At 29.4% G+C, this 121,896-nt stretch overlaps 2 protein-coding genes and 1 long non-coding RNA gene across 4 annotated transcripts; all 3 read left to right on the top strand.

Annotated features, from left to right (window-relative positions):
• Positions 1–1,730: 1,730 nt before the first annotated feature.
• LOC107442620 (uncharacterized) lies at positions 1,731–16,813 on the top strand. Of its 2 annotated transcripts, none has more exons than XM_087163462.1 (2): positions 1,731–1,868; positions 14,734–16,813. In XM_087163462.1, the coding sequence occupies exon 2, from the start codon at positions 14,792–14,794 to the stop codon at positions 15,386–15,388; it is 597 nt and encodes a 198-aa protein (XP_087019588.1). In that variant the 5' UTR covers positions 1,731–1,868; positions 14,734–14,791; the 3' UTR covers positions 15,389–16,813. The 2 variants fall into 2 exon arrangements, with proteins under 2 accessions (XP_087019588.1, XP_015911717.1); XM_016056231.5 differs by lacking the exon at positions 1,731–1,868 and adding an exon at positions 9,617–9,752.
• Positions 16,814–41,847: 25,034 nt separating this feature from the next.
• Positions 41,848–74,232, top strand: FIG4 (polyphosphoinositide phosphatase FIG4). The gene is made up of 21 exons (XM_016062955.5): positions 41,848–42,043; positions 43,531–43,629; positions 43,716–43,839; positions 44,939–45,095; positions 45,173–45,223; positions 46,352–46,532; positions 47,909–48,047; positions 48,208–48,336; positions 49,291–49,391; positions 50,409–50,571; positions 51,485–51,716; positions 53,895–54,153; positions 55,324–55,382; positions 56,936–57,102; positions 58,753–58,894; positions 61,968–62,026; positions 65,192–65,339; positions 66,687–66,939; positions 68,046–68,125; positions 71,563–71,646; positions 72,873–74,232. Exons 1-21 carry the CDS (start codon positions 41,972–41,974, stop codon positions 73,048–73,050), a joined length of 2,877 nt encoding a protein of 958 aa, XP_015918441.3. The 5' UTR covers positions 41,848–41,971; the 3' UTR covers positions 73,051–74,232.
• Positions 74,233–94,658: 20,426 nt separating this feature from the next.
• Positions 94,659–96,252, top strand: LOC147808608 (uncharacterized). The gene is made up of 2 exons (XR_015434344.1): positions 94,659–94,763; positions 95,723–96,252. It is a non-coding gene; the product is annotated as an uncharacterized LOC147808608 (long non-coding RNA).
• Positions 96,253–121,896: the final 25,644 nt, after the last annotated feature.

The following is a 121,896-nucleotide window of genomic DNA, read 5'->3' as shown; positions in this document are numbered from 1 at the left end:
AGCGCAAATTGAGTGTAACAAGAGGGTTTTAAAGTATCGTTCTTACTGCACTGCTGAATGGATTTGCACTCCATGTGCAAATCCATTTCGGGCAAATCCGTGGTTAATATTATCTGCTAAAATTTTTTTGTTAATTTTTCCATGTGCAAATCCATTTTGGGTAAATCCGTGTTAAAATTATCTATTAAAGAATTTTCTTTAATAATTTAAATAATTTTTCTATGTGCTAATCCATATCGTGCAAATCCGCGGCTAAAATTATTTGCAAAGCAGGCAATTTATGTTTCTCTTTTCTATTTTATATTTTTTCTTAAATAAACATCTATCTTCTAAAACTATTTATGATCAATTTTTAAAATTATCCTGTATAATATTACCTTGCGCACATCCATTTCGGGCCCATCCTTCGTAACTAACAAATCAAAACTCATAATAACAAATCACTTCAGCAGTGCAGTAGGAACGACACTTTAAAACCCTCTTGTTACACTCAATTTGCGCTTTTGTTTTCATATTTTGTAATCTGGCAATTTTTCTGCGAAAACATTTTTAAATCATTCTTAAAAAATATCCGTCCATGTAAGTTGTTATGATTTTGCTACTCGCTTTATAGTCCCCCTTTTTAATGTTTTTTCTTTTTCTTTTATTTTATTATCTGTTTTTACATGTTATTTTTACTTTTTATGATCTATTTTATTTGTAGTTATTTTATAAAAATTTTTTTTGAGTGCTCCTCACACTATTGTATTAATATATTTTGCTTTGGCTTTATTGATACAATATCAGAAAGCACTCTGATTTGCGGATATAATCGTGTGGGCTGAAGAAAAGATTATATCTTTTTTTTTCCGGTTTTTTAATTAACATTTAAATTTTTTTTTTAAATGAAATGTTGTTTGTTATTTTTTTACTTATTATTTCCCACCCCCTTTTTTTCATATGTCTATTATTTTTCTTTGTTTTATTCTTCATTTTGAACTTATCTAATGAGTGCTGTTTACTTGCAGCTTAAGCGCAATAAATGAAACTTATTGTTTTTCTTAACTTTCTTAGTGTTTTCTTGTATTTATTTATATTTATATATATATATATATATATATATATATATATATATATATATATATATATATATATATATATATATATATATATATATATATATATATATATATATATAATTACTCTAGGTGATGGGCCAGTATGACGATGTCGAATACTAACTGCCAATGGGCGTTCTTCACGATGTCGCCAAACGCGGATGCGGCCATCCAAATGCTGTAGACAGAACCTGAATTCGTCTGAAAAGACGACGTCATGCCATTCCTGCGTCCAGGTGCCAATGACCCCATTTGTTGACTTAGGGTTCGTGACGTAGCAGTACGATCCCTTAAGGCCATGTGGATAACATGTCTGTCTTCTCTGCTGTTATTGGTGGGGGGCATCTCAGATCCTGCACGGCGTTCCATATGCCCGTCATGAACCCATCGATTCCATATTCTGCTGACAGTCATGGGATCTCGACCAACGTGAGTAGTAATATTTCGGTATGATAAACCTCAATCCTGGTAGGCCACAATTCGATCTCGATCTAACTCAAATACGTGCTGGTAAGCATTTCTTCTCCTTACACGAGGGCATAGCAAAAACTTTTTTTACCCAAGAACAATGCTCAAATTTAATTTCTGAATGAGAAACTTACAGTCAAATCTCCTCTTTTATACACATTGTAGGTGTCGCTACCGCCGTCTGCTTTGCATGAATGTGCTGATTGGCTAATCATTTGCATACCACAAAATACTTTATCCGTCCTGCAAATTTCACGAGCGTGGTGCGTCGCATTCCTGGTGTAGCAACTTCAATAATAGCCAGTAAAGTATATATATTATTTCATATATATTTTTTGCTTAATGTGTTCTATTTTCGTTTCAATTTTTTCGTTACTTCTCACACAATTGAATTGATATATTTTGCTTTGGGTATATTGATACAATATGAGAAAGTACTCCTCTAATAATATTTCATTTTAATAATTTTTTTCTTTAATTTTTATTATTTTCCATGTTTTCTCTCCTCTCGCTCTCTCTTTATACACACACACACATATATACTTATATATATATATATATATATATATATATATATATATATATATATATATATATATATATATATATATATATATATATATATATATATATATATATATATATATATATATATATATATATATATATATATATATATATATAAGTTCAAAATGAAGAATAAAACAAAGAAAAATAATAGACATATGAAAAAAAGGGGGTGGGAAATAATAAGTAAAAAAATAACAAACATTTTATATAAATAAAAAAAAAATGAATTGTTAATAAAAAAACCGGAAAAAAGCCGGAAAAAAAAAGAAAAAAAGATATAATCTTTTCTTCAGCCCACACGATTATATCCGCAAAACAGAGTGCTTTCTGATATTGTATCAATAAAGCCAAAGCAAAATTTATTAATACAATAGTGTGAGGAGCACTCAAAAAATTTTTTATAAAATAACTACATAAAAATAGATCAAAAAGTAAAAATAACATGTAAAAACAGATCATAAAATAAAATAAAAAACATTAAAAAGGGGGGACTATAAAGCGAGTAGCAAAATCATAACAACTTACATGGACGGATATTTTTCAAGAATGATTTAAAAATGTTTTCGCAGAGAGATTGCCAGATTACAAAATATGAAAACAAAAGATGAAAACAAAAGCGCAAATTGAGTGTAACAAGAGGGTTTTAAAGTGTCGTTCTTACTGCACTGCTGAAGTGATTTGTTATTCTGAGTTTTGATTTGTTAGTTACCAAGGATGTGCCCGAAATGGATGTGCGCAAGGTAATATTATACTGGATAATTTTAAAAATTGATCATAAATAGTTTTAGAAGATAGATGTTTATTTAAGAAAAATATAAAATAGAAAAGAGAAACATAAATTGCCTGCTTTGCAAATAATTTTAGCCGCGGATTTGCACGATATGGATTAGCACATAGAAAAATTATTTAAATTATCAAAGAAAAAATTTTAATAGATAATTATAACACGGATTTGCCCGAAATGGATTTGCACATGGAAAAATTAACAAAGAAAAAATTTTAGCAGATAATTTTAACCACGGATTTGCCCGAAATGGATTTGCACATGGAAAATTATATAAATTAATAAAGAAATTTTTAGCAAACAATTTTATCCACGGATTTGCCCGAAATGGATTTGCACATGGAAAAACTGTATAGATTTACAAGGGAAATTATTTAGCAAAGGAATTTTTAGTAAATAATTCTAACCACGGATTTGCCCGAAATGGATTTGCACATGGAAAGATTAACAAAGAAAAAATTTTAGTACATAATTTTATCCACGGATTTGCCCGAAATGGATTTGCTCATGGAAAATTGTATAAATTAATAAAGAAATTTATAGCAAACAATTTTATCCACGGATTTGCCCGAAATGGATTTGCACACGGAAAAACTGTATAGATTAACAAAGGAAATTATTTAGTAAAGGAATTTTTAGTAAATAATTCTAACCACGGATTTGCCCGAAATGGATTTGCACATGGAAAGATTAACAAAGAAAAAATTTTAGTACATAATTTTATCCACGGATTTGCCCGAAATGGATTTGCTCATGGAAAATTGTATAAATTAATAAAGAAATTTATAGCAAACAATTTTATCCACGGATTTGCCCGAAATGGATTTGCACACGGAAAAACTGTATAGATTTACAAGGGAAATTATTTAGCAAAGGAATTTTTAGTAAATAATTCTAACCACGGATTTGCCCGAAATGGATTTGCACATGGAAAGATTAACAAAGAAAAAATTTTAGTACATAATTTTATCCACGGATTTGCCCGAAATGGATTTGCTCATGGAAAATTGTATAAATTAATAAAGAAATTTATAGCAAACAATTTTATCCACGGATTTGCCCGAAATGGATTTGCACACGGAAAAACTGTATAGATTTACAAGGGAAATTATTTAGCAAAGGAATTTTTAGTAAATAATTCTAACCACGGATTTGCCCGAAATGGATTTGCACATGGAAAGATTAACAAAGAAAAAATTTTAGTACATAATTTTATCCACGGATTTGCCCGAAATGGATTTGCTCATGGAAAATTGTATAAATTAATAAAGAAATTTATAGCAAACAATTTTATCCACGGATTTGCCCGAAATGGATTTGCACACGGAAAAACTGTATAGATTAACAAAGGAAATTATTTAGTAAATAATTTTGGCAATGAATTTTGGCCTGAAATGGATTTGCACATGGGAAAATTATATAAATTAACAAGGAAATTATTTAGTAAATAATTTTGGCAATGAATTTTGGCCTGAAATGGATTTGCACATGGGAAAAATCATAAAAATTAACAAAAAAAAAATGTTTAGAAAGTATATCCACCAAAATATACGATTAATTCAATGATTTTATATAAAATTTTATTACATTAGTTGGGTATCCATTGTTTTTTATCAGATTTTGAAAGAGTTTATCGATTTGTTTTTTGGATAAATAAATATTACTACATATTCTTTTAATTCTGTTCATTTCATTAAAAGTGGTATTTAAATAGATACTCCTAGAAACATTAGAATTCCAAGTAACTAGTTTATTAATATTAAAATTAAAATCATTTCTTTTATCGTATAAATCAACAAAGCAGATATTTTCAACTTTCATAATACCCAAATCCAAAAAATTGAAATTAATATTATCATCATGATTACGAAGTAAGATTAATTCCTCAGGGTATATATCACTCAATAAAACAGTAAAATCTTGGAAATTAAAGATAATTAAGTCATCAATATATCTAAAAACAAATTTAATACTCAGCGTATAATTTTTTTCATAATAATGCAAAAATAAGTTAGCTAAGAGAGATGAATAATTAGATCCCTGTGGTATTCCATTAATTTGAAGAAAGATATCCCTTCCATTGCAAAGATAATTACTAAAAAGACAAAAATTAATCAGAATTTCCCAATAATCAAAATCGCAACAAAGGATATTTTTAAAATTATGGTAATAATTCAAAAGGACATCTTTTAGTTTAGAAAGGGGAATGCTATTGAAAAGATCCTGGAAATCAAAAGTAGCAATAGAATTAATTTTATTATGTTTAATGAAATCTAAAATCGGTTGATTATTAGTGATTATCCAAGAGAAACCTTCTTTAGTAATATAGTTAATAATCTTATTTAAGTAGTTAGAGAAAATGGTGCCAGGTTTAGTTAAATAAGTATTAGACCCACATGTGATAGTTCTAAATTTTACTGGAATTTTATGAAATTTAGAACTGATAATTAAGTAAGGAAATTGTATATTGCTAATTTTAATTTTTAATCTCTTGTAAAAAGCTAAAATTTTTTTAATGGCAATATTATTATTGAAATTACTAAGTTCAAAATTTTTACTATTTTTTAATTCCGTATTTAAAAGTTCAGCATAGAATTTTTTACAGAATATAGCATAATTATTGTTAGCTTTGTCTATGGGAGTAATTACAAAATTTTTTTGAAGTTGCTTAATTGATTGAACAATATTAGAAAAATTTGTTGAATTGTTATTCTTATTTAAATTATCCTTATTATTGAAAATAAAGTTTTTAAAGTAATAATAAACTCCCCATTTCCATTCTGTTAGCATACCTAAAGGTAAAGAGAATCTATTTGATATCTTTAAACAAAAACTATTGAGATCATTAAGAAAGTATTTTAGAATCCTATTGATTGATATATGGTAAATGGGTCTAAATTTTGTGCCTTTTATCATTAAATTCCTAAGTTCCAAGTTTTCTATAATATTTAAATTACCAGTGATAATATGTTTATGATGTTTATCAACAAAATCAAAATATTTATCCTCCTCACAGTGACATTCATAATCGGATATATTAACACTCCCTAAATTTTTGCTTATATCATTATAGTTAAAAATGGTTCTACCAAGAGATTTAATATATATAAAACTTTTAATTATGTTAAAATCTTTTAATGGAAATAAAGCTTTAAAATTTTCAAAAATGTTGTGAAATTTGATCTTATCGAAAATAGGATTTTGAAAGTTAATAACGAAATATAAATTATCTAAACTTTTCTTATTATTAGGCAAAATTTTGCTCATTTTGGCTTTTATAAGATCGAAACAAAGAATTTTGAAATGTAAATTAATGAAAGAAAAGTTAATAATAAGATCGTAGAACTTATATGTTTCATAATTCTTAAGGGAGAAGACAAAATCTTTAATTGGTTTAATGCTATATTGTTTATTAAAGTCTTTTTCCATATTAGAGAGAAATTTTATATTTAATTTGTCACTATTAAGAGAGTTTCTATTACTTCTTGAACCCCGTTTACCTCGATTTGTACGCTTATCTTTAATATGAAAAAGGGAATAAGTTGATGAGTTATTGTGAGTTGATACTTATTGGTTTTCTTAACTTTCTTAGTGTTTTCATGTATTTATTTATTTATTATATATATATATATATATATATATATATATATATATATATATATATATATATATATATATATATATATATATATATATAAGTTCAAAATGAAGAATAAAACAAAGAAAAATTATAGACATATGAAAAAAAGGGGGTGGGAAATAAAAAGTAAAAAAAAAAAAAAAAAAAACAACAAACAATATTTTATTAAAAAAAAAAAAAAAAAAAAAAAAAGTGAAATGTTAATTAAAAAACCGGAAAAAAAGCCGGAAAAAAAAAATATATAATCTTTTCTTCAGCCCACACGATTATATCCGCAAAACAGAGTGCTTTCTGATATTGTATCAATAAAGCCAAAGCAAAATATATTAATACAATAGTGTGAGGAGCACTCAAAAAAATTTTTATTAAATAACTACGTAAAAATAGATCATAAAAAGTAAATATAACATGTAAAAACAGATAATAAAATAAAATAAAAAGAAAAAATAAAATAAAAATAAAAAACATTAAAAAGGGGGGACTATAAAGCGAGTAGCAAAATCATAACAACTTACTTGGACAGTTATTTTTCAAGAATGATTTAAAAATGTTTTCGCAGAAAGATTGCCAGATTACAAAATATGAAAACAAAAGATGAAAACAAAAGCGCAAATTGAGTGTAACAAAAGGGTTCTAAAGTGTCGTTCTTACTGCACTGCTGAAGTGATTTGTTATTCTGAGTTTTGATTTGTTAGTTACCAAGGATGGGCCCGAAATGGATGTGCACAAGGTAATATTATACTGGATAATTTTAAAAATTGATCATAAATAGTTTTAGAAGATAGATGTTTATTTAAGAAAAAATATAAAATAGAAAAGAGAAACATAAATTGCCTGCTTTGTAAATAATTTTAGCCGCGGATTTGCACGATATGGATTAGTACATAGAAAAATTATTTAAATTATCAAAGAAAAAATTTTAATAGATAATTTTTAACACGGATTTGCCCGAAATGGATTTGCACATGGAAAAATTAACAAAGAAAAAATTTTAGCAGATAATTTTAACCACGGATTTGCCCGAAATGGATTTGCACATGGAATTGTATAAATTAATAAAGAAATATTTAGCAAACAATTTATCCACGGATTTGCCCGAAATGGATTTGCACATGGAAAAACTGTATAGATTAACAAGGGAAATTATTTAGCAAAGGAATTTTTAGTAAATAATTCTAACCACGGATTTGCCCGAAATGGATTTGCACATGGAAAGATTAACAAAGAAAAAATTTTAGTACATAATTATAGCCACGGATTTGCCCGAAATGGATTTGCACATGGAAAAATTACATAAATTAACAAAGAAATTATTTAGTAAATAATTTTGGCAATGAATTTTGGCCTGAAATGGATTTGCACATGGGAAAATCATAAAAATTAACAAAAAAATGTTTAGAAAATATATCCACCAAAATATACGATTAATTCAATGATTTTATATAAAATTTTATTACATTAGTTGGGTATCCATTGTTTTTTATCAGATTTTGAAAGAGTTTATCGATTTGTATTTTGGATAAATAAATATTACTACATATTCTTTTAATTCTGTTCATTTCATTAAAAGTGGTATTTAAATAGATGCTCCTAGAAACATTAGAATTCCAAGTAACTAGTTTATTAATATTAAAATTAAAATCATTTCTTTTATCGTATAAATCAACAAAGCAGATATTTTCAACTTTCATAATACCCAAATCCAAATTTTTTTTTTTTTTTTTTTTTTTAATAAAATATTGTTTGTTTTTTTTTTTTTTTTTTTTTTTTACTTTTTATTTCCCACCCCCTTTTTTTCATATGTCTATAATTTTTCTTTGTTTTATTCTTCATTTTGAACTTATCTAATGAGTGCTGTTTACTTGCAGCTTAAGCGCAATAAATGTTACTTATTGTTTTTCTTAATTTTCTTAGTGTTTTCTTGTATTTTTTTATTTATTATATATATATATATATATATATATATATATATATATATATATATATATATATATATATATATATATATATATACAAGGTCCGGCTATTAATTTCCAGGACTGACGTAACTGTAGGAGAAAGAAAAGCCGGAAGATGGCGATAATGATTGCATATTGAAGAGTGTTTTCTTGCGCATGTGCAGTGCAATCGGCGCCATTCTAAAGTGAGTGGTTCTCGTGGAAAGGAGCATTAAAACGGAGCTCTTAAATTCCTGTTGTCGAAGTGAAATGGAGCAAAGAATTAACATTAAATTTTGCTTCAAATTGGGTAATACAGCTGCAGAAACCTACAAATTGTTAAAACAAGTTTGCGGCAAGGAAGTATTATCTCGCTCAAGAACTTTTGAATGGTTTAAACGCTTTCGTACGCGAAAGCGTGGAAGATGATCCGCACACAGTTCGGCCGCAGTTCGTACGCAAGCCGGAAAACAATTGAAAAAGTTCGCGTCCACACATTGCGTTTGCCTGTGAGGCGATTCTTAGCTCAGCATGGTGTCGTTGAGTCGCAGCATCCACCATACTCGCCAGACCTAGCACACACTTTTTCCTGTTTCTTAAGCAGAAAAATTCACTGAAGGGAACAAGATTTCAGGATGTCGAAGCCTTCACGAAAACTGTAACGTCGCTATTAAAGAGCATTCCAAAAGAGGACTTTAAAACTTCTTTTCGAAATTTGTACAGCCGAGCACAGACGTGCATTACGGCTGATGGGGATTACTTCAAATAATATTAAATGGCTATGTGTTTAACTTTTTTTTCTTCTGAGTTATTCCATAAGTCCTGGAAATTAATAGCCAGACCTTGTATATATATATGCATGTGTGTGTGTATAGGAAGATTTAAAAGAATTTCTTAAAGCGTTTCAGATGTCAAAAGTTCTGGCCAGAGAGGGAAAATATAAAAGATTCTTAAAGAATCAATATTTCAATTTACTCAAAACTTTATAAAATGTATCACAATATAAATTTTAAACAAAAGTTGATCCTAAAATTAGATACGAGTGTAAGTCAAACGATTGAAAGAAAAAATAAGATAAAGGATTAATAAAGAAAGAAAAAAAGAAGCCTTATCAGTATTAGAAAAAGGGGAAAAAACCGAATAGGCGAACCTAATAAATCAAAGATCAAACACAGTTTTCTTCATATTTTATAAGTGTTTATTCAAATGTTCCATTTTAATCATACTTTTAGAATGCACGACTCAAACACAAGCTGGTAAGTATTTTTTTTTTTTTTTTGAATTTCAATACATAACTTAAAATAATATGGAAACGTTTAAGTGATAACAGCTTTGGCATAATTTTCTTCTATTGCTGCAGTTTTGAAAATTTAATTTTTAAATCCTAGTTCTTTTGCAGTGCGAAGAAAATGTAATGCGCGTTCAATATTTATTTTTTGTACTTATACTTATTGTACTTATTGTTGTTTACATTTTTATTTTTTTATTGTTGTATACTTTGTTAATATTTATTGTTGTATATCTTTACCCAAAAGCTGCGGAAGTTTTCAAATTTAAAAAATGATCTGAGCTTTTAAGCAAAAATAAATACAATGTATGCTGAGTATTAATGTTTTGAATTTTGAGAACTTAAATCCATTAGCTGCCGAAGTTTTCACTTTAAAAACATGATCACGCTATTGAACGAAAAAAAAATACAATATGTACTGAATATTAATGTTTTGATTTTTGAGTACTTTTATCCATTACCTGCCGAAGTTTTCACTTTAAAAAACAGGATCTGTGTTTTTCTAAAGCGAAACAAAATACCATGCATGTTCAATATTGACGCTTTGAATTTAAAGTATTTTGATCCATTAGTTGTCAAATTTGCTCCTTTAAAAACATGATGCGTGTTTTTATTTAGCGAAGCAAAATACAATGCGTGCTCAGTATTAATGTTTTGTATTTCGAGTACTTTAGCCCATTAGCTGTAAAAAAATTTCCTTCAAAAACATGATTTGTGTTTTTATTGCGTGAAACAAAATATATTGCGAACTCAATGTTTTGTACTCCGAGTACTTTAACCCATTAGTTGTCGAAGTTTTCCGTTTAAAAACATGATCTGTGTTTTATTGAACGTAACAAAATATAATGCGCGCTCAATATTAATGTTTTGTACTTCGAGTACTTTAACCCATTAGTTTTCCGTTAAAAAACATGATCTGTGTTTTATTGAACGTAACAAAATACAATGCATGCTTAATATAAGTGTTTTGTACTTCGAGTATTTTAACCCATTAGCTACCGAGGTTTCACTTTAAAAACGAGATCTGTGTTTTTATTAAGCGAAACAAAATACAATGCTTGCTCAATATAACTGTTTTGCACTGCGAGTACTTTTCCCATTACCTACCGACGTTTTCACTTGAAAAACATGATCTATGTTTTTATTAAGCGAAACAAAATACAATGCTTGCTCAATATAAGTGTTTGGCACTGCGAGTACTTTTCCCATTACCTACCGACGTTTTCACTTGAAAAACATGATCTGTATTTTTATTAAGCAGAACAAAATACAATGCTTGCTCAATATAAGTGTTTTGCACTCCGAGTACTTTACCCATTACCTAAAGAAGTTTTCACTTGAAAAACATGATCTGTGTTTTTATTAAGCGAAACAAAATACAATGTTTGATTAAAATAAGTGTTTTGCACTCCGAGTACTTTACCCATTACCTACCGAAGTCTTGACTTTAAAAGCATGATTTTTATTGGAGCGACAAAATGCAATACGAGTTCAATAAAAATCCTTTACATTCTGAATCCTTTAAATTATTAGTTGCAGAATTTCATAATTTGGAACATGCACTAGTGCTTTAACAGAGCAATAAAAAAAAGAAATTCAATAACGTGTTTATTATTAACCTATTGTACTTTGAGTAATTTAACTCATTAAGTTTCTGAATTTTCCAATATTAAATACTAAATGTTGTAGTTATTCATAAGATATATATTTATATACATATATTTTTCCCTTATATGATCACATCTTGCTCTTTGATCAATTATTATAGGGTAGTATCATTTGTTTTCAAATTTTGCATTATAATAGAAAATGAAATTTCATGGAAATCCTATATTAAACAAAGCTTTCTTTAAGCAATAAAAACTTACATTTCTAGAAATCTGATAACCTGATTCAAATCGGTCTTACTTCATAAGTTACCAAAGGCGTTTCACAGCGAAATTATGGAGAATTTTTTTTTTTTTTTAATGTTTTTCACTCATGTATCAAAGGACTATTTTAAATAATATCTTGCTCAATTTTTAAGGAATTTCTTTGAAATTTTTTTATTAGTCAAAAATATCTCCAAACATTCTGATTAATTTTATTGAATATTTTTAAAGTTATACTTAGAAAACGTAAGTAAAATAAAATAATTTTTTTATAAAAAAAAAATCTATACCTCCGGGAATATTTTAGTTGAGTTTACGAAATATAATGACTTTATTGCATCGAATAACCAAAGCGATCGATGTACTTTCAAGCTTATTGCTGCATGTTCTGGTTTACGGTGTTAGTAAATACTATTCTTCGTTCGTAATTTATTGCCGGTTTCTCAAACACCTGAAGCTTTAAAGAAATCGCATGAAGAAATCGCATGACCCAAACACCTCTAAAGTTACAAAATAATAGTGCAGGATACAAATGTGTAATACACAAACTAGGGAGTGCTGGGCGCTGGATGCTCTGCATGTAGTGAAGAGAATGGAGGAAATTTTGCGGTGTCAACGCTAGAACTCGAACTCTAGTTCTGTCGGTCATGAGATTGACAGATTAGCCCTGTCGGCTAATCTGTCAATCTTACACACAGAGTTAAGGAACTAAGTGCCGACCAGTCTGTGTAGGGGGCAGGGAACTGTCCTTTGCATCAGAAAGGTTCTGGGTTCGAATCCCGGGCAACGCATGGGTGTCTCTTTCTCTCTGTGTGTGTTCTATGTCCTTTCTCCTTTGTGTGTGAATGTGACCCGCCCTATAAACGGGTTGTGGTTGTGTGAATGGCGTGGCAGAAGTCGAATTCCTTTCCATAGATGGCTCCACTGAAAAACAGGAACAACCGTACCACCACTGGTTGGTACGGCTTAGTTGGTGCGATAAAATTCTGATTGCTTAACCGTATTAGGTAAAAACAGTTAGTAAACGGTTTTTCTCACAGTTAACAGATTGAAAACCATCTTATTTACGGTAATTTGACTATTTTGTTTGAATATGGTAAAATAACAATTAAACGAATTGTCATTTAACCATTTTTCCTAGAAATTTCTAACAGTGTAACGAGTTATTTTTCTATCTTTGTTTTGGTAGAGACATGGAATGATGAAGAACATGTAAACTCTAGAAGAGTGGTTATCAACTCGCAGCCCCCGGGCCGCATTCGCTCAGCGAAGCCTCTTTTTGTGGCCCACGAACTAAAATATATTTGTTGTAATTTTTTGAGGACCATTTTCGTAAAAAAATCTCTCTCTCTCTCTCTCTCTCTCTCTCTCTCTCTCTATATATATATATATATATATATATATATATATATATATATATATATATATATATATATATATATATATACAGCGTTCCCGCGGTGCTTGAAAAACTTTTTAGTGGGGGTTACATATAAATTAAATGATCGACATTTGATTAATTTTTGTTACCGCTTTTTAAAATTTCCAAGGTTCGCGGGAACCCTGTATATATATATATATATATATATATATATATATATATATATATATATATATATATATATATATATAGCACAAAAAAACAAAACCGAACTAAAAACGGAAACAAAAAGAAAACGGAAGTAAGGTAATAGTAGATAATATCAAGCGCTAAAGCTGCTTTAAATATGATCACTATAACATAGCACAATAAAAACAAAGAGAAAAACGAAAATAATTAATAAGTTTTATTAACTGCGCATAAGCTGCAAGTATATAGAACTCATAAAATAAGCTGAAAAATTGTGAAAATATGGAAAAAAATAAAAAATAATGACAAGAGAAGAAAATTATTTACAATAATTTTTTAAAAGTATTTAAAAAACATAATTTTTAATACCTCAAAAAGAAAAAAAAAAATTAAAATTTGGAAAACAAAACTAAGAAAAGATATAATCTCTTCATCAGCTCACACGATAATATCCGCAAAAGGAGTGCTTTCTAACATTGTATTAATATAGCCAAAGCAAAATATATCAATACAACAGTGTGAGGAGCACTCAAAAAAATTTTAACGAAATTGGAACACATTAAGTAAAAAATATGTACGGAAAAGCAAACAAATATATCAAGCAAAAAACTGAAAATAAAATTTAAAGAGATTAGAGAACAGTACACGAAAGGAAATCTACATAGTGAGGAGCGAATTAAATGAACTTACGCGTACCGGAATCTTTCAAGAATGATTTATAATATTTTCGTAATAAGATTGCCAGATTACAATATATGAAAACAGAAGCATAAATAAAGTGATATCTTATGGCACGTTCTAACTGCAAAACTGAAGCGCATCTAATTTGTTAGTTACCTTGGGTGGGCCCGAAAATGGATGCGCGCAAGGTAATAATATAATACAGGATAATTTAAAGTTTGTAATTAAAACAATTATTTAAAAAAAAAAAAAAAAAAAAAACAGGATTTACTCGTTTTGAATTGATTTTTAGCAGGAGCCTAATTATTATTGCTGCTGAAATCCAAATATTAGGCTCAAAGAGCAATGCCCTAAACACAAAAAAATTAGAAGACGAACTGAAAACGGAAACAAAAAGAGAACGAAAGTAAGCTAATAGTAGATAATATTAAGCGCTAAAGCTGCTTTAAATATGATCACTATAACATAGCACAATCATTATTGTGCTCTTGTCATTATTTTTTATTTTTTTTCCATATTTTCACAATTTTTCAGCTTATATATATATATATATATATATATATATATATATATATATATATATATATATATATATATATATATATATATATATATATATATATATATATATATATATATATATATATATATAAATACCTTGAAAATTGTGTGTTTTAATGAGAAGTATGGTATTTATTTTAACTAAATATTCTTCATCAAATAATAATGTTAATTAGTGTAACAATCAATTGAAAATAATTCAAATAATTCAGCTTGTTTTATAGGTTCATAATTAAAAACTGAATTCTTTCTGTTCTTTTGTTTAGCTGCAAGCTTCGACAACGATGATCATTATAATACTGGAAGAAAACTTATGAAAAAAAGATGAATAGTCCAGAGTTTATAATTTACATGATGGTAGTAGCCATATTCTCCATGATGTGGGTATGCTGCCGTCTTTATTGTCGACACGCCTGCAAAGATGAACGTGAGGGTTCAAACGACGATAACATTGACTGTGAGGGATGTTGCTGTTACGATGATCACTCTCTGGAAAATCCTAGTCATGCAAGAGCCCCAGCAACTACCACTTGGCAACCACCAGTTCAACAGCAACCTCGACAGTTAACCGATTTTGGAACTCTTTCAACGGAACCAAACACGCTTTCGTTTTACAACAGAGCCAATTTTGAGGAAACGCTGGCCACTGCAACCATATTTGCCCAAGGCAGTTCTAATTTTCAAGCACCTCTTGAAATCGCTAATGCTCCTCCGCGGTATGACTTTATGAATGCTCCTAGTGTCCCACATCCATACAACGCACCCAGTGAATCTCATATATATAATATACCAAGTATTCCAGCTGCAGTCCATTCAGTGAATGCTGACGATCCACCACCTGATTATGCAAGTGTAGTTCTCGGAGATTTGCTTCAAGGAAATGAACACACACAATTTCCGAGGGTCACGCAAGACAAATAACATGTATAGCATAAAAAATAAAGATTGTACTAATTTATGAAAATATATTATCTATCAACTGTCAGTTTTAACGCTTTTTGGGGAAGATGTTTTCCAAGGTTGGCAGAATTCCATAGCTTCTATAAGTCTCGTGTTCTTTATAAACTAGAGCGAGGGAATAATATTTTCTCTTGATTCTGATCTTAACAAATTGACCTATGGTATTTAGATATATTTAAATCACTAAAAAAAAATTGAGGACCAATGTTATTTCTACAACTGTTATAATTTTTGCCATCTGATGTTTTCGATTAAAAACTGTCTTTGAAATCAACATATTGGAAATGTTTATTGAGCAGAGGTAGATAAAGCAAAAATATACTGGAAAATAGCTGAAAAATAATTTAATATTATTTATTATCTTTATAAATGATATCTGTACTAGACACTCATTAAATTGTTATAGATTCGTTATAAACATCTAGTAGATAATTATTGGGGAAAGTGAGTAGAAAAAGAGAGTTTATATGTTACTGTGAATGACCGAAATTGGTGGTTGTTGACTTCCACCTGTGAATATTGACAATCACACAGTTGCTTTGGTAAATGCCGTTTGGAATATAACCTCGGTCAGAGAAATGTTAGATTTTCGAAAAAGTGAAGAACTTTTCTTTGTTTTGTTTTCTCAAATAGAAAACAATGTTTCAAATTTTTGACAGGCAATGCTTTAAAAAAAATCTTAAGACATTTTGTTACCAGAAGGTCTCTTGCTTCCTTTCCTTTTTATTATTCTTAACTCGATGGAAATGAAAAAAAAATCAATGAGTTGAAGTCATGAAAGGTTTCAGTGATGATCATGTCATATGTAGAAAGATCAGCAACTTCCAGTTTGTATCGCATACTTGTTTCGACATTCTGTGACAGTTAGTGAGAAATAGGCAAAGTATCCTCAATTTTCCTAAGAAAATTTTCTAACATTGCCCAACTAAAACATTATATGAAAATTCAGGTATAAAAATTCCACAATTATTTGGTTCCAGTAGTTGTGACTTATGAGATAAAGCTCTCATCTCCCAAAGAGGTGACCTATGGTTCGAGTCCCTGCTGTGGCTTATCGATACGAATTCAGCTCAAGATTACGCTAATCACAGTGTTAATGTAGAATATTCTCAATGGATAAATCATGTCTTAGAATCCCCTTTGCTGTCAGACTAAGCGTGCTAGGTTTCAAGTTGTCCTCCCTATGTGACGCAGATGTGGAGATCAAACGAAGAAAGAAACTGACCATATTGTAGGACTAATCGCGAAGGACGAGCTATCGTTTTCTAGGCAACTAGACGGCATGGTGCTGGTTGGTTTCCTTTAAAAATCCACGATGGCTATTTACTTATATTGCATGAACTAGATACAGTTTTTTGCCACCCAAACAGTTTTTTTTTTCAGAAATGGACAAATTCATGCCCGTTCGTCAAATTAACTTCAGTTGACTGTAATACAAATAATGAATAATATACCCATGTATTAAATTGTGACTGGCGCACTTTAAATATGTCGGGGTCACAAAGTCCTCTAAGTTCCCATTAAAAAATCGATATATTTGGAAATACTAAAGTGGAGATTCGTCGATAGTCGTTGCAGCTGCACTCGAGCAAGATTGAAGTCTGGTTATCTATATATGTTTAAATTGCTATTAACTCCAAATTGTACTTTATGCAATAGTATCTGTGAAGAATATTGTACGAGTACACATCTTGGAGCATGCCGGTCTCTGGTACCCTTTTTGAGTGAAATTTGAAGGGCTAGAGAAAAATTACAAACCTTGCATTCATTGACTTTTGTTAAATTTATATTTGTTTAATTATAGTTAAATAGTGAATTCTATTGTTATTTGTTTTTCCGCATGTTCTGGTGGGTAATTTTTCACTCCAGCAAATGATGTTCATCAAGTGCTACTGGCAGAAATAAAATAAAAAGTAAAAAAAAATAAAAAACTAATCGTCAAAGCTCGTAATTTCACGTATAATACAGAATGCCCATTATACTTACGTACTTTAAAGTTTCATATAGGTATAAAGTATCACATATATTAACGTACTCGTATTATCACAGATAATACAGAACGTACAATCACTTACATTAAAGTAAAATTTCTTTTTGGAACGATTGCAATTTATGTATTTCTTTAAAAAAAGAAACTAATAAAAGCATTTTCAAGATTATATTTTTGAAATGGAGTAAGCAGAAAGGAGTTTTACGTCAGGCAGAAAACGTATTATAAACAAAGGTTGGCTTTTTGTATTGCGTGATTTGCCCCAATTGATTGCATCGCAAGAATCAATTTTTGCATTGTTGTATTAAACCAAATTCTATGAATTTAGGTATTTTATATTTTATTTATTTTAATTAATGAAATGGTAGTTATATCTCCAAAAAATTCATTACCCATTGGCAAAATGGGTCTTGTTTTGGGTTTGATGCCGTGCGCATCTTATTTGGACGTCATGACACTTTTCAACTATGTTCAAGAGAAATAGTAAACAGTGTGCATGTATCGTCATGGTATGCGTTGATAAGGCGACAGCTACTGCTTGATAATTTATTTTTTATATTAATTGTATTTATTGGTTTATATTGTTGATTGCTTAATAAGACTACGGAAAACTTCCTTCGGCTTAAAATATTTTGAATTTTAGGCTAAATTTTAATGTCAGATTTCTTTTTGAGTGTAAGTACCAATCATTTAGTCAAAGAATGCTCATCGGTATCCAAATTTGGAATAAAACTTACCAAAAATTTATTATATATTTGGATTTTAAGAATTAATATATATTTTGGATTTTAACCTAAAATGTGTATATTTTTTTAAATGTGAGTACCTGCCAATCATTTAGTAACAGGGTGTTAACCCTTTTGAAGGCCGTGGTAAGTATACTTACCACCACGCTTTACCGGTAGCGTAATTTGGTATAAAGCTTACGAAACTTTTCGTTAGCATTTAATATTAAATGAAAATATAGTTAAATGTTAATGAAAATAATTAATATAATAAAAATAATTAAATATTAAAGCACTAATTTATTTTCATCAAATAGAGCTATAAGCTAGGTAATATCTCTCACGTTATCTTTATACTTGAAAAATCGAATGGTCCAAGCTAATTTTAAAGCCCCGGCTGGTGCTTTATCAATCAGAAAATTTCATTTCGTTTTCCTCTCATCCCACTCAAACGGATCGTCATAGAATATTCTAATATCGGCAGTGACTTTCCTCGTGTTTCGAACTATCTGTATGCCAAATTTCATTGCTGTTGAGCTGACGGTTTAGGAATCTGTATAGGACACACAGACAGACAAACATTCATTTATATATATACATGAATATATTTATATTTGGATCTTGAGTCATTGCACAGTGCATTTTAAAGCTGAAGCAATAGATAACGCCAGGAAATTTTAACTGAACGTATAGGTTTATATACATACTTAAACACTGGTCTATTTCTTTGAATATGTCACTCAAGACTGAAAAATACATTACTTTAAAGTATCACAAAATTAACTGAAATGTATTATTGCCTTCTTCCTACCACTCCGTACGTAGCAGAGGAGTGGGCACACTGAGTAATAGCCTGAGTGAAATAAAAAAAAATCTGGTTGGAATGTATTATTAAATTGCATGAAAACTGCAGCGTGTAGAGAGAAGCCGATCGCAGATCTGAAATCAGCAATGTGAAAGTAACTAAAATCTGTTTTAAAAGAAATCTTATACAACAAAAAGAAAAGTTACCCAGTAACAGTCGATTAGTTATGCTATTTTGAGATTGATTTATGTACTCAAATATCAAAGAAAGACTCCATTATCGTAAATTGAACTTGATTAAAATCAATGCATTCATTATTATCCATTGAACAAATCAAATTGATTGATAAAGGTGAAAGAAAATTTCTTTTATTTTCATTTTCATTTTTGCAATGAGTTGTAGTAGGAAAATAATTAAAGCTGTTGTTTTATTGGATTTATTATACAACTTCAAATACCGATATGGAGAAGATATTTGGAAGTAAGTGTACAATTTTAATATTAGTATTATATTTATTATGTTTGAAATCAATAGATTATATTAGCTGTAGTCCCTTAAAATTACCATACCTTGTTTTATATCTCCATTTAGAATTTATGGTAGCTAAAGCGAATGAAATGATTAATTTTCCGAGTTATAAAAAGAATTTGTTTCTTTGATTTTTGCAGGCAAAAGCGAAAACGCTTAAACAAACTTCAAACAATGCAAATTGAAGCAGGGCGTTTTCCTTTGCTCATTAAAAATCAGATAAAACAAATCCCATCAGCAATATATACTAAGCCCGGGTTTCTTATGCTTAATTAGTTACAATATACAGTAGAGTCCCGATTATTTGATCCGAGATTATCCGAGTGTCCGCTTTAACCGAGCTATCAAATATTTCAAGGATTTCTTTTTTTTTGTTCCAGTTTATTTTCTATTTTTAAAACTACCGCAAAAAAAATCTTTATTTTATATTCCAAAAACTCAGTAAAACGAAATCCAACAACTTGATCCGATGAAATGATAGTCGTGATCCACATCCGATTTAGTCGTAGTCTACACTAACTCGAATAATCGAGAAATAATCTAGTGCATATGAACTCGAGATAACTCAGAACATTTAGGTCAAAAGTTTAGGAAGAATAAAGATAATGTTAAAAATTATAGTGATATCATACTTAATAAGGAATATTATCTATAGGTAACATCTAATATATATATACCATAGTTCCCAAATTTTGGCTGTATTTCTTTTCCGTCGGTGGCAACGTTTACTTTGTTTTGTTTACGTTACTATTTCTCTTATACGGTGAATCGACCAATGAATGTCGCTAAAAATGTCACATGCCAAATCTAGCTGAGGTGGCTCAATATATAGCGCTTTTAAGAACGGAAAGTGAAATAACCAGAGAGCATCAGCTGCGGCAATCTCATACTATTAAGCTAGGCAGAAGTGAGTAGTCTTTGTCGATAGATCTCTATTTTAGTATTTTGTCGAAAGCGCTTTTTTCACGAATTTATTGACGTTTTTTGATTTATATCATCAATTATACTATAGCACATTTCTAATAGGTTTACCGAATTACATGTCACTTATTTGAATTCAAATTTATTTTAATGACTTAGTATTTACTAAAAAGATGTAAAATAAAAAGATGTAAAGTATTTACTAAAAATGATTTTAAAAAAAAAGTTTTTATATGGATTTGAATGAATGTTTTGAATTCCTAGAATTTTGTGCATTTGCAATGTACCTAAGTTAGAAGCGAGCGAAGCGATCTTGGTTTGCGAAGCAAACCATATAAGATTGCGTAGCAATTTTCGGGAGTTGGCGAGCGTTAGCGAGCAGGTGGGGGGCAGCCCACTAGTCATATTTAATTCAATTAGAAAAAGGGTGACAGTTTGTGTTATGTAGGTAAAAGAAAAAACACCGCGAATGAAGCATGAATGAAACTACATAAATAGGCATAATATAGTTTTAGTTTTATAAACAAGGTTAAGAGCCGTGGTGGCTCAGAGGATAGAGCGTTCGCCGTCCAATGAGGTGATCTGGGTTCAAATCCCGGAGATGTCTGGTTGATACGAGTCCGCATCCGGCTTGCACCAGCTACAGTGCTGACTTGAAGTATCCTCAGTGGTTGACGGATCAATGGTTAGAAAGTCTCTTTGCAGTCAGGCTAACCGTTTGAGGTTCTCGTACATTTCATCTCCATGCAAAGCAAATGCTGGTTAGTTCCATCAAAAAGACCTCCACGAAGGCAAATTTCTCCCAATATTTGATCCAGGAGTTCCCTTGTCTTCTGGATTGGGTTTAAAGTTACAAGGCTTCGGAGTTCAACATTAGTAGTCGTATACCCAAAAATCGGGTCAGCTGTTCAACGACGTTTTTAAAATGAAAAAAAAAATTGCTGGATGAGAAGTAAAGAGACTAACACTTGTAAATTGGTTTAATCAAAGGTTCTTGCAAGAGGAAGGTAAGGTTCTTGTTTATAGATCTGAAACTATAGTATGTCACTTTATGTACTTTCATTTGTGCATTATTCACGTTGTTTTTTGTTTTAATCATAGTAATATTTATTTATCTGTGATATTTCCTGGGGAATATCGATGAAAAAATTGAAGTATTTTGATTTATTATCAAGATTCTTTTACTGCAGGCGCAATTTTTTCTTCATAGAATGCAGTCAATTTCTTATTTTTTAACATTTGAAAGTGAGCAGTGATCTCTGCTAATTCTTATCTCTTATTAACCTTAAAACGGTCTTTAGTAGAAATTTATGACAGAATTCTTAAACAATATTTTATATATTTTTTATATCTTAAATGTCCAGCACAAGTGGAATCAACATAGATAATTTGTTGCGGCAACGTCACCAAAATAGTATTTTGAAAGCTGTATGAAATCGTGCGTTTATCTTGTTTAAAGTTACGTATCTGAAACAAGTTTCTATAAATCTAGATATTATAAAGTAAACAGCAATTAAAGGCCTCCTTGGCCGAATTTTTCGTCATTACTAAAATAATAAAAACTGAAAGGTGGATTTAACGTCTTCGCATGCCTCCGTAACTCTGAATGTAACATTTTGAAGTTCTTTTCTAACTTAAGCAACCTGTTTTTCAACTTGACAATGGCCTATAAATCGCAGTTTGTATTAAGCCTACATATGTATGTGGAACAATAAATAAATAAACGGTAATTGCAATCTAAAAAGATTAAATTTTTGCCAATATATTGGTTAACACTGTCTGATTGGGTAAACCTTGATAAAGATTAGTCGGCCACGAACAGTTTAACTTTCGAATTAATATTAAGTCATTTTAAACTTTTTTTTTGATGAGTAAAACTTTTAAAAACGAAATTTTCTTATTGTGATCGAATTACACCAAAAAAGGTAGTCAATTGAATTCATTAAAAAGAGTAATAAATTACTATATTAGAAAAGTGTAATTACGTATTTAATTTGCTAGTACATGCCTTTCAATTTTGTCCACAATTGCACAGAGTTCATTAAAACCGATTCATTGAATTTAAAAAAAAAAAATTCATTCCCACAAGAACTGGTTTTCAGATAGTTATAAAACAATTTAAACAAAAAAAAATTAACCGAATTTTAAACAATACTATAGAAAGCACAAGGAGAAAATAATAACTGATATTACAGGACGTAGAAAAACGTTAACTTATTAATCATTATCTATCATTCAAAAATTTTGTGCGAAATTTGATATTATCTAATGTTAATTTTAACTTGAGAAACTACATTTATTCATTTTAGCACCAGGAATTCAATAAAACGTAATCTATAAAAAAGAAAATGGAATCTGATCTTACACTCAAATTTTTTAGCTACGAGTCCACTAAAATACATTCGGGAAAAAAAATGTAATCCGATCTTGTTCCTAAACTTTGCGATTGAGAACCCACTAAATCACAAGCAGAAAAAAAGCTATCTTCTCTTACTCACAGTTTTCAGTACTGAGAATCCACTAAGACTCATTCGGAAAAAAATGCAAACTGATCTCACACGCAACTTTTAAAATGGACAGTTAAATTCCGGCACCAACCTAGAATGGCCTGATTTAACACGCTATCCTAAAAATTTACTGAAAAAACTCGCCAATTTTATTTTTTTCTCTTCACAAATCACTGTAAGGTTTCACCCTAAAATTATTTTCATCATAGAATAATTTAAACAAAATTGTTTACTCTTAATTTAAACAACTACAAAGGAAAAATTTGAAAGATAAAACTTCACATGAGTCATTTTCTATTAGAAACCCTATGAAGGTATTTAGTCTGGTATGAAATAATTTTTAATTTCGTTTTTGATACATAGGTTAAGTCGTGAACAGACACCACTTTCCTGTTTGCAATTTAAAGACCCGCAATGTATTTACAACGGGTTCTTGACCATATTAAAACTCTCCAACAACCTTTCAACGTTTTGAAATCTAGGAGAATTCCATAAAATTATCTAGAGGTAAACTTGCAATGGACTTTCTCGTGGACAGTGCCCTCCTGGTATATTTATAGGATTCACATAGGATTCGCATATTTATAGGATTCGCATAGATTTTAGTACTTAATTGGAGGTTAATCCTTAATCTTTTGCTTACGGCTACTACGACAACTGGACCATAATGACAGATTTATCGTCGTAAGCAAAGGTTTAATGTGATCTATTCCGTGTGGCAAATGTGATCTCAAAACGACGAACTTGAAAGAGGCATGCCTGTTGGCTGCTTTAGTTTTTCCTTAACACGCTTCAAGAACTAAACATCTTTTTTCTCATTTAGGTACACAAAAGGATGGTGACCACTTTTATGCAGGAAGAAATCTCCTGAGCGATGATTTTGAAAACCACAAATGGACAGTGATCATCTTCTTTTCCGTTTTCCTTTTTTGCATATTGTGCGTCGCTCTCTGCTTCTGCAGAAAGAAATGCAAATGTTGCAACTTCTACCAAACGGATGATGACGAACAACATGCTATTCTACATCCTCCTCCGAGGCAGTATGAGCAACCTAGCCAAGATTTCTCCTTCCACACTAATGGCTCCGTTTCAACTCAACTTCATCACGTAACAGAACTTCCTTCATCAGTTAGAGCTAATATGACAACAAACAAACTAGCTCCTCAATGGAATAGTCTAAGGGTGCCCCCCATCGGAGGTGTTAGCACTGATGACAACAATCCACCTGATTACAATTCTGTTCTACGAAGTGATTTGCTTGGTGGTTATCAAACTCCATATCCGAGAGTCTACGATGCAGAAGATCCTCCGTCATATAAACCATACTTTGAGTAAGATATCGTAGAAAAATACCCATAAAAGAGCTTTTACGAAAAAATTTGCCAACTGATTCAAAAATAGTCATAATGAACGATTTGAACGACTAAAATGAAGGTTAGCTTCTTCACCTTGTGATTGACTTGGCTATAGTCTGGCAATTCCAAGATGAATTCTCAGTACGATCTTATTTCGTAATCACCAGACTGTGTAAATTTCAGCATTAATGTTAAAGGAAATAAGCATTAATATCTAAGGAATGTGACTGCATTCTTAAAAAGTCATTTTGAAATCAGAAAATCGTTGTAATATCTTTGGGCCAAAATGAAACTGGTTCCTAGATGAAAGTACGCAATCCTGTGCTTAACATGAATAGCAGATTGTGAAATAAACCGATTGGCTCTTGTTACAGAAATATGGAAATTTTTTTATGTTAAAAAAGGGTACATAAAAAATAAACCTATACTAGTTATAAATTGTAAAAATAACTCACAAACGGCCAAAAATCGTACCCAGAAGTATTTTAGTAAGAGGTTAGAAAGTTGGGAGATCACTCACAAAATGGGTTTCAACAGGGGAAGAAGAAACTCCAGTGAAGGTTAGAAACAAAAATATTGGCTTCTAAATAAATGAGGCATTTCATTTGTGCGAAATTTTCACAATAATTTGAAAGAAACGAACATTAAGAAGACTGAACATTGCTGTATGCCAAGAAAGTCTGAAATTGCCAGTGTGACTCTTCCTGAAATGATTGAATGTAGATCAATTCGATCTAAAATTTTAAAATATAATCATAATTAATTTAATAAAAAATATATTATAGATTCCATCATCAAAATTCGATGGTATTTTATTTGATTCGGTTGACGAAAATATTTGATTAAACGGAACATACGCGAGACACAATCCCGCTTATGTTTTAACACTCAATCAAATGAGGCTAAATTCGAGACAATACTACAAATAGTTTAGAAGTTACATTAAAATAAAATGTTTTACCAGTATAAACTCTCCTTTTGCTCCAAGTCTCTTATGGTGAGGCTTTTAAAATGCTACTGACAAAAATTTTAAAAGTTTAAGTTTTTAACTGTTTTCCATTCGATAAATTATTTTGGAAAAAGATCAGTAGTTGGCAGAAGTGTTTATACATAAATAGGACTGTTATTGATAGGTACTTATTTTTATTTAACTTTTAAACTACCAAATAAATAAATTAAATATTAGATAATATAAAATATTTAATAACCCCACTTGGGATAGATAATCAGCGGAGAGTAAGATCAAAAGTGTAAATAAGTACAAGTAAAAAATCCTTCCAACTTCTGAACTAAAGATACGAGCCAAAATAATGTGAAAATTTCTGTGCTAAATCTATGTGAACAATCTTTCTTTTAACAGCCGACCAACGTTTGTAGGAGTCAGGGAACTGGTCTTGCAACAGAAAGGTTCTCAGTTCGAATCCCGGGCAACGCATGGATGTTCTTTCATTCTCTGTACTATCTGTTCTTACGGTGGGAGCAACGTTGGCTCACTTAATATGGCGCCCCTGGAAAAGTGGCCAACAAATCTGCCCTTCAGATGCCTGAATGATGTAGGTCCTCCCTGGATGGCATTGGGGGAAAAAATCTTTCTTTTAACAACCTACATTGTTTTTTAACAACCTACTACTGTCTTTTAATAATCAACAATGTTTACATTGTTTGGAAAGATTTCATATGACAAAACTGCTAACACAATTTGAAAGATCATGTAAGAAATTTTTAGAAAAGTTGTCACTTTTATCTAAGCAAATATTGGATGGACCAAAATAAACGCAGGAAGTTTAAAGTATCCCCCCCCCCACCCAATAACACTATTACTCTAAAAGCATCGCAACGCTATGGAATAATTTCAAAATTGTTGGTATTAAAACTTTAATATTAGGTATTTTTCGAGGTTAACTTTCTCTGCTCAAGGTTAACTTTCTCTTGAACTTTCTCTTAATTTAGAATTATAGTGATAATAAAAATGGAAAAAGACTTTTAAATTCTTACGTTCATTTTGGTAGGTGCAAATTTCGCATTTTTAAAAAGGACATAGTTTCTACAAGTCAGTCTTACGATTTGTGAAAACAGTTTTACCATTTAAAATCTTCATAAATGTTTACTGTGGAAACAAATATTGTTTACAATTCTAATTGTTAAATGATTTCAATTCAAGTGAAAGATAATAGCATCAAGTATTTATAACTTATTTAAAACAAAATAGGTCCCACTTTTTAAATTGTTCAAGCACAGTACGATCAATGCTCTTCTGCTTGTCTGATCCAAACAATTTATCGTCACTGATTCTCGGGCTATATATATATATATATATATATATATATATATATATATATAGTATATTTATACAGACCTGAGTCATAACTCGGCCTAAATGTACACACACCTTCCTTCTTAAAAGAATAAACCCCGTAACTATAGTCATTCACTTGTATTGATCCATGTACTCTAGACAACTAGCGAGAGGAGTTCTCAATTTAAGTAGGTATTATGCTACTTTTTCATTTCTACCCCAATTCTCTACCATCATGGGTTTCAGGCTAGATAGTAGATACATAATAATGCATAATACATAATAATGATACATAATAATGAGTCACATTATAATGCATATTAACCCCTTGACATATCATTTCTTGATATAGAAATGATCTTTGATAGCACTGTAAACAACAACTCGCAACGGAATGTTGACAAAGATGCCAACTGCTCTGGACACGCCAAAATAATTTTAAAAAAAAAACGGTAAACAGCTACAAACTAAATTTTGCAAATATTTGACTATTCTTGCTTGCTTTTTAAAAGGTATAGCATAACATAACAAATTTAAAATGGCCTACGAATCATTTAGAAATAGTAGTGGATTATAATCTACTAAATTGAATTTATTAAATCAAGAATCACAATTGATAAACTACCACTTTAAAATATTTATTTGCTGTCCGGAACAAGTTGGCATCTCTGTGTTGAAGACGTCCGAGTCAAGTCAATTATTGTTTTGACACAAGAAACAAATGACGTCTCCCAGACATCTTCGTATATCAAGGGGTAAATATTAACTTTGTTTCCATGCTTCTTTTAAATCAAAGTACTTCAGTAAGGAGCTCTTAAATTTTCTTTTTATCTTTTCGTATAATTGTTTACTTGCATTCAAGTAAAAGATAAAAAAAATAAAAGACTTTTGCTCTAATATTCGTATTTTTACGAGCTAAGTGTCAGTTTTAATGGTTCCTAGGGGTGACCTCAAATATGCTAATTAATTAGAGTTAGCTGTTAATTAAGTTACGAAATCAAACATAAAAACGCACTTTCTCTGATTATTTTTGACACATTTGGAATACTGACCCTTGAAATAGGGGGGGGGGATTAGACAAAATTTTGAAAAATTGGGTTGAAAGAAAGGTTTATATATTTGGCGATAGTCCAGAAAACAGCCAAGAAAAGTCGCCGCCGCAAATGAATATTTTAAGATAACCCATAGACTAATTCAAAATAGGAATACTTAATTTTACTAGGTTGCTAAGTAACCAAGCTCTAACTGTAAAAAAAATTGAAATAATGTTCTCTGATTGCTCGGAGAGGTTTAATTAATAGTTAATAGAAAATATCCCGAAGTTTCTGGGCAATAGACAAATTTTAACAATATTCTGTCCAAAAGCAATTTTTTTTTTATTTAAATCTCCTTCGAAAAGAAAATTTGAATCGATTTATAAATTATTTATGATTTTCTAACTTATTAGAATTTAAATGCATGAACTTTTTATCTGACATTATTTAGATTATGTTGTTTTTGCTGTATTTATTCGAGGATTTCATACTAAAATCAAATTATACATAACTTATTATAGCTATATACAAAATTTTAGGGATAATCATTTTTACAGCTTTAATTGAGTCTTCTAGGCAAGAAAGTTTGAAGGAAAAAAAAGTTCCTGAAAAATAAATTGTAGATTGTATAGCAATTCTAATGCACATTCACAAGGTTTTCTATAATTTACGATATTTCTTTTTCTATAACTCAAGGAATTGCTGAATATTTAGTAGAATTTTTGAAACATTGAAATATGTTATGTTTAAGAATAAGGTATTGAAATAATATTGCATGTTGTATGATTCATTGTTTAAAAAAATCACGGTTTTCTTTGGATAAAGATGATTTGCAAATAGCATCCTCATGTTTCGATACATTCTGAAACTTACGTTCGCAAATTCACCATAAAATGTCGCACAGCATATTCTGCAATTACGATAAGCTACATTTACCACCAAATACTGCTACTATGATCATTTTTGTTTTCTTATATATATCTGATACGATACTCTCTTTTTAAAGAGAGCTCGTAAGGTCCTTAAGATATTGAAATGGAAGCACAAAAACTTAAAAGATAGAACATTTAATTTCATTAACTCAAAATATCTGGTCTCAAAATTTTAATTTTTAAGTTAAATATAACTTTTGCAATATTGATGCTCTTACGTTTATAAAGACCACATGAATCCTGTTAAAATATTAAAATGCATATGTTTACTTTATCGAGTGTAAAATCCTTATCAAAATAATGATCAAGATCCAAATGTAAAACAGTATAATTGATGATAAGAACTCAACTGTCTTCAAAAAATATGAAGAGGTAAGTAAAAGTCAACATGTTTCGAGAGTTTAAATATAATCGCTCATTCTCAAGACTTGTCAGGCTTGAATAACATGTGACTTGAATTATTGAACTCTCAAAACATGTCTATTTAATTGTCATTTATTATTTTTTAAATCAAGTTTCGATATTTTCGATTCAGTTTCTTGGGTTTATCCATTTAGTAACACAACATATTAAATTATTTCACTCGATATTAAAATAAGTTTTACATAAGTTATAGGCACAGGTTCTTAGATAGAAAAAAATAATTATTCACTACTTTGTAAAAAATCAATGCAGTACAATTTTTTTTCTCTGCAAACCTTAACATTTTTAAGGACATAAAAAAATTCTGCTTACAATTGAAATTTCACAAGTTTAATGTGAAAATGGAATGTCCCCTAGCACCAGGAATCGAAATTAAATAGTTACAATGACAGCTATTTCAAACAAGTTAGCGTTTCCGTTCTATCCAAAGTTGTTTGAAAAGGTATTTTTTATATATCGATTCCAAAGTTTATTCTTCATTTATTTTAGGCTATACTTTCGAAGTATTTCGATCGAGTTTATTTTTACACCCTTATTTACTTAAAATTATTAAATAATTTGTTTAAACTAAATTATTCAAGCTACTTGATTTAATGCATTTATAGTATAATAGTAAACGGGGCTTCCATCGCATATCCATAACCTTGATACCGTTATCATTAAATAAATGGAATAAACTTAGATAAATAATAAAAGTTAATTTTTTCTTTCGTTTTAATTTTCAAGGAATAATATGTTACGATTAAACAGATTTCATTCTGGAAATAGCGAAATTACGCTCCTTGGCGCAATATCATTCTTATCCTCTTTTGACGAAATATAGGAAAAATTGGTTTTCACAGTTTCTGTAAAAAGTATGTTAGCCCTCTTACCACGTTTTTTTTTTCTTCTTTCCTTTGTCAAAATAAGTTCGAAAATTGAGTATTTTTTATTTCATTTTTTTAAAAATCAGATGATTCTAAAATTGGCATGGCTTCGGAATCTTCTTACAAATTTCAATATTTAGTATTTCCTGCTTAACAAAATAAGGAATTTTCCTGATATCAAATTATACTACAATAGTATCTTGGAAATCATGCTACAGTTAAAAATTAAACAAACTTAATTACTATATAATCCGGAAAAAATCTACATGGTATCATAAAGAAAGAGTAAAAGGTATAAATAAATAATTAGTTGGATAGTTCTGTGAATGACACGTTGTCAGATCATTAAAAATTTACTTTCACAACTAAGATGTTAGGACGACATTTAAGATACTGAGATATTTTAAGACGCATTAAAATTATTCGACAGCTTTCTATGTTTGGTATCTTTACACTCTTTGTAGTGATTTATAAAACATCAATGCTATTTTAGGTATTCTATGCTAAAGTCACAAGAAACAAAAAAAACAAAAAAAAACGAAAAAGACAATAATTTTTTTTTTTCGAAAAAAATAGTATGCTTAGTAAATAATCAGCTATTTTGCATCAAATAATTTTAAACAGCGGAATGTTTTCAATTTCTTAACAAGGTTTTAACCATAGCTAAAAGATAATAATTTTCTTAAAAAAACTTGACAATAATTTAAAAGGGAACTTTACTTTATAAAAAATCTAAATTAACTAAAAAATTAAATAAATCTTAAAAATTAAGATATTCACAAGAGACGTACCTTGACATAACCTTAAATCCGTCGCATTGTCCGTGGGATTGTTTTCACTCATTTTCTACAATTGTTATCCACTAAATTTGAAAGTAAAAAATACTACCCTATTAAATTATATGTGTATCAAAACAAACTAAAAAAATATTTATAGAAAAACAATACTTTTATTACTTTTATGCTAGTGAGAACCAAAACAATATGGAATTGAATGAGGGAAAACTGGATCCTACCACGTGATTTCCCGGCCAATAAAAATTTAGCGTTAAACGTTTAACGCAATTTTACGCTGCGCGAAATCAAGTTTCTCGTAAGTTTAGCACATTTTAATATTAATCACCCCATTTAATTATTTCTTCATTGCCGTCAAATTTTTTTTTTAAAAAATAATTCATTTTCATTTTTCTTGCACTTTTCAAATCTTATACTTTCGTAATTTTTTTTCTTAATTCATACTTTTGACTACATCGGCATTTAGTGTTGCAGTCTCAACTTGTGTTAAATATGTTAAATAAAATTCCACTGCGCAAAGCCAAGCTCCAAAGAGGGATGATTTGTATTTTCCTACATAGAAAAACAGAGCTCATCTGGGTAGAGCTCATCTCCAATATCAAGAAAGCAAATGAAGATGCTTGAAGTTTGGATAGAAGATACATAGACGATACAGATTTTACTAAATATTAATATCTATAATATAGGGGAGAGTCGGGTAGCCCCGCCCAGCAGGTACACCCGCCCACTGTCAATTTCATATGTATAGAATATTTTTTCAAGTCAATGGGCCATAGGACATTAATTGTTATATTAAAAAAAAGATTATTTTCAAAGTTTCAAGTATTTATGCAGCTGTTAACATGGTAAAAAATAGTTTTGAAAATATGTTGAATACAGTAGTCATGAAATTAAGAAGAATTGGTTGAATGTTTCGATTAAACTTCATTTTAATACTAAAAAATAATTTTTTCTATACATGCAGCATTAAAGTATGTAGTCTTAAGTTTAATTTGCACAAAGAAAGAAGTCTATATGTGAAAAATTGTTCGAGTAATTACAAATTTACAAAAAAATTGGATTTTGGGTAGCCCCGCTCACATGAATGTCGGGTATCAACGACCAACTTTATTTCGTCGATAAATGTACGGTTACAAAGATAATTATTTTATTGCTTCAAATTTGAATGTTGTATGCATTTTTAACAGCAAATATTGTTGTTATTAAATGATTGTTATTAAATGATAGAATTCACTAAAAGTATACAAATATGTAATAAATAAAGTAATTTTGAGATAAAAATGATAAACGAGGTTTACCTATTGTCAATACATTGGTCACTTTCATTTACACCTGAAAAAACAGTCAAAAAACATAATTTTTGTAACTGGGCGGGGCTACCCGACACATTTTGAAAAGAGCTGAAAAACATGTTTTTTTTTAAATTTCTATTTTTTTAAGTTAAACTATTCTTTTTTTGGTTTATTCTTTTTGCATTATTTAATTAGATGATAAAACAATAGAAACATACAAAAATGTTGATTATTACTCAGTATTATACAGAAATATAAGCAATACTCCTTAAGTGAGCGGGGCTACCCGACTCTCCCCTATATATATTTTATTTTATTCAAAATTTTATATAAAGTGTCATAGTTTCCTTTTCGTGTTTTCTATCTTTTTTATAACAGTACCTATATTCCACGACCAGTGGCGTAGCGAGCTTAACTCGCGCCCGGGGCACAATACCCTTTTAGCGCCCCCCCCCATTCGAAAACCATACAATATAATATGTAAAATATACTCGCAAATAAATAAATAAATAAAGTCATAGGCTCAATCTAGGCTTTAAATTTGAGGGGGAAAATGTAGTTGAGAAAACAAGACTAGATTTTGAAATGTATATATGGTCATCTAGAATTAGTTCAAAAGATACCTATTATTTATTTCTCATATTTATAAAGAAATATTTTAAAAACACGCAGTTTTAAAACAATAAAAAAGTAAATATTTATTATCTACATATATTTAAAAGATTATAATACATTAATAAAACTAATTACTATGCATAAATTTTCCTTGCTTTTGATGAAGCAAATTTATCAATAATATCATCAAAGCTGATCATTTCAAATTTTTCTCTTTCCACACATAAAAATGCTAGGTCACTTAGGTGATCTTGTCCCATCGTTGATCGTAGATATGTCAAAATTAATTTTAATTTGCTGAACGGACGTTCGCAGCTAGCAATTGATACTGAGATAGTCAGGAGTATTTGAAATGCCACTCTCTGGTTTGGAAAATCATCTTCTCCATACGAGATCATAAAAGTAAGAAATTCTAATGGAGTTTTAGGTTCGATTTTTTTTCTACTGCGGAATAACATTTTGCAGTCACATATTTTGATAACGAGTTCTATTCCATGGAAATCTGTATCATAAAATTCACCCAAATTTAAATTTTTTTTTTTCAAGGTCGTTATCAACATTATCCTTGTTTAATAAATTTTCAACGTCTAGTAGAAATGCAAATTTGAAATTAAGGTCACTTAATCGTGTACATATTTCTTGTTGGAGACGATCAAGAACGCTTTCCATAACACGAGAAATTTCACTTTCTGCGGAAATACCAACATCTCAATTGTCCGGGCATTTTGCGGCGTTTTCTTACACGTGTTGTCTTAAGTTCACTGTATAAACTGAATGCTCATAAATAAATGTGAACAACTTATATAAATTAACAGTATTAAATTTGTAAATCAAAAATTAAATTTTAATTTAGAAGCAAATTTATAAATTGTATAGATAAATACAAAAATTAAAATTAAGGAAATGTATCTGGGTCGAGAAAGGAAAGGAAACAAATATACTCATTTCTTTTTTTTTTTTTTAATCATGAAATTACTTCCCTCTCTGATAGACACCCTTATTCTTTCCTTCCTAAATTGATGAAACGTTCAAGGATGGAAGGAGGAAAATAACCATTTCGAGGATTTAAATGTTGTTCGCCAAACAATGAACTGAAAAGCCAAATAAAGTAAACCTGAACGAAGATTAAACGATAACGATATAAATGATAATCGAACAAGCCAGTCAGATAGGTGTATCGATTTTAAAAGTCCGTCAGTCAAGCAACAACACGTATTTTAGCCAAAGAGGTTACAAGTGTAATTTTAATTCTATTTCTTCATTGAAAAAAAGAAAATAATAATAATGTTTTTTAAAATTGCTAAAATTATTGTTCTATGTTCTTAAGATCTTGCTTTAAACTCAGTACTAATAATTAAAGTTCCTCATTCATTCTTTATTCTTTCTATATTATGTCTTTATTAACTTTTTAATATTCCTTTCGAAATAAAATTACTAGGCAAATTTTTGCAAAATGAGTGATGAGGAAGTTTTTGATGATCCTCTACCCATAAAAAAAGATCCGTTTTTATGTTACGTATGCCAGTTAGAATTTGATGATAAATTTAGTCTTCAAAATCATTTAACAACTCATGTAATTGAGAACTCAATATGTCAAAAACAATCGGAGAATTCTCCCAAAACTGATGCTCATAATTGTGAAATGTGTAATGAATCATTTTCTGATAAAAACGAACTCTCTGAGCATGTGTCAATGCATATGAGACCGTATAAGTGTGAATCCTGCCCAAAAGCATATAAAACCAAACGTGACCTTAGAAAACACGCAATAATTCATATCCGTCCTCATGTGTGTTTAGTTTGTTTTAAAACGTTCTCTTCAAAACGATACTTGCATATTCATTCAATGACTCATACAACAGATAGGCCATTTTCGTGTGATTTGTGCAAAAAGACATTTAAATGCACAATCGATCTTAGGAAGCATGCAAGTACTCATACAAACCGAGGAACCCACGTTTGTGACATCTGTGGTAAAGCATACGCTTCAAAAAGAAATTTGAAAATACATTACATTGATCATACGCAAGAGATGCCATTTCAATGTGAAAAATGTAAGAAGAAATTTAAAAGAAAAGATGACCTTAAAAAGCACAGTGCAAGTCACGAAGATGTAAAGCCTTTTGTTTGTAATATTTGCAATAAGGGATTTCATGTCAAAGACTATCTTAATCGCCATCACCTGACCCATACAAGCGAAAAGCGTTTTGTGTGTGAAATGTGTAACGAAGGGTTTACCAAACTTAGATATCTTAAAAATCATTACACAACTCACATTATTGAAAAACATTTTGTGTGTGAAATTTGCAAAAGAGGATTTGCCACTGAGAAATATCTTCAGAATCATAGGCTTATTCATACGAATGAGAGGCTTCATATATGTGAAATTTGCAATCAAGGATTTACGCTGCGAAAGTATCTTAGGAATCATTATCTGACTCACAGGGATGGTAATACACAGACTTGTGAGGAATGTAATAAAACTTTTCGCGATGTGTACTCTCTAAAAATGCATTACAATACTCATACAAATGAAAAGCCTTTTGACTGTAATGTATGTAATAAAAAATTTAAAATGAAGAAAACTCTAAACAAGCATATGCAAGTTTTTCATGCTGAAGAAGTAGAAAAAGAAAAGTTACTTCAAATTATCCCTGCTGTGATCTAAAATTTAAGAAATACATAGTTATATTTAATATAATTGTACTGATTTATTTATTATTTAAATATTTTTTAAGTTTTACTTTATTGAATCTGGTTTTGTCAGTTCGTTAAAGCCAGAAAAGTCATTTTTGAGTAATGATCGCAAAAATAACAATTTGCAATAGTCGGTGAAATTGAAGTGATAACAAATTTGCTTCATATTCTTTGTATTTTTAGTGAGATAACTTGCATGGAAACTAACATAGTAAATATATATATTTTTATACTATGCACTTCAATATAATTTTGCTTTTTATTAGAATTGCATATGTTTTAAAAAAATGTAAAATGCATTTTCAAATATATCAGTATTTGTTTAAAATTTTTATCTCATAATAATTTGTACATCATAATTGCATTATGATTTATTATATCCTACTGTATTTTTATTGACATATCTATGATTTCTTAAGCTACATATCTTAAAAAAATAAAATAAATAATCGCATCACATGAATTTGTAAAGCTTAATAATATATAAATATAAAGCAATTTCAATTCTTTCAGAAGTTATCTGTCTTTCTGAAAACTGTGTATCATCTATTAAGTATTTAAACTGAAACTCCTTAAATTTCTGAAGTTAAAGTTAGTTTAAAAAATGAATATATACTAAATAAAACTTATAATCTTATGATATGCTTGTTAATTTTACTTGTTTTGTAACCTTGTGTTTATTATTTTATTAGAAAACCTATTGCAGTTCTTTTTTTCATAACTTAACTAAATTATCTTTTAAATAACTAAAATTAATTAATTATCACAATGTACTCATTAAAACTTCATTTATATAATATGGCTAATACATATAAACAGGAATTATTACAGATGTCAAAAGATTCAATTCTGCTGCCTCAATTTATTAATCCTAACTTCTGTGCTATTGAGACAACAGAAGATATTAAATTACAATTTAAAAAAAAAAAAATTACGCTTACATTATTGTCTAGAAATAACTGTAAAGCATTTATTTCAAGTTGATCTACAAGATCTATGATTTATTTTTAATTTTAAGCATTTTTAGTCATATTTTCGCTAATATTACAAGGTGACAGACAATATCAATTCAGAGTTATAAGGTTATTCATAATTCTTGTTGTATCAAATGACATTTAGACAAGTTTAGCTCACCAGCTTTTGGCTTTTTGCAAGTTAAGTCAAGGTCAAAAGCAAGGGTGAAACTGCGTCTTAACTTAGAATCCCTTGGATAAATGGCAGAAAGTTTTTGATAGTAAAAGAGGAATAAGTGTAAAAAAATTAGCTACACTTCGCAATTATGGTAAAACATAAATGATTGATATTTAAAAATAAAATAATTATTGGATCAATATTTTAGTGGATGAAATCTACTATTTAAGGTTTTATTATTTTTTTGAACTATCGGTTCTAAAAAATAGCTACTTCTAACACTGATCACATAGGTATTGTCCCGTTACTGACTGTTGTTCAGACTTTATGCTGTACTAATATTGATAAGATTTTTAGCATTCCTAATAAATGATATTCATAATTTTTATAAAAATTTATTGCAACTTAAATTTCCCAGTGATATTTTCATTTTATACCAACAATCTTATAGAATGGAATGGACTTCAAAAATCTGTTCTGTTTATGAAATTAAATAAGTTGTCTATTTTTTACTATTGGTGTAAAATTAGCTAGTTTTTGATTGTGGTTATTTGTGCAAAAGTGCTGAAATTAATATATACAAACAAGAAAAAATTTGTATATCTTATCACTTTAAAAATGTTTTATTGGTTGAAAAGCTGCTATTTTAAGATGTACTTGCATGGGTAGATTCCGTGACGAGGTCTAAGGAAAAGGTCTTGTCAGACAAGTCTGTTTAGCAATATTTGATAATAATCAGATATTTTTAGGAGAAATAAAAAGACATTTTTCAAATTATTTTCATTTGCTTAGCAAAGGACAGGAATCGGAATTTCTTTTGAATGATGGATTATAAAGACAAAATTTTTACCAAACTCTTCAAAGTATTCCATTATTAGGTTATGTGTTTGTGCATTGATTTATTTTTTAATTAATGTATTTTTTTTGTGGTAGATCTAAAGAGATATTGAAAGCTTATAAAATTATGCTAGCAAAAACTAACAGCAAGAAAAGCTATGTGTGGAGAGGGTATCTAATATTATTTTAAAATTAAATTTTATTTTAACTGTGCATTTCTTTATTTTTTAAAACAGATATTTACGTATTATAAATTATACATAGGCATATGATTATAAGTTTCTTTGTCCTCTTAAATTTCTTTTTTTAAATGATAATTAAAAGAAAAACAATTTTTTTTTATTATCTTTAATTTCTATTTTTCTCCATTTTTTTGCTAGTCATTTTTTTTCCCCATTTAGTGTTTTGTTTTTTAAAAAAAGGAGGAAAGTGATATGCAGTTTCACACTGGAGGATTTCTGCTTATGATGGACATATGTTGAATGACTCGGTTCATTGATTAACTCAAATTTTTAAATAAAAAAAATTTAAAACTGTTGTCTCCTCATACAGCAAAATTTATAATTATATTATGTAATATGGTGTGTATTTTTTGTACTTTATATTAAAATGTGACAGTTGAATACTGTTATGATTGAACTTGAATTACGGGGCAATTCAAAATTAAGACTGAAAGCAGTTTCAGGAGTTAGCAATCAAAATTCACAATTATAAATTACAGCTGATTGATTAAAGCTTGACAAAACATGATTAAGAGAAGACTAAGAAGGTATGATTTATTTTAGTTCTTAGTTGAAAATTTTGTGTTGAAATAAATTCAATCTTCAGAACAAATATTAATACATTTTATTGCTTTTCTTACTAAAATCAATGGTAAAATGTTTCATGTATTCTTCATTTAACCCTCATACGGTAAAGTTAACAGGTTTGGCTAAGTGGGGTCTGTAATTGTTCCCACTTGTTTACCACTGAATGATCTAAAGTAATTCATTTCAGACATAATTTTTTATTTAAAGTGAATGAGCATTTACATTATCAGCATCATGTCCAAATATACAAAATAATCCTTCACATAGCCAAATGGAGACCATTATGGCCCATTTCAATTTAAATCTCCTCAAAAATATTTTTGAGAATTGTTTTTCCTAGCATAGTAGCCATATTTTGCATTATTTATGGAAATGTTACTAATGTAGATTAGATAATGATATATATATGCAAGGAATTGGCATTTTGCACATAGCAAAGTAAGTTCCATTGTGGAGCCCTCATAAAAATAAAGCACTAAATTTTAAAACTTTTTTTTTGGAAGGGAGGGGGGGGGGTATACATATTTACATATATTAGAAAAGACAATTATGGATAAAAAATTGGAAGTATAGGCATAATAGATCTCATGTCATGGAAATGTCTAACTAATAAGGAATCACCTTGTGATGTCGGTGTTTTTTTTCAAAGAAAAGTTTGTAATTTTCTGTAGTGCTAGGAGGCAGGAGTTAAAAACAAATTTTTATTGTAAAAAAAATAATTAACAGTTCAGTACATTGACCTAATTCTTATCATAAAAATGGGACTAAGTTACTTGTAAAAGATTTCTATGTATAGCTATTTCACTATCTCAGTAAACAGATTTCTATGTATAGCTATTTCACTATCATTGTAAGGCAGTTTCTGGTTTGTTTTACTTTACAGTATCTAAAGATAGTGTTGGTCTGTTGCTGTTCCTGCTTAAACCAGCTTATTTATTTTTATTATACAAAGTTTGCCAACAAATGATGCAGCTAACAGAAAAACTTAAAAAAAAAAAAAAAAAAGGCTGCATTTTAAATTATTACCACTGAAATAATTGTGACACAGTTAAGTAAACAATGGTTATTCTGAAAATATTTTCAATAGCTTTTCTCAGTAAACAGAGCCACGTTTTGGCATATTTTGAAATAAAATTTCAAAATTTGCCAGAAATCAAATTTTTACGCAGAACTATATGTTTCTATCTATCATCTTCTGCTTGTTTTCAATTTTTTAAATTTCTTCATCATTTTTAGGACACCTGTTGGAAAGAGAATATTCAAAGAATTTCCACAAAATGTTTCAAACAGGCTTCCAGAAAGCCTTTCAAAATTTTCTTTTCTTTTAAATAAAATTATATTTACCAAATCAGTAGAATTATTTTTCTGTGAGACATTAAAATTGTTGTGATATTTTAGTTTTAATAACAATACATAGTATGTTAAAGCAATTACATCTAAATGAGTTGCACATCATAAAAAAATCATCCAAATAACTAAGTTGATTTCTGGAGATTTCATATGCATAAGATATGATCTTTCCTTAACTAATAATCAGAAAAAACAAAAGAGATAATAGAGGACAAATATTTCATTTCTTTACATTTTGTTTAATAGTGCTAATCTTTTTCAAACAGACAATTTCGTTTCAACAAACAATACATAACTTATAATAAGTGCTGTGTTATAATACAACAGTAGGTATGATATTCAAGTCAATAATTTTAGACTTCATTAGTCATACATATATAACAAGCATTTAAAAATATACATCAAGATAAGGCCATCCACTAATGATGTTAGGCTTGGAGAGTGTTTGTGACAGGGCCTGATTAAGAAGGGTGGCAGTTCAGGGTAAAGCACTGATTCGGGATATCTCAAATTTTCAATGACTTCTAATTCTTTTTTAAAGGAAAAAATACTGATTGTATGACAGTTCAATGAATAATAAAGTATTAATTATAATTCAACTAGTAACATTTGTACTGTTTCTACTTTGATAAAAGCTCTAAGTCTATTTGTATTAAATAAATAAAAAATGTTTTAAAAGAAAACATTACAAGTCAATTTATTTTAATAAACTAAGATTGATAAATTTGAATAAACCAGTAAGATACAAATTTCTATAAAAGAACCACTAATAAATTAACAACTTAAAAAAAAAAAAAATCTTAAAATTCAAGACTATGAAGGGCTCTGGGCAAAAGCCCTTACTGCCAATGAGGCCATCAGGCCCTGGTGATATTGTGACAAGGAGGAGAGATTAGGTAGCAATTGTTATAGTACGTTATTAGTTATAATGACAAAAATGATTTATAATACAGTAAGGAACCGATTATCCGGAACGATCGGGACCATCGCTATTCCGGATAACTGATTTTTCTGGTTTTCTGAATTGCTACAAATAGCCGTTTTTTTTATTGTTAAACCCAACTGAAAAAAAAAAATTTGGAAATAAATTTAAAAAGAAGAAAAAACGATGAAGTAATACACTAAATATTATTTCCAAAATGATGGTATGGTAAACATCTTTAAAAAAAGAACGAAAAATCCTAAAATCTTATGAGGAAAAAATTTTTTTTTTTAAGAATGGCGGGAAAATTTACCGAATTCTGTTCCGGTTTTCTGGTTTCCGGATAACGGGTTCTGTACTGTACTGTGTTTTATTTCTGATTTACTAGTACATGTTTATTGTAATCTTGCATGACATGTGACAAAGTAGTAGGAGTTATAGAAAAGTGTGACAAAGAAGAAAAAAAGATAAATAGAGAGCCCATATCATTTAAATCTGTTTTGCCAATAATATAACCATATCTCCGGAGTATACCATATTTGGCTTTTAAGTGCACTTTTTCGCATTTTGTATCATATATTGCATTCTGTTACAAACAGTTTGCATCAGTGTGAGTTTTAAAGTGCAGAAGGAGTTTACTTCTGGTGCAAAATCCCTGATTGCACACTTGACAAACATGAGGTTTTGCATTTAAATGTGTGAGAACATGTTTCCTAAAAATGCCTTTACATTGAAATGTTTTGCTGCACAATGAGCATTTATAAGGTCTCACATCTTTATGAGAACGCATGTGTTCGTTGAGAAAACGCTTAAGGCAAAAGGTCTGATCGCAAGCTACACAAGCATACTTTTTTATTTTTCTTTCCTGCCTCTTATGAGTTTTAAAATGGTTCCTTAGGTTTATTTCTCCAGAAAAACTTTTATAGCAAAATCCACAGACAAAAGGTTTAAGCTTTGTATGCGTTACAGAATGGTTTCGAAGATAAGCTTTTCGAGAGAACGCTTTGTGACATACTTCACATTTATGTCTCCTTTCCAAAGTATGGGTAATTAAATGTCGTTGAAGGTCGAATTTTGTAAAATATATTAGACTACAAACTTTGCAAATATGTTTCTCATGGTTGGATGGCAGTACAGTACCAATGGTTGCATGCGAATTTATCCCAGCGGTATTTTGATTCATCACAAAATGAAAACAATTTCCTTTATCGAACTCACATTAATTTTTTGAAATGCACATGAAAATAATTATTTTTTATAAAGTAGATACCATTTTAATAATCCAAAAACTAATTGAAAAGTTAAACGCATAATCCGAAAATTATTTGTTTGAAAACGAAAACTGAAAAGAAAACCTTTCTTTTCGAAAAAAGAAGTTTTGTTGGTTTTTAAGCTGTTTGCTTATGCTAGCTTTATATATCTGATATATAAAAATTAAGCAATTGTTGTATGAATTTTTCACACTTTTTTAATTTTGTTTGAAGTTAAAACGAGTATATTTTCTTTTTCACATGCAACTAACATTTAATTCTATATTTTTTTTAAAAAATAGTTTCATTACTAAGCTTAAAGCAAATGTCGTGCTTTCACTTAATATGCTCTCTTTAATACCAGAGTCACGCAAAAATGTAAACAAAGAATTCGTTCAGAAAAGACTTTTAATATTGCCGATAGATTGATTATAAAAACGAAAAAAAAAATCAATTAAAAGGAAAATGTCTAAAGAAAGCGTTGCATATCCAATTGTCAGCTTAGTGCAAAAAATTATTTTATACAAAACGAAGGCTGTAAGTTTGTTTTCATGACATTTCAGATTTTTAAGTTTGATTAATACTTCTTGTATCATTTTCAAATTTATAAACAATTTTTAAATTAAAAATGGTTTTTAAATATCTTTCCATTTACTTAAAAATTGGATGTGGGAAATATACTTTAGTTATTTCAATGTTTATATAGGGGTCTTTTATTGCAAACAAGTTGCCTCTGCTTTAAACTTGTTATTTTGTGTAAAAAGTTATAGTGGGAAACTCAGACAACTTCATTCATCCAAACTATCAAGTTAAAAAAATAAATAAATAAATAAAATGAAAAATGACTGTTACTAAAAACTGCAAATGAAAAAAAAATTATACAGCATAACTTTTGAGTTTGTAATATTATATAATTTTATATCATAATACATTTGCTGATATCTTCACATATTGCTCTTTAGTTTTCATAGCATGTTTATTATTCTTATGTTTATTATTCTAACAGTTTATTAAAGTTTGATATAATTCCTTAAACTAATAACTACAATTGAAGACCAAGGGGAAGAACTGTCTGTTTCCATTTTCCTCAAAATATTTTATTGGATCGCCAGTTATTGCTTTTTGAGGATTACTAAGTTTTGACAAATCAACCTGAAAATCCATGCACAAAGATGGACCTTACTGTGAAAAACCTTACCTTTCCACATGCTAAATTGTTTTCTCCAAATCTGCTTTTATGGACACAAATTGTTCTTTTCTCGTCGTTTTCAATTGTTTTGCTATGCAAAAAAACTGGTTACTGAAAAGTAGGACCAACAAATATAGTCTCTATTAAGTTATATAAAAAATTGATTTAAATAAAAGAAATTTGATGTTTTTCTTTAATTTCCTGGTCAATAGCAATTCTATTATGTACACACATGCAAAAAAATGATGACAATTTCAATTAAAGTGTAGTGTAGCAACAGTAAATTTCATAATTTTTTCTATTTGTGATCTGAAATGTTTTTGTTATCCTGATTAAAAGTTTTTTTTATCTCGCTTTAGATTTGCTATTCCTGATTTTGTGTGTGTTCAGAGCATCTCTTTTTTTTTAAAAAAAAAAAAAAAAACACACACACACAAATGCAGATTTTTAATATAATTGAATTAAAAATTCAAGGGATATAGATTTTTGGTCCCACAATTTTTTTTATTTTTTTAAAAAATTAAAAGAGCTGATAACATCCTAAAATTTTATAGTTCTAACCTAGAGACTGTCCAAAATTATAAATATTGTTCAGCCATATAGCTTTATCTGCAACATCTATTGTTTGAAGTTTTTTGAGAATTCACTGAGGTGTAGGGGAGAGGGGCAGTATTAATTATTGATTGTCAATAATTAAAATGAGCAATTTCAAATTTACGCTTTATTCTCATTCAGTTAATGAAATTCAAACTGCCCTGATTAATTTTATTTAGTTTTTAAAATTTTCTTTGCAATGTATGGGAGCATTACTATAATGATCATTTTTATTTCACAGAGATATTATCTGGTCGGATGTAATAACACAGAAAGTAAGTTTCGAGTGTTAAAAATTGATCGTACAGAGTCCAAAGAGCTGAATGTTGTCGATGATAAGGTATAAAAAGTCTTCGCTTTATATCTTATAGCAAAAAGATTCTTTTAATGGTACTTAACAATTATCAATAATAAATATTTTTGTAGGTTGAATACAGCAAGAGAGAAATTAGAGATCTTCTAAATATGATAAAATGTGGAAACAGATCTAAACAAGGTCAGAAATTTGTATCTGATTTGAAGGGGACTATATCATCTTTTGGAATTGTTGGTAATTAATTTATAAATTTGTATTATAATCATTAAAATAAAAGTTAAAATATATCATTCATTTTATTTCATTTATTTATGTTTTATTTAAAGCTGCGTAAAAGAGAAAAAATAATTCAAAAGAAAATCTAATCTGAAAAGAATTCTAAAATAAAATCTAAAATCATGCTATGGAGAAAGGTTTAATCGTAGAAAGCTAACCACAAGCTATCAGTTAAAATTTGTAGTAAGAATTCTGTATTACTCCTTCTAATTTGTTTTTATATCTAAACTTCAGAAACTTGATGTCATCCATGGTTATAATATTTGTACTTTTTAAAATAGAGACTTTATTTACCATTGGATTTATAAATAAGTTTACGAGTTGTTTGAAAACATAAAAATTGTGACTGAAAACAGTAAAATAATAACTCTTAAAATGTGCCCTTTTGCTATATTTATGTCCTGATATTAATTACCATTCATCCATTTGTGGCTGACATCATCTTAGAATTTATTTTTTAAAAAAAAGAGAAATCTTATGAGTTTTAAAATTAAGAGTTAATTTAAATATAACCTCAATAAGAAATTTTCCTGGGCTATCCTAGGCTTTTCCGAATGTTCAGGTTTTAAACTTAACATAAGCAAAGCAATTTATCAAAAAAATTTAAGATTAACTTACAGTTTTTAAATCTTGTTATTGTTTTTACTCAGTTGACCATCAGTGCTCATAAAAGACTAATGTAACTCATAAATAAATAAAGTGCTGAGTTTGTTTCTTTATTGTGATAACAACAATGCCCCATCTGTATTAAAAAATTCAGAGTTCAAGGATCAGGTAAAAAGGTCATAGCACAATCCAGATTTAGTTGCTTTTCTTCAAACCTAAATGTATGTAGAATGATTTTCCTTTTCATTCTTTCAAACGACTAATGGGATACAGAGGTTAAAGTTTGTCATGAGGTAGATTTTTTTCCACCACTTCTAATAAAAAATTACATTTCTTGTTTTTTCTTTACTATATTCTCCAAAAATTACACTTTTTTGCATAGAAATAGGAAAAAGTTTTTGTTGTTCTGTGATTTTATTTTGACCTTAGCATTTTTTTGGTTATGTTTTAGGTTTTATTAGATTTTTAGAAGGATATTATTTAATACTGATTACAAAGCGAAAAAGAGTGGCTTACATAGGACACCATACAATTTATAAAATTCAAGCCACGTGCATGGTATACATACCAAATGATGGAGAGAAAAATATGCATCCTCATGAAGCAAAGTAATGAATTATTTTTTAAATTTCTCATTTTAAACTGTGAAGTTGGATGAGTTATATTTATATGCTTTAATTTATAGGTACGTTAAATTATTTCAAAGTATGGATTTGTCCAGTGACTTTTATTTCAGGTAATCTTCATTTTTTATTTTTAACTTTCATGTGTTAAAATGAATTGTTTGTTCTGAAATATTAAAAAGTTTTGATATTTTTAAAAATAAAGGGAAATCTTCAGATAGTCTTTGTTTGAATAAATAGTTTTAAGAAAGACGCCAGGTGACTGGGTAGTAGTACTTAGGGCTATGTGCCACTGGCCTTTGCTTAAAAATAATTTTTGAAAGAATTTAGATAAATAGTCTATCACTGTTTACAGTTTACTTATTGCTGAATCACTGTAACAGGGTTTGACTGTATAATAATTGGAAGCTCACTTAAGGTTATTGTATTAATGACCATTTTCCTATAAATGAACTTGTTTGCTATGCAGGAAAAAATATTGATAAAAATATGATGTTCTGCATTTCACTAAAAAAAAAAGAAAAATTCAAGAAGATTTGTGAATATGTTGTCATAACTTATGAAGAATTTTAATTCAATGACAAAATTTTTGTAATAAATGATTCATTACTTATATTCTATTGCATAATTTGGAGTCATAAAATATTTCTTAGCTACAAGTGATCGAAAAAACTTTAAAAGAATCATTATGTTTAGTTATTTTATTTCATTTTAATGTATATAAGATTTTTTTCTCTTGTAAGTACGCTTGTGTGTGCGTTTTTTACAATAGAAAAAATTTGTATTTTTTTTAAAAAAGTGTTATTTTAAATTTTTTGAACTTAATTTTAAACATGAATGCATTGCTTGATTATGATTTGATTAAAAAAAGAGCTTTAGTTAATGGGTTTTAAATTTAACTCCTAATCATAATTATTTTTAGTCTTATTTTTATTGGACTAACTACTAATAAGTCCATAAGAATTTATGCCTTGCTTATCCCCTATGTGACCTAAAGAAGTCGCTTACGGTCTCTCCCTCTTTCAACAGTTGCTCCCACAGAGGCACCAATACAATGAATAATAGAGACTAGTGCTCATAAGATGTAATAATTGAAGATAGTATCTTCAAGTAACATTTAATAAATGTTCATTTATGTTATTTGGCTTTAAAAATATAAATTTAAAAATACAAATTTCAAATACGTAAACTTTCCAGTTTTTATTTATTTTTTTTTAAAAAGAGAAAAAAAACTTTTCCAGCTATAGCTATGATTTAACACACACTCTTCAGTACAACATGGCCGTCTACAGAGAGCTTTCCAGTTTTAACTTATCTCAGGATGTTGACCAATCTAAGAGTGTTCCTTTCTGGGATCCCCAATTGAAAACCATTGAAGGAGCCTCTGATGAAATTGCTGATAACTTTCTAGAGAGTTTGAGAGTGAGTTAAATGATTATTTATTTATTTATTATCGTTAAATGCAGGATTGATCTTTTGTTTATGTGAATATCTCTTCAAAGGCTGCATGATACAATCTTTTTTAAATTCATTAAAAAAATTTTTTTAATATTTTTATACAAGGAGTTTTAAAAGTACAGAGACTGTCAAATAGTTTTGGCAATTATTTATTCGTCAGATAAAAAATACAGGAATGTTATATTTTTTTTTAAAAAAAAGCATTCAATGATACCAGACTTGACTAATCAACCTCAACCTTTTAAGGAATTGGAGCTTGTTCCATCATATTATAATTATGGCATCATTCTACAAAAAATATTGAAAAACTTTGGTAAATTAAGGGTATACTTTTTGGGTAGAATTCCAAATATACAATAAAAAAAGGTTTCTATTAAAGATTTTGGTGTTTTCCCTTGCTTTACTCCCAAGAGATGAGGTTGGGAGATCAAGTTTGGTGTCATTGATTGGATATGTTGAAAATATTTTCAAGTATATACTTAGATTTTTAATCTGATGCATGTTTTTCAAGACATTTTAATGTTTCCAGGCTTTTTGGACATCCTGTATATTATTCTTTTGTGTTAAACACAGATTAGGCCACATTTTATATTTTCCATTATCAACATTACCAATATCATCTAGTTTGTTTTTTAAATAAGTTTAGGTTATTGATGCTATTTTTAAAAGAAATGTCTATCATTAAAATTAAAACAAGTTTATGGCTTTATATTTCTTTTCTTATTTACCATCATGTTTTAAACTTTTTTTTTAATTGAGCAAAATTTCTATTTTGAATTCTATTTAAGTAAATCAAATCTCTAACAAAATTATAGATTATACAATCAGTTACAATTAATATCATGCTAAGATTGTTATTAAATTTTTTAGTTTGTTCTGCTCTTGTTGAAGTTAGAGAGCTGTAAAAATTAGGACCTATTTTTTCAATGCAAAATTTTATAATTTTTCTTACTTCGAAGAGCTGTTATGTTTATGATGATAAATTTATGAAATTAAAATAATAGATTGTCATAATAGACATGAATATTTCTAGCATTTTTTCTAAAAGTTTTGTACAATTTCATTTTATTTTTTTATTTTTTGTTAATCACCATTTTTGAAAAGTTGAGAGTTGAGGTATAATAATTTAAATATTTTCTCTAATGTAATACTTATTGTAATATTGTATAAAAATATTATAAGTATTGCATTAGAAATATATGAAAACTATTAAGAATTATTCCTTTAGAATAAAATTGTTTATCTTTGTATTGATTCTCATTCATCTTTAGAATATCTTTAAATACACCAAAAAAATAAAAATAAAATGTGGAAGTAAGACATGTTAAACTTTTCGACAGGACACTGTTGAAAATGATTCTTCTCTAAAATCGACAATTAGTTCTGACTTTCAATATGAAAATTCTTCTGAAAGTGAGAATGTTGTTTGGTCTGAATTGAGATCAAATGAAGATCTTTCAAACATCCCTAAAGAGTCTGGTATGTAATTTCTAAATTATTGCTTTTTTTCAATTAAATCATTATTTTACAAAATTTATTATGATTTGTATGTTTTAAATTTAAATATTTAAGTTTTTTTTTGTAACCCAATGCATATGTACTTAGTTATTTACTTAATAAAGGCTTACTCAACTTTTAGGCCAGGTGACCTATGGTGTAAAAGTAAAGCCTCACTGGAGATTTGTATGGAATTCTCACTTGTTAGAATTAGTAGACCTCCACCCTGATTGGTTGCTTTATATTACTCATGGTTTTGTTGGTCAGTCTAGTATCCTTTTATTGCTTATTCCCTTTTCTTTGTTGAAAATGTGATTATTAGTATTTGTCAATCAAAATATTCTATAGGTAGCAGAAATTATTTGATGTTAGTTACAAAACTTAGTTTTTTTAAAATAAAAGAAGTATTTTTAAAAATTAAAGTTATTGCATTTTTTTAAAGATGACTAATTATGGATGAAAGATTAATTCTACACAGAGCTATTGATGTGTTATCTATTGACATGTTTTGATTATTGCTAATTAAAGTTGGAAACATCATAATAATCTTGTTTGATGTCAAATTTAACTTTTAAAAGGAAAAAAGGTTGTTGAAAAACTGATTAGGGAAAAAGTGGTTATAGAAATTTTTAGTGCTTATTACCTGTAGTAGTTAAAGTAATGCTTCAAATTCGTTTTGAAATTTAGGGGTAATCTCTGGATTTGTGTGATATATATGATTAAAACAACACAATACATTGATTTTTAAAATAATTTTACAGGGATTGTGACGTTTTACGTTGCTTTGTGAAACAAAGTGTATTTAATAAAATCTTTTGTGTTAATTTAAAATTTCAAAGTATATTAAAATAAGTTTAATTCAAAAATATTTGTATAACATTAACAAAATAACTGTTTTTGAAACTGGTAGTTACTTCGATAAAAAGTTGTTAATTAGTATTCTAATAAATAAATGAAGGGAATATTTAAATTTGAAAGAACCTTTAGGAAGTTGTAAGGTTCTTAGCTCTGTCCTATCTTGTCATAAAAATCTGAGTTTCTTACAGCTTACTGAAAAAGTTTCGAAGTTAAATATCAGATCATATAAAAATATTTTAGCTTATTTTTATAACTTTTTTTTATGAAACTTGATGTATTTTTAAAGGGGTTACCTTTAGTAATGGATATTGAAAAATTTTTTTTTTTCAAATTTTATTTCTGATAATAGATTCTTAATTGTCAATAGATTTAAGCATATTTGGACGATCAATATATTTAACATTAATTGCCCGGCGGTCTCAAAAATTTGCAGGCACAAGGTTTCTGAAAAGAGGTACAAATGATAAAGTAAGTATCTTTTCCATTATCACTAATTGTTTTAATAATCTTTCAATAAAATTTTTGGTGCATTTTGAATGTTATCTTTGACAAAATTTTTAAGTTTCAATACTTTAAAATTATTTTTAACTAGATGTATTGTTGGATATTTTGATAGTTCTAGTGTATTTACTCATTTCCTTTTATGTAGTAGCTTTTAACCTTTTTTATTTAATAATGTATATTAAAATCTACCATTTTCTACATTATAAGGTCATTTTATATAATGACTCCACCTTTAAATTGGAAAACATGGTAAATCAAGGATAGGAATTAAAAAATATATATAGGAAATTGAAGTGTTATTTAATAATCTGAAAGGCAGAACTATAGGTCTGGAAAACCTGATTATTTTTCAGTTCAGATTATTTAAAAAATAAATGGAAAAAAATTGTTTAGACTCCTTTTTTAAACATCTTTGAATTTGTTTCCAATCAAAATTATAAATTTTGGTTGAGAGAATACAACATAAGGGAAAGAAAACTTTTTTTTCTGTTACTTGATTACATGCTTATGCTGCATAAGGATTTATTCAGCTTTTTTTAGTGTCAGCTCATTCAAATTAAGTTAGAGTGACATAAAGTTTTTATGTATAATTTTTAAACACCTTTTCAAATTTCTCTCTAAATTCTGCTTTTGGGCCAAAACAAGTAGTCAGTAATGTCCAAGTAAATAATTCTAACGTTTGTTAAAATTATTTCTCCAAAAAATTTAACTGAAAAACTATTTTATGCAGAAGCAAATCCAGATGTAAGTTTGTACAAAAAATTTTAAACAAGCTTTTGCTGTGCGTTCTATTGTATATTTATATATTGAATAAAGCATAATGTTTTCTGAGGACAACCTTTTCTTTTTTTCATAATTATTATGCAGAATTTTGTAGAAATTTTCTTGATGAACCTGAAAAACTGGAGTTTATTTCCTCTTAAAATTATTGAGATTTCTAAACTAAATTGTTCTTTTGAAAAAGTGGTTTGACTTTTCCAGGGAGATGTAGCAAATGAAGTTGAAACAGAACAAATTGTGTTTGATTCCTCATCTTCATCATTTACTCTTGGCCATTTCACATCTTTTGTGCAAATGCGAGGCTCCATTCCATCTCAGTGGTCCCAAGATATCTCTAAAATGGTGCCGAAACCACCAATCACATGTAAGTTTCTAATTAATTTTTACCTAATTTTGAATCAAACTATTCTATTTGGATAAAGTTAAAAAAAAGAAATAGTTGTTCAAATTTACATTTCCACAGAGTTAGAAACTATAGTAAGAATTGTTTAAATTCGTTATACCTACTAACTATAAGACTGCAGGTGAAAATTGAAGCAAAATATTTTTTATTTAATTCTGTTGAAACTTTTACAATTCTCTGATGAATTTGTTATGAATTTTGCATGGATTTTATAATTTTAATCTATAATCATACAGATTTAAATTCTTCCTTTTCAATGTTTTTTCACATATTGCGCAGTGGGATGGGATAAAATACATCATTTTAGCAATATATTCGTTACTGATTTGCCTCTAATCACGACAAATAATCATTTTTCAAATGTTGTCTGTTGTTTTAATATGATTGCAATCCTATAACTACATAATAAGAAAAATATTATGGCCTTAACAAGCAAAAGTAAAAATCCAATTTTGCTACCATAATTTTGATGCTAAATCACAAAAAAAAGATATATAAGTAACTAAATAATAATAATAATAAATGAAAAATAATTGAATAAAAAAATACAGCAATAAATGATAATTTTAATTATGAATTTATCCGAAAATATTTAAGCGTACAATGTATTTGGTGAGATAAAATGTTTGTTACTTATTTATTATTAATTTCTTAAATTAAATTTTTTACTTTGTTTTTAAAATATTACATTCAGTTTTGTTAGGAATAGATTGTATATCTTATATCAAGTACCCATTGTGAAATATGAATAGAACCCTATTTCATTGAATGTCATAAGTGTGTATGAACACTTTTGAGGGCCTCTATATATTATCTTGTTTCAAATCTGGCATTTATGTTAAAATTTAATTGAACGTATATTTCTTATTTCTAGTGGATATTGCTGATCCCTTTTGCTTTGTTGCTGGCCAACATTTTAACAGTCTTTTGCAGCGATATGGATCACCAACTGTTGTTTTAAATTTAGTTAAAAAACGAGAACAGAAGAAACACGAAAGTATCTTAAGTGAAGAATTCAGTGGTGCAATCAATTACCTTAATCAATTCTTACCAACTCAGCATCAAATCATGTACATTGGATTTGATATGGCCCATATAAACAAATTGTAAGCTTTGTTTTATTATAGAAATAATTATTTTTATTCACTTGAAAATTAATGCATGTTAGAAGGAGATTGCATAAACAAAAAATTGTGGCTTTGGAAATTTGTGAATAGGAAAAAAAAAGATTGTGACTGATTAAGCTTCACATTAACATAACAACCAACATTTTAGTTTTGTGTGAAGTATTTTTTTCATGTGGTAGTGAACTAAATTAAGTTTTTTTAAAATTTTTTAAATGGTATTTTTAAAAACCTATCATTATTGCAGAACATGACTATTTGTTTATCTGTTATTTTATATAAATGTTTAGATTATTTGTAGGTTTTGATGGGTAAAATTCTTTCTATGCTAATTCATTTATGTCTGTATGCATTGCCTCTTGAACCACTATAAAAAACATTTTCTAAAACTATGTAAATTCCATAGTAGTTGGAGCTGTATAAATGTACTAAAAGCTATTATTTTTTGTTATAAATTGATATAAAATTATTAGGTATAAACCAGATTAAATAGGAAATTTTATATTTAAAACAGCTAGAGATTAATCCTATTTGATGCCCGTATAAAAATTTATAAAACGAAGTTGTAGCAGTGCTCTTTAGTTAACTTTTTTTTAGTTATAGTGAATTCTGCTGTGAAATTGTAAAAACAACTAACTTTAACTTTTATCAGTTTACTGGTAAACCAATCGGTATGAAATCATTTAATTAGAACTAAATGTTGTAGATCAAAATTTCAAATGAAATAGCTAAGTTTGTTTAAATATCTGATCAATGTCATCAATTTTGATCAATGTCTTTGCTGTTCATTTTTACACATTAGAATCACATAAAATAGCGCTTTATAGTATACATCAAAATCTTATAATAGCGACAGTTCATAATACCAGATGAAATTGCTGTAATAGCAAGCTTTACTTTAAAGCAAATACACATATTCATTATTAAAATGATAATAAAAATTCTATGAAAATGAAAAAAGAAATATTTATATCTTTTTCATTTATTGTAAACAAATATCTTGTCTTAAAATGTATATCTAAAATAAACTGTTTATGATTACAGATTGTAGATTGAAATATGACTTTATGAAGGGTAAAAATTTCTAAAACAGGAATGTTTGAGCAGCAGGTTCTTAAATCCTAATAAGTTCTTGCGAAAAAGAAATGAAATGCTATACCTGTTGACATTATTGATAACAGTAAATAATTGTGGATTATACATTACTTTATAAAAATAAGGTGTTGAAATTTTAGTAAGAAAACACTGTTCCTTTTTAATTTATCTGTATTGATACCGGAAATAAAAACAAATTGTTTCCCTTTTAATCTTTTTCAAGTAAAATGTATTTCCCTAAATTTTTTTTGTCATAATAGTGAAAGGGTGGTAGTTTTTAATTTGTTATAAATATATGATTTTTTAAAGTATAATATTACTTTTTTAATGGTAACTTAGAAATGTGTCGCAAAAGCTGACTTTTCAGAATATGCTGTATTCCTTATTACAATCTTTTATTGTTGTATTTAAAAGTTTTTTTCATTGATATTTCTCCTCAATGTATTACTAACTTTCTCATTGTTTGACGAGAGGGGAAACTAGTCTTTATTTTCCTGAGTTGAATCAATTTATTATTGACTTACATAACATTATATTAATAATATAGTTCCTTGCTACTTTAAAGTAACTGTTTTACAAGATAGCCATAGAGTATGGAAATCTTTGAGAAAAAGAAAAAATCAGGTTATTCAATTCAAATTTTCTTAAAATCGGTGAAATTAATTAATTTGGCTTTGAGGTATCTATAATACCAAACATTTACCTGCAAATATTGGGTTTGTAATAAAAAAATTGAGTATTTTCAACTTTATAATAACAAGTATTAGTGCTTTGTTGCATATTTTCTGCATAATAATAATGTATAACTGAAAATAATTTTATAATAGAATTCATGTTACTGGTTATAAGAATCAGTGAAATTCCAAAAATTATTCGATAAAAATCAGGGTAGATTAATTTCTTTTGAGTGTTTGTGGCCAGCTTGAGTTTATTTATTTGTATGATACTTTAAGTGAGATAATAATTTTGTTGAGGTTTTCTTTAGGAAATCAAAATTGTTTTTCAAATGAGCTGATCGGAAAATTAACTTAATTTGCTAATATGAATTGCAAATATTTTTAATAGGAAAGAAGCTAGTGTCATGCCAAGACTAGCCCAAATAGCTTATCAAGTTTTAGGCAAGATTGGTATATTTCACAACAGACCCGAATTTTACTGTCAGTCTATTCATCATCACAGCTGCAAGGGATGCAGCCTGGGAGGTTTCAAAAGAGAAGATAACTCCAGGCTGCAAACCGGTGTTGTCCGAGTCAACTGTGTCGACTGTCTCGATCGCACAAACACAGCACAATTTGCATTTGGGAAGGCTGCACTAGCATTTCAGGTGCCTATAATTTTGTTTACCTAAATTTTTTTGTCTTATTAAAAGTGTTGGCTTCAGTACGTTTTATCAGACTTTTTTCTTTTTGCGAGAAAATATAACATAATGCACAAATAAAGAACCATTTGCATTTTAGAATACTGCACTAGCATTTTAAGTGCCTATAAAATTGCTTACCTAATTTTTTTTGTCTTACTAAAAGTTCAATATTGTTGGTTTCAGTAAATTTTATCAGACTGTTTTTTCTTTTTATGAGAAACTGTAACATAATGCATAAACGCAGCACAATTTGCATCTGGGAAGGCTGCACTAGCATTTCTGGTTCCTATAAAATTACTTACATAATTTTTTTGTCTTTTTTCTTCTTTTTATAAGAAAATTTGCATTTGAGTAATGGTTATGTGACTTTGAGTATTAATCTAAACTTTAGGAAATTGTATTCTTGCTTTTCAATAGGTAATATTGTAATCCTTTATTGTCAATGATTTACCGATCTTTATTCTTGCTGTTTTCTGAGTTTTTATAGTTTCTTGTTTTCTTACTGTCAATGAATCTAATGTTACCTCTTTTTCATTTACTTCTTCCATTTTTTTGTAGACATGATTTATTTTTTTAAATGTATGTATTAAAGTGTAATTTCATAATTTGATTTAAAAATATTTATGTTTGATGCTGTATTGACTCAAATATATATATCATTATACTTTGATCTGTATGTTCCGTGCTTTATCACTCTTTATTTGCTTTGTTTTTAAACTTCTCACTTTTCTCACTTTTGTATTTTTTCAAATTCAAGTTTTATTTTCATTAATACTGTTCTTTTATTTATTTATTTTTATTTTGTACACAATAGAGGTATTAAATTTGTGACTAAATTCAAGAGCAAGTTGTATCAAAGCATTTGGGACTATATTTTCAAAATATAGTTCCAAAAGTTGAGGGGAGAAATATTGCAATAAACACTTAATTATTACATTGTATTGGTTTTAGAAAGTTAAATGGTTTCCAATTTATTTTTTAAAAATAGTTATGTACTGAAACAGGTGCTATCCAAATAGAGAGATTAATAAAATAAAGTTTGTGCTTTTTCAAATAATTACAAGTAATTTAATGTAATTATTCTTTTGAAATGGCTTATTCCTAATTCATGGTTTATATTTTCTTTATTTTTAGTTGTATGTTCTAGGAGTTGTCGAAAATCCAAAATTGGAGTTTGATACTGACAGTATACGGTAAACTATTTATTGAAAGTTTATGTGAGTTTAATGCTTGTGTGATATTTGATGTAACGGAGTGGTGAATGATTGATTTAGGTGAAAAAAAGTTTTATTTGATTTGTGGTAATTTTAAAAAGGATGCTATACCACTGGAAAAATATTTTATTGAAAATTTTGTTTCACCTCCATTAATATTATGTGTTATATGGGTCAGAGTGTATGGCAGTAAAAGATGTTAAAAGTGCAGTGACAAACAACAAACCTAAAATTCATTTATTATGTTAACTGACTTAATAGAATATGACATAAAATAATATGACAGCACAGAACAAACCGTTAACAACATTACATGTTGTAAATTCAAAATCCATAATAAAGGTGACGCCACAATCAGTGTAGATGTATGTATTTTGGATTATGCCCGTAAAATGGTGGTCTGAGTGTGTCTAATGTGAGCATTGATTTTTTATATTTTCCAACATTTTAAAATTTAAGGGTTAAAGAAAAGTAAGTTTAGGAAATCTTAGATTAAATGGAGTTTCAAATATTCAGTGTAATTCTAAGTATTCCTGCATTTTGTTATTTGAAATTTTTTTCTGCGTTTGAAACTCTGGGTTTATATTCTGTTTACTTTTATAATTATTTTTATGAATAAAATTTATAACTCTGGGTTTACCTGAATTCATTTATTTCAAATTTAAATTTGCTTATGTAAGTGAAAAGAGAATTTGCCAAGCAGGGTTCCTTCCATTGTATAGCCTCCTCTTAACAAGACATTGTAATATTCTCTAATTTCAGTGCTTAATTTAAGTTAAAGTTATAGAAGTTGTGAAATCTTGAATTCTGCTGTAGAGAATGTTAGAAAGTGACGAAAAAAATGTTTAAATTTTAATAATTTAGTAAAGAGTCGTCAAATTGCGATGCTTATTATGTTCCATTGGGCTTTTTCTTTAAGCAAAAATAACTTCTTAAACAAAAGTTACGGTAACTTCTTACCAAAAGCACAGACTAAGTTCTAAATTATTGTCCGTTTTATCTGTTAGTGAGAACAGAGAAAACCTGGAATTACCAAGGAATTTTGTTTTGACTCTAAAAAGCAGGGAATAGTCAGGGAAAGTTGCATTTTTTTAAACAAAAATGTGGAAAGTTTTCATACATCATACGTGAAAAATAACATGTGTCAGAATTGTCAGTAACAGTAATCAGTAATTGAGATTTAATTTTAATAATTCTAAGATTAGATTAGATTATGTAAGCATCTATTACAATTATTTATTGTGAAAATTCTACATTTTACTGTAACTTTTCCATGTTTTCATCCTCCTTTGATGATATTTTTTTGCTTACATAATCTAATATTTGACATAATAAAAAAAAAATCAAAGTTTTTTGATAAAAAAAAATTGCATGGTGTTAGATAAAATATGGCCAGGATTTACATTAAAATTCTATTGAAATACCTTGAAAAGTCAGGGAATTTTCTTTCTTTCTGAGATTAAGTGGGAACTTTTGATCCAGAGGAAGGTTTTCTTCAACTAAGAAATTCTTTTTGTGTGTGTCATTTTTAGTATGCTGGAGGAACTGTATGAAGATCATGGAGATACACTGGCTTTGCAATATGGTGGATCTCAGTTAGTACACAGAGTGAAAACTTACAGAAAAATAGCTCCTCTCTCTTCTCATTCTCGCGACATTCTACAAACTTTGTCAAGATATTACAGCAATACGTTTTCAGGTATTCATATCCTGTTCTCTTACTACTATAGCTTTAAATTATCTTCTAGTTGATTTTAGTAATTTTCAATTCATTTTCTATGAAAAGTATGATTCAAATAACAGTGTTATACCTAAGCGCTTTTTTAAAGGCAGTCGGCTTGCTTTATAATCCGAATAAATGCACCCTCTTTGCCCTTTTTGTAAAAGTTAGCTGCTATCCCTTAAAAACACTGCCTTTTTATTCAGATTCCATTTTGAAAATAATAATTACACACTGGTGAAACTGTCTGTGTCTATAGGTTTAATTCTGATTACTGTTCCAAATATGTACATTGTTAGGATTATTTTCAACTAGTTAAATTTTTATAAAAACTTTTTTTTTTGGAGAGGGATATTAATCATTTTTTGAAGTGATTTTAAATTTAAAAACAATTTTTTTAATAAATACCCTTTTTTTTAAAAAAAAATGTGTCTTGAAATGTTTAAAAATATAAATAATTTTCAGTTTTAAGATATAGAAAAAAGCTTTCAAGTTGTTTATAAATTAATAATTTTTTGCTAGTATATTTTTTAAAAATAAAATAAGCACAGAGATTGCCTTTTAGCATGCCTTTAATTATTTTTGCAAACAACAAATTTTTCTCACATTTTGATAATGAAAAAATTTGAAATATACTCATAAAATAGTATGAGAGGATAATTTAAAAATTCTGGAGCATAAAACTCGGTTATTTCATAATATTTTGCATTCTCATACATATTTACGTTAAGTGAGTGCCCCTTTTGGGGAGGAAGCACCCTATCCTTTTTTTATTTCTAGGGAGAACTCTGCAATTATTTAAAAATTTTAATGTTTGATGTAATAACTGATTCTATCTCTGAATTCATTGATGTGTTATGTAAACACTTTTAAGCGAGTTTTTGCAGTTTTAATTTAAGGTCTGGCTACTAATTATTCACTGGCCTAACTTGTGTCATTAAACTCTAATTATACTACTAATTACTGATTGACCTCTCTAGTGCAATTAAACTCAAATTGCATTACTAATTTGACCAATCTCTCTTGTGTCATTAAATTGTAGTTGCGCTATTAATTATTGACTGGCCTTTTTTGTGCCCTTTAATTGAAAAAAATTAAAAAAAAATTTATTATGATTTCTTCTCTTATTAAAATTTTAAATGAACCATTAACCGCTTGCGCAGCTAAACCGAAATTGCTGTGATTTTTTTTTGTTTATTGTTTCTTTTTATGCTGATAGTTTTTATAAAATGTAACCATGCATATTTGCACTGATTTCTTTTATATTTTAGCATAGTCGGGTATAGCCTGGGTGGTAGGGCCCATGTCCAAGAATCGGTTGGTTCTATCCCAGACGGGCCAAAGACTCCCCGTGTAGTTAAAGGTGACTGATGCACGCTAAATCTGACGAGTCCCAAAATCCTCCATCTTCCCATAACAAATCAATAACTCTGGGGGTACTGATCCAGGAGTTTCCTTGTCTTCTGGATTGGTTCAAAATTACAAGAATACGGAGTTGAACATTAGTAGTAGTAAACCCAAAATTGGGTCAGCTGTTCAACCACGGATATAAAATAAAATATATTTTAGCATAAAAATCCTTGATGTTTAACAAGTTTAAAATATGAATTATTTTTTTTACTGTTTCAGATGCTGATAAACAAAATGCCATAAACTTATTTCTGGGTGTTTATAAGCCAAGTAGAGCAATGACTCCCATTTGGGAATTAATGACTGACTTCTACCTGCACAATTCATTAGCAGCTGGAGAAAGAATTTGTCACAGAAATTTGTAAGCAATTTAGATCTTAACTAGTTAGAGAATGTAATATTTAATTATTTATTCAAGATAACGAAAGGACAAAAAATTAAAAAAAAAAATTGTCCTTTTTTTCTGGTTTTTATTATTATTATTATTTTCCTTCCCCCCCTTTTTTTCATTGCTCTGTAATTTTTCCCTTGTTTTCTCTACATTTTGAACTTACATACAGTAGAGCGCCAATTATCCAAACTGCTCGGGACCGAACGTTGTTCGGATAATGAAAAGTTCGGATAGTTGGAAAGTTGTTTAAAATCTAATTTAAATGATTATTATTTATGCACTAACTTCCCTTCACACTTTTTCCAGGTTCGGGACTGGCAGTATTTTCTAAAATTGCTCTGTTTAAAAGTTTTTTTTTTCAATTTTTAAATATTTTTTCCTTTTTTTCTTCTTTACTTTTCTTTATTTTGAATTTCTTTTATCATATTTCAACATTTTATAATTTCTTTTGTAAATTACTGATTTTACCACATTTTTCTTTATTTTCTAAGGCAAAAGAAATCCAACAAAGACTTTTGTTTCAAAGAAGATGCTCTTTTTTCAGCAACCATATCCCTTATTCTTTTTAAATAAATCAGCTGAACTGGATCAACATCATTTAGACGTTCTAGCAATATCTAATGGATTGCATTTTTCTATATGAGAATTTTCTATATGAGAAGGTTCATTATCTTGAACTTGATCACCTACTTCTTCCTCTTCATCCATGGAGTTCTGATTTTCATTCAAAATTTCAGCAACAATTTCATCATCATTTAAAATTTGATATCCTGGGATGTTTTCAGTGTCTCGACGCCAGTCTTCTATTTTTTCTGCTGCATAACCTGTCATCTTTTCAGCCGGTAGATCTACTGGTTCAGAAATTTAAAAAAATTGTTGATAAGTTGAAAAGTATTCTAAACTTTAAAAAAAAAGCGAATTCAGACATAGTTCGGATAATTAGACGTTCGGATAATAAGGGTTCGGATAATCGGCGCTCTACTGTATGTATAAAGTAAAACTTTTCTGCAACAATATTTTAGGAACCAAAGAAATGTAGTGTTGTAGAGGAATATATTATTATATCGAGGGTCTACATACTTTGGGGAAGCAATAAGATTTTTTTTAAATTTTAATATTATATATGTATTAACTATAAATATATGTATATATTATATAAAAAAATGTAATTTGCAGAATGTTAATTATGGTTAAATATGAAATCAGTGACTTCTTAAGAGATAAGGGAGGCAATTCTAAGAATGGAAGGTCTTGAAGTGGTCTATGTGCCTCAAGGATTTGGTATTGAAATCTGAATATGAGAGCCCCTCACTGCGGTGAAAAGAAATAAGATAAGTACATAATCAGCGGTGAGTTTTCTCTTGTCAGAAGAGACCGAAAAAAAGCAAAATATGATAAAATGAGCTTTTTTACATTATTTGAAAACTAATATTAAATTGTGAAAATAAAGTTGAAATTTGAAAAAGAAATCATTTTACAAGAGTTTATTGCTTCAGGGAATATCGCAATATGGTGAGAAGGATGACATTGATTCATGTGCAAACTCGTCGGGACCAGGAGGCATTATTTTAATAGAGGGAGCTATTGTTGTATCGGATATCGTAGTAGCTAGAGTTCACTGTATATATATACTGAAATATTGAGAAAATAATAAATAAAAAAATAATGATGAGAGCAGAAAATAATGAAAGATATTTTTCAAAAGTATTTAAAAATATATATATTTATATAAGCTAAAATATTGAGAAAATATGGAAAATAATAAAATATAATGACGAGAAGAAAATTATTAAAAATAATTTTTCAAAAGTATTTAAAAAAATATAATTTTCGATATCTAAAAAAAAAGAAGAAAGAAATTAAATATCCGGAAAACAAAACAAAGAAAAGATTCTCTTCATCAGCCCACACGATTATATCCGCAAAAGGAGTGCTTTCTAATATTGTATTAATATAGTCAAAGCAAAATATATCAATACAATAGTGTGAGGAGTATGTGGAGTAAGTGAAAAATATATAGGAAAAAACAAACAAATATATCAAGCAAAAACCAGAAAATAAAATTCAAAGAGATTAGAGAACGGTACTCGAAAGGAAATCTACATAGTGAGGAGCGAATAATTATATATATATATATACAATATACATATATATACAAAAAAATTATTAAAAATACGGAAAACAAAATAAAGAAAAGATATCTCTTCATCAGCTCATACAATTATATCTGCTAAAAGGAGTGCTTTCTAATATTGTATCAATATAGTCAAAGCGAAATATGTCAATACAATAGTGTGAGGAGTCTTCATCATTGTTATCTATTTTTTAAATTGACAATTGGATTATAGTTTAATTTGTATCACCAATGGTGAATAGTTTTGTGTTGAGTTATGCTGTGGAATCGTGAAAATATGATGAGTTTTCTATTAAAATTATTTTCTTTGATGGTTGTTATAGGCTTTTCAGGAGGAAAAAAGTTTTGATTAGCAAAGATATTGTACATTGCGGGCTTAGTTGCAACTTTGAATTTTATTTCTAAAATATAAAAATGTATGCATCACTTTTCCTGCAATTATTTAAAATAATGCAAAAACTAAAATAGATAAAAACTAAATAAAGTCAATAATCAGCAAAACTGCCATTTGATTCTGTTTCCCTAGCTGTTAGAGATAATTTTTCTCAAATCACAACTGAAGTAGATATTTATGGTATTTATATAGATAATATATATGTCTGGTTGAAGTTCATATATATTAATATGTCTGTTTGTTGAAGTTCTGAAATCATTTAAATGTCAGTTGTTTATTTCTTTAAAAAAAGTGTTTAGTCCATTTCAAGCTTTCTAGTTAAACCTGGGGACTTGTTAAATAAGTCCTTATAATAAATTAGTTCTTTTACATTTTTGTTTTGTTTTGTTTGTACACTGTAAATTTCTTGTTGTATGCTACTTTTTTAAAATTTGATATTTTTAATATTTGTAAATGAAAATTCACATTGTATGTTACGTATGTTTGGAAAGATTTTGAATTTTAAAATTTTGCAGGTATACATGTTGGTGGGATGAAAAAGTTATGGATGTTCTTCCTTTTCCTATTATTGAAGGTATTTGAATTAGATTAGAACTTTTAAGTTTTATTATGATAGAAATTGAGTTATGTAATTTTCAAAAGACCTAAAAAAGTTAGCTTACTCTATTCATAGTTTTAAGGTTTTTATTAAAACTATACAAGGTTTTCAATGGATCAGGGAAACCTGGAATTGTCAGGGAGTTTGATTTGCAGATAAAAAATTAGGGAATAATACAATTTCAGGCAAAACCCAGAAATATCTCTCGCTGCAAATCTAGAAAATAATCAATTTCTAAATTGACGGTAACAATAAATAGCGCCAATGATGTTCAAAATGACTAAGTATAACATCTATTTTATTATTTTTTGTAAAACTTCTTCTGCAGCATGGATAAATTTTTTTTAGAATTATTAAAGTTGAATAATATGTTAAAAAGAAATTTAGCATTACTTAAAATTTTCTTGTTCCAATTTTTTTTTTCTCTATATAACCATATTTGCTATTTAATAATACTAAGTTTTTAAAAGTTAAGTTTTCTGTATAAATTAATTTTGGTTTTTAATCATAAGTAATATATAAGATGGTTGACTATATGAATCATGTGACTCTTAATAAATTGTTTCATTGAAATTTTAACTGTTCTCTATTGTTGTGCAAAATATTGCTTTTATCTGTAATTTATATACTTAAGTATTTTAAATAATACATGTTAAACCTTTGCCTAGTAATATATTTTTTTTTTTACAAAATGTAATGTTTGGCATATTTTCTATTGAAATGTAAATTTTATTGCTTATTGAATAAAAGAAAATTATATTTCTGATGAAATATTGGAATATATAAAAAATGTATTCAAATATTGTTGAAATTTTACTGAAAAAATCAAGGAATTTTATTTCTATTATTATTAAATATAACTGGTAAACCAGCTGTCTGCAGCAAACACTGTAACTTAGTCAATCAATGAAAAGCTCATAGAAAATTACATTAGGCAAGTTTAACTGTGCATTCACTTAACTTTTATAATTATTGTTATGAAAGATGTATATTATACTTATATTTAAATAAAAACAATCTAAAAACAGATTAAACATTAAACAACTATAGACCAAAATCGAAATTTGAAATTCAGATGGAGTGTAAGTGACATTTTTATTCCTCAAATAATTTTGTGTGACTTTGTTTCATACTGTTAGGTATATTAATCGAATTTAATTTTATATTCATGTTTCTTTTGATGTTAAATTAAACAAAATGAGTTCTTTTTTACTTTTATACATTGCATCAAAATAAACATCAGTAAAATTTAAAAAACTATCAATAAAATGTACGTTTAAATAAGTGTTCTAGAATTATTAAATTTCAATCTCTGAAAGAGGAATAGAATATATCGAGAGCCCAGCAAAGTTCTGACTAGTTTCAAAATTAAAAATCTCAGAAACTAAGTTTCATAGAGGATTTTATTTTACAACCGTCATTGAAGAGCCGACCCAATTTTCCGGTTTACAACTACTAATGTTCAACTCCGAAGCCTTGTAATTTTGAACCCAATCCAGAAGACAAGGGAACTCCTGGATCAAGCAGTGGGAGAAATTTTGCTTTCGTGAAGTACTTTTTGATGAAACTTACCCGCATTTGCATTACTTTGAGAGTAACCTCCCATGGCTAGCCTGATGGCAAGGGGACTCTAACCCATGATTCGTCTACCACTGAAGATCTTTCAAATCAGCACTCTGGTTGGTGCAAGCCAAATGGTGAATTCGTAACGACCAGCCATCGCTGGGATTCGTACCCAGTTCACTTTATAAGAAGGCAAACGCTCTATCCCCTGAGCCATCCCGACTTTTGATAGAGGATTGTAACAAACAGTTTGTTTAGTGTGAACATTATAGAATTTTTATTCTGGAATTTGAGAATTTACTTACAGAAATTGCTAATAGATGGCCATTGGTGGTCAGTTCAATTTGTTCTAGCATTAAAACATGAAAGGACATTCTTGTGCCAAGGTAAGAGGTTTAAACAGGGCTCGAAAAAACTCAGAAATTTTACCCGTCCCCGAGGACGGCTTGTCCAACAATGTACCCGTCCTCCTTTGAAACTAACCCTTAAAACTTCTAAATAAATAAAAATATTATTTTCTCTTATTTATTACAAACATTTATATAAATTGCACAATGAATTAGTAGTTACTAGGATTACAAATGCTAAGATTACATTATACAGTAATAAAAGAAATACTAGGTTACCAATAGTAACCTAGTATTTCTTTTATGAAATAATTGATTTCTTTTATGAAATAATTTAAATGACAAAGGTCAAGTTATCTGGAATGTCAATTTATCCGAGGGTACTGAGTTTTTTAAATGAATCAAATATGACGTTTGTCAGTTCCACAATCAAGCCAATGATTTACAGAGGTTTCTGCACAGAAATCTGAAAGGGGTTTTCCATTTAAGTAGATGTTCTTAATTGCGTTTAACGCTTCTTGTTTAAGACCAGTACGTAATGTGTTTTTTTTGTAAGTTCATCGCTGAAAAACCCCTTTTCAACCGCTGCAGTCCTCACAGACGGAGAAAACATCAATTCCACCATGCGCAGTATGTTGCTGTATTGTGGGACATTTTGCTACATTTGGTCTGACGAAGGAATAACAGGATTTCTAGATTAGAGGGTCATTTTAGAAGTGAGGCGCTACGCTAGACTCTTGTAAGATAGCAAAAATTTAGAATGTATCACAAACATTAACGAGAAAATGGCCGTCCGCACGGACGTCAGATTCGAGGAATTCATTGTCCGCGGGGAATTTTTGACCGCCGAGGACTGGAGGACGGGCGGTTTTTCTTTATATTCTTTTCAAGAACTCTGCGCAGAGCACACGACCATATTTTGGTAAATTTTGTGACTTATTTTAAATATTGACTGCACAACACTTTTAAAGCTTTTAGAATAGACATAGCGTTTTTTTTTCATTCCTAATGAGCCTTTCTTTATTTCTCAGAGTTTTAATTTTGAAATCAGTCAGCAATTTGCTGGACAGTAATTTTAATTAATGAATGTTTACTCTTTTATTTATGTATTAGAAAATTCATAATTTCAGAGCATGTCATTAGGAAGTTTGAGAAAATAAATGTAATTTGAAATTACTGTTTTGATCAATAAAGTTGCATTTTGAAATTAATTCTGATTGATGATTTGTAGACAAGAAAGAGTTAGAAAATTCCTTGGCTGAAATAATCAAAACATATCCTGCTGATCCAAGGACAGATGGTTTTTTCGATCATTATCGACCTTTTGAGATGACATCCATCACAGATTTGCTTGCCTACACCATGAATCATTCAATGAGGTATTCAAACACAATAAAGTATTTTATAAATTAATAAATCTCTTTATTTTAACACCATTCTCAGCTGAGTTTGAAATTGCTGTACTCTATTATTATTTTTTTTTAGTCAAATTGATTGATTGAATGAGGTTTATTACATCAATGAGCTCATGCTTTAATTGCTTTGAACAGCAACTTTTTTGATTTCTAAGTCCCAAACTTAAATTTCTTTTAGCAAGTATAGCATATGATCAGCATCTTTTCACTTTTAGTGTAAAATCCATATTGTACAGTATAACAAAACTAAGCCTAAAATCATGTAATTGGAACTTTCGGAAGTTAATTATAATATTTATTTTTAAAATGATTAGTAGACTAAAAAATTTTAGCTTTTTTATTTTCAGTTAAATCTAGATTTTTCAAGCAAATCAATTAAGGGGGTGCTAATTGATTGCTCTACCTGTATAGTCTTAAATATGTCTTTGCATTTAATTTAAGGAAAATTAAATGCATAGCCGCCCACTCTACTTGTTTTTCCAGTATGCTACAGGATTTAGCCAGTTTCTCCTGGTCTACTGGTTTTATAAAAGTTCTCCAGGTTTTTGTATATTTTAGAAAATTCCCTAAAATTGAGTAAGTCTCCTTAAAAAATCCCCATTGAAATAGAATTTTGGCGCAGATTATTACTTGCTTGAATATATAAATAAGTGTTACTGATACATAATGAAGCGAGCGTTATTTATAAAAGTCAGATTAAAACTCTTTTTGTTCTAAAATGTTAAGCTTGTTTTTATTCTGAACTCTCTTTTTAAATTAATTAAATATTCTTTTAACTATCTTTGGTGAATTAAATGCCTTTTACTATTCAAAATTATGAATAAACATAATACATAACACTTCAGGTTCATTTAATTTTGTTCATAATTGAAAAATATTTCAGTTTTTCTATTTTGATGACTATAAAAATCCCTACAATTCCCTATGAGTAAAATATTTGGTACATTTTGCGTCAATTATCATGAAATTTATATTAGTTCGAAAAATGTACTGGATTTTTCCCTATCCTTGTTGGCAGCTATGTAAATGAAATATTTAAAAATAGCTTTTTGTATTATTATTTCTATTTCGATGACTATAAAATCTCTACAATTCGCTATGCATAAAATTTTAGTACATTTTGCTGCTATTATCATGAAATTTATATTATTTCGTAAAATCTAGTGGATTTTTCCCTATGCATGTTGCCAACTATGTAAATGAAATATAAAAAAAAAAGCTCTTTTATATTGTTATTTTTAGTGTCAATTGATTTTAGTTCATTTTCTGAATATTTTTGTTTAATTTTCTCAAACTTATTTGGTTTTTTAGAGACATGATGCCCAGTTTCTCATCAGATTTCAGCCCATTTGCTGTGCGCGTGAGGCCTGGCAGGAAGCGTGAGAGTGTGGGAGAAACACCCCCAAACCCTTCAGTGACTGGAATCTCCTCTACAGCTTCTGCGTCTAGCAGTACAAGTGGTACAGATACGGGTGATGACTCTGACAGTGAGGATAACTTTGTTCATTTGGATAGTGAAGATTCCAGCTATTCACTCTCATCTTCTCGAGGAGCAACATTTGAAGTGAGAATAGTTTTTTATTTCTCCAGTTATTAAATTGATTAGTAGGGCTTGCACTAGTGACTAAAATGTGACTATCGGCTTCTAAAATGAAGGTTAAGTGACTATAGAAAGAATTATAGTCACTTAAGGAGGTTAAGTGACTATAATTTTAAAACCCAGCTAAAAAAGAGACTATTGTCAGAAAACTGGCAGATAGTATTATAGGAAATGCTACAATTTCAAGAAAATACTGTTATCAAGCCAATTAGTCAGACTTAATCTAGCTATGAAATTTATATTACAAAATTAGATTTCAGAAAAGCAAAGGAATATTTGTGGAAAAAAAGATAAGTAACCACTTAAAAAAATTATGTGAATTTACGAAGGTAATACCACAAATCAAGCACATTCAAAAGCTATAACTCAAATTCAAAATTTGCGTGTTTATCTCATCAAATTAAACATATTGATTTTTTTTTAAAAAAACGAAAATTTCAAAAAAAAGAAGAAAAAAACCTTCTGGGAATTGTAGCAAATTGACCATTTTCTGTTGAAATATCAATAAGAAATGATTGACCTATTTGAAAAGTTTAAAAAATCAAGAAAAGTGATATAAAAACATATGAAAAATAATTATCTATTGTTGAAAGCAATAGGAAAGTATTAAAGTTTATTTTCTTAGTTATGATCAACAATCAACAGATGTCCAATTTTATGACCAGTTCAAAATTTGATTAATACTCTGTAAAATATGGTAGATATTTTTTTAAAATACAAAAATGTCTTTCAGTTAAATTTTAAGAGACTTATTACTCTCACACATCTTCAGTTAAGAAGTATTTTGAATTTTTTTACATACATTAGTAATTATTATAAATGTATGAGCCTTGTTTCAACCAAATATTATTAAAGAATGATTCAAAATAATTATCAAGAACTTATCAGGGAAATGTGCAACTGTGTTTCTAGGAGATACCACTCTGATTTGATTTAATTAATTAGCAAAGATTATCAAAATTAGCCCTCTTTAAAATAATTTTATTTTTGTAAATGTTAAATAGTTTTTAAATATGATGTGATTTTTAAAATTTAATTTGTTAAGTGAAATGTTTCCATCCTTTGTGTAGAACATGTTTACAACAATGAAGCAAGTTTATGGAACAGAACTAAAAAATCCTTCAGAAAAGAGCATGAAGTTATACAAAAGGTAATTATAATTGTCTAAGTTTAATAATTATTTTAATGATAATTATTTTGTAATTATTTTATCGTGTCTAATTTAATAAATTTCTATCCTACAGAGGCATGTATTTAATATTGACTGAACGGTTTGCCTATGAATCAGGATTTGTACTGTTGCGTTCTAAGCATAAATGGCCCATAAACTTTTTTATGTTTAATGAAAAAAAGTCTAAATTCTTTTTCTAGTTGGCTTTTGTTACAATTAGTTGCTAATCTAATTCACTCTTTTGAAGAGTATCGAATTGTAGTAATTTTATTTTCAAGTTTTGCTGAAAGCATTGAGCCCAGTTTTTATGTGAAAATGTAATTAAAAAATTACTGGAATAATTTCCAAATTGAAAAAAGGTGTATAAAAGCAAATTACAACTTCCAAATTCTACTTACAGTTAATGTAGATATTTTATAGGTAACTTTTATAAAAAATAAATTTTTAAAATGTTCTAAATAATAACAAAAGCCAAGTTTTAGGATAAATGGAAATTTTCAATTTCTTGGTGTCTTTCTTTTCTGAGCCTAAGAATTTGATATGCTTTGTAATCTTGCAATCATAATTCTTTAAATTTATTTATATTAAATATTTTTATCTTCATTATTTGCATGTGAATAAGAAATTACCTATACATGTGTAAGTTGTTTATATTTTTCTTTCAATTAGGATTTAAGTATATTTTGAAATTTTACTATTAATTATTAATGTTGTCTGCACCATGGTATTTTTTAGTTTTTGTGGCCTGTTATCCAAAAATGGTTGTGTAGTGCACAAAATGAAAAACGGACCACCATGAGAAACTTTTGATCTAATGATTGTATTTTAACGCTCTTGAATTCAATCTTAATGATTCAAGGCGGTGATCTCAAATATGCTAATTAATTAATGCAGACAATAAATTTAAGTTACAAAATCAAACAGAAAAAAGTACTTTTTCTGAATAAACATCTCTTTTTTTGATGGATTCAGCCTTCTGACCCCCAAAATATAGGTAATAGGGTCCTAATAGTTTGGCCAGGAGAGCGGTTCAAAGTCTGGACCCCTTAATGTAAATTTTGTATTTTGGGTATTTTGCCATACCTCGGAAACATTTTAAGCGAACTGAAATTATTTTTACATATTACTATAAAATTCATTTATCCAAAGATAATTCAATGCAAAGTATCAATTTTAGTAAATATTTCTTATTTTTTATTATTTTATTTAATTATAGCCGAAATATTTTGAATTGTAAGGTATAAAATTTTTTACAACACTTTAAGGGATCTAATTTTACATAGCAAAATAAAAATTTTGAGCAAAATTGGTCGAATTTCTGAAAATTGAAAATACAGCTTTTTTAAAATTCAATTTCTCAAGAACTATCTTACCGATTTTGTTCAAACTTTGTATTTTTTGTTGTTTAAAAAAATTTTTTTTAATGATATAAAAAATACCCTACAATTCAAACTTTTTTTTTGACTGTAATTAAATTAATTATAAAAAATTATAAATATTTACGAAAAGTGATATTTTTCATGAAATTAGCTTTGTATCAGCTAATTTTAAAATTGTATGCGAAAATTTTTCAATTTGCTTAAAAAGTATTTAAGATGTGGTGAAATACACAAAAAAAATCACTAAGGGTCTAAAGTTTGGACTGTTCTCCTGAACAAAATATGGGGCCATATTTTGGATGTCAGAAATCTAAATCCGTCGGAAAAAAATTGTTTATTCAGAAAAAATATGTTTTTGGGTCTGATTTCGAGAGTTAAAATATCTTTTGCTCTAATTAATTACCATATTTGTAGTCATCCCCTCGAATCATTAAGAGTTAATTATAGAAGGTGAAGATCCAATCATTAGATCAAAAGATACTCAAAGTGGTGAGTTTTTTATTTTGGCCACTGTACATCCATGTTAAGAGATGATGTATATTTAAAATAAATAATGCATCATTTCTTAATAGTAATATTTTATTCTGAAGAGTAATTTTAAAGTAATTCAAAAGGTTCAAGTTTTAAAAGCTGACAACTGCTGCACTGTAGTTATGATTCAAGCTTAGATTTCAGAGCTTAAAGTAGCTTCTAGACTCAGAACTACGACCATATCTTTATGTCAAACATTTTCTTAAACAGAACAAATTCACTTTGAAAAAATCCATGTAGTTCAAGTGCTGTGTGTTAATTATGTATATACTATTTTATTATGAGGATGCTGTGTTGCCTACCAACTGAGAACCCAGATAAAGTTATTTTGCCTTTTCTTTGTTTTGAGCAGAAATTTTAAATAGCATTTTTTTTTTTATAAACTATATTTTTTAAAGTTTTGAATGGCTTTTTTATTTTGTCGCTAAGATACCATTAAACTGAAATAAATAATTTTGAGTTTAAAAATAATCCTGACAGTCACAAATTTAAAATGGATTAGATTTTAAATAATTGGATTCATTCCTTTAATTAGGATACAATGATAATAATAAAACTCAGTAATACATCCTCCATACTCAATTCTATCAGTAGTAAATTTTTGATGTAAGCAAAGACCATTTACTTCTTGATAGGAAACTTTCCTTTAAGATATGTTATATTGTATCTTTTATTTGCATTGCTGTAAACATTAAGCAATTATTTATTTCATACAAGAAAATTTTTGAGTAACAAGCAATTCAAAATAAGCTAAAAACTACCAGAATACCTAAAAATAACTCTGTTGTTCGTTCATATATTTGCTCACATCACTATACAACCTGATATAATAAATTTTGAAACTGTGAATCAATACAATGTATTGTACTTGATGAAAATAAAACTTCATTTGCTTAAAAAAATTGTGTTTTATTATTTTTTGATTATGTATGTTTAGTATACTATCGTGCATATCTTGGTATATCTCAAGTTGTATCTTGGTATTTCAAGTATATCTTTAATTTCTTAGGATTATTCATTTAATAGAATGTGTTGTTCATGAGAGAGAGGATATCAATTTGATCATCTTTTTCATAATTTAAAATATAGCTTATTCAGGGTATGTTTTTTATTGTCCTATATAGCTTATTAAAATGAATAAAACATACCTGCCAACTTTTACTCTTTCTGAGAATGGATTTTTCAAGTGGTAGTAAAACAATTACTGAAAAACAATCTTTCTCAAAAATATATTTATATTTTGACTTGGTTAAAATCCGCTGTCAAACAGATAAGTATGCTTTTATATATTTGTTGTAATTATTTATATGTAGTGGTGGTCAAACTCATTTATAATTATTATTATAATTCAAAAAGTCTAATGGCATGACATGAGTTTCGGTACCACTTTATATACGAAATTAAAATCTTCCGGGAAAACCGAAAGAGTTGGCAGGTATGATAAAATATAATATAAATTTTTTTTTTTATTTTCTGTTATGAATTAGAAATATTGTTTATTTACAGATATGCTGGCATCGGGAAATGTGCTGGTCTTTGTGAACAACAAATCACCTCTGATTCAAGATCTCTAAGTATATCATTCAAATTGTGAGTCATTGCTTATTCTTTTTTTTTTTAATTTATTAGTTTTATTAAATGAATTATAATCTATTTATTTATTTTTAATATGATGATTTTCAAGTTTAGGAATTGCAAAAGAAAAATATCATTGCTTTATGAAATAAATATGTTCAGGGAAAATTTCTTCCACAGTGGAAAAAATAATGGAACAAACCAATTTTGAAAAATAAAATAAATTGCAAATACAACAAGTGATAAAAATAATTAAATGATTTTAGCCATCATGTGTGAAGTATTTGGCAGATTATGTGACAGTGCCACACTGCACATATTGCAGCATTGTTCCTTAAAAGATCAATGGGGTTGAATAGAAATGGGAAAGAATCTTTAAGGGTTGAATTGAAGAATAAAATGGACTGATTATAGATTGAAGGAAATATTGCTGAAAACAAAGAAATGACAATTAGACAAATTAGATGTGTTGATACTGAGACATTTTTGACTCAGACTTAAAAACCATTTTTTGAGAAAAGGGCTTATGATTTTATACCTAAATAAGTAATATTCTATACCATTTTAGGTTTCATTCAAATATGGTGTATATTTGTGATAAGCATGTTTTTGAAAATGTAGTCATCATTGTCAGCAGAAATAAGCAAATTACAAATACTTACGTTGGAAAATTGCAAAACCTTCTTTTTTTGTTGTAGTAATCTAATTTTACGAATTTTATTAATTAAATTCAAATAAAATATTTAACTATATGTTAAAAATGGGCCTTTTAATTCTTATTATAAAAATTTGTAACTCTTTCAAGAAATTCTTTTTAAAAAAAATTTAACCTTTATTTCAAATTTAAAATTCTTGGTTTAATTTTTTAAATTAGTTAATTATTTTCTTGTGTTTTAAAAAATTGAAAATAAGGAACTTCTAGCATCGTACATAATCATTTCTTATACCTCCCTTTTGCCAGCAAAAATATTTCTGCAGTTTTGGGTACTTACATAATTTTTCAAACTCACTTAATTCCTTCAATTTTCTTCAAATTGCAATAAAATTTAGTCACAATAATAATAAATTATGTAATCTTAAATTGCACTTTCAAATTATGCAATAAAAATTTTTTTTTTTCAAATTTTACTGCTAGTTGAAACTTTTTAAGTGAAACATTTAGTTTAGTTTTGAAAACACTTTATTCCATAAATTTGTATTAAATGTTTAGTGTTTTTAATTTTTTGAAAATTGTTTTACAGAAATCAGAAGAGTAGTTTCTCCAATGATTCCACTAGATGTACTGCCTTACCTACAGTAACCAAAGAATCCATAGATATTTACTCTACGTATGTTAACAAAGGCATAAATGGAGCACCTGAGCCATCGAAAAATTCGTTTGACATTTATTACTCTTATTATCTCAGCAAGCATCAATAAAAAATTATTCCTACTCTTTTTAAGATTATAACATTGACCTCGAATCAATGCACTACAAGTGTTGAACTTATCAAGTTTTGATGTCTATGAATTTTGAAAAACTATTTTTAACATTTAATTGCACATATAATTTCATAATAAGTAGCCAATTTAAATGATTTATTGAGCTAATGGAAATAAAATTTTTAATTAAAACAAAAGTATTTATGATTTTTTGCCAACATATATATGTCAATTATCCATTTGTATAATGTATCCTATACATGTTGGATCATCGAATGTTTTTTTTTTTCTATTCTAGTTCATTGATTGGTAAAAATTAAGATTATTTATAATTGTGATAAATTGCATAATATTGAATTTTATGCCTCTCTTTGACTATAGACCAGGGAAAAGTCATAAAATTTATCCATTTGGAAAAATCAAGGACATGTCAAAGAATTTAATTAAAGTTCCTAAAAATTGGTGAAAATGAATTAGTGTAAGATTTTGAAGTGTTCAAAAATCCTGAATTTTTTCCAGAAAATTCGGTCTTTTAATAATTTTAAAAAGTTTTCTTTTTATTTTCAACTGTAATGGCAAGTATAAGTTTTTTCTAATGTATTTTATGCATAAGAATAAAGCTTGTTTGAAAAATTTATAATAAAATTTGTGGCACCACTAACAAAAATTGGAGAAATTTATTAATATCTGTGTGGAAAAAAATGAGAGAAAAGTTAAAATCCCCCCCTTGAGTCTTTGTGTTTACCTTGTTTATACTTATTTTTAAAATAGCAACTATTGTTACTAGTTTATTCTGTATCAACATTTATTCATATAATAATTGCTCACTGCAGATAATGTTTAAGGTTTTTAATATATATTAAATAAGCCTCCTGAGCAATGGTAAATTTTGATTTAGAGCTTTTTTTTTTTTAGAGAGGCCAGGGATTTATAAATCCGTGAGAAACTAGTCCGTTAAAAATTCTTACTATACCACTTGTTAATTTAAAGTTATAATTTATATCACTATTTCAGGTGAAAAGATTGTCTTGTAAAGTATATTTTTAACATTTAATTATGGATTTATTCATTATGATATATATTTAAGTTCATCTGCTACTAGCATCAGGTTCAGTTGTATAGATGCCTGTTTCTAACTTGTAAACTGTATACCCTTTAAAAAAGAAATGCAAAGGAATTTTTTTTTTAAAAAAAACACCTATTTAATAAAAAATACACGTTGGGAAGTAATAAAAAATACACACACTATGTCTTGCTAAAAGTTTTTATAGCTGAAAAAAATTTATTATTTTCTAAGTTTATTTTATTCAGTTTTTTTACTATACAAATTCCCTATTTATGTGCTATTTATAACTGTTATATTTTTTATAAATATTTAGAAAAGATAATTGTATATAAAATGTGAATATTGTATTATATTGACTTCATTTATTTATAATAAATAAAATTATTTTGTTACAAAAAGTTTGTTGTGGGGAGTTTTGGGACAAACATATAAGCAATTTTGCATTTATGTATTTATTTATTTTGTAATTTACGTTTCATAAAATTATCCCTGAGTGGTACATCCAATTTTCACATGAAAATTTCTCTTAAGTAACAGATTCTATAGGGCATATAACCAATAAAATCAATAATAATAGATCTGTTGCAATATTTATCAAATAACGTAAAAATTTATTTTTCCCATTCAAACCTGACTAATGAACAAGAAAGAATTCTTATTTTTTAAAAAAAATTTAAATTATAGTTAGAGTTAAAATTTTTAAGAGAATGATATTTCTTAAATGAAGCACACTATTTTTGCAATAAAATATGCATTATTATAAATAATAGGCTTCCACATCTAGAAATTATGTAACTTTTGCTTGCCTGCTATGATTGTTTTTAATTAAAATTATTTAAAAAGATTCTATTTAGTAATTAAATTCAGGAGCATTCCATTTTTTTCTGTCAGTTCCCTTGTGTGTTTGACACAAATTTTTGTGCAAAAGCTAGTTTAATATCCTTCATCGAACTCAACTGGGTGGCAGGAACGAGTTGCATCTTAGAAGTCAAAATTTTCATTTTTATACTTGGTATACTGATTTCTAGAGTTTTTTTTACTTATGGTACCCTTTCCATGTGCAGCACGAATGTCACGAGCAGCATTTTGTGATCTTAGAAGCACAAGGAAAGAGGTATCAAACATGCGTATTTTTCTTTATTTGAATTCATTAGTGATCTGAAGCTTAACATCAGTTAACTAAAAAGCGTCGATTTTGGTAGAACAAAACGGCTTCGTTTGAGTGATCGAAAACAGCCATTTCTTAAATGATCGGGCTTCTTCATGTGGAAACCTGATAGAATAGCTTTACTTTATAATGGTATGGTTTACCAATGGTTAATGCTCTGAAAATAATTTTTCACATCATTTGTAAGCAAATGGTTTTTAAATATATTTAAACATAGAAAGTCTCTATGCATTTCTAAACTTGCATTATGAAAAACATTTTAAACTTTGAAAACAGTATGGGAATCGGTTAAATATATCAAGATATTGATGTGATATTCAGGTCATAATTAAGGTGAAATATCAAAACTGTTTTCTACAAACTCTATTGACCACAAGAAATAACATAAACTGACAACATTCTTAAAATTATTATATTTGCATTGGAACGTTATCTGTTAATTTAATCTACAATTTTATTTAATGTCAATTTAATCCTTATTTTCGAAAAAGAAGATTATTAATACTTTATGAATCATGTATGAAAATTCATCGTCTAAACAATTATAAACTGCATAGTGCGATTAAGTTCTTGGAATTGAGTTCTCCTAACAAAAAGATGCCCTTGAAAGGTTTTTTTTCGCTATTTTATATTTTTGGTAAACACATTTTTTTGTTGTTGTCTATAGCAGGAATTTTCTTTGAAGATAGAATCATTTAATTAGTATATTTACAGATACATTGAGACAACTTATCGTTTTAGAGTTATGATTAAAGTTGTAAAATTCATATTTCAAGCAATTACATATTCCGTGCATCCAGGGCCGGATTTAAGCTTGGCGGGGCCCTAAGCTACTGGAAATGATGGGGCCCTTTTAAGTTCAATTCTATTTCTATACACCTAAAGTAAATTGTCGTATTTTTTATTGCTGAATATTAACATTATATTATTAAAAATTTGATAATATTGCTTGATTGCTAAATATATTGATTGTGATGGGACTATAATGTAGAGCCTTTCTATTATTACACATATTTTTTGAACGAGGAAAAAAACAGAAACTCATTTTAAGAACATCATAAGCGCAGAGTAAAGTTTTGGTATGTTAGAAGCACCATTATATGTTTAACATAGTTTTTTTTCTTGAAATTCTGAATCTATGTTATTTAGAATTTTAAATGATTTTTTTTTTTTTTTTGCGAAATTTTTTTTCTAAATTGTTTCTTTTTTCAAACGTTATATTTCGCTTTGCTGCTCTATGACTTAGAAACATAATATTATGAAGGTGTGTCAAAAATAAGCAAGGAGTTAGAAAGAACATAAGAAAATACAATTTGATTATTAGTTTTATTTTTTTTTTTATAACCGCCGTTGAACAACCGACTTAATTTGAGTTTACGACTACAAATGTTTAACTCCGTATAATATTGAATAATCACCTTATAATTTTGAACTCAATCCAGAAGACAAGAGAATTGGATCAGTACCCAGAGGTATTGATTTGTTGTGAGAACTTTGTAACCACGGCAGATTTAACATGCACCAGTCACCATTTTATACATGGGTATTCTTCGGCCGGCTGGATTCGAAATCCCATTCTCACAAACACGAGTTCAACGCCCTGCCAACCAGGCTATCCCGGCCAAATTATTAGTTTATTTTTATATATTGAACAGCCAACCCAATTTCGAGTTTACGACTACTTATGTTCAACTTCTTCTAATTTCTTCTAATTTTACTTCTAATTTTAAACTCAATTCAGAACACAAGGGAACTCCAGGATCAAGTATTGGAAGAAATTTTCGTCTTGGAGGGGGGCGTTTTGATGGAACTAACCAGCATTTAAGTTACATTATGAGGAAAACCACAAAAGCTTTCCACTGTCAGTCTGACAACAAGGGGACCTATGATCCGTCTACCACTGAGGATATTTTACTTCGGCACAGAGGCTGGTGTAAGCCGGGTGTAGAATTCGTATCGACCAGTCAACACTAGGATTCGAACTCAGTGCCCTTGAGTCCACTGAGTAATGACTCTGCAGGAGGTACCAATTTTATTGATTTGCCAAATTTTAGTCATTTTCAAAATGTAAATAGAAATTCAATCGTATTTTTTGTAGAATAAAAAGATGGAAATAAACTGCTTTTCCTCTTAATCTGCAATGATTAATCAGAAGCAACCATGAGGGTTAGTGTGCAAAATGAACAGGGGGTGTAGCTTTCTAGTTTTTTAAATACTTGTTTAATTATTAGTTTTTAACATGCATACTTTAAAAAATTAAGAAATACATTTTTCAACATTAAGAAATAATAATTAAAAGCTGTCATCAGCTGGAATAGAACCTGCGATCTCACAGTTTTGTGTTAGATTTCATAATCATCAGCCCCAAATATACACACCTGCCTTGCGGATATTTATTTATTATTATTTTTTTTTTTTAAATTTAATAAATGAAGTTATTTGGATACTTGACATTCTTGAACTGAATACTTTAAATGCTTGACATTCGTTATTACAGAATGAAAAGCTTGGAAAGACAAATATTAGTTAATATTTAATTAAAGAAAAACCCGTATTGAAATCTAACGAATTGTCCCTGATAAATTTTGTGGCAGTAAAAAAAATATTGAAGCCTGATACATGTCCGGATTTTTTAAACACTTTCTAGTTTTACTATTTAATCAAATTTGTTTCGATGTCTTTCATCCCGCCTGTCTCATTAGTGATTCAGCATATTTCGATATCATTTTTGATTCGTTCTTACTTAATATTAATTTGTTTGCGACAATTAATTTGTATAACTTTTTACTACATTTTTGCGAGGAGTTTAAAAATATAATATCGAGGGCATTAACTGAAGTTAAATTGGCATTTTTTGTATGCCTCTTTTACTTACATCATCCACACACCCACACACGACCTACTGCTTCTTAGAAACAGATATTAAATAGTCTCTTGATCAAATGATGGGACAAAATTTGCCTTTTAAACAAATCAAAAAACTTTTCTACCTTTTACAATTGTTTATTTTTAAATAATTAATTAATACTCAAATTGTTTAAAAGATATGTTCCTTTTCATTGACAACACAGTTTTATATTTTATCTAGCCATTTATTTATATTTTTAAACTTATTTTTCATTTGTTTTTATTTTATTAAATTAGATGCACAGATTTAAAATAAAAACAAATCTGCCAAAATTTTATAAATAGTTTCAATTTGCAATTTTAAGAAGTTATTTCGACTTTGCTTTAAAAATTTGAAATCCTTATAAATTAAAAAATTTGGATGCCCTATTAACTTTAAACACATAATAACAACAAAAATCAGGGAGTTAAAAACAGAAACAAGTATGATCAATAAGCAGTAAAAGCATAAGCTAACTAAATAAATGAATTTTGTGCACGAAATGTCATATTTTACAAACTAAACATAATTCATATTTCGGGGATACATGGAAAATTTGGTCAGACAGGAGTTTTGAACAATATTTTTTACATATATATTTAAACATTTGTTTAGCTGATGATCACTTGATTTCAATGCTCTATCAAGCAATATCACATGCTGCTTCTGTCTATTAGCAGTAAGTAAAATTACCACATCTGTTATCTCAATTTCATCTAAAATAAACCAAATCAAGAATTTTGGCAGATGGGCCTGTCAAAGAGGGAATTGAATGGATGCCCACCATTTAAATAAATAAAGGAGTTCACGGATTCATGCACGATTAATTTGGAAAATAACAAATTAAAATCAATTACAATAATTAAGTAAATTAAGCAATTAAGCTAGTTAAAACATTTAGGATAATTAAAAGGAAAAAAAAGCTTTTGTAATAAATTGGAAAACATATATTTTGCAAAAAAGAAAAGTTAAAATTAAACGAGAAGCTCCTTAACGACAATGAGACACAACGGAAATCTCGAAACAGAGTGACCCTAAACAAGATTCTCCCACAGCCCTAGAAATTTTTTGCCCAGAAATCAGACAAAAGGGTGTTTCTGTGGACAAAAGAGCCCACAGCAATTTAAAGAAGCTGAAAACATTTCCCACAGTGTAAATTGAAGCAGCTATTTGACTACTCCATGGAGTACCGCTTTTAAGGATCCATGGACTACTCCCATCACTTGTAGCTACGAAAGCTACAGGATATTTTCATCAGTCAAAAGGCCTTTTTATTGCTCTTTTGGTTAAAAAAGTAACAATTATTTTATACTTGTAAACACTTCTATTAGATTTTGAAAAGCGTTCGCCAATGTAATAAAGAAAAAAAATGCATTTTAGACATTCAGATCCGAATAAAACTCTTAAAAAAGAAGGAAAAAGTCGGATCTGGGGGCCCTTGCCATCTCGGGGCCCCAAGCTACAGCTTATTTAGCTTATACGTAAATCCGGCTCTGCGTGCATCATATAATAACATTCTTTTATTATATGCTTTGTGGTGCCACCTGTTGCCGCATAAAAAAAACTTATATGAAACCTTATTGGAATGTTTCTGCTGAGAACTTCAAAAAGACAGTTGCAAATCATTGTTGTTGAACAACAAAATGGCCATTTCATGTCTCTGAAGCAAATGGAAGATATGTTTTAATTTCAAATCACTTTTTCGAACGAGAAACTTAATACAAAATCAAGTTTAAATAAGAAAGTGGTAGCAAATATATAACTAAAAATTTGTTTTATTTTTGAATATTATTGGTTTGCCTTATTCACTTGTCAACCATTACAGATTCAATTCTCAAATATATATGATGAATTTATCTCAATTACTTTTATAAAAGGTTTTGCGTTCATGCACAACTGGTTATAAAAGACCGTGTGGAGGCTTTTTGATGTAGGAGGTGATGGCTCAGGTGTCTATCGAAATGGACACTTTAACGATATTGTATGCTAAAAGATGGAAACTCGATCTTTGTTGGGATTCAAATTAGAAACCGTATTAGACCGACCTTTGTTTGACAAGCCCAGTGTCATGTTGTCTGGTTTAGGGATTATTTACTTCAGAAGAATTTTTATTCTCGGAATTCTTGGAGCACTTTTCACTTATAGCTTACTTATAATCAATGTCTATATTTTAAGTTAAAATCAAATGCAAAATTTGATTTGAGAAATGGACTACTTAGTTGCAGCTATCATGTTTACGAAACTAATAACATCATAAAACAGATTCTACTGCAATTAAGTGCTTACTGAAATATCAAGGGAAGGATAAACTGAATTTTTTCTTCTTGCAATTGATTTAGCGTTCAAAAGTAATGAACGAAACCAAATTTCATTAATTTCTGACTATTCGTGGAGCCTAAAAAGACAAATCATCATTTAGCATAAAAATTGGAAGGTCACCAATATTTGAAATCGGCTGAAATAGATTTGCGTAAAGCATCACTTGAGAATCGTATTACCTCTAAGTACTTGTCAACTAACGCTGAGTGTAAATCTGATCCCAGGTTAATAAAATAAGTAAAAAGTGGTAGCAATATTTTTAGGTTATTCATTGCGAAAAATTATCAATCGCATTACGAAGTAAATCTATCTCCAATCCTTTGGGTACAAGACAAAATTTAAATGACGAGTGCATACTTGTCAACTTTTAATCCCTTCCATTATGATTTTTCCCAGTGGTATTAAAATGGAATTAAAATTTCAATTTTAAGCAAAAAATACGCTGTATTTGAAAAAGCTTAAGCTGATATATGCTTAATTTTTTTTAAGAATAGTGGTGATCAAAATCATTTAAAAATTAAGTATATAAAAGAAAAAATTATATATACTTACTACCACTTTAAATATGAAAATAAAATTTTACGCCAAATGCGTAAGAGTTGGCAGGTATGCGAGTGACACTCATCATGCGTTTATTACCAATAAAAAAAAGTCGTGAATAGAATATTTTGCTTGCTGTCAGTCCATTTCAGAAAGAAATAATGCATTGATAACTGCCACATCTTTTGAATGATAAAGCATTTAGTCAAGGTGTCAGGTTATATTTGATAACTATTTAAAAAAAAAAAAAAAAAACTTTTTTAATCAAAAAACCTACAACCAGGATTTTAATTTAGTTGTTTCCTCTTAGTTTAGCTTTTGTGCTGTAAAAAACCTTGAATTATTTTGAATTTAAATGGCTCCCTAATCGTAATACAGAGATTTTGAAACAATCAATATAAATTTTTTCTCTTAAAGGATTTTTCTGCAGAAACTTTTTAGAAAATCTGTGACATGATATCAATGCGTTTGTATTTATTTTGGCCGATTTCACTTGGAATCAGCCTATACTATGAAACGCAACGCTTACTATTTCAGAATACTAGATAATTACACTATGGAGTGTAAAGCTTACTTTCTTTTCAAATCTTTGCTGAATCGCAAATAGTGTCAGAAATCACACTGTGCAACAATTTTTTTCTTTTTTTTTTTTCGTATGTATACAAAATACTTGATCTTACGTAATTCGGGAGCAAGGAAATAACTCTTAAGACAAGAAAACATATAACCTTTACCAGGGCCGGATTAACCAATAGGCACACTAGGCACGTGCCTAGGGCCTCCGAAAAACTTGGGAGAAAAAAATTTGTTGACAAAAATAATTTAGCTTTAAAAACAACAAGTGTATGTTGCACAAAATTATGAAGATACAAATAAAAATATAATATTTTTCGGTAATAAATTATTTTGCAGAATCTTATGATCTAATATATTACTTTTTTGCGATTTTTGGATTCAACGAAATCTTGTATTATGCTGTCGAATTCCAAACTACGCAAAATGTCGGATTGAATCGACATAAGTGCGAGCGATGCCAAACGATCTTGATTCATTGTTGAACGCAAATAATTTTTTATCAATTTTAATCTGGAGAAAGATCTTTCTCCTTCTGCATTTGATCCAAGAATCGACAAATATATTCTTAATGCAATGTGAACGTTAGGAAAAGTATTCACAAGTTTATCTTTAATTTCAGCCTTCAACATTTCTTGTGCAGATTTATGTTCATACAAATTTGAAAATAGTAAAAATTCATCTACAAAGCTTTCCTCTAAATCGGATGAGTAAATCGCAAATAATATGCAAGAAAATTTTAGCATACATTTTGAAAAGAGGGGAGGAGTGGGGAATTAAATTCAAATCATCAATATGTTTAAGAATAAGTATATTAATGTCTTTAAAAGAATGTTTTTGGAAGTGAATAATTTCGATATCAGAATTATTATTTTTTTGAAAGTTTTTAATAACTGAACGATGACTATTTATTCTTTTATTATTATTATTTTAATTATAATAATTCAAAGTGTAACTAAATAGTTTTATTTTGAACAAAGTAATGATGAATTAAATAAATCAAACAATTATAACTCCGCCCACAAATAAACTGCTAAAGAAATACTTTGATTACAGGTTTTATCTTTTTACCCTGGTTGATACGGTTTTATGCTGGCACGTATTTGACTGTCCTTGTTTGGTAAGTTTTTTTGCTGGAAAACAGCTCTGGTGAAGTAATATTAGTATATTCTGCATCAGGGGTTTCCAACTTGCATGAGGCCGGGGGCCACAATTAAAAACACAAATCAAATGGCGGGCCGCAACTTTATCAAAATTTTTTGCAGAACTCTTTTATGTTTGAAGGAATATAAAATATTACTGCCAGAGTTTTACCAAGTTGTACAAAACAAAAGTATTGAATTACAAATTAAAATAGGACGTAGATTTTTAAAAATATTAAATAAATAATAAAAATTCGGGCTACAATAGCTTAATGTGCACCTCTATATTAAACAATTAATGTGCAACAGATATCTAATTGTTAAGGTATTAAAACTTACATAGTAGTATGAGAAAATTGATTATTAATTGAATTGAATATTCAATGAGAAAATTGAGGTTTGTCTGCTGCAACCACCAGAGAATAGAAAATTACAGTTTAAATTTAAAATTTACTAATGTGTGTGAAAATATTTTCGTCCAAAATGAGTGGTTTCAAAAAGTTAAATCGGAGAACTTCTTCGAGAAAATTTCTGATACGCACATGCTAAGTTATATTCCCAAAATACAAAAAATGAAATAAAAAAAGAGAAACATACACGATTATTTTTGTATTTGAATAAATATTTTCTTGGATGCAAAACCTGAAAAATAAATTTCTTTGCACCGTTGGTATGTTAAATTTCTCAGAAACGAAGAAATTATGTTTTTATTAACGAGAAAAGTATTTTAAACCCATACAAATTTTTTACGAAAATTATCCGCAAAAAAATGACAAATAATATAATTTAGTTCGCTGGCCGGATGCGGCCCCCGGGCCGCCAGTTGGAAACCCCTGTTCTACATTCAAGACTGAAAAAATATAAAGTGGGCGGATCTTTAACTTTTGAGATTCCAGAGCGGTTAGCGTGAAAATCATAAAAGGAGAGGGAGCGAGTTAGCAAAGTTTTGGAGCAGAGGTGGCGGCGACAGCCAGTGGCCCCCATCCCCCCCCAAGCTCTTGGGCAAAATCTAAATCCCCCCTCAATCTTTAAGTGGGCGCATCGTGCGCCCACCTTCCCCCCTGGCGACAGCCAAGTCACTACGAAAAATTAACGACGTAGATGAAGCGATTTATCTCTAAGGGGATTTCATTTCACTTTTCTAACGAAGCTCAGACGTCTGGATTCCTTAAATAGTAGGATAGATAGCTGAGCGCTATAAAAGGTGTGTGGTAAAGTACTTTAAATGACACATTTGGAAAAATAATGAATAAAATATTTTTTTATTTCATTTACTGGTAAATATTTTTTTTTAAAAATTAATTACGCCATGGAGCAAATTTTTTGTTGCATTTATACAAGTACTATTTCATACAATTTCGAATTGGTACTTGTACAAGTATTAATTCAGATGAAAGGATTAAAAATTCTACGCTAATTTTGTTTTGAAAAGTGCAGATGCTTTTCAAAAGGATTTTAAGTTTAGTTTTTCGGCTGAATGTGCAAATATAAAGAAAACGTATAGATTTATATACATTAGTCTACTCCCCTTAAAGTAAGACTTAAGAAAAACGTATATGTATTTATTTTGAAGTATAAATTTCAAAATTATTAACTAGAAGAAAATTAAGAAAAAAAGATCAGTCGAAGACAGAAAAAAGTTCATTATATCCAACATCCTCACTTTTTTGGTTCACTATATCCGGGAGTTCACTATAAACCGTGTTCACTATAGCGGGGTTTGAGTGTATATAGATAGGAACTATATTATATAGTAAAAATATATATGAAAAAAAAATATATTGTCATTTTAGTATGGTTCAGAAATAATATGTTTAAAAATTGCACAAATTCTATTGCCTTTTTTAAAACTGATTAATCAACTAATCTGTGAATATGGAAATTTATTTCTGGACTGTGAATCTGGATTGGACAACTAATAAAACTGATTTAGAAATCCAGATTCACAGTCCAGAAATAAATTTCCATATTCACAGATTGTTGATTAATAAGTTTTAAAAAAGGCAATAGAATTGTGCAATTTTTAAACATATTATTTATGAACATACTAAAATGAACATATATATATATATATATATATATATATATATATATACACTCCTATATATATACACTCAAACCCCGCTATAGTGAACACGGTTTATAGTGAACTCCCCGGATATAGTGAACCAAAAAAGTGAGGATGTTGGATATAATGAACTTTTTTCTGTCTTCGACTGATTTTTTTTCTTAATTTTTTTATTAATAATTTTGAAATTTCTACTTCAAAATAAATACATATACCGATTTTTAAAATCATCTATAGAGGGGATGTAGTGATAAGCATTTTTTCTTGTTTGCTTCTATTATCTCACTTTTTCATTCCGAAACAAACCAAGCAGATGTTTCCAACCCAGGCAGATGATGGTGCACCTGTAAGGTGTCAGAGGGATCAATATGCATTTTCTGTCAGAGGGAATGAGTCATTATTGGTCAAAGGGCTGGACACTAATATGTGTCAATAAGGCCCTCATTTCAACTCCTTTCTGCTCTCAGTTCAGTTTAAAAAATCCTGCAAACAAGTGCCTCAAATTTAACTATGGCGAGCAGTAAACGTAAAACGTTCTTCATTGATGATAAAATGGGCATAATCAGAAAAATTAAATATGGATGCAATCAAGCTGATATTTGCAGAGTATATAAACTATCCAAATCTGCAGTTTGTAACATATGAAAAAATAGGCAGTTAATAATTTCTACTCATGAAAAAAATTTAGATGCCAGAGAAAAGTTGAGAAAAGCAGATCACCAGGATGTTGGAGAAGTATTACTGAAGTGGTTCAGCACTAGAAGAAGTCGCAATCTCCCAGTATCTAAACAAATGTCGATGAATTTGTTAAGCGATTTTATGAGACTACTTTTATGTGCTAAAATGGCAGGTTAGACAGGTTTAAAAAGCGGAATAACAGAAATTCAGGAAAAAATATCTGAGAGACGGGAAGTGGTTCCATATCTGTCTGTCTATCTATCTATCTATCTATATATATATAATAACAGGGTTACATCCCTGTTATCATTGTCAATAGCTTTAGGTATGCTTTAGGGTTTATCAATAGCTTTATTGAAAGGTATGTTGGTAGTTAAATAGTTCACATCCCCACTCCACACGGGAGGGGGTGTGGACGAAACTCCGGATGGTTCCGGCAGATGTTTTATGAAACACGTTAATCAGCAAGAGACATGCGAAAACCTTCGGTCTCGCATTAAATACTACAGAGAATGATGTAATTAGGTTCCCGTCGTACATACCTTTGTAACTCTACGCATTATAGAAAATCATTTAATGCTTCTTAATATGGAAGTGAAAGTGGGACAAGATTCTAAAAATAACTCCTCCTTTGAAATATAAATCTAATTATTATTCAATGGTATGTTTTCAGCCTTGAATTCCCAAAATAGAATATATCTACGCTTACTCTTTACCAAAGACATTTTATGAAAACGAAAGAGTTTTAATGGTTTTATTAATACAAAAGTATTCATAATTTTCGTATTACATCCCCCCCAAGAAAAATTTTGGTAAGCCAAAAAAAAAAATTTAGAATACTTTAAATTTCTAAAATTTAGGTTGGTACGACTGTTCCTTTTCCCTTCTACAAATAACATCTTTTCAATTATGAGAAGAAAAAAAATTATTTACAATGACAAAAATATAAAAAAACATGATAATGCAATTTATCTGTTTAGCAACTAAACAGAAAGAAAAATGAAGCATGTTTATATAACTATTCTACTAAAATTTTCAAAAATTTTTCACACAAAAATATACACAATTTTTTCTGCGAACGAACTGGACAACAAGTGTCATTTAATCAGAATTTAATATTCTGTGTGGTTAAAGAAATATAACTATTCTACCAAATTTTCAAAAAAAAATTTTTTCACACAAAAATATACAAAATTTTTATGCAAATGAACTGGACAACAAGTGTTATTTATTCAGAATTTAATTTCAACATTTGTGGGTTGTGATATTTCCTAAGCTTTGATACATGTACTTTTTCAAAATTTTGTTTACTTAAATTATTCTTTTTATTTATTTTGTAATCAGTTTCTTGGACATTCTTTATTTTTCCTATTTTTCTTTTTGTTACCCTTTACATATTTTTCGTTGATATTAACCTGATAATGAACGCATCCATTACCTAGATCATTTTCGAATCATTTGAACTTTTTGGACATTCTCTCTTTCTATTTTTTCAATGTTTACTTTTACTGAAACATCTTTAACTTTTATTTTTTCGATGTTTACTTTTACTGAAACATCTTTTTTAACCTTAACATTTTGAGAATTCCTCTGTCTAATGTGCAAAGATAAGTTGTCACTTTTAGAATTGGCAGAGATGATCAGTCTCTTACCAAATAGAGTAACAACTGGCCCGACGCAATCAATAAACAAACAAAAACCTTTGCGAGTTTGCAACCCTACTAAAGCATATGGTAAATCAGTATCAAGTATAAAAACTTAGCTGAGTTAAAAATTTCGCCTATCGTAATAAGGGAAACTCGCAAATTTTGTTAAGTGTTAACTGTCCTTTTGTTTGGGTAACATAAAAGTTTTCACGTTTTTTAAATAGGAATACAGGTATTTAGTTTTGACCAAGTCCGAAAAAGTAAAAAAATTGCAAATTTCTTTCCTTTTTTTTTTTTTTTTTCATTTTATATTTTTCTTTCTTTCTTTTTGGACATAAAATTGGTAATTTAATTTGTCACAATAGGGTGTTAGGAAAATCTAATATTTTTATTTCTATTTTTATTTTGTAAATATTTTGAGTGCATTCAGTTACTAATACATTTCAATTTGTGTTTTATCATTTTCCAAACTATTTGTATTCGTTATATCATTTCTTGATTTAATTTCTGCCACACCGCAATTGCATTCAAAATAAGAATATTTTAATAGCATTTTTATCTTCACCCTAAACACTATAGTAAAAAAAAAAAAAAAAATCAACTAATCAATAAATTATAGAAACTGCAAGACATAAAACAATATATATGAAAATAATTTCTCGAAGCATTTTTTATGCCAATCAAAACAATCAGTTCACTGAAAAAAAGTTTCAACAGTAAATACGATCAATGTATAAAAATTAGTTTCAATTGAAACATCAAGCATGAGAAAAAAAGCTTAAAATCATAATCTATAATTTTTGTTATGAGTACTTTTTTTTTCATTAATCAATAAAAATTAAAGAAATTGTTTCATGAGAACTGTAAAAAAATTTACACAATGGATACGAGAAAAAGTTCGAATCAGTCCAAGAAATTCTGAAAACCGTAACACCAGATGAAAGTTGATAGAAAAAAAATTTCATTCCTGCCAACTTTTCCGGGTTTTCCCGAAGATTTTATTTTCATATTTAAAGTGGTAGTAAATATATACTATTTTTTCTTTTATAAATTTAATTTTTAAATGATTTTGATCACCACTATTCTTACAAAAATGAAGCACGGATATTAATATGCGTTACTATCATGGTTGTCAACGTAAGTTTTCTCAAATATAACGTATTTGTTTGCTTAAAATTGAAGTTTTAATTCCATTTTAATACCACCGGGAAAAATGATAATGGAAGGAATTAAAAGTTGGCAGGTATGAAATTTGTTTCTTCGATTCCAAAACACATTTTGAAAATCACAACATCAGATGAAAGTTGTTCTAGTTTCTTTGTTAAGAGGAATCATATTTCTCCTTGAATGAGGCAGGGTGAGAACAATTTGTTGACAATAAAATCCAGAGTAGCACTGGGATAGGCAAAATCAACGGAAGGGATGAGGTTTCAAATCGAAAACTTTTTAACGTCTATCAGAAGTCCAATGTAGATTTTCTTTTTTGTCCGAGAGGGGAGAATAATTTTGAAGTTCAACTCTCTAGTTGTATCCATCGCCTTCAGAACGTAGACATGTCGCATACACAAAAAGAAATTCGATGATCTTTAAGTGAAGTTCCATTATCATTTAAATATACCAAAAGTTTGATGATTGAAGCATTTATTTTTTGTTGAAGATACTGGATGAATTATTAATTGCCGTGAGTAAGAAGAATTTGACTATTAATTTTCAACTGTCCATTTGAATGAGTTATTCCATATTTTTTATGTATTTTTACCTCCAGTGGGTGATGGGATGAGGATTTTTCGAAGTCCGCCGGTCTCCGCTAAGCTTAGTTTCTGAGATAGAAATGCGTAAGTTTCCTCCGCTTAGTCATTATCCTGGCGTCTTATAATAACAGGGCTACATTCCTGTTATCATTGTTGTATTCAACTTTAATAATGCAGTCGTCAGGCAAAATACTTTATCAATAGCTTTATTGAAAGGTATTCTGGTGGTTAAATAGTTCACATCCCCACTCCACAAGGGAGGGGGTGTAGACGAAACTCCGGATGGTTCCCGCAGATGTTTTATGGAACACGTTAATCAGCAAGAGACATGCGAAAACCTTCGGTCTCGCATTAAATACTACAGAGAATGATGTAATTAGGTTCCAGTCGTACATACCATTGTAACTCTACGCATTATGGAAAATCATTTAATGCTTCCTAATATGGAAGTGAAAGAGGGACAAGATTCTAAAAATAACTTCTCCTTTGAAATATAAATCTAATTATTATTCAATGGTATGTTTTCAGCCTTGAATTCCCAAAATAGAATATCTCTACGCTTACTCTTTACCAAAGACATTTTATGAAAACGAAAGAGTTTAAATGGTTTTATTAATACAAAAGTATTTATAATTTTTGTATTACTCCCCCCCCCCGCTCAAAAAAATTTTGGTAAGCCCAAAAAAAAATGTGATTATTAACTATAAAAATATCAAGTGAATCAGGCTGGTGTTGGATGCTGTGTGGAAAATATGTGGGCTCTGTTGGAGCGACGATAGTAAGATCTTGCTTCTTTATAATACTGTGAAGATTGTTCCCATTTTTATTGTTTACTCTGGCTCCCCAGATAGTATTTTTGGCATTTATATCAGCTCCAGGGAAACAGTTCATATTATTTGGGAGTAAAAGTTTTGTGTCTTCTTCTGTAATGCTATTTCATGGTTTATTATAAATAGCAGTAAATTTAATGAAATCTTTATTATTTGGATGTAGTAGTATGGAGGATTAACCATAGCCATCTTTTGCAGTAGAACTGTATAAAGTGGTCTTCAGACTTCTTCTAACGAAGATAGCACTACCGCCGCTCAGCAATTTTTCTATCAGTCTTGTAGGTATAACAACTTTGAAATTCTTTGCATCACTGGCATGAGTCTCTGTTACGAGTGCTATATCATATTCGAAGAGAAAGTTTATGAATTCTGAGAATTTCGTAGATATTTGCAGCATTCCAAAGCATTATTTGTATTATTCATGATGGGTTTTTTGTTTGTCCTCATTTAATATTTCCACTGCTTCATTAAGAGCAGGTTGCCTTTTAGCAGCGTGTGCAATGGCGGCGAGGCCATGAGTTAATAATAGAACGGTAGAAATCACACAAATCACACCGCGAAGAGGAATTAACCGATTCGTTGGTAGTAATAAATCGAAAATGAGGAGTAGTGAGGGGGAATGGAGATGGGAGAAAGAGGGGAGGCTCATCACCAAAGAATCGAGAAGGGGTTCGTGTGACATGGACAATCATGAAGTGTAGAAAGGGATGGGGTATAATTAAACGACACTATAATCAGAAACAATATAAGCTAAAATAATCATGCACGCAATGATCAACGCAAATTGAATAAAAAGTAAGATAAAAATAAAATAGATCTATACAGTAGGTGAATAATCAATGAGAGAAAATAATGTCATGAGCTCTGTTAGTGTGGTAATCCAGGCGTTCCTGTTGAATAACCATTCGTTTTCTGGATTGCTCATCGCACTAGCTCACACTAGCTGGATTGCTCATCACATATTACATATTCCTTGGGGACGTCCCCTAGGGGTCTTGCCCTCCTCGGCTCATGTATATGTTATGTAATACTGTGTGAGCGAAGTGTAATTTTGATAGAAAACCAAAGTTGGGCAGGGGCTGAGTGTATTTTGTTTGCTAGGGCAACACCATATCCCTAAGGAAAAAGTCAGTGATTGGACTAAATTTAGCGTTGTCATCTATCAATTCTATATCTAAGAGTGAGTTAAAATTGCTGGTGGTACAGATTTTCGCTTCATCGTAGAAATTTTTATTTAAATTTATTATATAGACGTTGATGTCATCAATTTTTCGATCCTTAGTTGCTAATGAATTTAGGGGCGCCGACGAGTCTTCTAATAATCTTCCTTTCTGCCATAGAGAGTTTATTTTTTAAATGATCATTTAGGGTGGTAGTGGTGGAGTAAGCATAGTTTAGAATCGGACTAATGGCCATTAAATAGACAGTAGGCTTGCATTTTAAATCTAAAGATGACTTCGAGTTTAATATGGAGTTGAGGGCCTAATAGGCACCATTCGATTTTTTAATAATGTCATTTTTGTGTTGTTTCCAATTTAAATTGGAGGTGATAGTGACTCCTAGATATTTCGCACTCATTGTGGGTTTAATGATCTGGTTGTAGAAGACAATATCGGGAATAGTTCTTCCTTTGTTTTTATTGAAGATAATCATTTGGCACCTATCCGGGTGTAATTTTATCTTCCATTGTGAGCTCCATTTTCCGATATTATAGATCTTCTTTTGCATATGTGTAAAGACTTGTAAATGGCTGATAGATCTCGCGATAATTGGTGTATCGCCGGCATATAATGCTGTGAATTTATTTGGATTATCGTTAGTGATGGGGAAGTCAGCTGTCTATAAAATATATGGCAGTGGACCGAGAATAATACCTTGGGGCACACCGGCTTGAATATTTTTATAAGCTGAGAACGAACTATCCATTTTAATTCAAAACTTTCTATCAGTATTGAAAGAGTTAATTAAAGTAATGAGATCCAATGAAATATCATTTTATATAATTTTATGATAAGTCCCTTATGCCATACTCGGTCGAAAGCCTTGGCTACGTCGAGCATGAGCGAGCAAGGGCGGTTTCGTGTTTAAATTTAGCATTACTGATGTATTCTAGGATATTTACAAGCTGCTTGGTAGTTGATAAGTGCTTCCTAAAGCCATATTGTTGGTTTGGGAGTAGATGAATACAATCATTGAGTCTTCGTTGAATAATTTTTTCAAAGATTTTTAATAACATAGGAAGTATACTAACAGGCCTGTTGTTTTCACTAAAAGAGTCTGTTTTACCGGGCATAGCGAAAAGATAGATGACTGATTTTTTCCATTCCTGGGGAAAATATAGGATTTTAATGGAGACATTATAAAAATTAACAATTTGGAATATTTTAATTCGAGAGATTTTTTTAATCACGACTTTCGTAATATTGTCGTGCCCATGAGCTCTTTATTTGAGAAAGTTTTAATGATGCAGGTGACCTCTTCTTCTGATATCGGTTCGATGCTGCTCTCAATATGGGTGTTTTGGTTTAAAATATTATTTTAGTAGTCATTTATAATTTTATCGTTTATGGGGCAGGTATTTTCAGTATTGTTGCTGAATTGATTTTCCATAGTATTGGCGAAAATGCAAACTTTATCATCCGAGGTATAGACTGGGCCGTTTGGCCCGTTTAAGGGCATTTTGCTTAGAGGGTGATTCCATTTTCCAAATGGAATTATCACTATTGTTCAGACTTTCGAATTTCTCATTCCATAGGCTGTTTCGAGGTTGATTACATTTTTCTTTTATAATATTTTTGGTGATTCAACGCCGGTTTAAACTGTTAGTGCCCAGCATCATATTTATAGGACAGTTTCCTTTTTCAAAAACATACACTGGTGTGCGAAACTTAAGCAACAAGTGGTTTTTCGGCCACAGCTCCCCAACAAAGTATAAGATAGCCATGAAATTGCAGTATAATGTGCACGTAATTCAGTAGAAAGATTATTTGTATGCAAATTTTAGAAATAAAACGCCGTAGGTGATGTAAGTGTACGTAAACCTTGTGGGTCGGCGCCTCGCAGTTCAAAGCTCTGATAAAAGGATGACCAGTGTCGCCGAAGAGTTCGGGATCAACAAAAGTGTTGTTTCTTGTGCTTGGAATGCCTTTAAAACTACTGGTACAGCTGTTCGGAAGGTTGGTGGTGGCCGTCGAAGGAAAACAACACCAAGAGATGACCGTTACATTGTCCTCCAGGCGAAAAGAAACCGTTTTCAGTCAGCGAACGCCATATCACAGCAACTGTGCACAGTCACAGGACGACAAGTATCAAGGTTTACAGTGGCCAGACGCCTCCACAAAGGTGGCTTATTTACTAGACGTCCTGAACGCTGCATACCTTTAAAAGTTAGCCATCGGCGGCACCGTTTAGAGTGGTGCAGAGAACACGAAACCTGGACACCTCATCAATGGAGTCGCGTCCTCTTCACAGATGAGAGTCGTTTTAGTGCTACAAGCGATTCTCAACGTCTGTTGACCTGGAGAGAGGTGGGAGCTCGATTTCATCCAAATAACATCACGGAAAGAGGTCGTTACGGTGGTCCTGGAGTTGTCGTCTGGGGTTGCATTATGTTGAACGGGCGGACTGAGCTCGACCGAGGTTCTGTAACTGGAGATCGCTACTGCAATGAGGTAATCCTACCCCATGTGCGTCTGTTCCGAGGGGCCATTGGACCAGACTTCATTTTTATGAATGACAATGCCCGGCCACACCGTACTGCTAATGTTCAAGAGCTACTGGAAAGTGAAGATATCACACGAATGGATTGGCCAGCTTACTCTCCAGATCTAAATCCCATAGAGCATGTGTGGGATGCATTAAGGAAACGTCTTGTACGGCACGACAGTATCCTCCTGGTAACACCCATCAGCTGAAAGATGCGTTAAAGGAGGAATGGAGACGTTTACCCCAAGAACTCCTGGATAATCTGGTGCTCAACATGGAGAGACGATGCCAAGCAACAATTACAGTAAGCAGAGATCCCAACTGCTCCGGACACGCCAAAATAATTAAAAGAAAGGTAAATAACTACAAAGTAACCAAGAATCACAATTGATAAACTAGCACTTTAAAATATATATTTACTGTCCGGAACAAGTTGGCATCTCTGAGTAAGGGGAGGGCATATCCCATACTAGGGAACATCTGCCAGTTGTACTCACGCTTCTTCAGGCAATCATGTGTAACGCCACTATATGTCAAATAAAGCCTTTTTTTGTTCCATACCCTACTTTAAACTTTATATTCATTTCTGCGCCATTATTCTTTTACCATCGTTTAAGTACAAAATAATGTACATCATATTCAAATTTCATGTCACTCGGATGATTTCTTCTATAGTTATGACAAAAAACGCACTTGTTGCTTAAGTTTTGCACACCAGTGTATATTCTGGTAGGATAATTGTTTCAATTTTGTCTTTTATCTAGGAGAATTAAAAGTTTCCCTTCCACCATAATTTATTAGTGATTTAAGTTTCTATAACTAGATGTGTAACTATAAGGTGCAGGAACATATTATACCACTTTTTGCACCCCTTCAATATTAAAAGTTGGGATAAAACCGGTCAAAGTAGTTAATAATAAAATTAATTTTTTTAATAGGTTTGGTTCTATATTTTTAACTGGTAGAGTGAAATATTAATAGATTAAAATATTGATAGATTAAAAGAAAACTTGTATGTATTGAAGCCTAAGCGTTTTTTCCCCTGCTTTTAATAAAATACCCTATATCCGCTCTCATTTAGGTTTTTTGGTCACATTTAGGCATTTGAACAAAATAAAATTTAAGTCTGTTAAAAGTCCTATTCCGATAATAATGAAGCATTTACCCCATTCCTTGTCATTCCGACCATGGTTATATCGGACGAACTAGACGCGATTCAAAATGTTATTATTTCATATTTATATGAGTTTTATTTAATGTTTCAGATACAGAAAATGAAGTTGAGTGTGAAATCAACACATCATTTGCTGATAATACTCAGGAAATATTCTTGCAAAGTATGTTGAAACCAATTTTACTTTTGTAGTATTATTATATTGACTTTTGTGTTTTGAAACTATAAATTTATTTTTAGAATTTTTACTGTTACTTTTAATGAACAATAGTAATGTTGGCTAAATATATATTTTATACATGATATATCCATCCCTATTATAGTGGAAATTTTGAATTGCTAAATGCTATGGTTAGAATTTAATATAAAATGTTGCTTAACATTTATATTTATTGCATGTCTCTTTGGAGTTGCAGTAGATTCACATTTTATTGCATGGCAATTTTAAAATTAAATCTTATACCAATTTTTCCGACATTTTATGCATCTCTTTTTCTTTTGTTGTTAGTTTTTATTACATTTGCTTTATTAAAATTATTCTTGGTAATATAGGACACTTTATATCATAATATAAAATTTTAGTTTTAGAAAACTTGTTTAAGTATCAAAAGGTTTTATCTGTAATGTTAATAAATATAACGAGGTTGATGGCAATATCACTTCCATGCTCCCTACTCTTTCTACTATTTACTCTTTCTGAATCTAATTGTGGAAATCAAGAAAGGTTATTTGTAAAAGCCATAATGCTTTTGCGAGTAAAAGAACACATTGCAAACACTAATCACATTTGTTGTTAATAACACAAAAAGTAAAAATAGTAAAAGTGAACCAATTTTTCCGAACCTCTGATTATTTTTTATTATTATCTTTTCATCTGAATCCCAAATATAAAATAGTATCTATAAAAAATTCAGAGAATTGTGAATTGAATTTTTAGGCAATAATACAGAATTTACTTTTTTATTCAATCAATCTTGCCTTCATTTAAAAATTTAAATTTTAGTCTTATCAGAGATTTTGCAACTTTTTACTTTCTAATTAAAGCATAATATTTTTCTAATTTCTGTAGTATAATTTATGTATTTCCTATACATATTATAATTTTTTATATTCATATTTTAGGTGTACCTTCTACTTCAGTACCTTCTACTCCATTACCTTCTACTTCAAGACAACTCACGAAGAGAATTATTAGAAAAAGAAAAGCTGAGGTGATTCTCAACAGTTTGGAGCAGACTGATAATTTGCTAAAAAAACTATGTGTTGAAGATAATGAGGATGAGCATTTTTCACAACTAATGAAATTTTACTTAAAAGATGTGCCCACAGAAAGAAAATTAGACATACACCTAAAACTTTTGTCTGTTTTGAGAGAAGAATTAGCGAAAAACAAATAAAGAATGCAATGAAAAATATATATGTAATTATTTACAATTCAATACCAATTACAACCAACCACACATATTTTTTACAATAGCTGACAGTGATATTTGTTGAAAAATTGTTACAATTGTTGCATTAATGATAATTTTTACTATTTCATTTTAACATTTTATAACATATTATAATTTTTAAAGAAAGGTTTTTTATGTGTTCAGTACGAAACCTTTGTATGTGTTTAGTACGAAGAAGGAAAACAAAACTTAGCTGCACTGTACAAAGACTCTAGTTGTTAAAACAATTAACTATACTAAAGTAAAAAACTATGTGCTGAGATTGAAATTCCTTAAATATTTTAATTTCAAATAAGAAAAAAAAAAAATCAAATATGAAGAATTAATCTTTTTTTTTCTGCAGAGTATACAAAAAAAAAATAATTATAAGACTATTTTACATTTGTGACATTTATTTTTCTTTACCGAATCTCTTAAAATAATAATGCTAATTCAAAAAAGCACTATTTAAAAATTTGACTTGAGATATTGGTTTTAAGAAAATATGGTCAATGAATTTTTTGAAAAGCACTGTTAAGATAAAATGCAGTATACAGTACAACCTGTAATTACAGTGACTCACAAAAGTGTTGGTACACTCATGACTTCCAATGAAGTTTATTTTTAAGTAATCAATGATCAAAAACTTTATCGCACAAAAAGTCATTGCACACTTTCAAAAAAATCTATGCCTATTAGTAAATATTATGATTTTTTTAATTAGAAATATTAAGTTGAGTTTCCTTTCATATCTGCAATAACTTTTATAAATTTGTAAATAAATTTGCAAACTTATTATGTTGTGGGAAATTCAAGCAGAATATTTTTTACCATATTTTACACAAACTGAGGATGAAATATTACGGCGAAGAAAAAATTAAAATATAATGTTGCTATTACAAGTTTGATACTAAATTGCAAATATATAAAAAAGTAAATGAAGAATAATAAAATAAAAAATTGAAGTAATACATTAAAAACAATTTAATTAGAAATATTAAGTAGAGTTTCCTTTTACATCTGCAATAACTTTTATAAATTTGTAAATAAATTTGCAAACTTATTATGTTGTGGGAAATTCGAGCAGAATATTTTTTACCATATTTTACACAAACTGAGGAAGAAAAAAAGAAATATTACGGCGGAGCAAAAATTAAAATATAATGTTGCTATTACAAGTTCGATACTAAATTGCAAATATGTAAAAAAGTAAATTAAGAATAATAAAATTAAAAAGTTTAAACTATCTTATCTTATTTTTGCCCCTTAAGATCTTATTTTTGCCCCTGGACAAAATTTTGTCTTGCCATGGTAATGGACTCTTTACAAAGTGATTTTTAAAAGCTTCCTTTATGGCTTTTGCCTCTTTTGAATACGCATTTGATGCAATCTGCTTCACATTCAGGAAACCTTCTCCCTTATCTTGGGTTTCCTGCGAAGTTAATTCTTCACGCCTCTTGCCTTTTGTTACTATGCCATCCACTTCTGAGTCTGCATATGCAGAAGGCAAGTAGTGGCGTTGGCAGACAGTAGAATTCACTTCGTTTTGACAAACAAAATTGTGCAAGCAAACAACAGCTTTCACTATTTTCTCTACAGTTGATATCGAGGCTACAATTGACTTTCTTAATATAAGCCAACGACTGCTTGTTATGCCAAAAGTGTTCTCAATGAGCCTTCTTGCTCGGCAGAACCTGTAGTTAAAGGCCTCTTGATCATGACTCAAATTTTTACCTGGGTATGGCCTCATTATGTTTTTTTTTTTCAGCGGGAAGGCCTCATCTGCTACGAATACAAGAGGCAATTCTTCATTGCCCTGGGGAAGGCATTTGTCCCTGGGCAGATTAAGCCATCCTTCTGACAAAAGTTTACCCAGCTGGGACTCTGAAAATATAGTAGAGTCTCCTTGCTTACCATATGCACCTATGTCCACAAATGTGTAGCAGTATGTGGCGTCACATGCTGCCAAAAGCACTACACTGTAAGTCCCCTTATAGTTAAAGTAAAGGGAGCCACTGTTCCCGGGAGCTTGTATAATAACATGCTTTCCATCAATAGCCCCGACACAATTCGGAAAGTTTGCAATATCCATAAAGGTAGATGCCTTTTGCTCCCACATTTGTTGATTCGGCTTTTTCAAGTAAATTGGAGTCAGGTAACCCCAAATACTTTCACAAGTTTCATTTATTATTGTAGAAACTGTGGATAAACCAATCCTGTGATTGAAGGCCATGCTCGTCATGGAATCTCCACTTGACAGGTATCTGAAAAATAAAAGATAGAGCAGAATTAATTTATATGCATTACATTACTTATTAATGAAAAAAGTTAGCTTAAAAATATAGCAATAAAATTATACTAGTGGACATTATTACAAATTTGTCAAAAAACCATATTTAGTATAATTTTTAACAGGTAAGATATGCTTTTAATAATTTGAGCAATTATCTACCTGCATTCGGGTTTAGATATGAAATAGCAAAGTTGTTGATTTTTCCCATAATATTTAAAAAAAAAATTCTTTTCGGTATCCACTATTATAACACAGGACAGCAAATGTTACAAGCTGTGGGGCTAGTGAGGACAAACCTGATTACTTATTAAACAGTCATTATTACAACCCGGGTATATCTAAAGCCAAGTTGATATCTAAGCCTTATTGCAGAATGTATATTGGTGTATTTTAATTGAAATACTAATTGGTAAGTATTTGTTGTAGTTCATTTATGTCATACAAGAGCTACACAATGGGCTATTGGCGACAGTCAATAGTATATTTTCAATAGTACCTGAGGATGATCCGAAGACATACTATCACAATTTTGATTTTCACTATTTTAAAAAGGCATATCACTATACTAATATAAGCAATACATTATATAAGCATTTCACTATACTGAAAACAACATTTTGACAGCTAATCAATGAATACATTTGTAAATCTTTACTCTATTTAATTTCCTTGAAACTACTACCAACTTTAATTTGAATAACCATAGTTTCAACTTAAAAGATGAAATTGAACTACTTGAATGATGTTTGAATGGACAACAAATGCTTATTAATAAAAAGAGATAACTAGTAAAATTTTTCGATCACATATCTTATTCTTTTTTTTGTTGTTAATATTTCAGTTTCAATAGTACTCTAATCTTGCCCTTAATTATTAGTATTATTTAGTTTGTGAATGAAGTTAACAATTTTAGAATAATTAACAAATACACAAAACCCATACTATTTAAAAAAAATTTAAGTAAAAAAGTTCTTAAAGAAGAGAAATTAACTTTATAAGTTGCAGTAGTATACAGAAATAAACTCTGTTTATTAAATTTTAAAACACCTGAATAAATTATATAAATATTAAACTAAACCTCATAATTTAATACTTTAAAGCTGTTTCTTACAAATTCTTTACAGCTGTTCTTTACAAATAAGTTTTGAGATTCTCAATCTCAGTAATGATTTTTAAATATATTTTTACTTCTCACAAGAGATTAATCAGCAATATTTTCAATACATTAAACATTCTCTAAAACGATACTACTTAAGTGATACACTAGCACTATATATATGTCAATGTGAATAATTTGTTATTATTAGTAATAACAGTTCAATATTTATAGGACATGTATTAAAAGTTGAAGTTTCCCAATTAGTGAATTCAAAATAACATTTCTGATGTTTGAATAGATTAAAAATAATTATTGACTTAAGGTAAAAAAATATATATTCTTACCTCAGAGTAATACAAAGTTTTTCTGATGCTGAGATGGCTTCTCTATAATTAGTATCCATCCTTGTTATAGAAGGGCCAATTAGTGCGAGCAAACGGTCAAATATTGCTGGGCTCATCCGAAAATATGTGAAGAAGCTGTCCAGGTCATTTAATCGCATTTCTTGGATTAAATTATTGAAATGTCCCTGCTCTTTTCTTTTAAGATTTAACTCTTTCACCCATGAGCGCAGATTTGTTTTCAATAATTGTAGCAACTGAATTCTACGACGCAATAGTAATTTTTTCATTTTTTTCTTATCCATTTTAAAATACACTAATATAAAATAAAAATAACAATTAATAAGTACGTAAAATTAAAATGAATCTTTAAATGAAATTTAGAAATTAAAATGAAAAACAATGTTAATTTTGGCAGATTAGAAGAGATCTTTCGAAGCAGCAAAACTTGGAAAATACACGAGAAAAAACAGGAAAACAAGATTCTGAAGAAGAAGAAGAAAAAAAAAGAGCGCTCGCTGTTAAATGTCTGTTTTTGCGCATGCGCGAACATGGAAACGGGTTTGTTGTATCTTGCGGTGTGAAGGTACTTGAAATCAGGTGCAACAGATTCACTGCAACAGATAGTCCGTGGGCCGAAGTCTCAAAAGTAGCTCTAAACTAATTTTCGTTCCGACATTTGAGGGGCAATTTTATTCTACCAAAATAGAACACAATCTTGGCTGAGAAACATAAATTCATAAAGTTCTCCAAAATCTGACTGGCTATTAATTGATAGTTATCAAAACAATGAGGAACTATTTTGTTTTCTCGAATTCAGTATTTTGCCCAAGAATATCCGAAGAGAAGCGTAATTTGACGTCACTTGGAAATGAATGGACCAATCAGAACAAAAGCAGTTGTCTGCATACTACGATAGCTTCCCGTTCGTTCACGCTTCTTTTGCGCTAAAACACTTAACAGTTTTTTATAAGTATCTACTTCAAAATTTTTATACAATTATAGTTACTTCAAGATCTCAAAATCTTATTTTTCATTTTAAATCATGATTATTTGATAATTCACTATTAAAAGGTAAAACATAGACTATGACAGTTATAGTTGTAATATGAAGGGTTATAATACTGTATCTGCGATTATTTTTCAGGTTTTTTTTATTTATTATTTTTGTAAAAATATTTATGCTTGAATTCTATAGAATATATAAATCTTTCCTCCACTCTGTGAAAATTTAAATTTGCATCAACTTTTTAAGAACTGCTACCCTACAGAAAATAATCTGATTTTCTTCAAAAATCTGGAGATATTTCTCCCTTATTTTTTAAAACGATACTTATTTTAGTAAACTAAAAAACCATTTTATACAAATGAATATTTTGAAATTCAGTTTGACATAAAAATAAAAAATTTTATTTGTGTAAAATTTTCAATAAATTTGAATTGATTTTTTTTTTTAAATTTGTTGCTTGGTACACTGTCTTTTACTGAAGCTTTAAAACTTTCTTTACTATATAAAAACCGGATATTTTACGCAATGAACTATCTTGATACATAATTTATTTGAACAATTTAACAAAGTTTGGTTTTTCATTATTTAAAATTTTAATGTTTTGGTTTTTCATTATTTAAAATTTTAATGTTTTGGTTCAGCATTAATTTTGAAAATAATAATATTGATTTAGAGAAAATATATTTAGAATGTAGAATTCATAGCTTTAATTGAAAAAAAAATGTTTTCAAGTGTTATTTCAAATAGTTCTTGCAAGTGTAGCAAAAGACAAATACAGAGTGTTCCAAAAAACCTTAGACAGGTATTGCTGAATATATTTTTATTTAGCAGGAGAATATAATTCCAGACATTAATATATTTGGAAATTTCATTATGGTTTGATATTCAATAATTTATTTACATTTAAGTGTAGAGACATTCTTTAACTATTTTTCGAAATAGTGCCAGTTGGAAAATTGATTAAACACATTTTTTAAGCCAATATCTGAAGTTAAATGTTTAAATCCTGTTTTGAATCTACACTATTGTTTTCAAATTCAATTCAAAAAAAATATTCAATGATTAAATACAAAATTGTCAAATTTCTTGTTGCTGATCCTACAGAGAAAACATACATAAATTTCCTTAAATTTCATGATTTATTTTTAGTTTAGACTAGTTAACAGTCTTTTTATAGCTTAAGAGTAGTATTTATTTAAGAGGAGTATTTTTTATAGCTTTTTTGTAAGAGCAAAAAATAAAAATAAAAACATAGAAAGTTTTGTTTTCTTTTTTCCGAGTAAGCACATCTTAATAAAAAATTTTAAATTTATACGCCATTCAGAGTTTAAAAAGAAGTAATATTTAAGTAAAATTAAAATGCAAGCAATATAAGATGTGCGCTTGACTCTACAAAAATGTTTAATATCACAGATATTGGATAAATAAGCCATCAAAACAACCATCTTTTGAAACAATACTTACCATAGCACCTTTGTTAGTGAAACAAAAATAATATTTTTTTTAAAAATAATGGATCATTTACGTTAGTATGTAGATTTTTTAAACATTTTGGAACTAATATTTGATCTTCATAAAGTAATGAAAATTGTTTAAAATTTTTTTTTTTTAACATTTCATCAACATAGCTACAATACTTTCATTTCTTCGGTGGGATCTATATATAAAGATCCCCTTTAAATTTGTAACTCAGCAAATGTTATTAAAATTAAAATAGGACAAATAATTCCTTCTCATTTTTAAGCTAAGTATATATTTTTGTATCTTAAAATCGGAAACGAATTCTTGATTAGGTCAGAGAGGCATTGCAATGCGACCGCCTGCACGATTCGAATTTCGGAATGAAAATCAAATATTTAACAGTAAAGCGGGAAAATGAAGCGTTATCAATATATAGTTGGCTCTAAAAAGAGACCTTTATTCAAATTTTAAAAAAAATTCAAAGGATTAAAATGAAATCGAGAAAATTATCATCAATGCAACCAGCGATTTGTTTACAAACATTGCTGTAAGCGACTGTGAGGAGACAATGCGTGATTGGTTAGCTTGGCGGAGGAAAAAATAATTTGACAATTTCACTGGATGAGAGTACGAAAGCATACAGAAAAAGAGTGCGCCATAAAATTGATTGTTATTAAATTATGACGAAATAATATTTGGAGAACTTTATAAAACTAAAAATACTAAAACATTCTGAATCGTTTTGTCAAAAGAAAAAATTGCCCCCAAAGTATCGGAACGAACTTGAACGATAAATGAGTTTGGCCCACGGACTAAGAGGAGAAAAATCGTGTTTCGCATCGTTGTTGCGTTCGGTGTGTAGGCGCCTTTAAGGAACACGATAGATATCCCAGTTATCAATAATACGATAAATTATCAATTGCCGCACATTGTCAGAATCTTGGGTATAAATTCAATTTCGACATTGCCATAATTACTTACACTTTAGTCACAACTCGTCCTGATGTCCTGTAATCCCATTTTTTTCATATAAATGCTGCTTACGACATTAGTTCTTTCCTATTTCTCGATAGAATGTGAAAGTATTTTACCCTGATTTGCCCTTCTTGGCCACTGTGGTTTATCTTTTTTTCTCCCTCGGCTACTGTGTCTTTTCTAGTTTGGTTTCTCCCCTTTGTTTCTTCATTTTTTTGTTGGCAACTTTTACTTCTTAAATTTCAAGTCACTTTTATTTCTTCGCATTCACGTCTGGCTAGCCATAACAATTGGTGCCTCTTTTTTAAGGGCTTGAAATAGGTCGATTGTTATTTCCAATTTGAAAATCTTTGAAGATTAAAGAAAGCGTACTTTCTAGTCTTGAGTAATATGCTGTTGTCGCAGGTGCGGAATGATATATCTAAGTAAAAATTTCTCCACTTCAGGGAAAAAGGAAACTTTATGTAGCTATATATATTAAATAGATTTTTCTAAAATTTGTCTTGGGTCTTTCAAAAAAGAAAACGATTTCCAGTATGTTATAATTTGCAGATTTTGTTTTGCACTTATTTAGTTTAAAAATTGTGTCTCGAATATCACTGAAGGAAATCAAGCAAAAATTTCGATCTAATTTTTCTCTTGAGTCCATGAGTATGTATAAATGTTATACCATTTTTATAGTAACCGACTGTATATCTCCATCCCAAGGTACAACGACATACCTGCGGAAACTGCGGAAACTAATAATTGGTGCACCGGAGTACCTGGCCAAAAAGGCCACCTCCGTAAATTATATGATTACAAACTGAATCAAAGGCCACTGATATTAAAATTATTTGAGTTACTTAATGTTAGTAGTTAATTAAAATTAAGGAAAAGAAAATAGAACAGGGATAACACAGTCAGGTAATAACATATATATATATCAGAAAAATAAATAAATAAATAAAAAATAATTATTTATTATAAACATTATTTATATTTTATATATAATTATTGAAAAATAAGCAGTTAGTGATTAACATTGTTAGTAGTTGTATTAGTAAATTGAATCAGAATGAGCCGCAGTAATTCCGCGAAGTATTGGGCCAACCCAGGAAGGTGGAAAAGGGTAATGATGATAAAGGAGCCAGTCAGGGGGATAGAAAAATCATCAAACGATGTCTTGGAGATTATTATAGTAATGGAGAATGGCCTTAGGCCGTCTCCTGCACTTAGGGTCGTCTGGGTCGAAGTGTCGAATAAGGGGTTGAAGTGTCCAGTGCTCTTAAGAAAATACCTGATAGAACTAATTTTGTATAAGTCAAGAAGGCTAGGCGTACAGGTGTCATAACGGATATTTTTATTCCTGAAATACCAGGGGGAATTTGTGATATTGCGGAGGGTTTTGTTATAAGCACTCTGTAAGAGTTTAAGATTTGTCTTTGCTGCCCCCCCCCCCCGAAGGCGGGTGCTGCATATGTTAATAAGGGGGTGAGAAGCATTTTAAAAATTGGAATCCTGTTATTAGTGCTGAGGGGAGAGTTCTTTTTTAGAATAGGATAAAGTGCCCATTTTGCAGCTATGAATTTACTTTTAATGTTCTTAAAATGATATTTGAATGTCAGGGTTTTATCCATAATGACACCTAAGTACGTAGCCTTCGTTTCCCATTTGAAAGAGAAGTTGTTATCAACGATAACACCCTTCTTGTAGGTCCTTTTTCTGGCGAATAGCACCGCCTGAGTTTTGTCGATATTGAGGGCAAGTTTCCAGTTTTGGAAGTAGTCAATGATGGTGAGGAGATGGTAAATAATATTCCTGTTGATATCGCTGATATACTTGCTTTGTGTGGCAATGGCTGTATCGTCAGCGTACAGTGCAGTCAGAATGCCAGGATCTCTAGGGATATCATTAATAAAAATTAAAAACAGGAGGGGTCCTAGTTTGCTCCCGTGGGGAACACCACTATTAATGGGTCTTAAGGTTGAGAAAAAAGTGTTGCAGTTGACCATGAACTTTCTGTGTGTTAGGTAGGATCGTATAATTAGAACAAGTAGTCTAGGGAAATTATATTTAATTAATTTATAGATAAGTGCATCGATCCATACCTTGTCGAAGGCTTTAGCCAAATCGAGAAAGACGGCACCTGTATGTTTTTTCTTTCATGAACTTAATTTTAAAATGATTTTGATCACCACTATTCTTACAAAAATTAATTAATATGCGTTACTATCATGGTTGTCAACATAAGTTTTTTCAAATGCAACTTATTTTTTTGCTTAAAATTGAAGTTTTAATTCCATTTTATTACCACTGGGAAAAATGATAATGGAAGGGATTAAAAGTTGGCAGGTATGCAACGACCCATGTTAAGTAAGGGTTAAAGTATAGTTTGTTATGTCCTGTAGCAAAGTTCAAATAGAAGTTTGTATTAGTAAACGGACTTTCTTGAAGTAAAAAAGTATAATTGAGCACTGAATGTTTAACACGTTCACGCCGGGGTGACCCACCGGTGGGTCACGCTAGATTGTCTCATCTTGGCAGCGTATCGGAGTAAAAACTGGTAACAATAAATTTCTTTTTTCAGGTTTTTTCCGGGAATAATAAAAATCTATAATTACCAATTGTTTTTAACGGATGCAATTGTTATATTGAATTGCTTCTTCGCCGTGATAATTTTCCTTACGATTAATTGCTATTGTTGAGAATAGATTAACTCCTCCCGAATATTATCTAATATTGAAATAGTTCTTCTACCAGTATTTTCTCTTTTCCCGTACCAGTATTTTCACTTTTCCCGGCGTGAACGTGTTAAGCGAAAAATCTATTCAAACAGTTTTCTTTTTATTTTAGTAGTGGAAAAAAGTGAAATAAATAAAATTTTTGAAGTATGGAAAAAGGTTTAACTTTTGGATGTATGGATCGTATAGGGCTATCATGTAAAAGTTTAAATTATAGATTTTAAAAATTTGTTTCGGCCGACTTTGAATCATTCAACTACTGTTTTTAAAGAAGCTCATAGAAGCTCAAGAGAGCACTGGTCTTGTAAACCAGGGGTAGTGAGTTCAATCCTCATAGGTGGCTCTCGGAGTGAAGTGTTATAAATGCTATGAAGAAGTCAATCGTGATGAATATGAAATGCATTCTGTATTGAAAAAGTTAACCAGTATAAGGTTAGATTTTTCGTGCAAATAAACCATTTAATAGAAAGTAGGCGTTACTTTTCCTAGTATATAAAGTTTTAAAAAGTAGTTCATGGAAAGTGGAAAAAAATTGTTAATTCAAGAAAATTTTATTCATTAAACAACAGATAACAGGCATTGAAAGTGCAAAAAAAGAAATAAAAATAAAGTGTAAAGTAAACTTATTTTGCCGCTATCGGGAATTTTGATTGTATTCCTATTTCTTAATTGCATTTTAAAATAGTTACCAATATATTTTTAAAAATTTAAAATATATAGAATTATAAAAATGAAAAATTTGCGATAAAAATAGTATCCTAGAAGAAAGTACTAGCACTCAGGGAGTTCTGCTTCAGTGAAGTATTATGCCATGGGTAAGAAAGAATATAATTAACAGAAGTTTCTCTAAATCTAAATAAGATCGTTCTTGGAGCTAAGTAAGTAGATGGCTGAGCTACATAATACATATTTTTCAGGGTTTTCTCCGCCCCCGATCATTGCGCATTGCGTAATCATTTTGTCCTAATACATACATGCATAATCATTTATGATATTGGTGTTCGTCAAATTTCAGAACTTGAAGTTAGTATTTATTATAGAGGATAAAAACTTTGAATTTTCTTCATTTTATTATTTTTTTGAAATGTATTATTTTCATTTCATTTTCTAAATGGTGTATCTAATTTTAGTTTATCTTAAAAAAATATTATTTTTAGTTAGAGAAACAATATTGATGTGTGTCAACTGTAACTTAATTAATTGAAATTTTTAATGACTGAAATAGTTTAATTTCCTAGGTTGTATAACTTCATTTATTTATAAATGCATATTTTACTTACATTTTTATTTTGAAAGTTTTCATTTTAATTATTTATGAGTAATCATTTTTTTTTTGGAGTATAAAGGTTCTTTATCATTGCAATAGCTGAATGTCTTATTAAATAGCATATTAATGCAAGTTAACGGCAATCTTAAAAAGCAGATATTTATAATAGACAAAACTAAGAAGTCTTATACTTCATGACATTATTTTCGTCTACGAGCTATTTTATTTGATTAGTATTTTGAATGCATCGCATTGCGTAATTTAATAGTAAATTTGCTTGCATATATGGACTAATATGCCTAATTCAAGGAATGACTAACCTCTGACTTTACTATCCTCTGATATGTAAGAGAGAAAAGTTCTAAGCGACCCGATAATATCTATCTTGCTTCAGATGAAAAGTAACGCCCACTTTAATCTCTCGAGTAACAGCTCAAGCCACATAGTTATTCATCTTACTCAGTTCAGATTTTTTCTCAGTTTCAGTCCTCACTGATTCATCGGATCTGACTATATGGAGGTAAGATAATGACGTGGCTTGGCATACGGATGGTGTTTTTTTACACTAGGTTTGCACTGCAAGCTCTTTAGTACCTATACTCTTGGGTTACTGTTTCCATTGTATTTTAAACTGTAGCCATTTGGCTCACAATGTGTTTTGAGACTCTCTTGAGAAGTATTTATCGTATTAGTGTATTATTTTTTTCCTTTTTTTTTTTAATAACAGTCGTTGATCAGCAGAACCAATTGTTGATTTACGACTACAATTAAACAACTCCGTAGCCTTGTAATTTTGAACCAATCCAGAAGACAAGGAAACTCCTGGATCAATATCCCCAGAGGTATGATTTGCTATGGGAACATGGTGGACTTTGAAACTCGATAGATTTAACGTGCATCAGTCACCATTTACTTCAATATTAGGACTCGAATAAATGTTTTTTAGTTATTACTCTCATTCTATTGATATAGGGAAGTTGAACGTATCGGGAGGGGGAGAGTAAATGACATTTTACCCCTTGATTACTATTATTAAAAAATTCTTCTAAAAATGATGATATTGAAAAAGTTTAATCGAGAAATATATATTTTTGATGTAAATAACAAATGAGTCTTGTTATCGTCTTTTATTATATCAATGAGCGAAGTTTTAATTTCAATGTATACCTTTCTTATTGGTCTTTTGATTGATCAAAAAAAATATTTTGGAGTATTTAGTAGTATGCTAAAAAGAAAAATCTGTTAAACTTTTTTGAAAGCTAAATCAAAGATGCAAGGTTGTAAATGCGTAAAATATGATACAAGTTGCAGATTACGTGAATTAAAAAATAAAAATAACGCACGAAAAAAACATTCTAGTTCATTTTAATACATTCCAAAGTAAAGAATATGATGAAACACAGAATACCATAATTAAATGAAAATGGTAAAGGAACTGATAAAAAAAAAAAAAAAAATTGATTCTGAGGGGTTGCATTTTTGTTTCATTTAAAAACTAGTCATTTAAGAATTCCTGCATTTAAAACGTAGATTTTGAAAGTAGCATCTGAAATGCAACTTTATTACAGTTATCTAGTGGTTACATCATTGAAAAGTCGGTGTATTTATCATTACTCAACCAATTAATTAAAACTTTTGTGGAAAGCTGAGAAGTTGTCATCCCTGTATTACAAGCGATGGGGGCGAATTTTTTTTTTCGTTATAAATAATTTGCCCTAAGTTATGGTGATTGTTATTATTGAATAAATAAGGGCGGGGATTGAGTTTCTACTTCTTACATCCATGCTAGTGAAGTGGATGCGATCAGGGTAATGTTTGAGATAGACATTGATTCACTTAATCGGGAAAATAAATGCTCGGTAATTGTAATAAACTGATTTATGTAAGAAAATATATTTTAAAAAAACTTGGTAAGCATTAAGTTTATTTTACATATCAAAAGTTACTTATCAAAAATTGAAAGTGTCATATAAAATGTACTTATCTTGCATTTATTTCTCGGTTACTCTTTTAAAAAGTAAGCGTGACAGTCCTAATTCTACATGTTTTGCTATTCAATTCGCTACCATTTCGTCAAAATTCTTACAAAAAGAGAAGCAGTTGGCATCCCTGTAAGTTAAATCGTAGCCCAGTTAACAGCTCTTTTATACAAAATCACACAAACACGAAAGGAGTGAATCACATAAAATTTTTTTCTTTTGTATAATTTGATCCACGGACCAGTGCCAGACCGCTGCACATTGTCTTTCCAAGGTAATTTCCGATTGATTTTTGACCTTGATAGATAGCTATAGAGAAATTGCACCGGAGTACATGACCAAAATGGAGTACATGGTCGGAGTAAATTATATGATTACAAACTGAATCAAAGGCCATTGATGTTGAAATTATTTGGGTTCGTAAACTTAATGTTAGGTAGTTAAATAATATTGTGGATAAAGAAGATAGAAAGGATAGCGCAAAACAGGGATAACACAGACAGGTAAAAACGTAAAGAAGCAAATAAGGTCATTAATCTTTAAGAAAAAAAAATCATATTATATTAAATTATTATTAATTATTTATTTTTTATTTAAAATTATTGACAAATAAGCAGTTAGTGATTAACATTGTTAGTAGTTGTATTTGTAAATTGATTCTGAATGAGCCGCAGTAATTCCGCTAAGAATGGGGCCAACCCAAGCATGTGGAAGAGGGTAATGATGATAGAAGAGATGTGGAGCCAGTCAGAGGGAACGAAAAAACTAGCAATACGACTCAAACGAAGTCTTGATGATTTTTTTATAGTAATGGAGAATGGCCTTAGGCCGTCTCCTAGTACTTAGGGTCATCTGGGTCGTAGTTAGAGGAAGTCCAAATAAGGGGGTTGGAGTGTCCAGTGCTCTTCAGAAAATACTTAAGGGATCTATTTTTGTATAAGTCAAAAAGGCTAGGTGTGCAGGTGTCATTACGGATATTTTTGTTCCTGAAATACCAGGGAGAATATGTGATATTGCGGAGGGTTTTATTATCAGCACTCTGTAAGAGTTTAAGGTTTGTCTTTAAAGCCCCCCCCCCTCGAAGGCGGGTGCTGCATATGTTTATAGGGGGGCAAGAAGCATTTTGAAAATCAGAATCCTGTTATTAGTACTGAGGGGGTAATTCCTTTTTAGAATAGGATAAAGTGCACATTTTGCTGCTATGAATTTACTTTTAATGTTCTTAAAATGATATTTGAATGTCAGGGTATTATCCATAATGACACCTAAGTTCGTGGCCTTCGTTTTCCATTTCAAAGAGAAGTTGTTATCAATGATAACATCCTTCTTGTAGGCCCTTTTTCTGGTGATTAGCACCGCCTGAGTTTTGTCGATATTGAGGGCAAGTTTCCAATTTTGGAAATAGTCAATGATGGTGTGGAGATGGTAAATAATATTCCTGTTGATATCGCTGATATACTTGCCTTGTGTGGCAATGACTTTATCGTCAGCGCACAGTGCAGTCAGAATACCAGGATCTCTAGGGATACCATCAGAGATGCCAATTTGCTCCGGACAGCAAATATATATTTTAAAGTGATAGTTTATCAATTGTGATTTTTGGTTTGATAAATTCAATTTAGTAGATTTTTATCCACCACTATTTCTAAATAATTCGTGCGCTTATATAATTCACCACTTATTATCAGTTATGTCATGCTAAACCTTTTAAAAAGCTGGCGAAACCTGTCTAATATTTGCAAATTTTGTTTGTAGTTATTTACCGCTTTTTTAATTATTTTGGCGTGTCCGGAGCAGTTGGCATTTCTGTACCATTAATAAAAATAGGAGGGGTCCTAGTCTGCTCCCCTGGGGAACACCGCTATTAATAGATCTTAAGGTTGAGAAAAAGATGTTGCAGTTGACCATGAACTTTCTGTGTGTTAGGTAGGATCGTATAATTAGAATAAGTGGTCTAGGGAAATTGCATTTAATTAATCTATAGATAAGTGCATCGATCCATACCTTGTCGAAGGCTTTAGCCAAATCGAGAAAGACGACACCTGTATGTTTGTTGTGTAGCCATCCTTCATGTATGAGAGAGATAGCCATAGAGATCAGGGCTGAAAGTATATACAGTGAAACTTCTCCTAAAGGCCACCTCTACTTAAGGGCCACCTGTATTAAGGGCTAATATTTTGAGGAACGAAAATTTTCCCCATAGACATAATGTTAATTTTCCTCCAATTAAAGGGCCACATTTTCCTGACTACCTCCAATAAAGGCCATTTTCCCCCCGTCCCATATTTATCAAACCAAGAAACGCTAATAGAAGTAAATAAACTGATATCCCAATCCAAGGCATTAATAAATGATGAGAATTTGACTAATTTGTTTTATAGAGTTAAGGAATCATTAGAAACTAAAATTGTTTGCGAAAAAATTTTAAAAAGTTAACAAACTTCAATTGAAAATTTTTTTAAACATGTATAAAAACTTAAAATGTTAATAAACAGTTTTTTTCTACATAAATTTTGATTTCCTCATTTTATTTTTTGGTCACCCCCATTTAAGGGCCACCCCCCATAAGGGCCAATTTTCAATGGAACGACAGGTGGCCCTTACCGAGAGGTTTCACTGTATATTTTAAGACGGAAAAGAGTAAAAACTGGTTACAAACAAGTTTAATTTTTTAGCTTTTTTTCGGGAATAATAAATATTCATAACTACCAAAAGTTTTTAAGGAGTATAATTTTTATAATTCCTTTTTCAATTTAAAAGTCTTATTTTTGCTTTCACTTTAATTTTAACATATCTAATAAATGTTAGTTCAAAGTGCTACTATATAGTTTTTATTTTGAATTAAGTAGTGACATGTTAAGAAAACAAATTATTATTACTCCTCCCCCAAATAAACTGCTATAGAAATATTTTGCCTATCAGTTCTATTATTTTTACCCATATTGTCGCAACTCTAAGAACGCATAGATGACTCGCCCATCTGGATGAAATTAATACGGTGTTTGTGTCGCCAAATAACAAATTATCTTATACAAAATACGCTAGCAGATTTGAAAAACAGAAAAGCTTATATATATATATATATATATATATATATATATATATATATATATATATATATATATATATATATATATATATATATATATATCGACTACCAAATATCAGAAGGAAAAAATGGCAATTTTCTCCCTACCTACGTTTGAGACCCAATTTTTAAAAAAAAGTTCCTAATCATTATCTTTTCTCTGCCCTTCTAAGAATTGTTATCCATTCTCGAAGAGCGCTTTTAGAGTTTACTTGAAGCAAGGAGCAAGTGTTGTCCTTGGATAAACTGCAGAAACTAATACTTGGTGCACCGGAGTACCTAGCCAAAAAGGCAACCTCCGTAAATTATATGATTACAAACTGAATCAAAGGCCATTGATATTAAAATTATTTGGGTTAGTAAACTTAATGTTAGGTAGTTAAATAATATTGTGGTAAAAGAAGATAGAACAGGGATAACACAGACAGGTAATAACATAAACAAACAAAAAAATTATTTATTATAAATCAAGCACACAAGATTAATTAATTATTTGTTACAGTCTGTTGAAAAGCGATTTCCATTTGCTATGGCACTTGAACCCTATGTAAATACTTCATAGCAATCATACTGGCTTGCAATGACGAGTAACGCCTACAATCATTTTAAATCTTAGTCTGTGCAATGATGAAACTCTTCCTTCTCTTTATGAGGAAAAGTGGTCTACAATATGAGGACAACGCAATCTTCGTTTCCAATTTCAAAGCCTTTTTAATTTATGAAAAATGTCCTACTTTTCACGACATTATATTTGAGAGGATTAAAATACAATATGAAAAATTTTACATTGCATACATCATAATTTTTAAAAGTTTTAGCTACAAAAAGTCATATTTATTCTGGATACTATGTTTAATAAATTACCTGCAGTGTTTAAAATTCGGAGAGAAACTGTAAGAAAGAAATGAACGTAGAACGGCCGATTACTCGATTTTACTCTAAGAAAATATTGTAGTATACCGAATATCAGAAATAAAAAATTACTGCCCACCTGCGGTAAACTCATTTGTTGCGTTTTAACAAGAATTATATAAAGAAAAAACAGGGCTCGAAAAACCACCCGTCCTCGGCGGTCAAAAATTCCCCGCGGACAACGAATTTCTTGAATCCGACGTCCGCGAGGACGGCCATTTTTCCATGTTGGTGATACATTTTCAATTTTTATTATCTTACAAGAGTCTATCTAGTTCCTCACTTTTAAAATGACCCTCTAATCTAGAAATACAGCAACATACTGCGCATGGTGGAATTGGTGTTTTCTCTGTCTCCCATACTGCAGCGGTTGAAAGGGACTTTTCAGCAATGAACTTACAAAAAAAAAGAAAAAAAACATTACGTACTGGTCTTAAACAAGAAGCGTTAAATGCAATTATGAACATATACCTAAATGGAAAACCCCTTTCAGATTTTTGTGCAGAAACCTCTGTAAATCACTAGCTGGATTGTGGAACTGGCAAACGTCATATTTGGTCCATTTAAAAAACGCAGTACCCTCGGATAAATTGATATTCCAGATAACTTGACATTTAAATTATTTCATAAAGGAAATAAATTATTTCATAAAGGAAATAAATTATTTCATAAAAGAAATACTAGGTTCCTATTAGTAACCTAGTATTCCTTTTATTACTGTATAATGCAATCCTGTAACAATTCATTGTGTAATTTATATAAATGTTTGTAATAAATAAGAGAAAATTACATTTATATTTATTTAGAAGCGACGGGTTAGTTTAATAAGAGGACGGGTACATTGTTGGACAAGCCGTCCTCGGGGACGGGTAAAATTTTTGAGTTTTTTCGAGCCCTGAGAAAAAACCAAATTTTTTCTGTTTGCTGCTGCCCTTCTGAGACAAAGATATCTCTAAGAGGGCTTTAGTAGTTAGGACTTGTTCAATAAGAAAATATGTAATATATACAACAAAACTATTTTTTAAAAACATATTTTTAAAAAAAAACTGGTAGTAATAACAATTTAAAAATTTAATATTCTTTTAGTAAACTTTAAGGTCTAACATAGGTATGGCCCAAACATCTTTTGCTGATGTTACTATTTTGTTGCTTCTAGACCTAGTCTGACGGAATGAAACCAGGTCTGTGAATCCTTTGACGCGCTTTAAATCAACAACCAGTAGGGGGGAAGCAAAGATGTCTTTCCTTAAAAGTGCGGAGCAGTCTAAGATGTGTGAAGCTCAGTTGTGGTGGCTCTTAGGGCGAGGTGGCTAAGCCTTTAGAATATAGTGGGCACTTAAAAAGTGACCATTGGCGAGAAGGGGGAGGCTGTTGTTAGAGCTGGAAGTGTGAGATAAAGACCCGGCTTCCTACCCTTCTCCAGTGAACTTGTGGAAGTGACAAGTTTTCAGTTTTGTGGTTTTATTCGAGAGAGTATCTCTCTTGAGTCAGCTGAGTAGAAGTGGGGGAGTGATGACTTAAGCCTTCTTTAGCAAGGCTATCAGCCATTTCATTCTTATAGATGTTAATAAGTGAAAGGATCCAATGGAAATGAATATCATGTTGATTGGAGATGAGCTTTAATTTGTTCATAAAACATATAGTTGTTGTGTCCGGTTGGTCAGGTGTTGAATCATGCCGCGGCTGTCTGCAAGCATCAGAAGATTGGTATGGTTACCTTCATTCAGAGCAGGGCATACAATTGTATGACACACAATATTCTGTTACTTGTAAATGTGTTTAATAATTTCATGGGTAGATATAAAGACTGATAATGTTTTTAAAAATAATAACTCATTGAAAGTACAATGCAATGGATAATATATTCTGAAAATTGAGAATCGCGCAAAACGGCAATCAATGTTATGAACACATGCATGCGCCTTAGAGTTCTGCTATTAGGGAAATTCGGCGTTTAAAAGAGGGGGAAAAGTGATGGATATAGATGGCTACTGAGGGGGCAGATTCCGGACATTTTTGTATCCCATTGTTATGCGAATTGTAACAGAATTTTAATGAGTTTAGTTATAATTGTTAACTTATTGCAAATAATATTAAAACTTAAAAAGCTCAGTACTCAGTACCACCAGATGCTGGTACTGAGTAAAATCCACCAGATGCTGGTACTGAGTAACCACAATAGCGACCATTGTGTCAAATTTTTTTTACATTTTATTTTCAAAGTACACAACCCTGAATACAAATTTCAGATTGAAATTTTTTTGACAAAAAGTGTCAATTTGTATTTTTATATCTCATATCACTTATATTTTCATATTTTTTACATTTCATGTTTTTGAATATTTACATTTTGAAATTTTTTTTTTATCGATTTTCTTATTCTAAGTGAAAAGTTTACTTAAATTGTGTTAGTATGAGGAATAACTTAGTTTATTGTGATTTTTAAAAAGAACTGAAGATACTTAAATCACAAAAACTATAGAAAATGAAGCTCTAACACCTCATTTTGATGGTAGCGCTACTTAAAATATTTTTTTTCCTCGAGGCTTTCATGAAATTTTTTTTATATTTGGTACTTATGAGTATTTTTTATAATTCATGTTACTTTTAATCTTGTTAAAAGTGCAATTTGATTTTTTTATTCTAATTGTGTCATCATAGGAAAAGATTTGCAAAGGGATAATTTTTAAAATTTTTTGATAGTAGCTGAAATTTTTCGGCGAGGGGGGATGTAACATAAAAAGCTTCTATTAATCTTTTTATGTTAGTTTCTTTGTTATGAAACAACTCCTAATTTATTATTACTTAATTCTTCAAATCGAAGCACTTTATCATACTTTAAAAAAACCACATCCTATTTCTAAATCTATTTTTGGCCCAACTATGCATAAATTTAAATAAAGATATTTTTACTTTTAAGGTTTGTGGGAATCACGTGATCTATTTAATTAACCAATAGTAATTTCTGAGATTTCCCTCTTTTCCCTAAATAGAGACATTTTCGGATTTTTCTTGCAAGATTTTCCCTATCAGAAAGACTTCGCTGACGGAGCAAACATCACTTTTCGCTCTCCACTCAACCAAGAATAATCAAATAAAAGTTACTCTGATTTCATTAAAATCTTGTGTCTGTTTTCCTCCTCGGTCCGACTGCATCATTTTACACACACACGCACACACACACATATATATATATATATATATATATATATATATATATATATATATATATATATATATATATATATATATATATATATATATACTATGATAGACATTTTGAACGACTCTAATAGATGCAAGTTCTGCTCTGAATTAATTTAAACTATTTAGACAACTAAAAATTGAATACTTTCCCTCTATTAAAAAATAAATAAAACACAAATAGATGAAAAAATGATCAGTTAAAGAAACAGTTTCTGTCTTTGCAATTCCGAAATAAAACAAAATGGATTTCTGTATGAACGATACTGGTCTTTGTAGGTTGTAAGTAATCATTTTCTAAATATTTAAATGAATACATTGAATCATACTTATAAATTTCTTTACATATATTAGATATGTATAAGAGATGTTTACTATTGCAATAATAGTTATTGGAAGTAAACATTCCAGCCTCTCCTAAATAGAAATTTCATAAATTAGAAATTGCATTTTACTTTTAAATGTTACTTTTTTTATTTTAAAAAATTATATTTTTGCTATTGGGAAAATGGTTTTTTGTATTACATAAAGATTTCTCTTTTCTATGAGCTACAAATAAGTTTGGATTTCGCAAAATATTAACACAACACATTTTTTTGCTTATATTGCATGCAGTTGAAGGGAATATTTTTTTGATTCTTGTACATCATGTATGTTGGGATTTAATTCCTTAATTTGCCTTAATTTTATATCAACGAGTCATTATCTCTATGACAAGTTAAATTATTAAATTTTGACATTGATGTATAAAAAACAAAGAGTTAATATTGCGTAATTGAATACTTGTCTTTTTATTATCATTGACATTAATAACACAAAGAAGCCAGCAAATATTAAAAATTTTAATTATTGGGAACAGCGTTTTTAAATTTATTTTGAAAATATTACAATTAGTAAATTTGTGCTTATTATAAAGATAGCTAAAAGATGCTATTACACATGATAAAAATATTTGTTTTGTTTCCAATAATTAAAATGAAAAAAATTACTATTCGAAATTCCTATTATCTGAAAAGCAAAGTTTCATAGAAATTAATTTTCAAACCTCTGAAAATAATCCTATTTTATTTTGCGTGCCTATTTCTTTTCTTTCTTTCTTTAATCTTACTTTTTAACATCACTTTATTTTAATATTTATTTGCCAGCCTGTTACAAAACAAGAAAGCGATAGAAAATATATGCCTAAAAATCTGATTAATTGATGAATATGATCAGTTTGTCACACTCCTTCGTTAACCAACATTTATAAATTCCTCAAATATATAAGTATAAAAAAATTCCTGTGGGTAATTTTATAGCAGAACTTCGGATTATGCCTAAAACTGGCTCAGTTTTTAAACCTTTCCCTTCGGCAGTCCACTCTGGAATGAAAACATTTCATGTCGGTAAGTTTGTGCTCTGATATTTGGAGATTTCAGAAGTGTAAGTAAAAATGCATTTTGTGATTAATTGAAGAAAAAAAACTTTGTAAATTAATTCAGTTTGATAAATTTCAAATTACTACACTTTTTACACTCAACTTAGAATCTAGAATCTTAGAATTTAGAAGAAATTTGCACTGCGAAAAACTCACTTTCCATTTCGTTTTATTTATTTATTTTTTTTTTTTTACTCTTGGGCTATAAACTGAAGAAAAACGACTTTAGACTTGGGCTTACAATTGTTCTAGATCATGGGTTGCCAAACTTTTTTCATCATCGACCCCCATAAAAGCAATTTTCCGTTAATTAAGATAAAACTCTATTAGATACTGTGTTTGTACATTTATTTTATGATTTAAACATTTATTAAAGTAATAGTGTGTAACAATAGTTTTATGAAAAATATATTAATATATGTTGAAATTTAAATATCTTAATATTTATTAAATGATAAGTAATTATAAATAAGTAGAAATAATAAGTAAAGTAACTACAGATTTATTGCTTCTTAACCAATGAGATGAGTGTGACTGGTGTTTTTTTTTTGCAAGGTACTCTATATTGGGTTCAAAGTTGGTCAATTTTAATTTTAAATCCCCTCTTAACTCCACGTTTAATTTATTTCTGTACTTAGTTAAGATTGAATTTACGTGACTGAAACCGGCTTCAACCATATAGGAACTTGGAAAAGCTAGCATAAAAAGGCTAAGCACTTTCATAAAGTTCTACATATTTTTGCATTATATTTATATTTGTTCAAAATTTACTTATTGTTAAATTTTTAAAAAGCGTCTTTGCTTTAAGATCCGATAATAATTCAGCAAACTCATCTTGCAGGTTGATGTCCACGTTTTTGATGATGCGTTTATTAATTTATGTTCTATAAAGAAACTGATATTAAGTCAATTATAAAAAAAATTCACGCATTTTACACACTCAATTAGATATTCGGGATTTACGTATTAAGAACTGTTTTTTCTTCAACCCCCAATCGACCCTTCCGATTCGGATCGACCCCCATTCAACCCCCTGGCTCAGATCGACCCCACCTTTTGTTAAATAGACCCCTGGGGGTCTATATAGACCGCTTTGGCGATCTCTGTTCTAGATGTTGCTTTTCAGTAAAACATTCCTGAAATTTGCCAAAAAAATTTTCCAAAACATTATTTTAATTAAAATTTTTAAAAACGCAAGCAAATTTTTTCAGCAATTTAATTGCTTGAATGCAGAGCTTTCTGTTTTTTTTTTCTTTCCAGTGTCCCTAAAATAAAGAAATGTTGGTTCATAAATTAAAAGAATACAGACATTTTTAATATACGAACCACCAAAAGCCGTTTTCTTAGTTTGAGTCAAATTTCAAGATGACAGTCCTAGTTGTAATCCAAAAAAATTGCTTTAGCCATTTTTTATCAAGAATTTTTCGACAAAAATTTTTCAGGAAAATCTATGTGAAGATGTTTAACGAGTTTTTATTTATTTTGGTCAATTTCAGTTGGATTCAATATATACCACGAAACGTAACGCCTACTTTTCTATTCAAACCTTAACTTAATAGTTATAAATGCCCTTAAATAGTGTTACTTTGGAACAATTTTTACCTTGTATTAATATCTGCATTTTACCTAATTTCGGTGAGTGAAAATAACACTTAAGACAAAAAAAAAAAAAAAAACGAACTAATGCTATAGATAACGTCGTATTATAGTTGACGAAGTGGAGTGTGAACAAATGAAATATGAAAAAAATTTCTTTCCAGTTCTAAAAATCCGCCGGCAAGATTACTTACTGTTCTACATCTACACTACACCACGCACACCAGAAAGAAATTATAACTTTTACCCTTCACGCTCTAACTCAACCATCTAAACTACAATTAAAATGCAGGATGGCTGGGCTGAGCCAATACCTCCTAGAAAAGAGTAGGCCTCTGCACGGGTTACCATAAATATCCTTTAGTAGTCCAAACGTAATGACATATTTCGTATTTTCAACCACTGCGCAGCTTAGTACCCCGAACGTAATGGCATCTTTCTTATTTTTCATCAACTGCGCAGTTAACTTCGTCACATCGGACTACTAATTTGATCCGTACTGAGGCCTTCCTTATTCTAGGAGGTGTTGGCTGAGCTGAGCGGCTGAGCGCTAGTTAAGTTAAACTAGGCGATATGGTAACAGACAGTATTATGGAATAGAAATTATCTTTAATATAATGTTTGGTTTAAATACTGGTAAATTTGCTTTCTTTTAAATGTTATTCTTATTTAAATAATTTTGATGTCTATATAAAAACTTGATTCGGATGTGAATATTTTAAATTAAACACTAATTTTGTTCGAAAAATACAGATGTTTTTTATAATGCTTTTTAGTTTATTTAAAAACAAAATTCTAAATGTACAAATTTATAACGTACATAAACAATTACAACGTACACAAACAATTGGATACTTTGAAAATAACACTTGAGACAAAAGATACATGATATATTATAGCCTTCTTCCCACCACACCCTACGAATTAGAAAGGTGGGGGCACTTTCGTATTTACTTGAAAGAATTTAAAGAAAATTATCGTTCAGAATTTATGTATATAAAGATGCCTACTGTTGCGCTTTCTGCTAAAGTTTTCATACATTTGCAGTGGATAAAATTGTAACACTTGTGAATAAGACTAATTGCGCTTACGTTTTTAAGTATCACCATCAGGGCCGTTACTACGTCGGGGTGTTGCCCCTAGGTCCCTTCTTTCTTATCTTTCTTTTTAATTAAAAAGAAAGTGCAAGGGAAAGAACTGTTGAAAAGAATTTTTTTAATTTGTAATCATACGCTTAGATCCCTTGAAATAGAAAGAAAAGAGAAGATTCTTTCAAAGAATTCTTTCTTTCCTCTGAAGAACATTAACGCTGAGAATAGAGGGATTAAAAGCATTCAGTTGATTGTATATATCACTCCTATTGTAGTTGACAGTTGTTTCATCAATGATTTATGAGTCTGACCACTAAAAAAAGAATATTATGTATTATTTACATTTGAGAATTTTTTTTTTAATTATTTATTTATTTTCATAACGGCAGGCATTTTTTTTGAGGCAGTTCTCAAATAAACTTTTTCTTTGAAAGTTATTTGATTCAAAAATATACTCTCGGATCAATCGGAACTAAATGCAGCCGTGGATGGTAAATTAAATCTTATACCACAATGGTACTTTGTTAAGGCTGTTTATCAAAGCTCTGTCGCCAAGGTAAAAAAAGGCATAGTTTGAGTGCCTCATACTTGAAGCAATGCGATAATTTTAAGCTATATATGTAATCTTGACGTAAAAAATTATCTGGGCTTTATGACGGACAAATAATTCAACATAAATTTAATTAATAATTTAAATAATTTAATAATATATTACTCCTGTTGTAGTTGACAGTTGTTTCATCAATGATTTATGAGTCTGACCACTAAAAAAGAATACTATGCATTATTTTACATTTGCAAATGTTTTTTATTATTATTTATTTATTCTCAAAAGGCAGGCATTGTTTTGTGGTAGTATCATTCATTCTTTACCACGGGAGTTGCGTCGAGTTTTGTTCATTTAACGTTAACCAGTGAGCACCTGTGACCCTAAGTCACGGAGGCGAGCAATACTACCTATGCCACGCTGCCTCAGATACCCATTCATAGGGTGAGCCACATTCACACGAAGAACAACAGAGAGAGAGAGAGAGAGAAACATCCTTGCCCTAAGTGGGATTTGAACCCGCTACAATTGGCTTCCCAGTTAGCCGCACTGACCGCTCTGCCACCTGACTGGCACATTTACAAATGCTGTGAACAAGATTCCTTGAAGAAGATTCCTTCTTGAAATCTTTCCAGGAAATCCATTCGTAGACCCATTAATCATTATCTATGCAATGTTATTTCTGGTTTTTCAAAAAGAAAAAATAATAATAATAAAAATTACAATTTCTGAAGAAAAAATATTTTTATGGTAGGAAAACATGGAGGCCCCTTGTCACTCAGTCTCTATCCTTGCAAAAAATCCTATCTTTCAAAAAATCCTATCCTTGGAGCACCTGAAATCATCTTGCGTTCAAACTCA

Source organism: Parasteatoda tepidariorum, chromosome 5, assembly GCF_982258835.1.
Source record: "Parasteatoda tepidariorum strain Cologne lab strain chromosome 5, Ptep-v5.0, whole genome shotgun sequence".
NCBI classification, from domain to species: Eukaryota; Metazoa; Arthropoda; class Arachnida; order Araneae; family Theridiidae; genus Parasteatoda; species Parasteatoda tepidariorum.
This window is presented reverse-complemented; position numbering and strand designations above follow the sequence as displayed.

What these genes read in the sequence shown, in the direction of transcription:
- FIG4 (XM_016062955.5), top strand. Translation starts at nt 41,972, where the DNA reads ATGTCTAAAGAAAGCGTTGCATATCCAATTGTCAGCTTAGTGCAAAAA. An exon ending in TTTTATACAAAACGAAGGCT is followed by an intron (nt 42,044 to 43,530) that starts GTAAGTTTGTTT and finishes TTTATTTCACAG; the next exon opens with AGATATTATCTGGTCGGATG. An exon ending in ATCATCTTTTGGAATTGTTG is followed by an intron (nt 43,840 to 44,938) that starts GTAATTAATTTA and finishes GTTATGTTTTAG; the next exon opens with GTTTTATTAGATTTTTAGAA.
- LOC107442620 (XM_087163462.1), top strand. Translation starts at nt 14,792, where the DNA reads ATGAATAGTCCAGAGTTTATAATTTACATGATGGTAGTAGCCATATTC.